General features: G+C 45.1%; 1 protein-coding gene across 1 annotated transcript; it reads right to left on the reverse strand.

The window, feature by feature from the left end:
* Window positions 1-20,103: 20,103 nt before the first annotated feature.
* LOC141052992 (uncharacterized) lies at window positions 20,104-114,584 on the reverse strand. Its single transcript, XM_073550315.1, has 15 exons — window positions 114,511-114,584; window positions 95,041-95,190; window positions 94,732-94,911; window positions 94,534-94,657; window positions 94,355-94,452; window positions 92,468-92,555; window positions 67,690-68,490; window positions 67,488-67,658; window positions 45,417-45,514; window positions 44,776-44,925; window positions 44,467-44,646; window positions 44,260-44,383; window positions 44,079-44,176; window positions 42,672-42,780; window positions 20,104-22,229 (listed from the first exon to the last, which is right to left on the reverse strand). The coding sequence occupies exons 1-15, from the start codon at window positions 114,535-114,537 to the stop codon at window positions 20,926-20,928; spliced, it is 3,702 nt and encodes a 1,233-aa protein (XP_073406416.1). The 5' UTR covers window positions 114,538-114,584; the 3' UTR covers window positions 20,104-20,925.
* Window positions 114,585-144,179: the final 29,595 nt, after the last annotated feature.

Genomic DNA, 144,179 nt, shown 5'->3' on the forward strand with positions numbered 1-144,179 from the left:
CGCCCATGTAAGGGGCTCTCCAAATGCGACATGGCGCCCTATCTCAATTCCAGCCAATTTTGCGTCAAACGGCGCTCATTCCCTTTTGAGCTCTGCCGTGCACCCAAATAGTGGTTTACCCCCACATATGGGGTATCAGCGTACTCAGGACAAATTGCACAATAACTTTTAGGGTCCTGTTTCCCTAGGTAAAATAAAAATTGGAGGTGAAAAGATTATTTTTGTGGAAAAAATAAGATTTTTTAATTTGACGGCTGTACGTTATAAACTTATGTGAAGCTCATTGCGGTTCAACGTTCTCACCACATCTAAATAAGTTCCTTGGGGGTCTAGTTTCCAAAATGGTGTCATTTGTGGGGGTTTTCCACTGTTTAGGCACATCAGGGGCTCTCCAAACGTGACATGGCGCCGATCTCAATTCCAGCCAATTTTGCATTGAAAAAAGTCAAACGGCGCTTCTTCCCTTCCGAACTCTGCCATGTGTCGAAACAGTGGTTCCCCCCCCACATATTTTGTATCAGTGTACTCAGGACAAATTGCACAGTAACTTTTGCAGTCCAATTTCTCCTGTTACTCTTGGTAAAATAAAAAAAATTGGACCGGAATAATTTTTTTGTGAAAAAAAGTTAAATGTTAATTTTTTTTTTAAACATTTAAAAATTTCCTGTGAAGCACCTGAAGGGTTAATAAACTTCTTGAATGTGCTTTTGAACACCTTGAGGGGTGCAGTTTTCAGAATGGTGTCACTTTTGGGTATTTTCTATCATATAGACCCCTCAAAGTGACTTCAAATGTGATGTGGTCCGTAAAAAAATGGAGCTGTAAAAATGAGAAATTGCTGGTCAACTTGTAGGTTGCGTTCACACGTTCAGGTTTTTTCACGGCGTTTATTACCGTGCGATTTTACCACGAAAACGCAAAAAAAGCATCCCATGCAATCCTATGGGATTCCGCAATGCTGTGCTAATGCTGTGGATTTTCCCGCGGCAGAATCGCATCGCGGAAAAATACGCAGCATTGTTCTGCTTACTTTCTGCATGTGGCTGTGCACACCATGCGAAAAGTAAGCAGAACATATGCGGATGGTACCCACGGTCCGGAGGAGAGGATTCTGACACTGTTTTCTCGTGACATATTGTACTTCATGTTAGTGGTAAAATTTCATTCCTATAACTTGCGTTTATTTGTGGAAAAAAATGGAAATTGGGCAATTTTCCAACTTTGAATTTTCATACCCTTAAATCACAGAGATACGGCACACGAAAAAAACTTAATAAGTAACATTTCACATGTTTACTTTACATCAGCACAATTTGGGAACCAAAATTTTTTTTTGTTAGGAAGTTATAAGGGTTAAGGCTGGGTTCACATGTAGCGGAATTCCCGCGTAATTAGCTTGCAGAATGCTAGCGTTTTCCAAGGGATCTGTAGCATCGCTTGGAGAACTGATTGACAGGTTGGTCACACTCGTCAAACATAGTGTTTGACGAGTGTGACCAACGTTTTACTATTGAGGCGGCCTATGCAGCATCAGTAGTGAAAAGATCTAATGTTAAAAATAGAATGAAAAATAAAAAAATCGGGTTATATTCACCTTCCGACGTCCCGCCCAGCATCCCCAGGCCTCAGCGATGCTCCGGCAGGTCCCCGTTCCCATTAATATGTAAACCACCCTTGGGAGTAAAGGGGTTAAAAACAAATTTCTTTAGACAAGCCTATCACCTCACTTATCTAACTCTTCGTTGTTCCCGTTCCATTTTTTCTTCACAATCTGCTCCCTTCTACTCATCTGTCTCCACATCGTCCGTGCTCCCAATAGCACATGGTGACTGCACTGATGGCCGGCGCGGACATGATGGCATGGTCTACCTATTATATCCCCTATTCCTTATAGACTAATAATAATAAATTTTATTTCTGTAGCGCCGACATATTCCGCAGCACTTTACATTTCAGAGGGGACTTGTACAGACGATAGACATTACAGCATAACAATAATCACATAGATTATAACAAATACCAAGAGGAGAATGAGGGCCCTGCTCGTAGGCTTACAGTCTATGAGGAAAGAGGTAGACACGAAAGGTGGGTGGTAACAGTTGCCCTGATTGTATGGACCAGCCATAATGTTAAGTGTGTAACAGTACAGATACAGAGGGCTAATGGATGCATAAAGCATGTGGGAACATGATATGGGGAACCTGGTTATGGTAAAACTTTTGGCTGTGCCACACGGGGATAGACTGTGTTGTGAGCAGGAACCGGGCTGCTCCTGTAACCGGGGAGCTACGTGTTACTACATATTGTGCACGGCCCGATTATTGTATAGTGCTGCGCCATAGAAATATAAGTATTACCTCCACCTGCAGAGCCGCACACCACATAATATATGGCTGCTCTGTGCGCACAGGACCTGGGATGAGGTCACAGGAGGGGAGGAGTCAGGGGTCACATGATCAGGGGCCTCAGTGTATGCAGGACTCTGCTGTGCTGGTTGTCATGGTGCTGGATGAGGGGAAGTTTCTGTGTGGGGTCAGGAGGGGTTTACAGGGGGGATGTAGCAGAGCTGTGTGTGTAGGAGGTGTACGGAGCGTAGCCGCGTGTGTACGAGGTGTACGGAGCGGAGCCGTGTGTACGAGGTGTATGGAGCGGAGCTGTGTGTGTACGAGGTGTACGGAGCGGAGCCACGTGTGTACGAGGTGTATGGAGCGGAGCCGCGTGTGTACAAGGTGTACGGAGCGGAGCTGTGTGTGTACAAGGTGTACGGAGCGGAGCCGTGTGTGTACAGGGTGTACGGAGCGGAGCTGTACGAGGTGTACGGAGCGGAGCCGTGTGTGTACGAGGTGTACGGAGCGGAGCCGCGTGTGTGTACGAGGTGTAAGGGTGTGTGCACACACTGCGGATTCTGCTGCGGTTCAGCAGCAGTTTTTTTTGTACAGTACCATTATTCCCTATGGGAATAAAAAGCCGCAGTGCAGACGGTCCGGATTTTTCCGCGCGGTTTTGAAACTGCAGAAAGAATTGACATGTCAATTCTTTCTGCGGAATCCGCTGCGGTTTGCCATCTCCTCCATTGTGGAGATGAAAAACCGCAGAGCAATCCACAGGTAAAACCGCAAGTCTTTTGACCTGCAGATTTACCTGCGGATTTTACAAAATCCGCGCCGCCAAATCCGCAGCGTGCAACTGCAAATATCGCAAGCACGATGCAGGACGCTTAGGCCTCTTTCACACTTCAGTTTTTTGCATCAGTTATAATCCGCCAAAAAGGCGGACAAGCGGATCCGTTCTCAACTGATGTGAACGGATGGCACAGGATCCGTTTTCAGACGGATCCTGAAAATGAAGAAATTTAAAGGAATCGCTGGCCGGGAAAGAGAAAGAGAGAGAGAGAGAGAGAGAATTTTTTTTTTTGTCCGGCACCCAGAAAGAAATTCGGGTTAAATCAGTGTTTGCAGGATCCGCCAGAGAAAAAAACGTTACAAGCTCCGTTTTGAAATTTTTGAGGATGGTGACGGACAGCAACTTTTGGCGGATCCTCACAAAAAACGGATGCAACGGACAGCAATCCGTCACAATCCGCCATTAATGCAAGTCAATGGGAAAAAAACGGATCCTCAAAAAAAAATTGAGGATCCGTTTTTTTTCAAAACCTGGCGGATTGTGACTGATTGTAAAAATGGAAGTGTGAAAGAGGCCTAAGCTGCTGGAAAGATGGAGCTTGTGCGCGCTGGCACTGACTGAAAACCACTCACACACAGACGTATTATCGGAGGGAAGGGGTTTCTTAATGAGTCAGTCACCAATCCAAGCATCCGTCACCATACACACAGCAGCAGTATGAAAATACTAGCGCATGGCATAACGTTATAACACAAATTTCCCAAGTTCAACTACATGGAAAAAATGAAGAGATCCCATAAAAATAAAATCACAAATTTTATTTAATAATACATAAAAAACATCAGGTAAAAAAGCAAAATGCCGTATAAAGGACGCTGAAGTACTGAATATGAACAAAGGCTTAAAGATTACATATAATACAGCCAAAATAATATATAAAGTAAAAATATATTACTCAAAACATGGTAAACATTACACTAATGAAATAATATAACAAAGAAAAGGCCTCAAGAGACGTAACACAATAGCTACCATAACTCCCGTGTATAATAACACTATAGGGTTTCAAATAAATTTCAGATGGAAAAATTACCATTACAATACCACAATAAGGCCCATGATAACAAATGTGCAAAAAAGGTTTTACCGCTGAATGGCTCAATGTATATCATAAAGCCAAAATGATGTGTAAAGTCAAATTATATTGCTCAAAACACGATAGGCATTACACAAATAAGATAATGTTATAATGATGCGGCCCCTAGAGATGTAGCGCAATAGCTACCATAACTCCCGTGCATAATAACACTATTCGGTTTCAGGTGGAATAAGTACCATTATAATACCACAAAAGGGCCCATAATAACAAATATACGAGAAAAAGTGTATTACCGCTGAATAGAGACTCGTGCTAACAGCGTCCTCTCACCCCGACGCGCGTTTCGCCGCCTGCTTCTTCCGGGGGCGTGTCCAAGGTGAGGGGCGGCCCAGTTTTTATACAAATCAAAAAAGGTGCTAATCTCCGTGGGAGCCAATTGGCAAACATCGGCGCGTGACGCTTTAAACCCGCCCCCTATGTCGTACTTCCTCACAACCCTCAATGACACGCAAGCTAAACCATGCGTGCCAGTGTATGAGGGCTATTAGAAGCGACGGGAGTCAGGGAGAACAGCACACGCGCACTTACCACATGGCACTAATCTTCGTGGGAGCCAATCGGCAAACATCGGCGCGTGACGCTTTACACCCGCCCCATATGTCGTACTTCCTCACAACCCTCAATGACACGCAAGCTAAGCCATGCGTGCCAATATATGAGGGCTGTCGGAAGCGACGGGAGTCAGGGATAACAGCGCACGCGCACTTACCATATGGTCCAATAAAAAAGAATGAATAGGGAATCCAATTTATATCCGCATTAATATATATATCTCAAATAAACAGGGGACAATATCTTAACAATTATGTCTTACATAAATACCTCAGTCAAAAATTTAGTACTGAGCACCATATTTGTGCACATTAATATAGAATAATAAATGTAAATGCAAATAATAATATAGTGACAATGTATAAAGTGACCATAAGTTAAAGGTTGTACATCAAGGAATAATTTAATGATACTATATCAAAAAATACATTCTTATTAATATTATAGTAAAGTGACAGTGCTTAATCACAAAAATACCCTAACTCTAATCCATTTATTGCACTAAACTATTAAAGTGACAGTGCATACAAAAAACAACAAAAAATAAATAAAAAATAAAAAACAACAATAATAAACATAAAATTAATGAGACAAAAATCAGGATGAAAACACATTCTCTCCTGGCTCCTCAATACAGATAAGGATTCCGAATCAATGGACCTCCACCCACGGAATAATAGTCCCTGTTATACTAAAATGAAAAAATGAAAGAAAAAATTAAAAACAGGAAAATAAAATAAGATTATCAGTATACTATAGCATAAATAAAAACCACCAACCCCAACCCATAAGAAAGATGCCTATTTACAAAAAAGCAGAATAACCCATGTTTTCATTTAATCCATAAGGATTGAGTGTCCCTAAACGATAAATCCATCGACATTCCAACTGTGAAAGTGACCTAAATAAGTCACCACCTCTGGTACCCAAATCAAATTGGTCAATGGCCTTAACCCTTAAACCCCGAGGATTGCACCCATGGTATTTCTTAAAGTGCCTAGGTAAGGTCTTCAAAGAGGAGCAATCCTCAGTGTTCAAGGCTTTCTCTATGTCTAGAACATGTTCCCTAACGCGTACTTTTAACTCCCTTGTTGTCAAACCAATATAAATTTTACGCCAAGGGCACTCCGCGTGGTAAATTACCCCTGTTGAGGAACATGTAAGATATTTTCGGATATCATATTGTCGTGATCCGTCATGATTTCCAAATTTTTTTGATTTTACCAAATTAAGACAGGCCTTGCACATTCCACATGGAAAAAAGCCGGGAACTAAAGGTCCCGATTTAAAGCCTCCCTCATGTTCATAGTGGCTGTGTACTAGTAAGTCCTTAAAGTTAGCCAATCGTCTGGCTACACTTTAAATCTGGCAGGTGTTTAGAGTTTTTGGACATCTTAATAGATGTGACAACTGATGGAATCATTCACACGGATGTTTTCAGGAAGCCTACTGCCACAAATTCCTATCTTCGGGCGGACTCCTCGCATCCGGTCAGCACAATACGTGGAATCCCTATAGGTCAGTTTTTAAGGATTAAGAAGATTTGTTCTGAAACTTCTAGTTTTGAGAAACAATGCCTTGAACTGACTAGATGATTTGAAGACGGGATATAGCCGTAAGATGATAAGAAGAGGCCATAGGAGAGCAATACGAACATCACGAAATGAGTTATTGTATAACAACAAAAGAATGGAAAGGGTTGAAACCAATCAATTAAGATTTATTTCCACCTTTAATAGTCAGTGGTCAAATTTGAGGAAGATTGTCCATAAACATTGGGCAGTCTTATTGACGGATCCGGTATTGAAAAAGGCCTTGCCTGCAGTTCCACAATGTGTAGCCAGACGATCGGCTAACTTTAAGGACTTACTAGTACACAGCCACTATGAACATGAGGGAGGCTTTAAATCGGGACCTTTAGTTCCCGGCTTTTTTCCATGTGGAATGTGCAAGGCCTGTCTTAATTTGGTAAAATCAAAAAAATTTGGAAATCATGACGGATCACGACAATATGATATCCGAAAATATCTTACATGTTCCTCAACAGGGGTAATTTACCACGCGGAGTGCCCTTGCCGTAAAATATATGTTGGTTTGACAACAAGGGAGTTAAAAGTACGCGTTAGGGAACATGTTCTAGACATAGAGAAAGCCTTGAACACTGAGGATTGCTCCTCTTTGAAGACCTTACCTAGGCACTTTAAGAAATACCATGCGTGCAATCCTCGGGGTTTAAGGGTTAAGGCCATTGACCAATTTGATTTGGGTACCAGAGGTGGTGACTTATTTAGGTCACTTTCACAGTTGGAATGTCGATGGATTTATCGTTTAGGGACACTCAATCCTTATGGATTAAATGAAAACATGGGTTATTCTGCTTTTTTGTAAATAGGCATCTTTCTTATGGGTTGGGGTTGGTGGTTTTTATTTATGCTATAGTATACTGATAATCTTATTTTATTTTCCTGTTTTTAATTTTTTCCTTTCATTTTTTCATTTTAGTATAACAGGGACTATTATTCCGTGGGTGGAGGTCCATTGATTCGGAATCCTTATCTGTATTGAGGAGCCAGGAGAGAATGTGTTTTCATCCTGATTTTTGTCTCATTAATTTTATGTTTATTATTGTTGTTTATTATTTTTTATTTATTTGTTATTGTTTTTTGTATGCACTGTCACTTTAATAGTTTAGTGCAATAAATGGATTAGAGTTAGGGTATTTTTGTGATTAAGCACTGTCACTTTACTATAATATTAATAAGAATGTATTTTTTGATATAGTATCATTAAATTATTCCTTGATGTACAACCTTTAACTTATGGTCACTTTATACATTGTCACTATATTATTATTTGCATTTACATTTATTATTCTATATTAATGTGCACAAATATGGTGCTCAGTACTAAATTTCTGACTGAGGTATTTATGTAAGACATAATTGTTAAGATATTGTCCCCTGTTTATTTGAGATATATATATTAATGCGGATATAAATTGGATTCCCTATTCATTCTTTTTTTATTGGACCATATGGTAAGTGCGCGTGCGCTGTTATCCCTGACTCCCGTCGCTTCCGACAGCCCTCATATATTGGCACGCATGGCTTAGCTTGCGTGTCATTGAGGGTTGTGAGGAAGTACGACATAGGGGGCGGGTTTAAAGCGTCACGCGCCGATGTTTGCCAATTGGCTCCCACGGAGATTAGCACCTTTTTAGATTTGTATAAAAACTGGGCCGCCCCTCACCTTGGACACGCCCCCGGAAGAAGCAGGCGGCGAAACGCGCGTCGGGGTGAGAGGATGCTGTTAGCACGAGTCTCTATTCAGCGGTAATACACTTTTTCTCGTATATTTGTTATTATGGGCCCTTTTGTGGTATTATAATGGTAATTATTCCACCTGAAACCGAATAGTGTTATTATGCACGGGAGTTATGGTAGCTATTGCGCTACATCTCTAGGGGCCGCATCATTATAACATTATCTTATTTGTGTAATGCCTATCGTGTTTTGAGCAATATAATTTGACTTTACACATCATTTTGGCTTTATGATATACATTGAGCCATTCAGCGGTAAAACCTTTTTTGCACATTTGTTATCATGGGCCTTATTGTGGTATTGTAATGGTAATTTTTCCATCTGAAATTTATTTGAAACCCTATAGTGTTATTATACACGGGAGTTATGGTAGCTATTGTGTTACATCTCTTGAGGCCGTTTCTTTGTTATATTATTTCATTAGTGTAATGTTTACCATGTTTTGAGTAATATATTTTTACTTTATATATTATTTTGGCTGTATTATATGTAATCTTTAAGCCTTTGTTCAGATTCAGTACTTCAGCGTCCTTTATACGGCATTTTGCTTTTTTACCTGATGTTTTTTATGTATTATTAAATAAAATTTGTGATTTTATTTTTATGGGATCTCTTCATTTTTTCCATGTAGTTGAACTTGGGAAATCTGTGTTATAATGTTTAGTGAAGTGCCCAGTTGCACCTAATAGGACTTTGTTGACGCATGGCATAACGGCCATACGCACTTTTTATAGCGTACGGGACCTGCCGGAAATCTCCAGAGCCCTGAGCTAAGCCAGTGGAATCAGGAGCAGGACCTGAGCACCTGACTCCTGAACTCCAATGAGAGCTCGTCCCATGAGCATGCTCTGAAGCCAGAAAAAAGGACAGCCTCTGGAGATAAATGTGAGAATCTGGATTCCCGCATAGGCATCATAGAACCCAGATTCCTAACACATATAGATATAATTAGCAGGTTTACTGCAGACTATGATCCAATCTATACTACAGTATGTATTGTTGTGGCACAGATACCAACATATCCTGACACGGTGTGTAACCCCATAACTGATAATCAGGAAAGAAAAACAGCCACATATAACAGATATGATGAGGAATGCTGCATATTGCTGCCACAAGAATGATGGTACTCATCTGGCTAACTGCCACCAGCCATAGAGAATTATACGCTTCGACGCGTTTCACCCATTAGGGCTCATCAGGAGGCCTGATGTAACAAAGACTTGTGTCCTGATTCTGGTGTGATGTGACCAACATGATGTCAGATCTACCTCGTTTTAAATATGGCGCCCAGATCTCTGTAAACGCCCATCCCCCTGCTTATCTTGGAAATCATCACTTCCAGACGGGCTGGTACTGCTCATGCCCACAGGGGGGCCGACAGTCCTCTGTTGTTCATTCATTCTTATCAGCTTCCAGGTGTGAAAACAATTCAGTCTCACCAGTCACTTAATGCGCATGCCTGAAGTGGAACGCAAGTGATCAACCTTCACTATGCTGAAAGGGGAATAGCTCACATGTAGAGCTTACCTCCTATGCCGGAAGCCGATACTTTAACAGATAAGAGAAGCCCAGTTCTAATGCACATATTAAGATTTACAACTCAGTGAACTAATACTATGATAGGGGATTAATGGAGTATATATCAACCACTCTCATTTAGGATCATAGGCGTTACCAATATTGGAGTATATACATATATCCTTAAAGGGGTGCTCATAGCAATACTCAGATTAAATAAAATCCCCCCACATTTTCAGGTTCACAACTCAGCAAACTATTGATATAACAGGGGATTATTGAATTATATCCCCCACTCACATTTTCAATCAAATAAGTCATCAATATTGAATATTTAATATACATGTACATCTTTAGAGGGGGAGTAAAAACACATATATTTAGATGAAGTGCTCTTAGCAATACCAAAAACCTCATAGATTAGATAACACCCCCTGCATTGATTAATCTTTGGAAAAAACGAGGAGACCACAATATCCAAAATCATTTACAGCAATATGTAAATTTCATATCTTGAAATTTTGTACAAAAAAATGCAATATTAACTTCCAACTAGATGGGCATTTCCTGAAGGAAATACATGATGCTTGAACAGCGCTGCCAGCTTTACAGCAGTGTATCAGGTGTCGACTGTAAGAAAGTAAAGTTAGAATATGAATGTTGTGTATAGCCACATTGGCACATTCGGCACCTCGGTAGCCACTTTGGCCACTAGATAGCCACTTTGGCACATTCGGCACCTCGGTAGCCACTTTGGCCACTAGATAGCCACTTTGGCACATTCGGCACCTCGGTAGCCACTTTGGCCACTAGATAGCCACTTTGGCACATTCGGCACCTCGGTAGCTACAGTTGTGGCCAAAAGTATGGACACCCCTGCAATTCTGTCAGATAATATTCAGTTTCTTCCTGAAAATGATTGCAATCACAAATTCTTTGGTATTATTATCTTCATTTAATTTGTCTTAAATGAAAAAACACAAAAGAGAATGAAGCAAAAAGCAAAACATTGATCATTTCACACAAAACTCCAAAAATGGGCCAGACAAAAGTATTAGCACCCTCAGCCTAATACTTGGTTGCACAACCTTTAGCCAAAATAACTGCGACCAACCGCTTCCGGTAACTATCAATGAGTTTCTTACAATGCTCTGCTGGAATTTTAGACCATTCTTCTTTGGCAAACTGCTCCAGGTCCCTGATATTTGAAGGGTGCCTTCTCCAAAATTGCCATTTTTAGATCTCTCCACAGGTGTTCTATGGGATTCAGGTCTGGACTCACTGCTGGCCACCTTAGAAGTCTCCAGTGCTTTCTCTCAAACCATTTTCTAGTGCTTTTTGAAGTGTGTTTTGGGTCATTGTCCTGCTGGAAGACTATTGACCCCTGAGGGAGACCCAGCTTTCTCACACTGGGCCTTACATTATGCTGCAAAATTTGTTGGTAGTCTTCAGACTTCATAATGCCATGCACACGGTCAAGCAGTCCAGTGCCAGAGGCAGCAAAGCAACCCCAAAACATCAGGGAACCTCTGCCATGTTTGACTGTAGGGACCGTGTTCTTTTCTTTGAATGCCTCTTTTCTTCTCCTGTAAACTCTATGTTGATGCCTTTGCCCAAAAAGCTCTACTTTTGTCTCATCTGACCAGAGAACATTCTTCCAAAACGTTTTAGGCTTTTTCAGGTAAGTTTTGGCAAACTCCAGCCTGGCTTTTTTATGTCTCGGGGTAAGAAGTGGGGTCTTCTACCATACAGTCCCTTTTCATTCAGACACCGACGGATAGTATGGGTTGACACTGTTGTACCCTCGGACTGCAGGGCAGCTTGAACTTGTTTGGATGTTAGTCGAGGTTCTTTATCCAACATCCGCACAATCTTGCGTTGAAATCTCTTGTCAATTTTTCTTTTCCGTCCACATCTAGGGAGGTTAGTCACAGTGCCATGGGCTTTAAACTTCTTGATGACACTGCGCACGGTAGACACAGGAACATTCAGGTCTTTAGAGATGGACTTGTAGCCTTGAGATTGCTCCTGCTTCCTCACAATTTGGTTTCTCAAGTCCTCAAACAGTTCTTTGGTCTTCTTTCTTTTCTCCATGCTCAATGTGGTACACTCAAGGACACAGGACAGAGGTTGAGTTAACTTTAATCCATGTCAACTGGCTGCAAGTGTGATTTAGTTATTGCCAACACCTGTTAGGTGCCACAGGTAAATTACAGGTGCTGTTAATTACACAAATTAGAGAAGCATCACATGATTTTTCGAACAGTGCTAATACTTTTGTTCAACCTCTTTTTTATGTTTGGTGTGGAATTATATCCAATTTGGCTTTAGGACAATTCTTTTTGTGTTTTTTCATTTAAGACAAATGAAGATAATAATACCAAAGAATTTGTGTTTGCAATCATTTTCAGGAAGAAACTGAGTATTATCTGACAGAATTGCAGGGGTGTCAATACTTTTGGCCACAACTGCACCTTGGCCACTAGATAGCCACTTTGGCACATTCGGCACCTTGGTAGCCACTTTGGCAGCCACTTTGGCACATTCGGCACCTCGGTAGCCACTTTGGCCACTTGGTAGCCGCTTTGGCACATTTGGCACCTCAGTAGCCACTTTGGCCACTTGGTAGCCACTTGGTAGCCGCTTTGGCACATTTGGCACGTCAGTAGCCACTTTGGCCACTTGGCAGCCACTTTGGCACATTCGGCACCTCGGTAGCCACTTTGGCACATTCAGCACCTTGGTAGCCACTTTGGCCACTTGGTAGCCACTTTAGCACATTTGGCCCCTCGGTAGCCACTTTGGCCACTTGGTAGTTACTTTGGCACATTCGGTACCTCTGTAGCCACTTTGGCACATTCGGCACCTCTGTAGCCACTTTGGCCACTTGGTGGCCACTTTAGCACATTTGGCACCTCGGTAGCCACTTTGGCCACTTGGTAGCCACACTGCTCTTAGTTAGTTTCCTAAGCTTGTTGTTACCTCCTTGCTGTGGGGGACCAACAAAAGCAGGCAGCCACTGGTGGGGGCATGCAACACTGGAAGCAGATATAATCCTGGCGAGTCAGCGGTAGGGTGAGATTCTGTAATTTGCACCATCTTGGGTGCTGGGACTGTTCTGTATGCTATTGTTAGTAGCTCAATAAATTATTGCCACATTGTTTTACCCTCATCCTGTGTTCTGCCCACGGGGAGAGAGAGTGGGCATTCAGTGGTAAGAGCCCTGGTCAATGAAGACTTTCTAAATACAATCTCCACAGCTAGTACAATAGGTTTTCATGGCAAAAGTCAGCAGTTGATCCTCCTAGTGTGAAAGTACAAAATATCAAAACAAGATAGCAATGAACTTGTCTTTTACTTCTACACAGAATTTCTAGACTCAATAAATAAGAAAAACTTCACATTTTTGAAATTACTTTACATTTGTATTGGCTTATACATTCCTTTTAATCATTTACAATTATATGATTTACTTTGCAGGGGGGGGGGGGAATACTGTAGGGTCATCATACTGTGTATGTTGAGAAATTCACTGTGGGGGTATCACAGTGTTTGGCATATCTAGTTTCCAAATCAGATATGAGTACTTCACAGCTCAGATTTGGAATAAGATATGCCAAACACAGAGTGATACCCTAAAGTACCCCACCTGCTAAGTATTATACCAACACTGTCACCCCAAGACAGTAAAATGGCCCCAATACAGTCCTCCTGTTAGGCGTCGGATTCCTGGCACTGCACAGCGGGAATCCAGAGCCAGACATCCTGCGGTCTCTCATTCTCCTCCGACCGCTCAGACTCCTGCTCAGCAATCACGGCGAGCCAGGCATTCCCCTCAGAATCGTTCTGTGAGCCTGGATGTTGCTGCCACCTCTGGTGCAGCAATGGTAGCGCAACCTGCTTTGCAGGGAATTGCTAAGTCCTCGTGCCGTGCTACTGGGCATGCCCGCAACTTGTCCTCTCAGTGGAGAGCAGGGGTCACATGTGCAGGTCCTATGTCGGATATAATTGGTCCTTCCCAAAGTACTGGAAGGTCCCGGAAGCGCATGGCTATAAAAAGCCTGCATGGCGGCTCGGCCATGCGCTAGTGTAGCATATTATTCTGTGTGTGTATGGTGATGGATGTATGGACTGGTGTCTGACTCATTATGAAACCCCTACCCTCTGATATTACGAGTGGTGACCGAGTGTGAATAGTCAGCTCCAGGGTTGTGGCAAGCTACACGCCACTTGCTCCACACCTACACTAGCGTCCGTCGGCGCCCGGTCCTCGGCGCCGACGCTTGCGGCTTTTCTCTGTCGCTGCGCTGTAGTAACAGCAACTATTGGTGTTCGCGGCTGCGACGCCACACGCAGGCCTCTGTGACGCTAACAGGGCCTGTGCCTTTGCTTTAGTGTTCTCCAAGCGACTCTGTGTTTGTACGGAGTCGCCTTTAGCGTTCGGGTGACGTTAACCCGAGCGCAGTCCCGCACCTACTAGGTGCATCTGCCATTGTTCAGCAGCTGTCTTGTCACCTACCGCACGGTGGACCCCGGGCGGCGAACGCACCTTTTATATTTGGTGCGTTCCGCCGACCCTAACACCTCCCACATAGTAATAGGCCCCCCACACAATAGGATGGCTCCACACAGCCTTCCATACGGTATGATGGCTCTTACATCACTCCACACAGTATGATGGACCCCACACAGACATACATAGTGTATAATGGCCTTCCACATTGTCCTCCAAACGGTATACTTGACACCCACAACACCCTTCAATCAGTATAATTGGCTCCCACAGAAACCCTAAGTCACAGGCCCCGTAGCAGCTGTGTGGTCTGCAACTATCAGTGACGCCAATGACTGCTTTTAGACATGATGCCGAACATAATAAATTCAAGGACATGGTCTATAAGATTTCAGGACTTTTTAAAATGCCGCTATCTAAATATGGAGAAAATTATACTCGTTAGGATAGGAAACTATGGAATGGGTATTGAGCCCGTTACAGATGACCAATGGACAAACTTCCTTGAGGCAGTCAGATCTAGATCTGTAGTGGAACATTGTAGACTGTCATAACTATAACTCATCCATGGGGGATCTATAACCCCTCTCCACAAGGTCGGCATATGTACAGAGGCCAAAGGTCCGAAGTGCTTAGCGTAAACTGCTGACCTTATACACATGCTGGGGGATTAAAAATACTTTTTTGGAGTAAAGTTATTACATTTGTATAATCATGAGCAGCAGGTTTGGTTGGAGACACCAAGATTTGTTATCAGGGAACATAGAAGAACAGACACTGGACACACATGGTAAAACTGCCGTAGGAGGTTTATTATTTCTTCCATATAAATTGATAACAATTAGATGAATTTATATGAACCCTTCAACAAAAAGTGATAACAAAATCATTACTACAGGACTGTATGAGAAAGGGATTTATTCTGAACGCTACAGCCAAAAATGAGAGAATCCGGGCCTCGTGGCTGGATCCTCCGGGCCTCCAGCGTGTTAGTACGAGGCAGGGTCTTTGTCCATGGAGCTTGTCTACTCGGTATAATGAGACTCTGATCTTGTTCGTATAAACAGCGTGTGAGAATAGAAACTTCCTAAATATGAGGACCTTGTCTGCTGATCTATATGTCCTTGTACAGAGAGCTATGGAGATAGCGCTATTCTTCTGTATAAAATATGTGATGTTGCTGTAGCCCTAATATTTCTGTACAGGGATCTCGGAGTATATAATCTTACCCCAGTATTATGGATTGAGATTAGGAAGGTGGAGAGAGGGAGACATATTATCTTAATTGGAATGGATCATAGCAGACGTTCCAACAAAGAAGGAATGGATCATACATGTAAATAGTAATTTACAATGTCAGCATGTTTATCATAGAAAAGTTAAAAACGTTTGTTCACACACAGAGATGGTGGATTGAAAGAGATTGATGAATGGCAGATCGCCGAGATTGGGAGTTAGGAAGAAGAGGGAGGAGGACATGGTGGGTATTTTTGGGAGGTTTAAGGGAAGGTGTAGCAATACTCTTATCCATATAGAGAATAAGATGGAATATTGCATTTAATTAGCTCTTTAGATAATATATGTCTGTTAGTAACTGTATGTTTTACTTCAAATTTAAGTTCTAACTTGCTTTCTCATTGAAATAGGGGTGAATCCCACCAAAATGTTAGGGAGACTCCTACACATTTATTGAAGTCCAATATTAATCATTAATGTTGAACGTGACTATTAATAATTAATATACAACTTATTAAATGACACCTTAACACATTGTGTTCCTTATGCTATATATGTACGAAACAACGACTAACTGAGACAAAACCGTGTACTAATAAAGAATATTTATTACACACACATAAGTCTACAGCCTATTACACCCAAATACATTTATACCCAAGCTGGTGACTATAGATATGTATATTATTCAAGAAAGTAGTCCAAAAACATAATTAAGGTGCCAGACACTCCAAGATATAGAACGCGCACTTTCCAAAATATGTTTGTTTTTTTTTACCACCTACTGTAAGGATACAAAGTGATTCCAGCAACAATATAAAATTCATAATTGATTGATATATAATTAAAAATACAAAGAAAGAAAAGATACAGAGTAAAAAAACAGGGTGGGAATAAACCTCCAAAGCGGGGATGCGCACAAGCAAAGTAAGGCTGGGCCAACCATACAATTCAACATCTCATGACATAGGGATGTAATATAAAATACGATTAGTTATCAGGTATGCCAAAGCATTCAGTTCTGTCTCACTAGGGATAATTGAAATATATTAGAGGTTCAGAAAAAGTACTTAGTGCAAGAAAGGAACCCAATTAATAATTGCTTATGGACAGGTCATTATGCCGGCATACATGATAATATACAGCTCTGGCAAAAATTAAGAGACCACTTCCAAATGTTCAGTTTGTCTGATTTTTCTCTTTACAGGTAGATTGAGTAAAATGTAAATTGCTCTTTTAGTCTACAAACTTCTGACAACATGTCTCCGAATTTCGAAGCTCTAAATTTTGTATTTTTTTTCTGACAAAGAAAAATGGTCAAAATTAAAAAAAAAAAAACCCCCAGTGCTTTCAGACCTCAAATAATGCAGAGAAAACAAGTTCATAATCATTTAGAAACAACAATACTAATGTTTTAACTCAGGAAGAGTTCAGAAATCAATATTTTGTGGAAGAACCATGATTATTAATCACAGCTTTCATGCGTCTTGGCATGCTTTCCACCAGTCTTTCACACTACTTCTGGCTCAAAAAAATAAGCAGTTCTTCTTTGTTTGATGGCTTGTGACTATCCATCTTCCTCTTGATTACATTTCAGAGGTTTTCAATGGGGTTCAGGTCTGGAGATTGGGCTGCCCATGACAGGGGTTTGATGGGGTGGTCTCTTAATTTTTGCCAGAGCTGTATATTCACAAAAGCAGTTCAACAATGGTTAATGCATACGTTAAATCACGAAATGCCATGAAAGCGATAAATAAGATTAAACAAAAGAGAACTGCATTACCTAAAAGGACTGGAGATGCCAATATACAGAGGAAGACCAAGACAGCCACACATCCCCTACCCCATTGAAATAGGGGTGAATCCAGCCAAAATGTTAGGGGGACTCCTACACCTTTATCGAGGTCCGATATTAATCATTATTGTCGAACGTGACTATTAATAATTAATATACAATTTATTAAATGACACCTTTAACACATTCTGTTCCTTATGCTATACATGAAAGAACAGCAACTAACAGACAGAACCGTGCACTAATAAAGAATATTTATTCCACACACATAAGTTATATATGTATACATACACGTCAAATAGCAGGTCGTCAACCTAACACTAACTGTCCTGATATAGAAATCAAGGGCTTATTTCGCTAGATATCCAATAAGGGGTTAAGCATATAACCAACCTCAGGGTTAATGCAGGGATAAAAGGTGGATGCTTATCCCAGGATGCTTGTCATGATACCGGTGGAATAAGAGAGAGAAAGGATCTGGTACTAGGTTTTTAACCTCAGCAAAAAAAGAACAGTGTATAGTTCCAGGTGTGTGAAATGAGGTCAATAGTCTATTGTATTTTTCCCCATCCTCTGGTTAAGGTTCATCCTCCAATCCCTGACTGAGAGTTACCGTGGCATGTAACAGTTTGCGCACCCCTGGTCAAAATGAACGTTATTTTGAACACTTAAACTTGAAGCTGAAATGATCTCTAATAGGGCTAAGGTTAAAGAGAACACATTTTAAAACTGTATAATATATATTTATTGTAGATTTTTACGTGTGTTTAGGATCAAGATCTATTTGTAGAAGCCATCCTCTTTTCAACTTCAGCTTTTTTACAGATGGTGTTGGCATCAAGAATTTGTTGAAATTTTTCCCTATACCAGGCCATTGGCAGCAACACAACCTCGAAGCATGATTGATCCACCCCATTCTTAACAGTTGTTAAGATGTTCTTTTCCTGAAATGCTGTGCCCTTTTTTCCCAACACATACCTTTGATCATTGTGGCTAAATAGTTCTATTGTAACCTCATTGGTCTACAAAACTAGTTTCCAAAATGCATCAGGCTTGTTTAGATCTTCTTTTGCATACTTCTGACTCTGAAGTTTATCGTGAGGATGCAGGAGAGGTTTTCTTCTGATAGTATAAATAAATTTGGCACTCAACTCGTAGGAATCCTCTGAAAGGAAATACTTTTTTACTGCAGCCCAAAATAAAGGTATAAACATTTCGGTCATAGATCGACCTTCCTCAATGTACTGCAGTAGACGAGAACCTGTAATAATACAAGTGGTGTTTTGGAAGATATTGTTCAGTAGCTAAAATTAGGTGGTTGATGTAGTATAATAAAATATACCTGTACAGTATGGTTAGTCCTATTGAGGGTATAAATAAGGATCTAGAATAGTGTCAATAAATAGTGTCACCTAAAGGTATGGCACAAAGATGCAAGGAGTAATATAGAGCATACTAGTACCGGTGGTGAGTGGTGGCACAGTGCCGGCGTCCAAAGCAGTATCTAGCGCAGATACCGCATTGGACGCCGGCACTGTGCTACCAACGGTACTAGTATGCTCTATATTACTCCTTGCATCTTTATGCCATACCTTTAGGTGACACTATTTATTGGCACTATTTTAGATCCTTATTTATACGGCATCTACTACCTATATGGGCTTCCAGCCACCACCCACTACTGGTAATATTACTACTTCCCTTACTGGCTACCTCTGTATATGTTTAAAATGTCCTTCCATTAACTACTTTACCATATATCTACAGATGAACCACCACTACCTCATATTACCTTTTAGTGGTTTTTCTACATGGGTCAACTCACATCTACGGTATAGGTGAGCCTAACATTTTGCCACATATGTCCCATATGATTCTCATCTGGGTTCTCATCTATGGGTGTATTTAAATCCTTTATTACAGATACCTATTGTGTGATCTGCCCTACAACATTTTTTGACATTATATGGATATCTTTTAGTCCCACTTCTATTTTACTTGGGGTAAGCCAGGTGTAGTAAATTTATAGAGGTGTTTTTATACACACAGGCACTGTTTTATAACAGTAATTTTTTTTTCTCTCAATTCTCAGTTCTCTTCAGATCAATAAACTTCTGTACCAATTATTACACTCAATAGGATTAATCATTCTGTACAGGTATATTTTATTGTACTACATCAACCACCTAATTTTAGCTACTGAACAATATCATCCAAAACACCACGTGTATTATTTACAGGTTCTCGTCTACTCCCATTAACAACTTGTGCAGTCGGGCAAGTGTCCTTTTCCGATCTCCTTTTTCCTACCATCCCCATGTTCGCGATATTCGATTATGAAACAATTCTCCTTAGAGGAAACAATGAAGTGTTTTGTATAAATTGTCTCTGTGTTCTGAATTTTTGATTTATTGTATTATTTTTATTCTACTTATTTATATGCTGCAGCATGCTGAGGAAGGTCGATCTATGACCGAAACGTTTATACCTTTATTTTGGGCTGCAATAAAAAAAGTATTTCCTTTCAACGGATTCCTATGAGTTGAGTGCCAAATTTATTTATACTGTCTGTTGGTTTGGGAACCTATTTGAGCACCAACATGGCTGTGCCCCAAAATACTTTCTATTACGTTTTCTTCTGATGACTCTTCCATTAAGGCCATTTGTGCCTCTGTGTCTCTGAACAGTAGAATAATGTTCACAACTCCAGCCTGCTAAATCTTTATGAAGGTCTTTTGCAGTCAAGCAGGGGTTCCAATTTGCCTCTCTAACAATCATAGGAGCAGCTCACACTGAAATTTTGTTTGGTCTTCCAGACCTTATCTTCACCTCTACCGTGCCAGTTAACTGCCATTTCTTAATTACATTTCAAACTGAGGAAAGGGCAACTAGAAAACTTTTTGCTATCCTTTTATAGCCTACTCCTGCTTTATGGGCCTCCGCCATTTTTATTTTCAGAGTGGAAATCAACTGCTTAGAAGAACCCATAGCTGCTGGTTTTTGGCACAAGGTTAGAGGAGGCTGGGGTCGTATAAAGCTTGGAAATTTGCATCACCTGGTGTTTCCTAACGATGATAGTGAACAAGGCATAGCCCTAACAGGCTAATTAAGGTCTAAAACCTTAGTTTCACACAAATCTCCAAGAGTGTCCAACCTTTTGCATTGTCCCATTTTCCTTTTTGCAATTATTTAAAATGTAAAGGAAGACAATATATTTTTTTGCCTAAAATATGAAGTAAATGTGCCATCTTTAACTTTAGCCCTTTCAGACATCATTTCATCTTCAACTTGCTTAACTGTTCACAATAACAATTTTGACCAGGGGTGCCCAAACTTTTACATGCCACTGTATGATGTACCTTTGCAACCTCAGCTAATAGGACAGAATGGAACAATTTTTGGTTGTCCCCTTCCTAATAACACTATCTTAATAAAACTATTATCCATCTGCTTTTGTTGTACCTGGACTGGGCATACCTTTGTCCTAAGACAAACACACTGTGATCGCGTCTTTTGATGGGGAAGGGGGCTTCTGATATACACATATACATCTCCAACACTTTCCCTTTACATTCATTTACTTATCATTACTTTGACTCTCTGATATGTGTTTTATTGTACAGTTTGTCAAGAATACATGCTTACCCTGTGTGAGTTTTCCTTTGTGGTCAAAATGATTTTTGAGTAAAATATTTCCCAGTTTCTAGGTATGAGAATGACTTCTCCCTTTGTGAGATATTTCATGTTTAATAAGACTCCTTTTGTTGGTAAAATATCTTTCACATTCTGAACAGGAAAATGGCTTCTCCCCTGTGTGATTTCTCTGGTGACTAATAAGATGTGATATCTGCTTAAAAGGTTTCCCACATTCTGAACATGAAAATGGTTTCTCCCCTGTATGAGTTCTACGATGTGTAAAAAGATGTGATTTATGTAGAAAACATTTCCCACATTCTGAACATGAATATGGCTTCTCCCCTGTGTGAATTCTCTGATGTGTAAAAAGATGTGATTTCTTAGCAAAACATTTATCACATTCTGTACATACAAATGGCTTCTCCCCTGTGTGAATTCTCTGATGTGTAACAAGACTTGATCTATATGCAAAAAATTTCCCACATTCTGAACATGAAAATGGCTTCTTCCCTGTGTGACTTCTCTGATGTGTAACAAGATTTGATTTATCTGCAAAAGATTTATCACATTCTGAACACGAAAATGGCTTCTCCCCTGTGTGAGTTCTTTGATGTGTAAAAAGATGCGATTTCTTGGCAAAACATTTCTCACATTCTGAACATGAAAATGGCTTCTCCCCGGTGTGACTTCTCTGATGTGTAACAAGACTTGATCTATATGCAAAAAATTTTCCACAATCTGAACATGAAAATGGCTTGTTACCTGTGTGACTTCTCTGATGTATTAAAAGATGTGATTTATGTGTAAAGCATTTCCAACATGCAGAACATGAATATGATTTCTCCCCTGTGTGTGTTCTCTGATGTGTATAAAGAAGTGATTTATTGCCAAAACATTTCTGACATTCTGAACATGAATATGACTTTTCTCCTGTGTGAATTCTATAGTGTTTATCAAGTTTTGATTTATTTACAAAACATTTCCCACATTCTGAACATGCATATGGCTTCTCCCCTGTGTGCTTTCTCTGATGTGTAACAAGATTTGATTTATCTGCAAAAGATTTCTCACATTCTGAACATGAAAAAGGCTTCTCACCTGTGTGAGTCCTTTGATGTGTAACAAGTTTTGACTTACTTACAAAATGTTTACCACATTGTGAACATGAATATGGCTCCTCCCCTGTGTGAACTCTTTTTTCTGTAAGAAGCTTTACACTTTGGTTAAATGAATCAGAAGATAGGCCTTGTTTAAAATGATCATTTGATAGATCTTTTCTGTAAAAGGATGATGGTATTTCTGGAATGGCATAAACATTAGTTCTATCTTGTGAAGATGTCAGCTGTCCCTCTGATCTCCTGGTGCAGTCATCTGTCAAGATTAAAAATTATTTTTAAATTAAATATCCTGAATTAAATTTTTTAAAAATCCATTGAAACTCGTGTTGAAGTTATATAGCAAAATTCTATTATTTATTAAGACAAACTTTTTACAAGGCAAGAATAGACCTCAGAGCAGGAACCACTAGAATAATAAGTTCTACCCTCTTTCCATTCTGCTTCTCAAATATTGCAATAATAAGACTCCAAAAAGTATTACTGTATATAGCACAAAATACTAACAGAAGCTTCTAATCCCCCCCAGCCACCCCAAAGAAAACAAGACTCCACCTACATCCATCCTCTGTCAAGAGCAAAATAGAGGGTTTCCACATTATTAATAGTTGGAGAACTCTTGAACAGCAACATGGTTTCCAGTAACCAATCTAGCAAAATCTGTGATTTCAAAGCCAAACATCCCACTCGCTTCTGAGTTCTGCAGCTTGCCCTAACCCTGTTAGCATCCACATGTTCAGTGCTGTATTAAAGGGAAGAACCCACTTAAACATTTACAGTGTGCGTGTCTCCAGAAGCACAAGCTGGGCATCATTAATATGACATGCAAATGGTATATTGACAATTTTCCCTTTTCAATATCCACTACATGTTAGTTTCCAGAGAATACTTGCATGGTTAATAAAGTCACTACTCCTATAGTTGACTGAGAAAAATTGAGTCAACTTTATTAGCTTTTTCACTGTTCCGGTTTTCTGCCATTCTCACACCTTAGGTGATCTGCAAATGGTGCCAACAGACTATTCTAGCAAAATCTGCATTCCAATAGCCAAATGGCGCTCCTTCCCATCTGAGCCATGACATGTGCTGAAACAGTAAAATTTTGTTCAATTAAAAATAAGTTGTAAAATAAATTGTGGGGTAAAATTTTTCTACTACCCCTTGTGAAACTGTAAATAATTTAGGTACAGCAACAATTTAGTTACTTATTTTTTATTTTTGCATTGAACGTTTTGTCAATTATTGTGATACACATAAAGGGTTAAACTTCCTGAATGCCATTTTTTTCATATTTGGCTTTTCACACATACTGCCATTATTACCTCCTGTATACTTTAGCACTTTCTCTTGGATACCCCAATATACAGTGGGTACGGAAAATATTCAGACCCCTTTACATTTTTCACTCTGTTTCATTGCAGCCATTTGGTAAATTCAAAAAAGTTCATTTTTTGTTCTCATTAATGTACACTCTGCACCCCATCTTGACAGAAAAAAATAGAAATATAGAAATTTTTGCAAATGTATTAAAAAAGGAAAAACTGAAATATCACATGGTCTTAAGTATTCAGACCCTTTGCTCAGACACTCATATTTAAAAGGAAGGTGCCATAAAAAAAAATTTTTTCCCAGTAATTGAAAAAATGTAAAGAATATTTAAATTTTCTTAAAAAAATATTATTTGTTTATAATTTAGTAAAATATGAAAAATAATTTTAAAAGGTTTAGTATTTCCACTTTTAACCCCTTCATGACCAAGCCTATTTTGACCTTAATGACCAGGCCATTTTTTGCAATTCTGACCAGTGTCCCTTTATGAGGGAATAACTCAGGAACGCTTCAACGGATCCTAGCGATTCTGAGATTGTTTTTTCGTGACATATTGGGCTTCATGTTAGTGGTAAATTTAGGTTGATAATTTTTGCGTTTATTTGTCAAAAAATCAGAAATTTGGTGAAAATTTAGAAAATTTTGCAATTTTCAAATTTTGAATTTTTATTCTGTTAAACCAGAGAGTTATGTGACACAAAATAGTTAATAAATAACATTTCCCATATGTCTACTTTACATCAGCACAATTTTGGAAACAAAATATTTTTTTGTTAGGAAGTTATAAGGGTTAAAAGTTGACCAGCGATTTCTCATTTTTACAATAAAATTTACAAAACCATTTTTTTTAGGGACCACCTCACATTTGAAGTCACTTTGAGGGGTCTATATGGCAGAAAATACCCAAAAGTTACACCATTCTAAAAACTGCACCCCTCAAGCAACTCAAAACTACATTCAAGAAGATTATTAACCCTTCAGGTGTTTCACAGGAACTAAAGCAATGTGGAAAGAAAAAATGGACATTTTAATTTTTCCAACAAAAATTTTCTTTTAGCATCAATTTTTTCATTTTCACATGGGAAACAGGATAAAATGGATCCTAAAATTTGTTGGGCAATTTCTCCTGAGTACAACGATACCTCATATGTGGTCATAAACCACTGTTTGGGCGCACGGCACGGCTCAGAAGGGAAGGAGCGCCATTTGACTTTTTGAATGGAAAATATGCTGGAATATTTAGCGGTTGCCATGTCGTGTTTGGAGAGCCCCTGTGTGCATAAACATTAGAGCTCCTCCACAAGTGACCCCATTTTGGAAACTAGACCCCCCAAGGAACTTATCTAGATGCATAGTGATCACTTTGAACCCCCAGGTACTTCACAAATTGATCTGTAAAAAAAAAAAAATACTTTTTTTTCACAAAAATTTTCTTTTAGCCTCAGTTTTTTCAGTTTCACATGGGCAACAGGATAAAATGGATCCTAAAATTTGTTGAGCAATTTCTCCTGAGTGCACAGATACCTCATATGTGGTCATAAACCACTGTTTGGGTGCACGGCATGGCCCGGAAGGCAAGGAGCACCATTTGACTTTTTGAATGGAAAATTAGCTCCAATCGTTATCGGACACCATGTCGCATTTGGAGAGCCCCTGTGCACCTAAACATTGGAGCTCCCCCACAAGTGACCCCATTTTGGAAACTAGACCCCCTAAGGAACTTATCTAGACATGTAGGGAGCACTTTGAACCCCCAAGTGCTTCACAAAAGTTTATAACACAGAGCAGTGAAAATAAAAAATATTTTTTTTTCCTCAAAAATGATTTTTAGCACACTATTTTTAATTTTCACAAGGCTAACAGGAGAAATTGGACCACAAATCTTGTTGTCCAGTTTGTCCTGAGTACGCTGGTACCCCATATGTGGGGGGAACCACTGTTTGGGCACACGGCAGGGCTCAGAAGGGAAGGAGCGCCATTTGACTTTTTGAAATGCAAATTACTTCCAATCGTTAGCGGACACCATGTTGTGTTTGGAGAGCCCCTGTGTGCCTAAACATTGGAGCTCCCCCACAAATGACCCCATTTTGGAAACTAGACCCCCTAAGGAACTTATCTAGATGTGTAGTGAGCACCTTGAACCCTCAAGTGCTTCACAAAAGTTTATGACGCAGAGCCGTGAAAATAAAAAAAAAAAATTTTCCCTCAAAAAATTATTTTTTAGTGCGCAATTTTTTATTTTCACAAGGGTACCAGGATAAATTAGACCCCAAAATTTATTGTCCAGTTTGTCCTGAGTACGCTGGTACCCCACATGTGGGGGGGAACCACTGTTTGGGCACACGTCGGGGCTCGGAAGGGAAGTAGTGACATTTTGAAATGCTGACTTTGATGGAATGGTCTGCGGGTGTCATGTTACATTTGCAGAGCCCCTGATGTACCTAAACTGTGGAACCCCCCCACAAGTAACCCTATTTTGGAAACTAGACCCCCCAAGGAACTTATCTAGATGTGTGGTGAGCACCTTGAACCCCCAAGCGCTTCACAGAAGTTTATAACGCAGAGCCGTGAAAATAAAAAATATTTTTTTTTCCACAAAAAAAAAAAAAAAAAAGGTTTTTAGCCAGCAATTTTTTTTTTCACAAGGGTAGCAGGATAAATTGGACCCCAAAAGTTGTTGTACAGTTTGTCCTGAGTACGCTGGTGCCCCATATATGGGGAGGAACTATTGTTTGGGCACACGTAAGGGCTCGGAATGGAAGTAGTGGCGTTTTGAAATGCAGACTTTGATGGAATGGTCTGCGGTCGTCATTACGTTTGCAGAGCCCCTGATGTGCCTAAACAATAGAAACCCCCCACAAGTGACCCCATTTTGGAAACTAGACCTCCCAAGTAACTTATCTAGATGCCTGGTGAGCACTTTGGACCCCCAAGTGCTTCACAGAAGTTTATAACGCAGAGATGTGAAAATTAAAAAAAAATTTTTTTCCACAAAAATATTTTTTTAGCCCCCAATTTTTTATTTTCCCAAGGGTACCAGGAGAAATTAGACCCCCAAAGTTGTTGTGCAATTTTTCCTGAATACGCTGATACCCCATATGTTGGGGTAAACCACTGTTTGGGCACACGTCGGGGCTTGGAAGGGAGGAAGCACCGTTTAACTTTTTGAACGCAAAATTGGCTGGAATCAATGGTTGCACCATGTCGCGTTTGGTGACCCCCTGATGTGCCTAAACAGTGGAAACCCCTCAATTCTAACTCCAGCCCTAACCCCAACACACCCCTAACCACAGCCCTACCCCCAACACATCCCTAACCCTAATTCCAACCCTAACCATAACCCTAACCACAAGCCTAACCCTAATTCCAACCCTAACCCTAATTCCAACCCTAACCCTTTCCAACCCTAACCCTTTCCAACCCTAACCCTCTTTCCAACCCTAACCCTCTTTCCAACCCTAACCCTAACCCTCTTTCCAACCCTAACCCTCTTTTCAACCCTAACCCTCTTTTCAACCCTAACCCTAACCCTCTTTTCAACCCTAACCCTCTTTTCAACCCTAACCCTCTTTTTAACCCTAACCCTCTTTTCAACCCTAACCCTCTTTTTAACCCTAACCCTAACCCTCTTTTTAACCCTAACCCTCTTTTCAACCCTAACCCTAATGGAAAAATAAAAATAAAAATATTTTCTTTATTTTATTAGTTCTGCCTACCTATGGGGGTGATAATCGGGGGGTTTATTTACTTTTTCTTTCATTTTGATCACTGTGAGAGTGATCAAAATGAAAGAATGGAATCTGCAGCCGGCAGATTCGGGCGGGCGCACTGCGCATGCGCCCGCCATTTTCAAAGATGGCGGCGCCCATCATCCGGACCCGAGACACACCGGGAGGGACGGGGGGACTCAGGAGGTACCGGGGGGGTGAGGGGGGATCGGAGGCTGGCGGGGAGCAGAGGGAATGGGAGGGGGGCAGATGATGACAGCGGCGGCAGATCGCCGCTGTCATTCAGTTGCGGGGGGGGCGATCGCCGGTGGGGGGGGGGGAATCGGTGTCTCCAGCCATGTCCGATGCTATAGCAGCGTCGGACATGGCTGGATTGTAATATTTCATCAATTTTCATTGATGAAATATTACTATCGCTCTGATTGGCTGTTTCACTTTTAACAGCCAATCAGAGCGATCGTAGCCACGTGGGGGCGAAGCCACGCCCCCTGTGGTGAATTACAAAGCCCCCTGTATCTGCGGGTCGGGTGACCTTTCAGTGACCTCGGTCACCCGACCCGCAGGGGGGCTTTGAAGTCATGACGCCACATAGGCGTCACTTGTCAGATTTGAACCAGGTTTCATGACGCCTATGTGGCGTCATTGGTCGTGAAGGGGTTAAACACTAGGGGGAGCAGCTACTGAAATTTGACAAAAACCTAGTGTACAACTAGCTCACATTACTGCACTGCAGTAAATATGGTCTGAGTCTGCTGACATGGGTGTGATGTCACTCCTCTCCTCCCCTTCTGAGTGTTTGCTAAGGGATAAGAGAGGATGACATTTAGCAACACAGTGCGGAGCCATTTTGTTGGTGACCGCAAAGTTATACTGACAAGTAGACAGTCACCGAGGATGGCAGGCAGCAACGATTCTGGGAGCAGGGTGACAGCAGCACAGAGTATTTCAGGAGAGCAGTGAGCTGCTCTATGGGAGGTCATAGAGGGAGATATATGGTGGAGGGAGCAGAGTGACAAGAGCACAGAGTATTTCAGAAGCAGTGTGCTGGTCTATGGGGGGGCACTCTGTTCGGTGCACGGAGCAGCCAGGGATTGTACTTAGAGCGCTGTCTTTCATACACATGGATGGACCGTCTGCTTGTCTTCTCCACAGAAATCCAGGAAACATTTCTGCTGATTGATGGCCTGTTCTGATACAGACTTTGCATGCAAAGACCCCATTCCCCTCCTCAGATCCTGTCCTGGTGATGTGTTAAAGCGAGGCGAGGCATCCTGCTAGTGCATTAGTCAGGGTTTTGGTGAGTTAACCTTTCAAATGTGTTTTTAATTTTTGGGAATTTTTTCCTTATGTGCGCTGTTCAGATTTAATGTTAGGGACTCACAAAATTTGGGGACCCTTGACGTTGGGTTGTGAGCTAATCTACTTTGGCCAAAATAGTAACTAATACCCCATATCTTTTTATCTTTTTGCACTTTTTATCATTTTTGCAGGATGCAGCTAGACCTCTTCATGTTGGCTTGTTTTTTTCTGTGTGACGCATATATATAGTGCTGAGCAGCCCGCCTGCTAATACTATGGGCGTCATTAATAGACTGTTCAGACACTTTGCGCCACACTTATCTGTGTGACTGATGTCCTATGCAAGCCCTATTTGTGTGCATTTTTTCCACTAGGCAGCCAGACCATCTTGGGTTACTGGCTGTTTTCATCAGTGGTTTGCACCTGTGCTGCCCCAGCCTTTATCAATGGAGGTCTGCTGCATCCTGCTAGTGCATTAGTCAGGGTTTTGGTGAGTTAACCTTTCAGAAAGTGATGCAATGCATGACAGACTGCCTTTAATTCCTTTAAATTTGAGGAGTCATCAGCTTCCTCTATGGACCACTGACGCTGGGTCAGATCATCACCCATATGAGCTCCCCATCCATCGGGACTAGCATCAGTAGTAACTATCCTAGAAGGTTTTACTACCCATGAAACCCCCCTAGAAAGATGATCCTGATCTAACCACCAGGACAGGTAGCTTATTCCTTCTAACGACAGAGTCATTCTACCGCCGAGGTGACCATGCAGTCGTTCTTCTGCATAGAGGATCGCTTGCTATAGAAATTTGTCCCTTTGGACTGCTGGAATGCAGGACGTGGGGGACCCCAGGAGGGACATAACATTTTTCAGGTCGAGGACAGTCATGAAGCATCTCGGAAATAAACGTTTAATAACCGATCTTATAGACATTTTGAAGGTGTGAAATCGAAGGAAAGTATTCAATCTCTTCAAATTAATGATGGTTCTATAAGAACCATCTGGCTTGGAGACCAGGAACAAAGGGGAATAAAATCCCCTTCCCTCCTAGTCTCTTGGGACATCCATCAGGACATGCTTAGACAACAGACTCAAAACCTCCAACTCAAGAGCCTCTTGTTGTGAAGGGGATTTAAGAGAGGTCATGATAAAGGAATCTGGAGGAACTCGACGAAACCCCAGCTTCAAACCAGATTCTACTAAGGCCCTCCTGTAGGACGGAACACACTGGTTAGGGAGCCACTTCTTTCTCTCTCCCGCCTTGGTGAGGATCACATTGAGAACCTTGCCAAAAAGGAACTCACCTTGACATGGAATTGCACAACTTAGACTTCGATTACGCATCACCCCTCCAGCCTTTCAGCCATAAGGCACGATGAGCAAAATTAACGAGACTAGCTGACCTAGCCGCCATGCGTAGGGAGTCCACAGAAGCATCAGCTAGATATGCTGTGGATCCCCTGATCAATGGAATAGAGGACAACAGCTTCTCTCTAGACACTCCCTTCTTGATCTGTTCTTCCAGCTGGTCAACCCAAACCAGCAAGGACCTTGCTGTACACATGCTGGATATAGCTGGTCGAAAGGCTCCGGTACAGGATTCCCATGATCTTTTGAGTAATGTCTCTGCTTTGCTGTCTAGAGGGTCAGACAGAACCCCAGAGTCCTCTACAGGCAGGACAGAATGTCCAGAAGTCGAAGCCACTGCAGCGTTCACCTTGGACCAAATTATCAAGTCATCATCAAGAAAGGGATACCTCTTCTTGGATGATGAAGGGAGGAACCCTCGCTGCCCCTGCTTGTCACACTCCTTGACAAATCTTTCACGGCTCCGATAACCTAAACAAAACATGATCTCCTGGGTAGACCTGGCTTCTTTTGCCTCTGAAAGCCCCATGGTGTTTCTATCTGATTTCACCAGGTTATCAATGCTCTTTATGGGGAAACAAGATCACCCCTCCTCACCAGATGATGACGACAGGGAACTGGAGACAGGGGTAACACTCCTTGGTTTGGACCTATGCTTCTTAGGTCTGTTTGAAAGTTCTAGGGACTGGAGCTCTTCTCTTATCATTGTCCGTATATCAGCAGACCTAACCAATGACTTCTCCTCTAAAGTCTGGCTGATACAATTCTGACAGTCTATTAAGATAGGTGTCAGGAAGAGACTACGAACACAAGGCACATTCTTTGTGTTTGGATTTTTTAGTTTTCTTAGCCTGAAAGCAAGGTACACAGAAAGAAGAGGAATCAGCTTAGTAGACAGAGTCATGTAACACTCACGCAGTGAAGCTTGTCAATGTGGTACTGGTTCTGAAGGCGGAGGCACTGAACGAGTTCTAGACGGTTCAGCTCTTACTCTGTACACTATTGTCAGTGGAGTTGCCCTCTCAGGAACGCCCACTGCTGCTCTTCGGATTGCTGTGTATCTGCACTTTCACCACCTGTGGGTGCACCTCAGATTCTCCTGGAAAGGACACGTTGCGGGTACGCCGGCAGCAGGAGGCCGCCAGATCTAATACTTACATCCCGTCCATCCCTCTACATGCCGGAATACCCCTCCCCGGACCCCCAGAAGTGAATTCCAAGCACTTCCGGTTCAGGAACTCCGAATGGCCAGTGCGCATGCGCGGGCTGAAACCCGAAACTACTGTCCGATTGAGGAGCAGGGCGGCCGATGCTCGCACCCTGCTCCCCTAGATGAATGCCTGCCTGTTCCTGCTGCACCGCGATCCACGTGAGCCAGGATGGCCTCTCCAGGAACCTGGCCTCACGCCATCCACCTCCAGACGTGGGGAGAGTCTGATAGGCAAGGCTCTCCCGATGCTGCTTCTGGAGCTGCAGACACTGCCATTCCCACAGAGACCGCACAGGCGGCTGCAATTTCGCGCAGGTACGCCTTTATCCTGCAGGTTCCCATAAGAACAGGAAACCAACTGAGGAGGCGAGGGGGACCGACCCTTTTATTCTGAAGGTTTCCTGGTACTATAGGTACTCTCTCATGTGGGTGCTGTTGTGGCGAGAAGAAAAAATGAACTTTTTTGAATTTACCAAATGGCTGCAATGAAACAAAAAGTGAAAAATTTAAAGGGGTCTGAATACTTTCCATACCCACTGTATGCCCTTGACTTGTTCACTTGCATATATATTACCTGGCATTTTTACCTTACTGTATACTCCCCTTTTAAATAATGTAAATTATACATGACTTACGCTCTTTTCCTGTTTGTACATGTAGGCACCCCTGTTAGCTGTGTCACCACTTCACCATGTGTCTCAAATAAAGGTGTTTTAATGTCTATTCGTTTCACTCATCCTTTATTTTTAGTATCTCCCTGACCTATAATCGTTTTTTTTCCCCTATTGGGTTTACTACTTACTCCGAATGGTCTGTCATTCCTCTATGTGCACATACTGTATATGTCACTATTTACAATTGAACTGTTCATACAAAAATTAGTTTGATGTATATATACTGCTCTGGTTCAGTATTTTAAAAAATCCTAAGTAGAAAATACTAAAAAAAAAGGACAACGTGTTTGGTGAACATGGTATTGATATTGCATAATACACACCAGTTGATTTAAAATGCATGTATTAAGTACTGATTTTTAAATTAGGCTTTATTCCCTTTATAGATATAATTTCCCGGCCTTCTTTCAAGTGATTAATGGGTTACTTTCTAGATGGTCTAAGTTTCCACTCTCACTTTTTGGTAGAGCAAATTCGATAAAGATGTCTATAATACCTAAGTTCTTATACATGGTGCAGGTTTTACCGGTTCCGATCACACGAGCGGTGTTGAGGAGGGTTCAGACCGTGCTGCTAAATTTTTTTTGGGGGGTCAGAGATGACATTGAATAGCCAAATCAGTCCTCACATCTCCAAAAATGCAGGGGGGTATTGCTTTTCCAGACATCTGGAGATACTACTTGGCCATGCATCTTAGAAGGATACCAGCTTGGGCCTCCTTGCGGGCTTATAGCAAATGGGTAGAAATCCAAACTTTGGATGGCTCCAGCGCATCCCAGTTCATTGCTATGGGGAGATGGGAGTACCTGCCCCTCAGTGCCTCTGCTGGGTCTATGGCATTTACAATGAAAATTTAGAGGATAAGCAGCAGGGCCTTTCCATTGATCTCCCCTAGATCCCCTATGATCTCCTTCCTTTTTACACCCTCCATACCTGATAGTCTTACTGCAGCTATGATGGAACCATGGCTTCAAGCACAATTATTTTATTACGTGGATATTGTAGACCCCTTTAACAGAAATATTCTTACTTTCCAGACTCTTAGAGAGTGGTTTAAACTCCCACTTAGGACCTACTTGTCATACTTACAGATCCGCCACCTGGCCTTAACTTTATATAAAAACACAACGTTCTCTGCCCCACTTCCTTTGAACGACTCTGTAAAGGGAATCCCTCTACAAAGGGTTCGATCACAGACATTTATAATACACTGTTCACTCTGCCATCAGACCCCCCCTCCTAAACATGCCTACATGATTAAGTAGGAGAGATACCTGGGGAGGGAACTTCCGCTTCCTGTCTGACAGGTCATATGGTCTAAGGGTACCGTTACACCTAGCGACTCACCAGCGATCCCGACCAGCGATATGACGCGGTCAGGATCGCTGGTGAATCGCTGGGTGGTCGCTAGTGAGCTGCCACTCAGGCAGATCTCAGCAGCGACATCGCAGGGGACGGGGATCGCTACTTACCTGTCAGACGCGGCAATCCTGCGTCCTCCCGCCCGGCTCCACACGTCGCTCGTCGTCACAGCATGAAGCGCCGCAGGAAGTAACCGACGAGGAATGATCCAGCAGCTTCTCGCGCGATCAGCGATTACCAGCGGGGGAGCCGGTCGGAGGTAAGTATCACATGCAGCGATATCGCTAGCAATATCGCTGCAACGTCACAAAATCGGTGACTTTACAGCGATATTGCTAGCGATATCGCAGTGTGTAACGGGGGCTTTAGGCAGCTAAATCGTCACCATGCATAATACAGAAGGAAAATCAGTACAAGATACTGATGCATTGGTATCATACGCCGGAGGTTTGACATAATATTTACCCTGCCACAGCAGATAGATGCTGGAGATGCCCGGGGCTATGGGCTCATTGCCACATATATTCTCAGATTCCCAGGCTATATCCCCGTTCTGGAAGAGGGTACAGGGGTTGATTTCTCAGGTGTTGGATGTAGAGATTCCTCTGGATCCTGTGACTTATTTGCGAAATGTTCCCCCTGTGCCTATGGGCCCTGCCAGGCTGCTCCTCCATATCCTAACATCGGCAAAGTGTCTAATAGCCTCGCACTGGAAGAAAAGGTCAGCTCCCTCCATGATAAAACTCAGGATGAGGATTAAAGAAATGAGTCACATGGAGAATCTTACGGCCAGTATTAATAATCACCTATATTTGTTTAATTGCATCTGGGCTCCATGGGATGACTATGTAACTAAGCTAACCAATTGATGTTACGTGCCTTCTTTCTTTCATGCCTTTTCTCCCTCCCTGACTTTTTCCCCTATCTCTTTCCTGTACGCCATCTACTCTTAGGCCTCTTTCACACATCAGGTTTTCGCCGTCAGGCGCGATCCGGCGCTTTTGACAGAAACCGGATCCGGCGAAATGCAATGCCGGATCCGGTTTCCCCCCCATTGACTTGCATTTGCGCCGGATCGCGCCGGATGGCCATGCGTTTCATCCGGTTTTCGCCGGATCCGGCAATGTGTCGCGATCCGGCGTCTGGAAAAAACGGTGACTGTAATGTTTTTTGTCTCCGGCGAAAAAGCCGGACACGCCGGATCCGGCGCGTCCGGCTTTTTCACACAATGAAAGCCTATGAGCGCCGCAATGCGCCGGATCCGGTTTTTTGGTCTGAGCATGCTCAGTAGCTCTGCCCACAAGACATATATAAAAGCAAGACAGTGGGACCCACAGCCACACCCAACATGCCACCCAAGACAGCAACCAGGCGCAGGAGAACGCAGGAGACCACTGCAGCACCATCCGCACCACCACCACCCCAAATGGAGCAGCAAATAGAACATGCTGAGGAGGGGAAGCCAGCAGCAGATGAGAGACGGTAATTATCAAATAACCCATTCCTCCAAACTAGGGCTATTGAATATCAAGATATTCATTGGCCCTTTGTTTCTCTTTATTCAACAGCCGCCCAATAGATGCAGCAGCAGCAGCAGCAATGGCAGCAGCTGGAACACCACCCACAGGCATGGAGTGTGGCCACCAGGAAGACAGCACATCATCTTCTGGGAGCCCTCCCTCGCATCGTCAGCGTTTGACGGTAAGTTTTTATTTCCAAAATCCATCTTCTCTGTAATATATGTCTATTCATTGCCTTTTATTTCAAAACAGGAATCACAAGATGAAGAGGAGCTCCCAGAAGAAGAAGGAAGGGGTGGACAGACACCTGGAGTGGGCTCACAATTGGTAAGTTTTTTGCATCAAACGCAGAAACACAACATCACACTACACACAACACATAGAAAACAATGTTCTGCAGACCACACACAGCAAACAAATGCCTACATCCAAAGACATAACATTTTTTGTTTTCTTCTCTAGTCTTCCCAATCTGGTGCTTGGCCAAGAGGTCCTCGCAGTGCCTCCCAGGGTCGTCGGCGACAGCAACGCGACGGTCACCAGCGTGTAAGTATAAATATTTTTGCTTTGTTTTTTTGCACTTTTTATTTCATTTCTTTTGTGGAGACTAATTATGTTATTTTTGTCTTTTTCTTTAACAGCCTTCACAGCGTGCTCCCGACTCTGACGGTGAGGATGGAGGGATTGATGTGGACCGCCTCATCGATCTCGTCAGAGAAAGGGAGCCGCTCTGGAATATGGCTGACCGCCGCCACGCTGACCTGATCGTTACCCGACGACTCTGGGAGGAAATCTGTTCGCTCCTTGTGGGCCGCTGGGAGGACCTCGAAGCTCGGGCCCAGATTAAAGAGCGTAAGTATATACAGTAACGGTTGCTTGATTTAAACCAGTGTTTCCCGAACTCCAGTCCTCGTGGTCCCCACGGATCATGTGTTCAGGATTTCTATTTACTATGGAAATCCTGAAAACATGACCCCTGGGGACCATGAGGACTGGAGTTTGGGAAACACTGATGTTGTATACTAACCACTCCTTTCTCGTTTCAGGGAACAGAATTGTGAATCGGTGGCGGTCTGTGAGAGATCGTTTCAAGAAGGAGTTCAATAAAGAGATGCGGGCCCCGAGTGGATCTGGAGGACGCAGGAGCAAGTACAAGTACGCAGAAGCCCTGTCGTTCCTCCGGGAAACAATGGTCACCAGAAGGTAAATATTACACACCACATGTGAAAAAAAATGTTATATGTACATTTTTTTTTCAGCCAGGGCCATACCATGTCAGTATTTTAATTGTTTTTTTTTCTCTTTATTCCACAGCACGGTGAGCAGCACTCGGGAGCCGGCACGATTGGACCCTTCTGAGGCGATCCCTGAGGAGACCGGCACCGAGGGACACTTCGACCGCCCCGGTACATCTGCACCTTCCCAGCCTTCCCACACATTCGACCCATCTGTCCCATCCACCAGCACAGGAGCATCGTGGCCGCCTACATTACATGAAGCTGCTGGTGAGGAGATCGCTTTCCCTTTACCCCACCCTTCTGCCCCTGCCACCTCTAGTACACCTGCGGGTACTGGGCGGCAGCGGCAGAGGGGTCAGGAAAAGACTTATGCGCCAGAGTTCTTGCATCTGAATGCATCTTTCCAGAACTGTCTAAAAGTCTTGTCAGAGCAAATCTCCGCAGGCTATCAGCAGATCAACTCCAGCATTCTGGAGGTGAAGACACTTCTGCAAACCATGCATTCAGAAGCAAGATCTTCGCCAAACCACACCTTTTTCAGGTCTGTTGTGGAGCGCATGGAAACGCTCTCTCCTGCCCAGCAGATGCATGTAATGCATTCATGCCACGCTGCTCTCCAGCAAGTTACCTCCCAACCTCCTCCTCCTCCCACCACAATAGTTCCTCCACCTGCACCCCCTCCAGCCACTTTCCATCCTCCCCCTCCTATTACATCTACACCCCCTCCAGCCACTTTCCATCCTCCCCCTCCTATTACATCTACACCCCCTCCAGCCACTTTCCATCCTCCCCCTCCTATTACATACCATCCACCTCCAGCCACTTTCCATCCTCCCCCTCCTATTACATACCATCCACCTCCCCAGCACCATCCACCTCCCCAGCACCAGCAACCTCCCCAGCACCAGCAACCTCCCCAGTACCAGCAACCTCCACATTACCTGCAACCTCCACATTACCTGCAACCTCCCCAGTACCAGCAACCTCCCCAGTACCAGCAACCTCCCCAGTACCAGACATCTCCCCACTTCCAGCAACCTGCCCCGTACCAGACATCTCCCCACTTCCAGCAACCTGCCCCGTACCAGACATCTCCCCACTTCCAGCAACCTGCCCCGTACCAGACATCTCCCCACTTCCAGCAACCTGCCCCGTACCAGACATCTCCCCACTTCCAGCAACCTGCCCCGTACCAAACTCCTTCCCCATACAACTTGCCATCAACATCATCTGCTCCTACAGTCCCTGCCCAACCCTCCACTCCACCACCCACCACCTCTTCTGCTTCCCACATGTCCACCCATTCTGTAGTTTTTTCCACACCTTCACCTCTAACTGTTCCTTCCCCACCACGATCCCAGTCCTCTCTCCACACTCCCAGTGTCGAAGTGTCCCGCAGCCCCTACAGCAGTATTTCCACCACACACTACACAGACTTATAATGTGTGTATTTAAATAAAAATGACCAGTTTTATGGTTTCAGTTTTATAGTTTCAAAGTTTTATTAAACAAGTTTATTAAAATTTTTAAAAAGTTTACTAAAAAAAACATTTTTCAATAAAAGTTAAATTATTTTACACTGGTTGTCTGTCATTTCTTTCTGCGGCGAAAAAGGTTAAATACAGGGTATTTAAAAGGTGAAATGGTATTCAAAACTAGGTATATAACTGTGGGTAAATTTTAGCTTTTTGCCACAGTTGTGTTCCTGGTTGTGTTTGAAGCAAAGTATTTCACCTAAAAAGCAGGGCTGTGGAGTCGGTAAGCCAAACCTGCAACTCCGACTCCGACTCCTCAATTTCCCTTACACCGACTCCGACTCCAACTCCGACTCCGACTCCCACACATATTGCTTATATTTAAGTGAAAAAATTTTTGTAGTACAATGTGAACCTTAGACATTTAATCATTTTTATGATCCAATAATCAAGATGTTTAGATAGAACAGAATATATATTGGTGTACTACCCGGTTTTCATTCTTTTTGGTACAGATACGATATGGATAGACAGATATGGATAAATGGATATATAGAGCAGATTTCTAATCTGCTTTTGCTATTGAAAACATTATCTATGAGCTCAAAAACCTTTCAGGTGATGCAGTTTTTTAAAAAGATGATCAGCTTTTGCAGCTGAAAAACGTATCCTCAAAAAACACAGGAAAAACGCTGTGTGTGAATGTAGCCTTAGATCAGGAATAGAACAGCCATTTATAGGACATTTCATAACTTTCCCAAACTCCTATGAAAAAATATTCAGCACATCCTGCATTGAATTACTGTACCCAATTTATTATATATTTTAGGAGTCGGAGTCGGTCCATTTTATACCGACTCCAACTCCGACTCCACCAAAATGAGCACCGACTCCGACTCCACGACTCTGACTCCGACTCCACAGCCCTGCTAAAAAGTTGTGTTTATTGTTGGTGATTTCCTAACAATGTACACAACTTTTGTTAAAAGGTGAAATACTTTGCATAAAACACAACCAGGTACACACCTGTGGCCTAAAGCTAAAAATAGAGACCATGACAAGATAGCCAACTTTGGTTGGCAAAGGTATATACTGTTGGTACAGAAGGTACACAAGTTTGGTTAGGGCACAAATCTTTCACACTCTGTCATCCTGCCAGTGTACTCTGCCTTGAGGTGACAAAGTATAGTGCAAAATTGTCCCTCATTACTGAAACCGTCACAGAACTTCTAGTGGTAATGTCATGGTAATCTTGCAAGGTGGTTTCTTCAGAGGTGTCCTCAATGGAAATGGGTTCCTTGCAGATAACAAAATTGTGGAGTACCACGCACGCTTTGATCACCTCGTCCACAGTTTCTGTCTTGAGGTTGATCGCAGTCAATAGGACCCGCCATTTGGCTGTCAGAATACCAAAGGTACATTCAACCATTCTTCTTGCTCTTGTGAGGCGGAAATTAAAAATGCGTTTTGGTCTTGTCAATCCTCTGCTAGAGTACGGTTTCAAAAGGTGTTCTGACAGCTGGAAGGCTTCATCCCCAACACAGACAAATGGCATAGATGGACCAGATGTTTGCGGCAGCGGTCTAGGTGGTGGGAACTGGAAGGTGTTTCCATACAGTTTACGCCCCATGGCAGACAGTTTGAAAACTTGAGAGTCATTGGAGCGGCCATAGGCCCCAATATCAACCGCAATAAATTTGTATTCCGCGTCAGCGATGGCCATGAGGACAATTGAAAAATATTTCTTGTAATTGAAATATTCCGATCCCGATCCAGCTGGCTTTACAATGCGGATATGTTTCCCGTCCACAGCGCCCAAGCAGTTTGGAAACTGACATATCTGTTGAAACTTGTCAGCAATTTCAATCCACCTCTCTGTTGTGGGCTCTGGTAAAAACTCTTCAGCTAAGGAGTCCCACAGTGCACGGCATGTGTACTTCACAATTCCAGATATGGTGGAAATCCCGAGTCTGTACTGGAAAGGGATTCTCCAGTTGCAAGAAATCTGTGGGGAATTAAAAAACAATAAATTAGTTTTAAATCACAGCATTACATACCAAAACTGACCTATAACACTTGGAGATACAAATTACCACCAACAAGATTGCAGTGAAAGTGTGCTCTGATGCGATCATATCCAATAAATGTGGCTTACCTTAAAGCCACCATCAGACGCTCTGCGGGTGAAACAGAGAAGCGGCAATAGGTGTCCGCTTTTCTTATGAGGTGTGCAATGCGCTCCACCAAGTAATCAAAATTCTCCATTTTCATCCTAACATATCCAAAAAATTTATCCGGGTTTCGTCGAAGGTCCATGCATAGTGTAGAATAGACCCCACGCGTCATTCTCTTGGCTGTGATGGGGTGGATCCACAAACGTCGTCTACGATGCCTGATGCGCTGCTGTCTCGCTCTCTCCTTCTCCAGAACAATCAACCTCAAACGATTTGCCTCCGCTGTAAAATCCGCCAAATTCTTCAAAATATTTCCAATGACAACATCCATCTTCGCCAGTAACTTGCTCTTCTCTCCAACCTGCACTTTCTCCTCTACAACCTGTCAAAGAAGGGCTGTAGGAACATGCTATATATAGTTTTCCAGCAGCCAATCCCGTTCGGAAGGCCACAAGGGTCAATTTTAAAAACCGGATCCGGCGTAATCCGTCGAAAAACGGATAGAAAAACGGATGAACCGGATGAGACGGATCCGGTTTTGTCTGTCCAGAAAAAGACGGATCCGCCAGAAAACCGGATCCGTCACATCCGGTTTTACGAAACATTTGCCGGATCCGGCGTTCCGGCACGACGCCGGATCGCGCCTGACGCCGAAAACCTGATGTGTGAAAGTAGCCTTAGATGATGCATTAGATGTTTGACCTAATGTTAGTAGGAGCAGCAGTGTTGCGCACTGTGCCACTGGAAGAAACATCTAAAATGTTTTGCACTCTTTGCATAATTTTGCTACAACTATACTTGTGTTTATAATGTTATTTGCACAAGAAAAAGGAAAATCTTTCAAAAATAAACAGTAAAAAAAAAAAAAAAAAAAAAAAAAAAAGGCTTTGACCCTAATGACCAAGCCAAATTTTACAATTATGACCACTGTCACTTTATGTGGTTATAACTATGGAACGGTTTAACGGATCACTAGACTGTTTTTTCGTAACATATTGTACTTCATGATAGTGGTAAAATTTATTCGATATGACTTGCATTTATTTATGAAAAAATGGAAATATGGAGAGAATTTTGAAAATGTATTAATTTTCAAACTTTTTTTAAATTTGTATGCCCTTAAATGACAGATATGTCACCCAAAATAGTATATATATATTTTGCTAGGACGCTATAAGGGTTAAAATTAGACCAGCGATTTCTCATTTTTACAACAAAATTTACAAAACCATTTTTTAAGGGACCACATTTGAAGCCTTTTTGAGGGGTCTATATGGAAGAAAATACCCAAAAGTAACACCATTCTAAAAACTGCACCCCTCAAGGTGATCAAAATCATATTCAAGAAGTTTAGTAACTCTTTACATGCATTTAACATTTAACTTTACTTCACAAACATTTTACTTCAGAACCAATTTTTTTTATTTTCACGAGTGTAAAAAGAGAAAACGAACCATAAAATTTGCAATTGATCCTGAATACACAGATACCCCATATGTGGGGGTAAACCACTGTTTGGGCGCACGGCAGAGCTCGGAAGGAAAGGAGCGCTGTTTGACTTTTTCAATGCAGAACTGGCTGGACGCCATGTCGCGTTTGGAGAGCCCCTGATGTGCCTAAGCAATGGAAACCCCCTACAAGTAACACCATTTTGGAAACTAGACACCCCCAAGGATCTAGATGTGTGGTGGGCACTTGGTATCCCCAAGTTCTTCACAAAAGTTTATAACGTAGAGCCGTGAAAATAAAAAATCATATTTTTTACACAAACATGATCTTTTCTCCCCCAAATTTTTATTTTCCTAAGGGAAACAGGAGAAATTAGACCCCCAAAGTTGTGCAATTTGTCCAGATACCCATATGTATGGGTCACTAACTAAGGGGGTGAAAAAGGGGGTTTGATTTACTATTTTTTTTATTTTGATCACTGTGATAGGGTCTATGGCAGTGACTAAAATGAACCAATAGGAAAAATTTCCTATTGTTGCCGGATGCCGGCTGGCAGATCTCGGCAGGCGTACTGAGCTTGTGCCTGTCATTTTCTCCCGGAAGAAGAAGCCGGCGACCCGGGGGAATTCTGGGGGGCATGAAGAGACAAAGGAGATACTAGGGGGGGGGGATATCGGGGACACTAATTCTCTCTCAGAAATTAAATGGAAAATCTGACATTTTTTTTTTGCAGTCGCCGTTATACCGTTAATAACGGCGATAGCAACAACAGGGTCGGTAAAAACTGACCCAAATCATGTTCTCTGGGGTCTCGTCAACCCCTGGCAGCCGAGAACCCGGAGAAATTCCGACTCTGTGGGGGCGCGATACCACTTTTCCTCGGCGCTGTGGTTTAAGTACCCTTAGCTGCCTTCGTTAAAAGGCGTATCGGCGGTTGTTAAGGGGTTAAATTCACCAATGACTGCAGGCTTATACCATGGATTAAATGTATCAGCATTTGAAGGACAACAGTCCGAAACGGCTTTAAATCGATAGCAGCATATTATAAACATACCGTATATCACATGTATTTATATATTTTTTAAATTGCTTGCTCGTTATTAGTTTCTATTTGAGCAGTCAAGGGGTAGAATATCCAATTTTGTAGCATAGTGGATCTAATCTATATATGAAAAGTACAATGTGTCTCAAAAAAAATAAAAACAACCTCAAAATTACTGGGATCAGGTTATGCATTCTTAAGATTATTACCAAGTCAAGTAACGTGACATGTCCGATTTGAAAAATGGGGCCTGATTAGGAACACAAAACTGTCTGCAATGGAAAGTAACTAAATCAAAGGATCTTGTGCGGTAACTACTGTAGTCAAAAACTGTGACATCTCTGGAGTAATTATAGTGTGTGACATGTGTGCACTTGAAAATCTAAACTATCGTAGAGGCCAACATTCTGTGGCGGATGAGTTTCTTTAAGAAATATTAGACATTTAGAGAGAACTTTTCAACTTTAGAGCACTGGAGCTACTACAAGTCCTGACTAGAAAGGTGGAGATAGTATTGGTGCTCCTTGTTTCAGGAGAGACTGTGCAGTAATTGTCATTGCTGTGGATCACAAAAAAAATCATGAAATTCATGATATGGAGTCGTGCCATAAACCACATGCAGAGACATGTCATGGCACAGGTGTACTGTTTTTGTTCTGTTATTGAGAAGTAATTTGAAGTTAATCCGTTTTTTTTTTCTAATAGAATCTGCTATAAAGCTATTGCTTTCAAAAAAGTCCCAAAACCCTGGAGTTTGTATGTAGTTGAACCCTTTTTGTATAGTAATTTACCCTGATGTGACTTCTCTGCATTTTCTGGTTATTACTCACCTGGATAGTCATATGTAGGAATCTCCTCTTTACAGTTATAGGTTTCCTCTTTACATCGCACATCATCCATCACACATGGCTCTATAGTAATTATGCTCATACCGTTACCCTGAAATAAATATTGGAAAATATTGGAAAAGTTGATTCAGATAAGCAGAAAAGATAAATTATTAACAAAATGATCAAAAATGTTTCTAATAAAATGGCCCTTCAGTGCATAATTCTGGGGAATAAACCAAGACCTTCACAGCCGTCTACACATCATAGGGGAGATCTCATCATGTCCTCACTATATCTGAAACTGACCCTGTCAAAGACTGAACTCCTTGTGTTTCCTCCCGCTACTAATGTACCTATACCCGACACTGCCATTTCCGTGTGTGGTTCCACTATTACTCCCCAGCAACATGCCCGCTGTCTTGGGGTCATACTTGATTCCGAGCTTTCCTTTGTCCCCCACATACGATCACTGGCTCGCTCTTGTTATCTGCACCTCAAAAACATTTCTAGAATTCGACCTTTTCTTACTTTTGACTCCGCAAAAACTCTTACTGTTTCTCTTATTCATTCTCGTCTCGACTATTGTAGCTCTCTTCTAATCGGTTTCCCTCTTACCAAACTCTCCCCTCTCCAATCTGTCTTGAATGCTGCAGCCAGGATCATATTCCTCACCAATCGTTACACCGATGCCTCTACCTTGTGCCAGTCATTACAATGGCTACCCATCCACTCCAGAATCCAGTGCAAACTTATTACCCTCACCCACAAAGCTCTTCATGGCTCAGCACCACTCTACATCTCCTCCCTTGTTTCAGTATACCACCCTACCCACTCCCTCCGTTCTGATGACCTGAGGTTAGCATCCTCAATAATCAGAACCTCCCACTCCAACACTATACACGTGCTGCGCCAATTCTTTGAAATGCACTTCCCAGGTCAATACGATTAGTCCCCAATCCCCACAATTTTAAGAGTGCCCTGAAAATGCATTTATTCAGACTGGCCTATCGCCTCAACACATTAACCTAATCTATCCCTGGGTGGCACAGCCAAAAGTTTTACCATAACCAGGTTCCCCGCATCATGTTCCCACATGCTTTATGCATCCATTAGCCCTCTGTGTCTGTACTGTTACACACTTAACATTATGGCTGGTCCATACAATCAGGGCAATTGTTACCACCCATCTTTCGTGTCTACCTCTTTCCTCACAGATTGTAAGCTTGCGAGCAGGACCCTCATTCCTCTTGGTATCTGTTATGATCTATGTGATTATTGTTATGCTGTAATGTCTATCGTCTGTACAAGTCCCCTCTGAAATGTAAAGTGCTGCGGAATATGTCGGCGCTATATAAATAAAATTTATTGTTATTATTTATTATCTCATGACACCTTCTCTCCATCTACCTGATGATCCTGGGGAACATTGGGATTTTCTTGTTTACAGTCCTGTGGAAGAAGAGGACGGGGACATCTCTCTGGTGTTGTCCTCTTACTGGATAGAACTGGAGGAAACACATACAGGGACTGAATTCATTCTTTACATACAGATAATTATAGGCCGTGTGTATTTAGTCCTGTCTATTACCTGGTGATGTGAGGGGCTGGGGAACCTCCATCATGACGTCCTTGTACAGATCTTTGTGTCCTTCTAAATACTCCCACTCCTCCATGGAGAAATAGACGGTGACATCCTGACACCTTATAGGAACCTGACACATACAATGATACCGTCATCCCCCAGATACCTTCATACCATTACTGTATAATTTCCCAGCATTCCCAGCAGTGTCACCTCTCCAGTCAGCAGCTCAATCATCTTGTAGGTGAGTTCTAGGATCTTCTGGTCATTGATGTCCTCATGTATCAGGGAGTGACGTGAAGGTCTCGAGATTGGGCTCAGGGGTCTTCTCAATCCCTCAGACACAGGGTCCTGACAGCGCTCACTAGAGGTCTTCTTCACTACTGTGTAATCCTGGTTATGGAGAGACACATTAATAAATCTCACTACAGACATTTCCAGAGTCCTCACCTCTCCAGTTCTGTCCATCTGTTATTCCCATAGATAAGAATGATGTAATGTGACGTCATCAGAATCTCTCACCTCTCCAGTAAGCCGGAAGAGGATCTCTAGGGTAAGGTGTAATATCCTCTCCGCCATCTTGTCCCTGTCCATATCCATCCTCGACAGATCAATAAGGAAAATTCTGTTATATAGAAGATCTCCAATGAGATGATCCGATATTTTAGGGACCTGAATGGGGAGAAGATGATGATGTTACGTTATGAAGAATCCTGTGTAATAATATAGATACTGGGGATAATAAGTGGAAACAGATCAGGAGATTTTGTGTGTAGATTTTGTATTTAGAAAAGATAATACAAAAAATCGCTAGCGCCCTCAATGAGAAAATGCTAGAGAAACAGAAAATCAGTAAACTGCAGACAAACTTTGGATTCTATGTGCTGTATCCAACGGTCAAACTGGGTAAAAAACGTTTATCTAAATTTTGTATTGAATATTTCTCGATTGTTGGAAGATCCCTTTCTTCTCCTCCTGATCTTTGCCGTTACTGTACAGCACGATGCGGAGGCCGTTTTCTCACTGTCACATACTGTTACATGATTACAATTGCACGGGTTGTTTAACCCCTCGGATGCTGTGGTCAATAGCGAGCGTCTCATCCAGGTGGTTACATGTTACATCAGCATCTCGCTATGTGATCGCAGGGCGTCGATTGTTACCATAGCAGCCAGAAAAAATAGCAAATGTTCTGGTATTTGGAGATTGATGACATAAATGTGATATTTCCTCCCAAGTAATGAGATATTATTGTGGAAAAGTCATACAACGTCTATACATCATTATCACAGTAAGTGTATATTTATTACTGAGATAACAGAGGAGCGGATGTCTGTCTCCTGCGCACCAGATACATGTGATTAACAGTTATCAGTGCATTATATAATGTTACTGCCCCCTGTGCCCAGTAATGGAGGGGTTACCGCCCCCTGTGCCCAGTAATGGAGGGGTTACTGCCCCCTGTGCCCAGTAATGGAGGGGTTACTGCCCCCTGTGCCCAGTAATGGAGGGGTTAACGCCCCCTGTGCCCAGTAATGGAGGGGTTACGCCCCCTGTGCCCAGTAATGGAGGGGTTACTGCCCCCTGTACCCAGTAATGGAGGGGTTACTGCCCCCTGTACCCAGTAATGGAGGGGTTACTGCCCCCTGTGCCCAGTAATGGAGGGGTTACTGCCCCCTGTGCCCAGTAATGGAGGGGTTACTGCCCCCTGTGCCCAGTAATGGAGGGGTTACTGCCCCCTGTGCCCAGTAATGGAGGGGTTAACGCCCCCTGTGCCCAGTAATGGAGGGGTTAACGCCCCCTGTGCCCAGTAATGGAGGGGTTAACGCCCCCTGTACCCAGTAATGGAGGGGTTACTGCCCCCTGTACCCAGTAATGAAGGGGTTACTGCCCCCTGTGCCCAAGTAATGGAGGTGTTACTGCCCCCTGTGCTCAGTAATGAAGGGGTTACTGCCCCCTGTGCCCAGTAATGGAGGGGTTACTGCCCCCTGTGCCCAGTAATGGAGGGGTTACTGCCCCCTGTGCCCAGTAATGGAGGGGTTACTGCCCCCTGTGCCCAAGTAATGGAGGGGTTACTGCCCCCTGTGCTCAGTAATGAAGGGGTTACTGCCCCCTGTGCCCAGTAATGGAGGGGTTACTGCCCCCTGTGCCCAAGTAATGGAGGGGTTACTGCCCCCTGTGCTCAGTAATGAAGGGGTTACTGCCCCCTGTGCTCAGTAATGGAGGGGTTACTGCCCCCTGTGCCCAGTAATGGAGGGGTTACTGCCCCCTGTACCCAGTAATGGAGGGGTTACTGCCCCCTGTGCTCAGTAATGAAGGGGTTACTGCCCCCTGTGCCCAAGTAATGGAGGTGTTACTGCCCCCTGTGCTCAGTAATGAAGGGGTTACTGCCCCCTGTGCCCAGTAATGGAGGGGTTACTGCCCCCTGTGCTCAGTAATGAAGGGGTTACTGCCCCCTGTGCCCAGTAATGGAGGGGTTACTGCCCCCTGTGCCCAAGTAATGGAGGGGTTACTGCCCCCTGTGCTCAGTAATGAAGGGGTTACTGCCCCCTGTGCTCAGTAATGGAGGGGTTACTACCCCCTGTGCCCAGTAATGGAGGGGTTACTGCCCCCTGTGCCCAGTAATGAAGGGGTTACTGCCCCCTGTGCCCAGTAATGGAGGGGTTACTGCCCCCTGTGCCCAGTAATGAAGGGGTTACTGCCCCCTGTGCTCAGTAATGAAGGGGTTACTGCCCCCTGTGCCCAGTAATGGAGGGGTTACTGCCCCCTGTGCCCAAGTAATGGAGGGGTTACTGCCCCCTGTGCTCAGTAATGAAGGGGTTACTGCCCCCTGTGCTCAGTAATGGAGGGGTTACTACCCCCTGTGCCCAGTAATGGAGGGGTTACTGCCCCCTGTGCCCAGTAATGAAGGGGTTACTGCCCCCTGTGCCCAGTAATGGAGGGGTTACTGCCCCCTGTGCCCAGTAATGAAGGGGTTACTGCCCCCTGTGCTCAGTAATGGAGGGGTTACTGCCCCCTGCGCCCAGTAATGGGGAATCTCCAGCACCTACCTCCACCTGCAGAGCCGCACTCCACATATATGGCTGCTCTGTGCGCACAGGACCTGGGATGAGGTCACAGGAAGGGAGGAGTCAGGGGTCACATGATCAGGGGCCTCAGTGTATGCAGGACTCTGCTGTGCTGGTTGTCATGGTGCTGGATGAGGGGAAGTTTCTGTGTGGGGTCAGGAGGGGTTTACAGGATGGATGTAGCAGAACCGTGTGTGTACGAGGTGTACGGAGCGGAGCCGTGTGTGTACGAGGTGTACGGAGCGGAGCCGTGTGTGTACGAGGTGTACGGAGCCGAGCCGTGTGTGTACGAGGTGTACGGAGCGGAGCCGTGTGTGTACGAGGTGTACGGAGCGGAGCCGAGTGTGTACGAGGTGTACGGAGCGGAGCCGTGTGTGTACGAGGTGTACGGAGCGGAGCCGTGTGTGCACGAGGTGTACGGAGCGGAGCCGTGTGTGCACGAGGTGTACGGAGCGGAGCCGTGTGTGTACGAGGTGTACGGAGCGGAGCCGTGTGTGTACGAGGTGTACGGAGCGGAGCCGTGTGTGCGAGGTGTACGGAGCAGAGCCGTGTGTGTACGGGGTGTACGGAGCAGAGCCGTGTGTGTACGAGGTGTACGGAGCAGAGCCGTGTGTGTACGGGGTGTACGGAGCGGAGCCGTGTGTGTACGAGGTGTACGGAGCGGAGCCGTGTGTGTGCGAGGTGTACGGAGCGGAGCCGTGTGTGTACAGAGCGGATCCGTGTGTACAATGTGTACGGAGCGGAGCCGTGTGCGTACGAGGTGTACAGAGCGGAGCCGTGTGTGTACGGGGTGTACAGAGCGGAGCCGTGTGTGTACGGGGTGTACGGAGCGGAGCCGTGTGTGTACGAGGTGTACGGAGCGGAGCCGTGTGTGTACGAGGTGTACGGAGCGGAGCCGTGTGTGCGAGGTGTACGGAGCAGAGCCGTGTGTGTACGGGGTGTACGGAGCAGAGCCGTGTGTGTACGAGGTGTACGGAGCAGAGCCGTGTGTGTACGGGGTGTACGGAGCGGAGCCGTGTGTGTACGAGGTGTACGGAGCAGAGCCGTGTGTGTGCGAGGTGTACGGAGCGGAGCCGTGTGTGTACAGAGCGGATCCGTGTGTACAAGGTGTACGGAGCGGAGCCGTGTGCGTACGAGGTGAGCGGAGCCGTGTGCGTACGAGGTGTACAGAGCGGAGCCGTGTGTGTACGGGGTGTACAGAGCGGAGCCGTGTGTGTACAGGGTGTACAGAGCGGAGCCGTGTGTGTACGGGGTGTACAGAGCGGAGCCGTGTGTGTACGGGGTGTACGGAGCGGAGCCGCGTGTGTACGGGGTGTACAGAGCGGAGCCGTGTGTGTACGAGGTGAGCGGAGCCGTGTGTGTACGAGGTGTACAGAGCGGAGCCGCGTGTGTACGAGGTGTACGGAGCGGAGCCGCGTGCGTACGAGGTGTACGGAGCGGAGCCGTGTGTGTACAAGGTGTACAGAGCGGAGCCGTGTGTGTACGGAGCGGAGCCGTATGTACGAGGTGTACAGAGTGAAGTTGCGTGTGTACGAGGTGTACGGAGCGGAGCCGTGTGTGTACGGGGTGTACAGAGCGGAGCCGTGTGTGCGGGGTGTACAGAGCGGAGCCGTGTGTGTACGGGGTGTACGGAGCGGAGCCGCGTGTGTACGGGGTGTACGGAGTGGAGCCGTGTGTGTACGAGGTGAGCGGAGCCGCGTGTGTACGAGGTGTACAGAGCGGAGCCGCGTGTGTACGAGGTGTACGGAGCGGAGCCGCGTGCGTACGAGGTGTACGGAGCGGAGCCGTGTGTGTACAAGGTGTACAGAGCGGAGCCGTGTGTGTACGGAGCGGAGCCGTATGTACGAGGTGTACAGAGTGAAGTCGCGTGTGTACGAGGTGTACAGAGAGGAGCCGTGCATGTATGGGGTGTTCGGAGTGGAGCCGTGTGTGTACGAGGGGCACAAAGCAGGGCCGTGCTTGAACGGGGTGTGCGGAGCGGAGCTGTTTTACTAGGTGTATGGGTCAGAGCTGTGTGTGTCCGAGGTGTTTGGAGCGGAGCCACGTGTGTACAAGGTGTACGGAGCGGAGCAGTTGTGCTATATGTGCGGGGTGGAGCTGTGCATGAGGTGTTAGGGTTGCTCTGACAGACAGGTGCCCGCTGAATCCCCCCCCCGTGCCTGTCATTTGATCACTTCTTTGACATCCAGCCTGTGGATGGGCGTCAGAGTAGACCATGACTATTAGAATGTACAGCAGGGGTCCCCAACCTGCAGCTCGGGAGCCACTTGTGGCTCATGGACCCATTAATGTGGCACGTGGCTGTCTGCCAGCTTGGTGCATCAGCTCCAGGTCTTGCAAACAGGTATAAAGATAATATCTCAAAGCAGTGAATTTGGTAATTCTGGATGCACATATAGTCATCCTAAAGGGGTTGTCCAGGCTTTTCACATAATCTCAGTGCATATCTGGGCTGCAGAATGGTGACAATAAGTAATCTACCTTCTGTGGCCAGTTTGCAGGGTTTCCAAGATATCATCTCTTGCTTGTAAGAAAAACGTCCGGGGGGGGGGGGGGGGGGGGGGGGGGTGTCCTGGCATTGAAATGAGAACTGGTCGTTTCCTCCTATACTAAAAACATGCCCTCTATAGCAACAACCCCACCCTCCATAGCAACAGGCCCTCCCCGACCACATGAACAAGCCCTATGCTATGGAGGGTGGGGTCGTTGCTATAGAGGGCATGTTTTTAGTATAGGAGGAAACAACCAGTTCTCACTTCAATGCCAGGACACCCCCTCCCCCCCCCGGACGTTTTTCTTACAAGCAAGAGATGATATCTTGGAAACCCTGCAAACTGGGTAATAAGCATTTGATACACTGCCGATTTTGCAAGTTTTCCCACCTACTATGATTTTTAGCATACGTACGCATCACCTGTGAGAGACAGAATCTAAGAATAAAAAAACAGAATATCACATTGTATGATTTGTAAATAAATTACATTTTATTGCATGAAATAAGTATTTGATCACCTACCAACCAGCATGAATTCTGGCCCTCACAGAACTGTTAGTTTTTCTGTAAGAAGCCCTCCTTCTCTTCACTCATTATCTGTATTCACCTGTTTTAACTCGTTAACTGTATAAAAGACACCTGTCCACACAATCAATCACACTCCAACCCCTCCACCACGGCCTAGACTGGGCTGGCCTACAGGACAATAGGCAAACACTATCTCGGTCTGGGGCTCCATGCAATATCTTGCCTTGTGGGGTAAGGGTGATTTTGAGAAAGATCAGAAATCAGCCTAGAACTACATAATGGACAATGACCTGAAGAAAGCTGGAACTACAGTCTTAAACATTGCAGTTAGTAACACACTATGTTGTCATGGATTAAAATCCTGCAGGGCACGCAAGGTCCCCCTGCTCAGGTCAGCACATGTACAGGCGCGTTTGAAGTTTGCCAATGACCATCTGGATTATCCAGAGGAGGCCTGGGAGAAGGTCATGTGGTCAGAGGAGACCAAAATAAAACTTTTTGGTATCAACTCCACTTGCCGTTTTTGGTGGAAGAAGAAGGATGAGTATAACCCAAAGAACACCATCCCAACCATGAAGCATGGTGGGGGACACATCATACTTTGGGGGTGCTTTTCTTTAAAGGGGACAGGAAGATTGTGCTGTATTGAAGGGCGGATAGATGGAGACATCTATCTCGAGATTTTGGCAACCTCCTTCCCTCAGTAAGAGCATTGAAGATGGGCCATAGCTGTGTCTTCCAGCATGACAATGACCCGAAACACACAGCAAGGGCAACTAAGGAGTGGCTCCGTAACAGGCATTTCAACCACTTGAAGAGGTCTAGCCAGTCTTCAGACCTGCTTGGACCATGCGCTCAACTTAGAGGTTAAACATTTTCTCAAAACCTACCGAAATCTGTCTGAGTAACTTGTGAAAGTACGCCGTGTGAGTGCCAATTACTATCAGATGCTCCACTTCACTGCATCTTGTTTTTTAGATGCTTAAAGCACCATCGTCCTTTCTGATAGATGCCTATACGCTCTCCGCATTCTATATACCACACGGTATGTTTCAGATTCTTATGGATTGCTGCCATATATTTTTCATGGCTCTCTCTGAACTATTTGTCGTGATATGGGCAGTGTGGGATACCTGGCGTTATCTGCGTCCAATTTATCCTATTATTTTTATGACCATTTCAACTATTGTTTGTATATACTTCTGTTTTTTTTCCCTTGTTATTTTTTTCTATTTTATATGACATTTTGTTTTGTTTTGTAATTATATTTATCCTTGTAGTAACTGAAGGTCACATTGAGCGAAACGTCTTTTTTCGTGTACTACAATAAACCTCCCTGCAAATACCTTTAAGTGGATTGCTAGGTTTATATTTGTTGCTTAAACGGTTTGGGAACCTAACCTTAGCACCATCTTGAGTTGTGCTCATGGTGTTTTTTCTATACTGCTCGTTACCGACCCGGCTTGTCTTACTCTTCTGTTATCCAGTGGCTAATGTGTGGCTGTTCCACTGTCCACATGTGTGTGAGTGCCGTCCCCTCTCCATGTTATTGCCCCCAGGTGGGAACGCACACTTCAGCTCTGCTGCTGCTTGACATTATAAGCGAGCAATTTTTTAAGGGGTTTTGCAGTTGTTTTTCCCTTGTGATGGATCCGCTGTGTACTTTGACGGATGAAATTTCTAACTTAACACAGATGATGTAGGGGTTGTTGGTGGAGCATAGGGCATTAGCTATGTCCAACAACTGCAGAGAGAGCTGGCTGAGACGGTTAAAACAGTACAAGGTACCACCCCTCGTTCTACCAGTAAGTCTGGTGATTCAGTTGTTGCCCTGCACTCTCCCAAACCTTCGGTCAAGCTTCCTGACACCTTTTCAGGCGAGAAGGATACATTTTGTACATTCCGGGAGAGTTGCAAGTTGTTATTTTCCCTCAGACCCCGATCCTCTGGTGATGAGTCAGCGGGTGAGGATAATTATATCCTTGCTCAGGGAGGGTCCTCAGTCCTGGGCTTTATCTTTACCCCCTACTGTCCCTGAACATATGTCGGTGGATAGGTTTTTTGAGGCCTTAGGACTTATCTATGAAGAACCAGACCGTGTCAGGTTGGCAGGGGACACTATCATGGATCTCTTTCAAGGAAGGCTTTCTGCCGAGTGGTATTGCTCGGAGTATAGACGATGGTCCACGGAGGTGTCTTGGAACGACTCTGTGCTCCGGTGTCAGTTCTGGAGAGGACTGTCAAACCATCTGAAGGACGCTCTGGCTCTTCATCTACCTCTCAGTACCCTGGAGGAGGCTATGACACAGGCCATCCGGATGCCCCGAGGTTACGGGAGAGAGGTGTCGTGCAATGGGAGGTTCCCTTACTTCCAGTTAAGTTCGTAGATACACCACATTCTGAGCCCAAGGAGGTTGGGGCCACCACCTTCAAGGAAAGGGAGAGGAGACGAGGACGGGAAGGAAAACTTTGCTTCTACTGTTGTAGTCCAGGACACTGGAAAAAGGACTGTCCCTCCTGTCCTTTGACTCCCAAGATGCGGGGAAACACCTAATTCTGCGTAACTACTGAGGAGGCTGCCTAAACTCTAAGGTACCTTTTTTCCTCATTTGCTAAGTTACTGTTAGAAGTGGAACTTGGTGTTGAGAACTGCTTTACTCCCACTTCAGCCTTTGTGGACTGTGGCTCATCCTTGAATTTAATTGACTCAGATCTGGTTGCCAGATGTAGATTAGGGACAGTTAGGTTGGGTTGGAAAATCTCATTAATATCGTTGCCATTGATGAAACACCTTTCACTAAGAATGTTGTTAAATTCATCTCCAAGGAATTTATCCTCAAAGTGGGGCCTTTACATCAGGAACGCATTTCATGTTCTGTCCTGGACAATCTTCCTGCGAGTTTAGTGTTGGGGTTTTCCCTGGTTACAATTACACAACCCGTTCATTGACTGGGAGTCTCAGGGTATTGTGAAATAGGGTCCCAATTGTTCTGAGGGTTGCTTTGTTACTGTGTCTGTGTCATCCGTCAGTCTAGAGAGTATTCCAGAGTACCTGAAGGTTTTTGAGGATGTATTCTCTGAAAAAGAAGCTGAGGTTCTACCACCACACCGCACATTTGATTGTACTGTAAACCTTGTTCCGGGGGCCAAATTGCCCAAAGCCCGTTTGTACAACCTTTCCGGCCTGGAGCGGGCCGCCATGAAGGAGTATATCTCCGAAAGCCTTCGTCCCTCTGTTTCTCCTGTGGCGGCTGGCTTCCTTTCTGTAAAAAAAAAAAAAGATGGTGCTTTACGCCCATGCCTCGATTTTCGAGAATTAAATAAAATTACTGTAAGGAATACTTACCCTCTTCCACATATTCCTGATTTATATAATCAATTGTCTGGGGTCAGGTGGTTTTCTAAAGGCCCTTTTACATTTAGCGATGCACCAGCGATCCCGACCACGATACGACCCGGTCAGGATCGCTGGTGCATCGATAAATGATCGCTAGTGAGCTGCCACACAGGCAGATCTCACAGCGATGCAGCAGCGATACAGCGGACAATACCTACCTTTCAGACGCGGCGATCCTGACGTCCTCCCGCCCGCCTCCACACGTCGCTCGTCAGCGCCAGCAGGAAGCCCAGCAGGAAGCGTCCGACGAGAAATGGAGCTGCGCGATCAGCGATGGACAGCGGGGGAGCTGGTCGGAGGTAAGTATCACACAGAGCGATATCGCTAACACATCACAAAATCGGTGACATTATAGCGATATTGCTAGCGATATCGCTATGTGTAAAACCCCCTTAAGTTCGACCTCAGGGGAGCATACAATCTTATCTGTGTGCAGGACAAGGATGAGTGGAAAACTGCATTTCTCACCTCTGAGGGGTTGCTTGAGAATTTGGTTATGAGTTTTGGTCTTACTAATGCACCAACGGTTTTCCAGAACCTTATTAACCATGTTTTTTCTGATTTTATGGGGCGCTTTATGGTGGTTTATCTTGATTATATCCTTGTATACTCGGTTGATAAACAGGCTCACATGGGTCATATTCATGCTGTTCTCCAGAGGCTTCGAGAGAACTCTCTCTTTGCTAAACTCGAAAAATGTTTATTTTTTGTTCAGGAACTGTCCTTTCTGGGTTTCATTTTGTCTGCTGAGGGGTTTTGTATGGACCCTAGAAAGGTACAGGCTATACATAGTTGTCATGGGAGATTTCAACTATCCAGACATTTGTTGGGAATCTCTCTCAGGCAAAACTAACAGGTCAAGGAAATTCTTATCCTCTCTTGCTGACAACTTTATCTTCCAAAAGGTAGGGGAGAAAACAAGGGGAACTGCTACCTTGGATCTAATCCTTATAAACAGGGAGGAAATGGTTGAGGAGGTAAAAGTGGCTGGGACCCTAGGAGGTAGCGACCATGCTATTTTAGAATTTTGGATAACTAGAGGAGGAAGACCTGTGAAGACTCAGACGTCAAGGTTAGATTTCAGAAAGGCAGATTTTAAGGGATTCAGAAAGAGAATTGGAGGGATCCAATGGCTGGATATCCTTAAAGACAAAAATGTCCAGGAAGGATGGGAAATCTTGAAAAATGAAATTCTCAAAGCACAGTTGTTAACAATTCCAAAAAGAGGGAAGAATAGGAAGCATTTAAGGAAACCAGGATGGATGAACACAGAACTTAAGCACATGCTAAAAAGGAAGAAAAAAATGTTTATAAAATGGAAAGAGGGAGGCATATCTAAAGAAGAATATAATGCTGTCTGCAGAACCTGCAGGGCACAAATCAGATTATCTAAAGCTGAAAATGAATTGAGGCTTGCAAGAGATGTCAAAAGCAATAATAAAGGATTTTGGGGATATGTCAAAAGTAAAAGAAAAGTCAAAGATGCTATAGGATTTTTACAGGATGAAAATGATGAAATAGTAAGACAGGATGTTGAAAAGGCTGAACTTTTAAATTCCTATTTTGCATCTGTTTTCTCTCAGAAAGGAAATGTAACATCAACTGTTCTTCACTGTCCTATTAAGGGAATAGAAGAGTCCAGAATATCTATAAACAGAAAGATAGTGAGGAAACACTTAGCTAGCCTAAATGAATTCAAGTCTCCAGGTCCAGATGAATTACACCCCAGAGTACTGAAGGAGATAGCAGAAGAAATTTTTGAACCCCTCGCCATAATCTTTGAAAATTCTTGGAGAACAGGAGAAGTGCCAGAAGACTGGGGAAGAGCAAATGTTGTTCCTATCTTCAAAAAGGGGAAGAAGGTGGACCCAGGCAACTATAGGCCGGTGAGTCTGACTTCTATACCAGGAAAGATCTTTGAACAAATTATTAAACAACATGTATGTCAGTACCTGGATAAGAATGAAGTGATTAAACAGAGTCAGCATGGGTTTGTAACTAATAAGTCATGTCAGACTAACTTAATTTCCTTCTATGATGGAATCACTGATTGGGTGGATCAAGGAAATGCTGTAGATATAGTATATCTTGACTTCAGCAAAGCATTTGACAAAGTCTCTCATACAATCCTTATTGAAAAAATTACTAAGTATGGAATGGACAAGGCAACTGTTAGGTGGATTCATAACTGGCTTAGTGATCGGACCCAAAGAGTGGTCGTAAATGGCTGCACATCCAGTTGGAAGAATGTCTCAAGTGGGGTACCACAGGGCTCTGTCCTGGGCCCTGTTTTGTTCAACATCTTTATCAACGATTTAGATGAAGGAATTGAGGGTAAACTGATTAAATTTGCTGATGACACAAAGCTAGGAGGGATAGCTAATACTAGAGAAGAGAGAGAGAGGATTCAAAAAGATATAAATAAACTGGAGAAGTGGGCAGCAACTAACAGAATGGTTTTTAACAGGGAGAAATGCAAAGGGGCAATAAAAATGAAAAAAGCATATACAGAATGGGAGGAATAGGGCTAAGTGACAGCACATGTGAAAAAGACTTGGGTATACTAATAGATCACAGACTGAATATGAGTCAACAGTGTGATGCAGCAGCAAAAAAGGCAAATGCAATTCTAGGATGTATTAACAGAAGCATACAGTCTAGATCACGTGAAGTCATTATTTCCCTCTACTCCTCTTTGGTCAGACCTCATCTGGAATATTGTGTCCAGTTTTGGACACCACATTTAAAAAAAGACATCAACAAACTGGAGCAAGTTCAGAAAAGAGCGACCAGAATGGTGACCGGTCTGCAAACCCTGTCTTATGAGGAAAGGTTGCAGGATTTAGGAATGTTTAGTTTGCAAAAGAGAAGACTGAGAGGAGACTTATTAGCTGTCTACAAATATCTAAAGGACTGTCACATTGTAGAAGGATCAACTTTATTCTCATTTGCACAAGGAAAGACTAGAAGCAATGGGATGAAACTGAATGGGAGGAGACACAGATTAGATATTAGAAAAAACTTTTTGACAGTTAGAGTGATCAATGAGTGGAACAGGCTGCCACGAGAAGTGGTGAGTTCTCCTTCAATGGAAGTCTTCAAACAGAGGCTGGACAGACATCTGACTGGGATGATTTAGCGAATCCTGCTTTGAGTAGGGGGTTGGACCAGATGGCCCAGGAGGTCCCTTCCAACTCTACGATTCTATGACCTGTTTTTTCATTGGTTCTGGGTTACCTATTTATTGGATGCCTCACTCTATTACATTTTACAATTGTCGTGTTCTCTTTATGTGCCCTTTTTTTGATAGAAATAAAAAATTGATTCTTATTAAATAGTTTTAGACTCCATAGTTTCTCCTGTTTTTCAATATGCTGTCCTAGGAATCGTCTCTATTGTAAACATTATTGAGGCCCACTACATGCACATCATTGGTGATGGGTTAATAATGTCTTTTTGGAGCATTGTTTTCATTTGTATTTTGTACCTTTGGCGGGTTTACCTAATGCTGAGAAGTTATCCAGGTGTTTGTTGAGCATGTGCGATTGCATGGTGCACCTGATAGTAGGGTGGTGTCTGATAGGAGGGTGCAATTCGTGTCCAGGTTCTGGAGAGCTTTTTGTGAAAGGCTCGGATTAGTTTGACCTTTTCATCGGCTTACCATCCAGAGACCAATGGTCAGACTAAAAGAACCAATCAGTCCAAGGAGCAAATTTTGCGGTGTCTTGCCACGTCCCGGCAGGATGATTGGTACTTTTCATTGCCCATGGCAGAATTTGCATTTAGTAATCGTATCAATCAGTCAACTGGCACCTCTCAGTTCTTTTGTAATTATGGTTTTCACCCTCATTTTGGTGAAATTTCCCAGCTGGATTCAGGGTGTTCAGGGGCTGATTTGACTATTCAGTGGTTGGGGGAGGTTAAGAGGGAGATCCAGAGGAGCATTGGGGAGGTTCAAGGCAAATATAAGTTTTTTTCCGGATAAACGTCGGTCGTTGGGGTTGGTATTCCGGGTAGCAGATAAGGTATGGTTATCTACCAAGAATATAAGGTAGAAGGTCCCTTCGGCTAAGTTGAGTCCTACATTTATTGGTGGTCAATCCTGTGGCCTTTCGCTTGCGTTTGCCTCCGACGTTGCGGATCCCCAATGTTTTCCATAAGGCTCTGTTGAAGCCATTGCTGTCTTCCTCAGGTGTACTTCGGTCTCGGCAGCTGCCTGTCTTGGTGGATGGTCAGACTGAGTATGAAGTAGAACGGGTTGTGGTGTGCTCCAACGTTCTCTCCAGTATTTAATTCATTGGAGGGGTTACTGTCCTGAGGACTGGTCATGGGTTCCGGCGCGTTTGGTCCATGCGGGCCGCTTGTTCCGAGCCTTTCACGCTCATTATCCAGGGAAAATAGGAGGTCAAGTAGCCCCCTCATTGAGAGGAGGGCACTGTCATGATCCAGGTTATCTTTTTCACATCCTGGTCATGTGTGGGTTAACTTTTTCTCCCCACAGCTGCCGGCGGATTTTGTCAGTTATAGTACCTGCCACTGGCTACAGCGGCTGACCCATTACACAGATTCATCCTCTGCCCTGTGCTGTATTCCTGTGTCTGTCCTCACCCGGTATCCCGCCCTGACTAACTACATACCCTCTGTGCGTTGACCCCCTGGTGCCTGACTCGGCTTGGACTCTGACCTGTCGTCTTGTCTCTCGTTTTATTGTTCCTGCTCCCGACCGGCTCTGACTTTTCTGGATCGCTTCTGACCTTGTTACTGCGTTTACCGCTCGTTACCAACCCGGAATGTCTGACTCTTCTCCTGTCATCCAGTAGCTACTGTGTGGCTGTTCCGCTGTTCACGTGTGTGAGTGCTGTCCCCTCTCTACGTTATCGCCCCCTGGTGGGGGTCGCACACCAGCTCTGCTGCTGTGTGACATGGGTGATGCTACACAGCCCAACCGCATCTCAGCTTCTCAATGCAGATTGGGTGATAATGAAGAGGAAAAGCAGCTGGTTGCCTGTGCTACAGACGGTACTACCCACACCAGCTTCATCACTTCTATTCAGCATAGATAGCCTGAGGATGAGGAGGAGAACATGGACAGTCATCTTGGTGGGGAAAGTGAAGTCTTGGCTGTTCGCAGTCTGGCATACGTGGCTGAATTTATTTTCTGCTGCCTTTCCCATGACCCTCGCGTTGTACGCATTTTGGCCAATACTAATCACTGATTAGTCACCCTTTTAGACCCACGCTACAAGGAGAACTTTACATCTCTCCTTCTTGTGGCGGAGAGGTCTATTAAAATGTTGCAGTACCAAAAGGCCCTAACTGAAGTATTATTAAAAATCCCATCTGACGACGCTGGTGGCAGAGGTCACAGTTCCTTGGAAAACCAAGGAATGGAGACGAGGGAGACATACACCAGATGCATCAGAGGCAGGAGAACACTCTTAAAGGTGTGGAAGTCTTCTCAGACCCTCCCGTCTCCCAGGGCCTCATGCGTGGAGTACTCTGACAAGGAGGGATACATTTTGGATGCTGAAAGAGTACCTTGCTGACCGTACCAGCGTCCTCTGTGATTCCTCTGTGCCTTACAACTATTGGGTATCCAAGCTAGACATGTGGCATGAATTGTCGCTCTATGCCTTGGAGGTACTAGCCTGCCATGCACTTGCATTTTGTCAGATCGGGTTTTTAGTGCTGCCAGGGGTAATATAAAGATAGACGTATCTGCCTGTCAACTGAAAATGCTGACAGGCTGACTCTTATCAAAATGATCAAGGGCTGGATTGGCCTAGACTTCTCAACACCACAGACTGAAAGCAGCGGAACATAAACTCAAATCCTTTTTTATCTAGTCTATTCTGCCGCACGCCTTCCCACCCAAACATGAATATACGCTTCAGGATTGCTTCTTTTTTGTCCTCCACCGCCATATTAAGAGGGTGATCATGCTACCCTCACTATAAATTTTTTAAGGGTGTTTATGATGCCCGCATTAACAATTTTTAGAGGCCTACCTCAAATATTCTTTGACATGTATACCCCCCAAGGGTAAATGTTTTTCAGCCCACGCACTTAGTGCATGGGCATTTCAAGAATATGATACCCACTCCTTAATCATGGGAAAAAAAATGTTTTCTGAGGCTCTCAACTATGTCTCTTCAAAGCTGTATTGTAGTGACTCCCAATTTTTGGCATCCCTTCCACTTAATGCATAGACTTTATCAGTGTAGATGTACTCCTTAGCAATGGGAAAAAATGCTTTTCTGAGACTCCATCTTCTAGTTCAGGGAACATTTTTGGAAACCAAAAGAGCAGGTGGGTTTTATTAGTGCATGATCCACTGCCTTGTTGTGGGCTGTGAGGTGGTCTTGACATAGGGAGTTCTCACACTGCATACAGGATATCACAGCCAGGACAGGAGACTTTGTACAGTAAGTACAGAAGATCCTGGCTTCCTCCATATCATCCTGAGTAGATGCGAAACGTTCCACTATATTCCCCGGTAGAGCTAATGAAATAACAGTCCTTGATGCTGCTACGTTAAACTAATTGCTTTTTTCAGGGCTTAGTCAAATAGATTCTCTTCTGTTATAATAATACCGCTCTTATCTGCAATTTCTGTAAGGTGAGGTGTGGCAGTAGGTATAGCGTATCACAGGCATCTAGTCAGGGATTATTGCTTTATAAATGCTAAGCCTTGTAGCTGTTTTTCTCATGCACTCATTGACCGATTCATGTTTTTTATGGTGATCTGTATTCAGAAATTCATCAAAGTTGACAGTGTTACTTGCATTCCTCCAGCGTTTGTTGCTGCCATGTACAATATAATATATTTTCAAGGCCGGCTCAAATCCCTTCTATATTCTACAATACCGCCCTTATCTGCAATTCATCTACGGTGAAGTGTGGCAGTAGGTATAGCTTATGACAGGCATCTAGTTAGGGATTATTGCCTTATAAATTGTAAGCCTTGCTTCTGCTTTTTCCATGCACCCATTGACAGGTTTATTTTTTCAAGATGATCTGTTCTGTACTCCGAAATTCAAAGCAGGCATAACTAACTGATTTAATGTGGCGATTCACAGTTTCTCTGTAGCATCTGTATGTAAGACATACTGGTGGGAGACTTTATGTTACTGAAGCTGAAATTGCCACTTCTGAACTCTCCAGTGCTTTGTTTACATACATTTCTGAGTGCTTCTTGAAGTATGTTGAGGTCATTGCCCTGCTGGAAGGCCCATGATATAGGATGCAAACCCAGTTTTCTGACCCTGGGCACTACATTGCGACCCAAAATCCTTTGGGAATCTTCACATTTCATGATGCCTTGCACACAATCAAAGCTTACAGGGCCAGAAGCAGCAAAACAACTCCAAAATGTCTTTTGAACCTTCACCATATATGAGTGTAACTACTATGTTCTTTTATTTGTAGGCCTCATTCCATTTAAAGAGTAGAATGATTTGCTTGACCTGATGGTCCTGAAAAAAATAAAATAGCCCAATGGGTGGAGGAGCATTTTTTTTACTCTTATTTATTTTACCTTATATACAAGTTATAATCCCGGAAAAAATGTTTCTTAAAATTTTTCCAGTAAAATCCATTGTCAGTCCGTAAAAGTGGCGTAATACTCTTGACAACATTGTTCCCAGCAGCAACCTGGGATTCATAGATGCTTCCAGGGATCTTCCCTATGTTGATCCCATCGATTTCAGCAATTGTTAGACTGTTCCAGACCTCAAGGAGGGGGCCTCCATCAAAATGCTCGAGTTTCCCATTGAATTCCATTGTACTTATTACTCTGTTCGGGTACCCGAGCATTACAAATTGCTCTACTTAAGTAACGATTACCCAAGTATTTTAGTGCTCGCACGTCACCAATAGGGAATCTTCAGCCAGGAGTTCCATCTGAATCACCTATTTCAGAGATTTACATGGAAACCTTGGTGTAAGCGCTCAGCATAGAGCGCAGGATAAATGAGAGCCGAGTCTTACTGCTATTTTTGGGAAGCAGAATAAAACAAATCAAGAGCAGGTGAAGAATTGGTTTTAATAATTTTTTAGGCCGTTCCTAAAAAATAAACCGTATCTGCGGTATAAGTGATTAAATGACTTTATTCTTCAGGTTGGTGCAATTACAGCAATAACAGATTTATATCGGTTTTCATCTTATGCAGCTGTCACACACAAAAATAAACTTACTTTTTGCATCGCCATATTTTGAGAGTTATCATTTTCCTTTATTTCTGCCAACAGTCATGTGAAGGATTCTTTTTTGCAGGACGAGTTGATGTTTTTATTGGTACCATTTTCAGGCTCATAATTTTTGATCACTTTCTATTCCCATTTTTGGGAGGCAGAATGAACGAAAAACAGAAATTCAGGTTTTATTTTTTTTATGCCATTCCTTGTGTGGTAAAATTGATAAGGCAGCGTTATTCTTCGGGTCAGTACAACAATATCACATTTACATATATTTTTACATTTTGGCGCATTTACACACTAAAAACTATTTTATAGAAAAAAATAATTATTTTTGCATCGCTTTTTTCTGAAAGCTATAACTTTTTGATTTTTTCCACTGTTGGAGTTATATGGTTGCTTGTTTTTTTGCAGGACAAGCAAGATGTCGTTTTAAGAGATACCATTTTTATATACATTCGGATTGAGCCGAGATACCAATCTGCAAACGCGTGGCCTCCGGCAGCCCACAGCTTCAGTAAAATGGTGGCCAGGAAACCAATGATACACTCCGCTCTGCTCACTACCGACACCGGGCCGCAGCATTGCTACACTTCTGCCGCTGGCTTCCTAAGGAAGGGACACTGCTCCTTGCAACACACTCTGCTCTGCCTCACCATAGACACCAAACAAGCATCGCTGAAATACCCAATCCTCCCACTCAGGGCTCGCAGCATTGCCCCACTTCTGCCACCGGCATCCTGAGGATGGGACCATACCTCCTGTGACCTGGCTCTACCGCCGCCGGGCCCCAGGTAAGATACCTTAAATTTCGACTGTAAGATGGACCCCCATTTTATAAAAATATTTTTTTCCTATTTTCCACAGTGCGTCTTTTGATCCGGTGAGTCTTATATTCCGAAAAAAACAGTAATTATTAATGTCGAACTTGACAATTAATATATAACTTTTTAAAGAATGGCAACAAAACCATGCACTAATAAAGAATATTTATTACACACACATAAATCTACAGCATATTACACACAAATATATTTATACCCAAGCTGGGGACCAATATATATATATATATATTTTTTTACAATACAACACTAATACAGTATTAGCAAAACAATACCACACATTCAAACCCAAAATTGCCTAATATTTTCACCCACGTTACCTAATCACATACATCATGTAGCAGATAGTCAACCTAACACTAACTGTTCCTATATAGAAATCAAGGGGTTACATATCTAGATATCCAGTAAGGGGTTAAGGATATAAATAGCTAGGGGGTTAATGCAGGGGTTAGGGATGGATACTTAGCTCAGTATTCTCGTCATGATACCGGTGGAAAATTATAGAGAAAGGATCCAGCACTGGGTTTTTAACCCCAGCAAAAAAACATGCAGTGTACAGTTCCACGTGTGTGAAATGAGGTCATCGGTATATTGTATTTTCCCCAACCACTGGTTAAGGTGCATTACCCAATCCCTGATTGGGAGCTACAGTGGCATGTAAAAGTTTGGGTACCCCTAGTCAAAATTATTGTTATTGTGAACACTTACGCAAGTTGACAATGAAATGATCTCTAAAAGGGCTAAGGTTAAAGATGACACATTTAAAAAAAATGTACTCTATTTTTCAGACTATAAGATGCACCTAGGTTTTAGAGGAGGAAATTAGGAGAAGAAAAATTTGAAGCAACACATGTGGTCAATTCTGTACTTAATATCCTCCATCCTGATATATATAGTCCCCTCATCCCCATCCTGATACACATGGCCCCCTCATCCCTACCCTGGTATGTATGGCCCCCTCATCCCTATCCTGGTATGCAGGGCCCCCATCTCATCCTAGTATGCATGGCCCCATCCCTATCCTAGTATGCAGGACCCCCATCTCATCCTAGTATGCATGGCCCCATCTCGTCCTATTATGCATGGCCCCATCGCTATTCTGGTATGTCTGGCCCCAATGCCAGTCCTGGTATGCATGACCCCATCCTTATGATTGGCCCCCACCCCCATCCTGGTTTGCATGTCCCCATCAGAAAACAAAAAAAACATTACACTTACCTTCCCGGCGCCCCCTGGCAGAATCTTGTTCCGATGGCAGCAACTGCTTTATGCTTTTAAGCAGAGCATGGCAGGGATGTCATGTGCTGCTTGCAAGCCGAAGGGCAGCTGCCAGAATACTCACTGCTCTGCGTGCTCAGAGAGCAGCGAGTATTCACTATTCTTCAGTAGCGCCCACAGTGTCAGCCGGAGCCTTCCTGCAGCTGCCGGGCGGTCATGTGTGCCGCTACTTAAGAGAAAGGAATATTCACCTCTCTCCATGCCGAGAGAGGTGAATATTCATTCCTCTTCAGTAGCGGAACATGTGAACACCCGGCAGCTGCAGGAAGGCTCCAGCTGACACTGTGCGCGCTACTGAAGAGTAATGAATACTCACTGCTTTCTGCGCATACAGTCCTGGTGTGCAGAGCAGTGAGTATTCTGGAAGCTGCCCTTCGGCTAGCAAGCAGCGCATGACATCCCAGCCATGAGCTGCTTACAAGCATAAAGCAGCTGCTGGCATCGGAACAAGATGTTACGAGGGAGCATCGGGAAAGATGTGTAATTTTTTTTTAAATGTTTTCTGATGGGTCTTGCATAGCAGGACCAGGGTTGGGGGCCAAACATACCAAGATGCTATTAAAGAGAAATGAATATTTATTGACCTCCACACCCATGGACGTGGAATGCAGTGAATATTCATTTCTGTTTAGCAGAGGCACAGGAGTTAGCCGCAGCAGCCGTCTCCTGCCTCTGTGACCCGCTGCTCTGCCGATGCCGCTCCCCCACCTCCCCACCACAGCCAGAGCAGGTACATCTGGACTATAAGAGGAACCCCCCATTTTCCTCCACAATTTTGAAGGAAAAAAGTGTGACTTATAGTCTGAAAAATACGGTATATATTGTCATTTTTTATATTTTAAAGATTACAAAATGGAAAGTGAGCTGATGCAAAATTTTGGGCACCCTACATGGTTAGTACCTACTAACACCCCATTTTGAAAGTATCACAGCTTGTAAACACTTTTTGTAGCCAGCCAAGAGTCTTTCAATTCTTGTTTGAGGGATTTTCATTTATTCTTCCTTGGAAAATTCTTCAAGTTCTGTGAGATTCCTGTGTCGTCTTGCATCCTCTGCTATTTTGAGGTCTAGCCAAAGATTTTCAATGATGTTCAGATCAGGGGACTGCGAGGGCCATTGTAGAACCTTCAGCTTGCACCTTTTGAGGTAGTCTATTGTGGATTGTGACGTGTGTTTAGGATCATTATCCATTTGTAGAAACCATCCTCTTTTCAACTTCAGCTTTTTTACAGAAAGTGTTATGTTTGCATGAAGAATTTGTTGAAATTTCATTGAATCCAGTTTTCACTCTACCAGCAAAATGATCCCCTGGCAATTGGCTGCAACACAATCCCAAAGCACGATTGATCCACCCCCATGTTTAATGGCTGGCAAGATGTTCATTTCCTGGAATGATGTGCCCTTTTTTCTTCACATATACCTTTGATCATTGTGGCTAAAGAGTTCTATTTTAACCTCATCGGTCCACAGGACTTGTTTCCAAAATGCATCAGGCTTGTTTAGATGTTCTTTTGCATACTTCTGACACTGAATTTTATGTCTGCAAGACAGGTTTTCTTCTGGTGACTCATCCATGAAGGTCATATTTGTGCAGGTGTCTCTCTCTGACAAGTAGAACAATGTACCACAACTCCAGAGTCTGCTAAATCTTTCTGAAGGTCTTTTCCAATCGGGGGCTCTGATTTGCCTCTCTAGCAATCCTACCAGCAGCTCTCACTGAAATTTTGCTTGGTCTTCCAGACCTTATCTTGACCTCCACTGTTCCTGCTAGCTAACCTTTCTTAATTACATTTTGAACTGAGGAAAGGGCTACTTGAAAACACTTTATCTTCTTATAGTCTTCTCCTGCTTTGTGGGCCTCCACCATTTTCAGAGTGCTGAGCAGCTGCTTGGAAGAATCAATGGCTGATGGTTTTCAGTCCAAGGTTAGAGGAGGCTTTGTTTTTATAAAGCTGGGACGTTTGCATCACCTGACCTTTCCTAACGATGATTTAAACAAGCCATAACCCTAACAGGCTAATTAATGCATGAAACATTAGTCAAAGTTATCTGAGCACACAAATCTCCAAGCGTGCCCAATTTTTTGCGTCAGTCTATTTTCCTTTTTCAATTTTAAAATGTAAAAATTGACTATATATATATATATATATATATATATATATATATATATATATACACACACACACTGTATATATATATATATATACTGTGTGTGTATATATATATATATATATATATATATATATAATGTGTGTGTTTTTTGCCTAAAATACAATGTAAATGTGTCATCTTTAACTTTAGTCATTTCAGAAATCATTTCATCTACCACTTACTTAACTGTTCGCAATAACAAAATTTTGACTAGGGGTGCGCAAACCTTTACATGTCACTATATGATGTACCTTTGTAACCTCAGCTGATAGGACGGAATGAAACAACTGTTTTTTCCAGCTGTCCCCTTCTTGATAACACTATCTTAGCAAAACTATTATCCATCTGCTTTTGATGCACCCAGAATGGGCATACCTTTGTATAAGTCAAACACACTGTGATCCTGTCTTTTGATGGGAAGGAGGCTTCTGATACACACACAACACACACATCTCCAACAGTTCCCCTTTACACTGTTAGGGTGGTCTCAAAAGACCCTCAGTATATTGGAAGGTTGCCAAATTAGATAGGCTCGATTGAGTCAGGATGGACAAATGAACACAGACACGGGTATCTGAATTCAAATCTCCTGCATTTAATGAAACATGTCCAGCTTATATTCACTGCTGGAAGGGCATACACATTAGGTCATCTCTAAGCTATGCACATGCAGGGCTTGTTATGAAATCATTTATTACAGTAAAATATCCTATCATGCATATGTCAGCATAAGTCCATTTTATTATCTATCAGGTTATTTTCCATTTAAAGGTAAAAAGGGAACAGGTTTTCTATTATGTAAGGTCCAAATGTCCATATAATTAGTTCTATCTTACTAAGGTTTATAGCGTTATCTGATTAATTATATTACCACCCGCCATTAGCCACCCTCAATCGATACTGTGCCTGGTACCAGGACAGACTGTAAGGGGCAATTCAGCTATGTCATGTTAACCCAGGGAGAGGTATATCAAAGTCCTTTTTACTAGCTAAGAGTGTCAGTGTGTCTTTATATGATTCTGTATATGAGAGTAATGTCTTAGAGAGATCTATGTCTTAGAGGGGTTCCTGAATACCCTATCAACACTCAGTTATTGGTCAATATTTTGACTCTCTGCTGATTTCTTGTACAGTTTATCAAAAACACATGGTTTCTCCCTGTGTGAGTTTTCCTTTGTGCTCAACAAAATGCGATTTTTTTTTAGTAAAATATTTCCCACTTAGGTATGAGAAGGACTTCTCCATTTGTGAAATATTTCATTTTTTAGTAAGACTACTTTTGTTGGTCAAATATTTTTCACAATCTGAACATGAAAATATGATTTCTCTGGTGATTAAGAAAATGTGATATCTGCTTAAAAGGTTTCCCACATTGAAAATTGTTTCTCCCCTGTGAGTTCTCTGATGTGTAAAATTATTTGATTTATATGTAAAACATTTCCCACATTCTAAACATGAATATGGCCACTCATCTGTGAATTTTCTGATGTGTAAAAAGATGTGATTTCCTGGCAAAACATTTCTCACATTCTGAACATGAAAATGGCTTCTCTCCTATGTGAGTTCTCTGGTGTGTAACAAGCTTTGATTTATATGAAAAAAAGTTCCCACATTCTGAACATGAAAAAGGCTTCTCCCCTGTGTGACTTCTCTGATGTGTAACAAGATTAGATTTATCTGCAAAACATTTCCCACATTCTGAACATGAAAAAGGCTTCTCCCCTGTGTGATTTCTCTGATGTGTAAGAAGCTTTGATCTATATGCAAAAGATTTCTCACATTCTAAACATGAAAAAGGCTTCTCCCCTGTGTGACTTCTCTGATGTGTAACAAGCTTTGATCTATATGCAAAACATTTCCCACATTCTGAACATGTAAATGGCTTCTCCCCTGTGTGACTTCTCTGATGTGTAACAAGATTTGATTTATCTGCAAAAGATTTCTCACATTCTAAACAAGAAAAAGGCTTCTCACCTGTGTGAGTCCTTTGATGGTTAGCAAGTTTTGACTTACTTTTAAAACATTTACCACATTGTGAACATAAATATGGTTCCTCCTCTGCGTGAACAGTTTTTTGTCTAAGAAGCTCTAAATTTTGGCTAAATGGATCAGAATATTGGACCTGTTTTAAATTATCAAATGATGGATCTTTGCTGTGAAAGGATGATGGTATTTGTGGAATGGTGGCATAAACATCAGTTATATCTTGTGTGATATTAAGGTCATCGGATTTAAAAACTGAAGATGTCAGTTGTCCCTCTGATCTTCTGGCGTAGTCATCTGTCGAGATTAAACATTATATTTAAATGAAATATCCTGAATTATATTTTTAAAATATACATTGAAACGTATGCTGATGCTATATAGGAAAAATCAAATTATTTACTAGGACAAAAATTATTCACAAGCCAAGAGCAGACCTCAGAGCAGGAACCAGCAGAATAATAAATTTGACCTTCTTTATTCATTCTGCATCTCAAATATTGCAATAAGCCTCCAAAAAGTATTATGTAGAACACAATATCAGTAAAGACTTCTAATGCACCCCACCACTCAAAAAAGCAAGACTCCACATACATCCATCATCTGTCAAAAAAATAGAGGGTTTCCACATTATTAATGGAGAGAGGACTCTTGAAAAGCAAGATGAAGTCCATGAACCAATCCAGCAAATTTTGTGCTTTCAAAGCCAAATATCCCCCTTGCTTTTGTTTCCTGCATTTTGCCTTAACCCTGTTAGCATCCACATGTTTAGCACTGTAGTAAAAACCCACTTAAACATTTACAGTGTTAGTGTCTCCAGAAGCACAAGGTTGGCACCACTTATTGGGTACTAAAACGGTATATTGGCAATTTTCACTCTCCAAAATCCGCTGCATGCTAGTTTCCAGGGAATACCTGTGGAGTAAAAAAAAGTCACTACTCCTATAGATGAATTAACTGCGAAAAATTGATTCAACTTTATTAGCTTTTCTACTGTTCTATTTTTCTGCCGTTCTGGCATCACCGTGCCAACAAACTATTCTAGTAAAATCTACATTCCAATAGCCAAATGGCACTCTTCCCCTTCAATGCCACACCTTGTGCCCAAACAGTAAAATTTTGTCCAATTAAAAAGAAGTTGCAAAATAAATTATGGGGGTCCAATTTTACTACTACCCCTGTTAGGTGTTGGGTTCCTGCCACTGCACAGCAGGAATCCAGAGCCTTGCACCCAGTGGTCTCCCATTCTTCTTCAGCCGCAGTGGAGCCTGCTCAGCAGATTCGTCGGTCCCGGCGTCCTGTCCAGGTCAACTCTTTGGGTTTGCTTGCTGCTGCCACCTCTGGCACAGCTATGGCAATGCATGCTGCTCAGCAGCGAGATTCTCCAGGGACTAAGTCCCCATGTCGGGCCACTGAGCATGCCCGTGGAGTGATCTTCCATTGGAAATCGAAGGTCACGTGCTCAGGTCCTGCTCCTGTTCGGATTGGCTCATCCAAGAAGCCAGGAAGGTCCCGGACGCTCGCGGCTATAAAAGGTCCGCATGGCCTCTTGGCCATGCGCTAGAATACTCTGTATTTTCAGACCATGAGGAGTGAGTGATGTATGCACGTATGAATGTCTCTGGTGACTGACTCATTATGGAACCCCTACCCTTGGTACGCATGTGTTGTGCAGCCTAGCCTGCTAGCGCCCAGGCTTAGGTGTAGGTAGGGCAGAGTCGGAGTCAGGCATTAGTCCCCATCAGTGACTAGGCACGCCACAGTGCATGTGCTCCACACTCCGTAGCCAGCGTCTATAGCAGCATTCGCGGCAGCGACGCCGTAAGCTCAGAGGGCCTAGAGGAACTCTAACCCCGTGTCCTTGGGGTAGAGTTCTGTGGCCGCTTTCTGGATGGACTCTGTGAGCTAAACAGGCTCCGGTATTTATGTTCAGCGGCTGTGCGGCTCTGTGAGTCAACAGAGTTCGCCCCCGTTCACGCTGGGTGACGTAACCCACGTATGACTGTTTTCACGCCGCTCTATTCTTCCGCCATTACCTAGCAGCAGTGTACCACCTCTGCACGGTGGACCCCGGGCTGCGAACGCACCTACTATTATTTATAATTTGGTGCGTTCCGCCAGCCCTAACATTATCCTAGAGCCAGGGTCTGGCTAGTAAAGGCGGATGAACAGCGACTGCTGCAGTACATCCGGCAGCTGCAGGGCAGGTTGGCGGCTCTCGAGCGTTCAGCCTCAGCTGCGGATGTTACTGCGGTCACTGTTCAGGCAGCCACAGAGGCTGTCTCCCGTGTGACCACAGCCATCCCTGCCCCCGACTTTGTCCTGCCTCCCGCTGCCCGAGAAGTTCTCGGGTGATAGTGCTTCCTGTAGGGGTTTCGTAAGCCAGTGCTCTATACAGCTGGAGCTGCTGACCACACGATTCCCCTCTGAGCAGGCTAAAGTGGGATTTATTATTTCCCTCTTGTCGGGCAGGGCTTTGGAGTGGGCCACACCGCTGTGGGAGCATGGTGATCATGTGGTGCAGTGTCTCGTGGTTCTTGGACACTCTGAAGCAGGTCTTCCTGGGACCACGAGTCACCCATTACACCGCCTCCGGCTGCTGGCATTGTCACAGGGCTTGTCTATGGTCAGACACTTTGCCATCCAGTTCCGGACGCTGGCCTCAGAGTTAGAGTGGTCAGATAAGGTCCTCATTCCGGCATTCTGGAGAGGTTTGGCTGGCCATGTGAAGGACGCTCTAGCCACCAGGGAGATTCCAGCTACACTGGAGGAGCTTATCATTGTCTCCACCCGTATAGATCTTCGCTTCGCCGAGCGAAGGTTGGAGCGGGACCAGTGTAGACAGAGGATTAGGTTGGCACCTAGTTTTGCTAAACCTCTGGAATCTTCCGATCGGGCGTCCAAGCGTCAGGGGGCTTCCCATGAGGGATCCAGACCTCGGTCCACTCGAGCTCCTGTGAGCAGTGATGTTTGCCGGCAGTCCAGTCACCTTGCCAACCGGTGCTCACAGCAGCGGGGAGAACGCTCGCGCCTAGTGGCCGTAGGAGGCGGCGCCCTAGAATCAGCAACGTTTTCCTCCAAGCTGTCCTTTAAGGGGACACTTGAGTTTGATTCTTCCACTCTGGCGGTGGAGGTTTGCGTGGATTCCGGGGCAGAGGGCAATTTTATGTCGTCAGCCTTCGCTCAACGGCACGTTATACCCCTGGTTATGATGTTTACACCAGTCACCGTCAGAGTGGTGAACGGCACCACTCTACCCTCACAGATAACCCACCAGACCGTCCCCTTGTTACTCTCAGTGGCTCCATCTCATCAGGAGACGATATCCCTCCTCATCATGCCCGAGGGTATTGACCAGGTACTTCTAGGGGTCCCCTGGCTGCGGTACCACTCCCCCCATATAGAGTGGTCCACAGGGAGGATTATTGGGTGGAGTAAATCTTGTGAGGGTAGATGTCTGAGGGAGTGCGATCAGGTTGCCTCCACCGAGGTTCACGCTGATCTCTCCTCGCTCCCCAAACACTATCGACAGTATGCGGACGTGTTCTCCAAAAAGGCGGCGGAGACCCTTCCACCGCATCGCCCCTATGACTGTCCTATTGACCTCTTGCCTGGTGCTGAGCCTCCCCGGGGTCAAGTCTATCCCCTATCTCTCCCGGAGACTAGGCCATGTCTCAATACATCAGGGAGAATCTGGCAAGGGGATTCATTAGGAAGTCAGTTTCTCCAGCGGGGGTGGGATTCTTCTTCGTCCAGAAGAAGAGTGGGGAACTACGTCCTTGCATTGATTACAGGGGTCTTAACGCCATCACCATTAAAAATAAGTATCCTCTGTCCCTGATATCTGAGCTGTTTGATAGGCTACGGGGAGCGAGGGTGTTCTGCAGGGGGCTTACAACCTGATTCGCATCCGTGATGGGGACGAATGGAAGACGGCATTTAACACCAGGGATGGGCACTATGAATACCTGGTGATGCCCTTCGGCCTCTGTAATGCCCCGGCCATCTTCCAAGACTTTGTGAACGATATCTTCCGGGATATGCTTACCACCTCGGTTGTAGTCTATCTGGATGATATTCTCATCTACTCTCCAGATATTGACTCTCACCGGAGAGATGTTTGCAAAGTTTTCGATCGCCTGCGCGCAAACTCCCTCTATGCCAAGTTGGAGAAGTGTGTGTTTGAGCAGGAGTCCTTGCCTTCCCTGGGCTATATCATCTCTGCCCAGGGATTGGCCATGGATCCTGCCAAGCTACAGGCGGTAATGGATTGGCAGGAACCTCATTCTCTCAAAGCAGCGCAGCGCTTTATGGGGTTTATAAATTATTATCGCCAATTCATCCCCCACTTCTCGACTTTGGTAGCACCCTTGGTAGCCCTCACCAAGAAGGGTGCAAATCCCAAGTTGTGGTCGGAACCGGTCTCCAAGGCCTTCTCCTCCATTAAGTCCTATTTTGCTAGCGCTCCCATTCTACATCGCCCAGATGTAGATAAGCCCTTCATTCTGGAAGTGGATGCCTCTTCCGTTGGTGCTGGAGCGTTCCTGTTTCAGAAGGACATGCAAGGTCGGAAGCACCCATGCTTCTTTTTCTCCAAGACCTTCACACCGGCGGAGAGGAATTATGCCATCGGGGACAGGGAGTTGCTAGCAATGAAGTTGGCCTTCTCGGAGTGGAGACATCTCCTGGAGGGGGCTTGCCACCCTTTCCAGGTGTTCACCGACCACAAAAACTTGGTGTATTTGCAAACAGCCCAGCGGCTAAACTCTCGCCAGGCCAGATGGTCTTTATTCTTTTCCTGGTTCCACTTCACCCTCCATTTTCTCTCCGGGGAGAAGAACGTCCGGGCCGATGCTCTCTCCCGCTCCGTGGTGTCATCGGATGAAGAGGAGGAGGAGCCTCGGCTGATCGTCCCATCCGAGAGCCTGAGGACTGTGGCTCTGGTTGCCCTTGAGTCAGTACCTCCAGGCAAGACATTTGTCCCTGCCCGTCTGCGACCGGAGGTTCTCTCTTGGGCTCACTCGTCCAGGGTGGGTGGACATTTCGGGACAAAACGGACCTCTGAGCTTTTGGCGAGGACGTACTGGTGGCCGTGGCCGCATATGGCCCGTGATATCAGGGACTTTATTCAGGCATGCGTCTCTTGCACCCAGAATAGGTCCTCTTGGCAGCGGCCCGCTGGGCTTCTTTTTCCTCTGCCGGTAGCGGACAGGCCCAGGGAGATGGTCGGTATGGACTTTGTGGTGGGGCTACCCAAGTCCAGTGGCATCACGGTCATTTGGGTTGTCACAGACCATTTCTCTAAGATGGTGCACTTGGTACCTCTTTCCCGGTTACCTTCTGCGAGGGGCCTGGCAGTGTTGTTCATTAAGCACGTTTTCCGCCTGCATGGCATGCCGGACAAGATTGTCAGTGACCGTGGTCCTCAGTTTGCGTCTCGGTTGGAGAGAGCTTTGTTCCCTGCTCAGCATTGAGCTGAATCTCTCCTCGGCCTATCATCCCGAGACGAATGGGTTGGTAGAGAGAGCCAACCAGACCCTGATCACATATCTTCGACATTTTGTCTCAGCCAGGCAGGACGACTGGGCATCCTTGCTGCCGTGGGCAGAGTTCGCTTTGAACAATGCTGTGGCTGACTCCACCGGTCAGACCCCATTCCTCCTAAATTACGGTCAGCATCCGCGCGTTCCTGTGCCCATGCCCGTATCATCCGACTCCAGGGTGGCAGACTGGGCGGTGGAGGCACGTGACATTTGGGATCGCACCCAGGATGCTATCCGGGCTTCCAAGGAAAGAATGAGGACCTCCGCTGACGCACACCGGCGCCCTGCTCCGACTTTTGCCCCTGGCGACTTGGTGTGGCTCTCCGCCCGAAACATCAGGCTGCGGGTAGAGTCTGCTAAGTTCGCACCGCGCTACATTGGCCCCTTCAAGGTCCTCGAGCAGATCAGCTCTGTGGTCTACCGTCTGGCTCTTCCACCACACTTGCCTATCTCTGATACATTCCACGTGTCTCTCCTTAAGCCTGTTAATTTGCTCCGGTTCTCCGAGTCATCTGCCGGGACATCAGACTTGTCTTCGGACGAGTTTGAGGTCAATGCCATCGTGGGATGCAAGGTGATGCGGGGCAAAAAGTTTTATTTGGTGGATTGGAAGGGTCATGGTCCAGAGGCTCGGACCTGGGACACCCAGCGGTCTCCCATTCTTCTTCAGCCGCAGTGGAGCCTGCTCAGCAGATTCATCGGACCCGGCGCTCTGTCCAGGCCAACTCTGTGGGTTTGCTTGCTGCTGCAACCTCTGGCACAGCTATGGCAATGCAGGCTGCTCAGCAGTGAGATTCTCCAGGGACTAAGTCCCCATATCGGGCCACTGAGCATGCCCGTGGAGTGATCTCCCATTGGAGATCGAAGGTCACGTGCTCAGGTCCTGCTCATGTTCGGATTGGCCCATCCGAGAAGCCAGGAAGGTCCCGGACGCTCGCGGCTATAAAAGGTCCGCTTGGCCGCTCGGCCATGTGCTAGGATACTCTGTATTTTCAGACCATGAAGAGTGAGTGATGTATGCACGTATGAATGTCACTGGTGACTGACTCATTATGAAACCCCTACCCTTGGTACGCATGTGTTGTGCAGCCTAGCCTGATAGTGCCCAGGCTTAGGTGTAGGTAGGGCAGAGTCGGAGTCAGGCATTAGTCCCCATCAGTGACTAGGCACGCCACAGTGCACGTGCTCCACACTCCGAAGCCAGCGTCTATAGCAGCATTTGCGGCAGCGACGCCATGCGCTCAGAGGGCCTAGAGGAACTCTAACCCCGTGTCCTTGGGGTAGAGTTCTGTGGCCGCTTTCTGTGCGCTTTTTGGCTGGGCTCTGTGAGCTAAACAGGCTCCGCTATTTACTTTCAGCGGCTGTGCGGCTCTGTGAGTCAACAGAGTTCGCCCTTGTTCACACTGGGTGACGTAACCCACGTGTGACTTTTCACGCCGCTCTATTCTTCCACCATTACCTAGCAGCAGTGTACCACCTCTGCACGGTGGACCCCGGGCGGCGAATGCACCTACTATTATGTATAATTTGGTGCGTTCCGCCAGGCCCAACACCCCCTTGTGAAATTTAAATTAATTATGTTAGATCAACATTTTAGTTACATTTATGCGTTCAATTTTTTGTTAGTTATGGTCATATACATAAAGGGTTAAACTTCCTGAACGTCATTTTTTATACTATAAGGAGTGCAATTTTCTGAAATATAGGCCCTCCAAGTCACTTCAAAAGTTATTTGGTCCTCAGAAAAATAGGTTTGTATATTCCCTTGAACATATGACATGATTTTACCCCTTTATGACATTTTACGTAAGTTTACACCATGGTTGGGAAGGAGTTACGAGTTTCTGCAAAATTACTTAAACTTACGTCATGGCGAGCATGACACATTTCAGCCACATTTGGCCTAGCATTGTCATGCATCAGAAGGAACCCAGGGCCCACTGCACCTGCATATGTTCTCACAATGATCTGAGGATCACATCCCGGTACCTAATGGCAGTCAGGCTACCTCTATCTAGCACATGGAGGGCTGTGCGGTCATCCAACAAAATGCCTCCCCACACCATTTCTGACCAACTGACAAACCGGTCATGCTGGAGGATGTTGCAGGTAGCAGAACATTCTCCATGGCATCTGCACACATGCTCAGTGTGAACCTGCTCTCATCCATGAAGAGCATACGGCGCCGATATCGAATCTGCCAACCTTGGTGTTTTATGACAAATGCCAATTGTCCTGCACGGTGTTGGGCTGTAAGAACAACACCCACTTGTGGATGCCGGGCTCTCATACCACCCTCATGGAGTCTGTTTGACAGTTTGAGCAGACAAATAGATGTTAGTGGCCCCTTCACATCTCTTGGTATCTACTCCATGCTCTGACAGACACAGCTACACTTCTTGCCACAGCTCGCTTTGATGTGCCATCCTGTATGAGCTGCACTACCTGAGCAACTACTGTGGGTTGTAGACACCGTCTCATGCTACTGTACAGTACCTCAAGGGGTGAGAGCAATGACAAAATGCAAAAGTGACCAAAACAACAGCCAGAAAGGATGAGAACAGAGAAGTTCTTTGTTCTCATTCTGCAGAACCACTCCTTTTATAAAGGTTGCCTTGCTAAATGACTATCATTGCTACCTGTTATCTGTTCCGTTTGCACATCAGCAGGAGAAATTGAGTCACAATCAATGTTGCTTCATAACTGGACAGGCTGATTTCACAGAAGTGTGATTGACTTGGAGTTACATTGTGTTGTTTAAGTGTTCCCTTAAGTGTTATTTTTTTGAGCAGTGTATATATAAATATATACCATATTTTTAGGACTGTAAGAAACACCGGACCATAAGATGCACCACAAATTTGGGGGTGGAAAATAGCAAAAAAAGATTTTTATAAGATGGGGGTTCATGTTATCGGTCGAATTTAAGGTATCTTATCTGAGGGCCGGCTGGGGTAGAGCGGGGTCACAGGAGGCATGGTCCCTTCCTCAGGAAGCTGGCAGCAGCAGAAGTGGGGTAATGCTGCAGTCCCGGGCTATCCCAGTGGTACGATTCTGAGATTCCGATGTCGGCGGTGGGGCAGTGCAGAGTGCGTTGCATGGAGCAGGGTCCCTTCCTCAGGGAGCCGGTGGCAGAAATGTGGTGATGCTGCGGCCCGGTGTTCATGGTGAGCAGAGCCGAATGCATCATTAGTTTCTTAGCGGCCATTTTCCTGAAGCCGAGGGCCGAGATCTCAATCTGTGCACGCGCGGCCTCTGGTGGCTATTTTCCTGAAGCCGAGGGCCACAAAAGATCTCAATTTGCGCATGCACGGCCTCCGGCGGCTATTTTCCTGAAGCCTACAGCCACAGGAAAAATGAAGCACAAGAGGCCCAGCTGAGATCTCAATCCGCGCACGCGCCACCTCCGGTTGCCCACAGCTTAACGAGGATGGAGGCAGGGAAACCAATGATGCGCTCCGCACTGCTCACCACCAACACTGAGCTTCAGCATCGCCACACTTCTGCCATCGCTGGTTCCCTGAGGAAGGAACGCAGCTACACCATTGCCGCAACACCCCCTGCTAAGCCTGCATTCAGACTATAAGACACCCCCCCCATTCTCCTCCCAAATGTTTTGGGGAAAAAGTGCATCTTATAGTCAAAAAAACGGTATATACACATATATACATACAGGTGCTTTTCAGAGAATCAAAATATCATCAAAAAGTTAATTTATTTCAGTTCTTCAATACAAAAAGGGAAACTCATATATTAGATTAGAGTCATTAAAACAGAGTGATCTACTTCAAGTGTTTATTTCTGATAATGTTGATGATTACGGCTTACAGCCAATGAAAATTCAAAAGTCATTATCTCAGTAAATTAGATTAAAAAACATTTGCAATTCCTTCCTAAGCATTTAAAAAGGTCCTTTAGTCTGTTTCAGTAGGCTCCACAATCATGGGGAAGACTACTGACTTGATAGATGTCCAGAAGGCAGTCACTGACACACTCCACAAGGAGGGTAAGCCACAAAAGGTCATTGCTAAAGAAGCTTGCTGCTCAGAGTGCTGTATCTAAGCATATTAATGGATAGTTGAGTGGAAGGAAAAAGTACAGTGCTGTGCAAATTAATTGGGATAAAGCATTTTTTTAAGTAAATCGTAAGTTGGTTACCAGTCAGTGATTCAAACCAGTTTTAAAGGGAATCTGTCACCCCTTTTTGAGATGTCATATAATGATATCATTCAATTGTGTGTCACATAAGGATTCTCTTAGTACTTTCGCTTCCCCCTGACAACGCACCTTTCATGCATAAATACCTTTTTTATATCGGTTCAGATGTATGTAAACTGCCGTGGTCCGGTCCGCTGAGCGGGGCTTATTCACCTGCTTCCCTCACTCCCTGTCTTGCTCTACGCATTTCTTCTTGTGTACAGCAAGACAGGGAGGGGGGGAGCAATAGACAATGCCAGAATTGTCTTACTTGGGCAAAGGAGAAAAAGAACTGGACTGTTGCTCAGTGGTCCAAGGTGTTGTTTTCAGATGAAAGTAAATTTTGCAATTCATTTGGAAATCAAGGTCCCAGAGTCTGGAGGAAGAGTGGAGAGGCACATAATCCAAGCTGCTTGAGGTCTAGTGTGACGTTTCCACAATCTATGATGGTTTGGGGAGCCATGTCATCTGCTGGTGTAGGTCCACTGTGTTTTGTCAAGACCAAAGTCAGCGCAGCCATCTACCAGGAAATTTTAGAGCACTTCATGCTTACCTCTGCCAACAAACTTTTTGGAGATGAAAATTTCATTCTCCAGCAGGACTTACACCTGTCCACACTGCCAAAAGTACCAATACCTGGTTTAAAAACAACAATATCACTGTGCTTTATTGGCCAGTAAACTCGACTGACCCTAACCCCACAGATAATCTATGGGGTATTGGCAAAAGAAAGATGAAAGACACTAGACTCAACAATGCGGACGAGCTGAAGGCTGCTATCAAAGCAACCTGGGCTTCCACAACACCCCAGCAGTGCCACAGGCTTATCGCCTCCATGACACGCCTTGATTGATGCAGTAATTGATGCAAAAGGAGCCCCGACCAAGTATTGATTGCGTTTACTGACCACACATTTCAGTAGACCAACATTTCGGATTTTAAAATCAATTTTCAAGCTGGTGTTATAAAGTTTTCTAATTTACTGAGATAATGACTTTTGGGCTTTCAATGGCTGTAAGTAGGGATGAGTGAATATACTCGTTAGGATTCGGTACTCGGTGAGTAATGCGGTACTCGTATCCTAGCGAGTAAATTTCACTACTCGCCTCGCAATTTTCGGATCTCCCGCCCGGCATTTGTTAGCCAATCACAGTAAAGCCGCCGCCTTCTTTGTTGTGGCATTACTGTGATTGGCTGGCCGCGCAGCGTCACTGTATTGCTGGAGCCCATGGAGAGCGGTCGCATCAGCTGATGTGGCTGCTCTCCACGGGAGATGGATGTGAGACCCTCGTTATTAATGGGATTACGGTGGAAAGGTGAGTATAGGTTGCTTTATTATTTTAATTTTTTTACAGGTGATCGATGGCTTCGGAGAATTAGGTGTGTGCGGTGAGTACGTACTCTATGTTATGTGTTGTATGTTATGTGTATGTGCTGTATGTTATATGATGTATGTTCTGTATGTCTTTTCTTTTTTTTTTTACATTCACCACATTAGCTGGATGATGTGAATACTACTTTCCCATCATCCGCTAGTGCTGTCACTGTAGCGGGCATAGCCGGATGGACAAATAGCCCATCGGACAATGCCCGCACAGGCCCCGCACAGCACTGGCACAGCCCGCACAGCACTGGCAGAGGCCGCAGAGCTCGGCACAGCCCCACAGACCCCCGCACACATAGTCTTCGCCCGCACACATTCTCCGCCCATTACTCACATTTCCCATAGATTTACATTGGACTCGTTACGAGTACCCGAGTATTAGGAGCTACTTGTAACGAGTACAGCGAGTCCGAGTATTTCACTACTCGCTCATAACTAGCTGTAAGACATAATCATCAACATTAACAGAAATAAACACATGAAATAGATCACTCTGTTTGTAATGATTCTATATAATATATGAGTTTCACTTTTTGCATTGAAGATCTGAAATAAATTAACCTTTTGATGATATTCTAATTTACTGAGAAGCACCTGTGCATACACACACGTATAAAGATTGTTTTTTTTGTGCCAAAGTGGCTGACGATTCCCTATAGACAGATGGAGTCACTTTGGACTCTGTCTGGTTATGATTCAGTGATATTCGTTTTTTTAAGAAGGCATTACAGAGCAGTCAGTCAAAGTTTTCTGCATCTCCACAAAGGACACTGCTGAACAGAGACCAGACGAAGTCCAGAGTTACTCCACTGCCTCATAAAAGTGAAGGAATCCCTCAGTGGTTTCATCTAAATCATGTCATTTGGAGATTATGTATGTGCATAATGCATGCGCACTACAATGTACTGGGCACTACATTGTACTCGGCAGTGAAATGTCTGGGAACTACAATGGAAGATTTCTAGCAAGGTGCTCACCACACATCTAGATAAATTCCTTGGGGTGTAGCTTTCAAAAAAGGGTCACTTCTGGGGGTTATACACTGTTTATGCGCATCATGGGCTTTGAAACCGCAACATGGCATTTGCTACCTATACCAGTCAATTTTGGCCTACAAAAGTCAAATGTTGTTCCTTGCCTTTCGAGCCCTACCATGCACCCAAAGAGTAGTTTTCCACCACATACGAGTGTACACCAGAGAAATCACTCAACATATTTTGGGGTCCATCGTCTCTTGTTAATTTGTGGCTAAAGCAACATTTTTGCAGGAAAAGTAAAATTTTCATTTTTTCATTCCATATTGGTTTAATTGCTATGAAGCACCTGGAGGGTTATTTTCCTAATCGAATGTGGTTTTGAGCACTTTGAGGGGTGCAGGTTTTGAAATGGTGTCACGTTGCAGTATATTCTGTCATATAGGCCCCTCAGTCACTTGAAATATGATCTAGCTTATTACCACATAAAGTGACACTGGTCAGAATTGTAAAATGTGGCCTAGTCAGAAGGGTGAATCTTTTTGGGGTGTAAAAGTGGTTAAAGTCCTAAAAAAAAAGTCCAAAAAGGCGGTCTGAAAATGCTGTTGATGTAAAGTAGAAATATGGTAAATGTTAATTATTGACTATTCTGGGTTGTATCATTTGTTTTAAGCGCTGACTCGCCTGAAAAGTGAAAACAGGGTGCCGGAGCATGCGGCGTGTGACGTCACTCTCTTCAATGAGGTGAACGTTCCCTCTAGTCCCTTATGTGTTTCAAAAATTAAGTTATTTCCTTTGACAGAGTGCATTCCCACGCCTGGCAGCTTCGGCAAGGTTTAACTTATAAGTGGTCATCTATCCCGGACTAGCACCTGAACTGTGAGTTGTTTCGAACTATAGTCCTGCAAACGCTGATCCGTTTAATCTATGACATAAGCCTGCAGGCACTGGCGCATTTAATGTAAGGTAAGCCATTACTTAATACATGCGTGGTGAAACAACTGGTGTGTATTTTGCAATATCAATACCATGTTCACCAAACAGGTTGCTTTTTTTTAGTATTTTACACTTACCATTTTTTGCTTAACTCTTTATAAACTGGTCGTTAGGTTTTCTCTTCCATCTGACAGTTCTGTATAGGCTGATTACAATGTGATATATGTTTATAATATGCTGCTATCCAGGGTCACCATCAGGGCATTACTGCCCTGAGTGGTGTATGGGGCCCTTTGAGCAGAAGGGGCCCGCATTGGACCCAGGCCCGGACTGCTAATCTGCCGGGCCGGCGGTTCTATAATACAAAGTGGGCCCCTGGCCCTTTAAAATGTGTTACTTGAGGCCCTGTGTGTGCGCGCTCTGTGTCGCTTGCACGCGCAGACATGGACCGCGGCGGCATTTGACAATACGTGCTTGCCGCCGCGGATTTTTGTCAGTGCGTGAGCATGTCTGCGGCCCCTGACAGTGTCAGTGTGCGCGGAAGAGAGTGCGCACACACAGGGCCTTCAGTAAGAAGTTTGAAAGGGCCACGACAGCATACGCAGGGCTCTTCTGTCTGACGCTGGCCAGTACCAGCGTCAGAGCAGCTTTTTTTGTTTACTGCTGTACTGTACTCACCAGTCCCAGCCAGGGATCCAATCCTCTGCATGGCCGACGATGGACCCATCTCAGCTCTTAATCCTCCTCCAATTTCAGGGACCAGGGTGAGTTCCAAATGGAAACTTTGTTTTCTGTATATACAGCACTTGCAGTACCACCTGTATACTGAATATGGAATGCTGTGTACACAATATATAAGTGATACTGCAACTCTGCGGTATATACAATATACAGGTGATACTGTGACTCTGGTGTATATAGACACAGTATCACCTATGTAACATACATTATATACAGCAGTATCACATATATATTGTATTTATAGCAGTCACAGTATTCTCTATAACATTTATATGGATAGATCAGTCTATACACATGATATAGGTGATATTGTGACTGCTATAACTACAATATATAGGCGATACTGCTGTATATATGTTACATACTGTAGCTGATACTGACGCCATGCACACCAGTCATATTATCACCTATATAATGTATACACAACTGTCTATATACCAGGTGTGTAGTGTAGAAATTGGGAAAAAAATAAGTAATGTGCTCTGCAAGTGGTGCTCTAGATCAGGGGTCCCCAACCGCCGGTCCGCGGCCCAGCACCGGGCCGCTGCAGTGCCCTTGCCGGTCCGCGGACACAAGGGGAGCCTGGGGCGGTCAGTGGCGTAGCGGGGGCTGGAGCGGCGCTCAGCAGTTCTTAGCGGCGGCCAGGGAGCGATCCAAGCAGCTCCGCTGCCTGCAAGAGGGAATAGCAGGAGCGGAGCTGCAAGGACCCGTCCAGCTTCCTGCCCGCCGCCCGCGCTTCCTGTCTCTGACTGACACAGAGAGGAGCGCGCCGCTGCTGTGTCAGAGCGAGGAAGCGCGGGCGGCGGGCAGGTGAGAGGAGAGAGGTGGTGTCTGTGTGTATGTATGTCTGTCTGTGTGTGTATGTATGTCTGTCTGTGTGTGTATGTATGTCTGTCTGTGTGTGTGTGCATGTGTGTTGGTCTGTGTTTGTGTAGCCTGGCCCTGGAGGAGATGGGGACATGAGGAGAAGGCCATGAGGGGAGAGATGGCAGTGATGGGGTGAAGGCAATGATGGGGAGACAGCAGTGATGGGGTGAAGGCAATGATGGAGAGATGGCAGTGATGGGGTGAAGGCAATGATGGGGAGACAGCAGTGATGGGGTGAAGGCAATGATGGGGAGACAGCAGTGATGGGGTGAAGGCAATGATGGAGAGACAGCAGTGATGGGGTGAAGGCAATGATGGAGAGACAGCAGTGATGGGGTGAAGGCAATGATGGAGAGACGTCAGTGATGGGGTGAAGGCAATGATGGGGAGACAGCAGTGATGGGGTGAAGGCAATGATGGAGAGACGGCAGTGATGGGGTGAAGGCAATGATGGAGAGATGGCAGTGATGGGGTGAAGGCAATGATGGAGAGATGGCAGTGATGGGGTGAAGGCAATGATGGGGAGAAGGGAGTGATGGGGTGAAGGCAATGATGGGGAGAAGGGAGTGATGGGGTGAAGGCAATGATGGGGAGAAGGGAGTGATGGGGTGAAGGCAATGATGGGGAGAAGGGAGTGATGGGGTGAAGGCAATGATGGAGAGACAGCAGTGATGGGGTGAAGGCAATGATGGAGAGATGGCAGTGATGGGGTGAAGGCAATGATGGAGAGACGTCAGTGATGGGGTGAAGGCAATGATGGAGAGACAGCAGTGATGGGGTGAAGGCAATGATGGAGAGACGTCAGTGATGGGGTGAAGGCAATGATGGGGAGACAGCAGTGATGGGGTGAAGGCAATGATGGAGAGACGGCAGTGATGGGGTGAAGGCAATGATGGAGAGATGGCAGTGATGGGGTGAAGGCAATGATGGAGAGATGGCAGTGATGGGGTGAAGGCAATGATGGGGAGAAGGGAGTGATGGGGTGAAGGCAATGATGGGGAGAAGGGAGTGATGGGGTGAAGGCAATGATGGGGAGAAGGGAGTGATGGGGTGAAGGCAATGATGGGGAGAAGGGAGTGATGGGGTGAAGGCAATGATGGAGAGACAGCAGTGATGGGGTGAAGGCAATGATGGAGAGATGGCAGTGATGGGGTGAAGGCAATGATGGAGAGACGTCAGTGATGGGGTGAAGGCAATGATGGGGAGACAGCAGTGATGGGGTGAAGGCAATGATGGAGAGACGGCAGTGATGGGGTGAAGGCAATGATGGAGAGACAGCAGTGATGGGGTGAAGGCAATGATGGAGAGATGGCAGTGATGGGGTGAAGGCAATGATGGGGAGACGGCAGTGATGGGGTGAAGGCAATGATGGAGAGATGGCAGTGATGGGGTGAAGGCAATGATGGGGAGACAGCAGTGATGGGGTGAAGGCAATGATGGAGAGACAGCAGTGATGGGGTGAAGGCAATGATGGAGAGATGGCAGTGATGGGGTGAAGGCAATGATGGAGAGATGGCAGTGATGGGGTGAAGGCAATGATGGGGAGAAGGGAGTGATGGGGTGAAGGCAATGATGGGGAGACAGCAGTGATGGGGTGAAGGCAATGATGGAGAGACAGCAGTGATGGGGTGAAGGCAATGATGGGGAGACAGCAGTGATGGGGTGAAGGCAATGATGGAGAGATGGCAGTGATGGGGTGAAGGCAATGATGGGGAGACAGCAGTGATGGGGTGAAGGCAATGATGGAGAGATGGCAGTGATGGGGTGAAGGCAATGATGGAGAGATGGCAGTGATGGGGTGAAGGCAATGATGGGGAGAAGGGAGTGATGGGGTGAAGGCAATGATGGAGAGACAGCAGTGATGGGGTGAAGGCAATGATGGAGAGATGGCAGTGATGGGGTGAAGGCAATGATGGGGAGAAGGGAGTGATGGGGTGAAGGCAATGATGGGGAGACAGCAGTGATGGGGTGAAGGCAATGATGGAGAGACAGCAGTGATGGGGTGAAGGCAATGATGGGGAGACAGCAGTGATGGGGTGAAGGCAATGATGGAGAGATGGCAGTGATGGGGTGAAGGCAATGATGGGGAGACAGCAGTGATGGGGTGAAGGCAATGATGGAGAGATGGCAGTGATGGGGTGAAGGCAATGATGGAGAGATGGCAGTGATGGGGTGAAGGCAATGATGGGGAGAAGGGAGTGATGGGGTGAAGGCAATGATGGGGAGAAGGGAGTGATGGGGTGAAGGCAATGATGGGGAGAAGGGAATGATGGGGTGAAGGCAATGATGGGGAGAAGGGGGTGATGGAGCACTTATTCAAAACCTATGGTGAGTTGAGTCACATTATAAATGTTATTTAATTATAAGTATGCACTGCTACACTACAACCGTGTCCATAGCCCCGCCCCCTTATGACCAAAGCCCCGCCCCTGCCACACCTCCATCCCCGCCCTGCCAGGCCATGGAAGAATGGTCTTGCTTGAAACCGGTCCCTGGTGCAAAAAAGGTTGGGGACCACTGCTCTAGATAACTGTGTTATTTCCTACAGAGACGAGCCCTGTCTGGAAGAAGTGACGGTGGTCTGCGCTGCATGAAGATGAAAAGCGAAGATGAAGGTCTTCACCTAGAGACGTGTAACACCGCTGTGTTTAGACCTTGATTCACGGCGTTACTCTGCATCTCTGCTTTAACCCTTTGCTTTTTTCCCCTCTAATGTGCTGGATTGCTGTTGTCAGTTATCTGTGTGGATGCTGCACAGTGTCCGGCACCGCCGCATAGCCGTACATGCATGCGTGATTCCTCTGCGCTGCATGACCACCCGTGTGTGCGGTCCCTGGCAGCCACCCGTGGGTTAATAGGTCTGCTACACATTGCATGTCATACCACGTGTGTTCAGGCTTCAGCTTCTGCCAGGTGTCCTTTGCATTGCTGATTATGTTCTGTCTTGCTTAGGGCACGCGCGGCCACACCTCCCTTCCTTTTATCAGGAAAGGGTGTGTGTTACAATTGCTGCTCCAGCCTATGGCTGTGTGGCAGCTCCTATATAAAGGTCCCTCCCCCTTTGGGGCGTTCCCAGAGCTTCGCATTGAGTTCCTGAACATTACCATGTGAGTTTGTGTTCTGCTCCTGCTTTGATTCTGTTCAGTTCTGAGGGAGCTGTTTCTCTTAATCTCTCTGTGAACTGTGTCTTGTATCTTGGCCTGCCCTGGGGGCATAATACCCAGATCGCCTTCCTGGAGGCTGCATATCCAGGCCTGTCTGAATTGTGTCTTGTTTCTCTGCCTGCTCTGGGCGCAGTAATACCCAGATCGCCCTTCCTGGAGGCTGCATATCCAGACCCCGTGTATGTTATGTGTTGTTTCCTGAATCCTGGATCTGCTCCTTTACCTGACCCTGTCTGAACTGTGCTCACTGTGTGATGTTCCTGAGGTCCTTCCGTGCCTTAACCCTGTGCCCAGTGACTGAGACTCTTTGTTACCTAACTTTCTGTGATCTAACCTGGGTTCATCTAGGAAGTAGGAGTCCAGTGTGTCCGCCGAGTTTCTGCTACTCAGTACTCAGCTGGGGATTCGGTGCAATTCCCTGCCGGCTCCTGTCCAACCTGGCAGGGTTTGCACCAGACCTCTTGGGTTCCTATCTAGGTCGCTTCCAGATGTCCCGAGCCTGATGACCGTGGTCTCTCATCCGGAGCCTGTCATCCACGGCCTGATGCCCGGTGTCTGACGACCCCTTACAGATGTCCTGATGTCCACCTGATGTCCTGATGGCCACCTGGCGTCCAGATGTCCACCTGGCGTCCAGATGTCCACCTGGCGTCCAGATGTCCACCTGGCGTCCAGATGTCCACCTGATGTCCACCTGGCGTCCAGATGTCCTATTGTCTACCTGATGTCCACTCCGCTTTCCTGATGTCCGCTCCGCATTCCTGATGTCCGCTCCGCGTTCCTGATGTCCGCTCCGCGTTCCTGATGTCCGCTCCGCGTTCCTGATGTCCGCTCCGCGTTCCTGATGTCCGCTCCGCGATCCTGATGTCCGACCTGAGTCCGGATGTCTCTCTGAGTTCTGATGTCCAGCCTGCGTCCAGATATCCAGTTCGTGGTTCTGGTGGTCCAAGTTGTGCTCTTAAGCCGGTCCCATTCTCCTTCCTGGATGGAATCCTCCTCCATGGTTTCCGGGAGTTTCCAGCTCTGCTCCCTGGTGACGGTCCCACCTGCGAGTCCTGGATCTGACCAGCCTATGCCCGATGCTGTAGTGCCACCACTCCTGGACCTGTGCTATCCGAGTACTGTTCTGTTATCCTGCCTGTTCCCTGGGGTCTTACCCGTGATGACCTCTGCCATCGTCTGAAGTCCGCCTGTGGTTGGCGTCTGACGTTCTCCTGCTGTGCCTGTGCTAACACCTGTTGCCGTACATGCGTGTGTGGATCCGTTGCGCTACATGACCACCCGCACGTGCGGTCCCCCCTGGTAAGCCCGTGCCAGACAATCCTGGACCGTGTCAACCCATGATGACCTCCTGCTTCGCCTGTCAACCTGAGATGGGTTTCCTTCATGATGTGCATATTCCGGAACCTGGTGTTTTTATGTTTTTGCCTTATTTCAGTAAGATTTTTTCATGCCTGAAGTTGTGCGGTGTCTTTTAGTCCTGCTTATGGCCATCTTGTCCACAAGCTCAGCTGCCACAGACCCCCGTCGCTACCCTTCCCTAGTCCGGGTAGGTCCGGGTCCCCCCTGTGGTCCAGTGGGTCCACATTGCACGACCGCTTGGGACGCATACCCCGTCGTCGTTATAGCTCGACGACACGGGAGAGTTGGCTGTAAGCCACGCTGCGCCCGCGATCGTAACAGTAAGCTCTGGCCATGGATTCCGCTGAGTCTTTAAGAACTGCAGGACTTTCCGAACCCCGCCTGGTGAGCGGATTAGACAGCTCGGACTCCACATAGTAAGTAGACTAACTGCTCTATTCCCTGCATAGTCTGCGAATGGAATATTTTTAAGCATTGGACTCTGCTGCTACTGTGTGAACTATGGTTTGTCCGCCAAGCCCAAGTGAATTTTCTGGAATTTATTTTTTTGCTTGGGTCTTCAGAAGAGAGGGCCTGAGGAGGGGATACTGTAACGCCGCTGTGTTTGGACTTTGATTCACGGCGTTACTCTGCATCTCTGCTTTAACCCTTCGCTCTTTTTCCCTCTAATGTGCTGGAATGCTGTTGTCAGTTATCTGTGTGGATACCGCCCAGTGTCCGGCACCGCCGCATAGCCGCACAAGCGTGCGTGGTTCCTCTGCGCTGCATGACCACCCGTGTGTGCGGTCCCTGGCAGCCACCCGTGGGTTAATAGGTCTGCTACACATTGCGTGTCTTACCACGTGTGTTCAGGCTTCAGCTTCTGCCAGGTGTCCTTTGCATTGCTGATTATGTTCTGTCTTGCTTAGGGCACGCGCGGCCACACCTCCCTTCCTTTTATCAGGAAAGGGTGTGTGCTACAATTGCTGCTCCAGCCTATGGCTGTGTGGCAGCTCCTATATAAAGGTCCCTCCCCCTTTGGGGCGTTCCCAGAGCTTCGCATTGAGTTCCTGAACTTTGCCATGTGAGTCTGTGTTCTGCTCCTGCTCTGATTCTGTTCAGTTCTGAGGGAGCTGTTGCTCTTTATCCCTCTGTGAACTGTGTCTTGTATCTTGGCCTGCCCTGGGGGCATAATACCCAGATCGCCTTTCCTGGAGGCTGCATATCCAGGCCTGTCTGAATTGTGTCTTGTTTCTCCGCCTGCTCTGGGGGCAGTAATACCTAGATCGCCCTTCCTGGAGGCTGCATATCCAGGTCCCGTGTATGTTATGTGTTGTTTCCTGAATCCTGGATCTGCTCCTTTACCTGACCCTGTCTGAACTATGCTCACTGTGTGATGTTCCTGAGGTCCTTCCGTGCCTTGAACCCTGTGCCCAGTGACTGAGACTCTTTGTTACCTAACTTTCTGTGATCTAACCTGGGTTCATCTAGGAAGTAGGAGTCCAGTGTGTCCGCTGAGTTTCGGCTACTCAGTACTCAGCTGGGGATTCGGTGCAATTCCCTGCCGGCTCCTGTCCAACCTGGCAGGGTTTGCACCAGACCTCTTGGGTTCCTTTCTAGGCCGCTTCCAGATGTCCGGAGCCTGATGACCGTGGTCTCTCATCCGGAGCCTGTTGTCCACGGCCCTTTGCCCGGTGTCTGACAACTGCTTCTGACAACCGCCTGATGTCCACCTGGCGTCCTGATGTCCACCTGGCGTCCTGATGTCCACCTGGCGTCCAGATGTCCACCTGGCGTCCAGATGTCCTGATGTCCACCTGGCGTCCAGATGTCCTGATGTCCACCTGGCGTCCAGATGTCCTGATGTCCACCTGGCGTCCAGATGTCCTGATGTCCGCTCCGTGATCCTGATGTCCGACCTGAGTCCGGATGTCTCTCTGCATTCTGATGTCCAGCCTGCGTCCAGATATCCAGTCCGTGGTTCTGGTGGTCCAAGTTGTGCTCTTAAGCCGGTCCCGTTCTCCTTCCTGGATGGAATCCTCCTCCATGGTTTCCGGCAGTTTCCAGCTCTGCTCCCTGGTGACGGTCCCACCTACGAGTCCTGGATCTGACCAGCTTATGCCCGGTGCTGTAGTGCCACCACTCCTGGACCTGTGCTATCCGAGTCCTGTTCTGTTGTCCTGCTGGTTCCCTGGGGTCTTACCCGTGATGACCTCTGCCATCGTCTGAAGTCCGCCTGTGGTCGGCGTCTGACGTTCTCCTGCTGTGCCTGTGCTACGCCCGTTGCCGTACATGCGTGCGTGGATCCGCTGCGCTGCATGACCACCCGCATGTGCGGTCCCCCCTGGTAAGCCCGTGCCAGACAACCCTGGACCGCATCAACCCATGATGACCTCCTGCTTCGCCTGTCAACCTGAGATGGGTTTCCTTCATGATGTGCATATTCCGGAACCTGGTGTTTTTATGTTTTTGCCTTATTTCAGTAAGCTTTATTTTTTCTTCATACCTGAAGTTGTGCGGTGTCTTTTAGTCCTGTTTATGGCCATCTTGTCCACAAGCTCAGCTGCCACAGACCCCGGTCGCTACCCTTCCCTAGTCTGGGGAGGTCCGGGTCCCCCCTGTGGTCCAGTGGGTCCACATTCCACGACCGCTTGGAATGCATACCCCGTCGTCGTTATAGCTCAACGACACGGGAGCGTTGGCTGTAAGCAACGCTGCATCCGCGAGCTTAACAAGACGTCACTGGTGAGTCAGTGTGTTACCTGTACACTGACACTATATCATAGCAACTTCATGGAAAATATACCCATATTCAAAACACAATATAATATTTCATAAAACACTATCATGTAATTTTACATAATGGGTTATCATATGGACATAATAGGACAATCGCTGGCAATGATTAATACACACGGAGAAAAAAGCACGCGATCAAGAAAATCCCAAACAATTGAAATAGAAAATGCAAGATGTACAATTTTACAATAAATTTTCCGTTTTCTTGACGGATCCGCGGTAACCGCTAATGGAAGTCTATGGGACAAAAAAAACGGATCCTGCGAAAAATGGCGGATCCGTTTTTTTTAACGGAAACCAACGGATTTTGACGGATTTGAAAAAACGGAAGTGTGAAACAGGCCTTACCTGCAGACTATACACTATATACAGAGCACCTGTGTATAATCTCACTGGTGATCACTGTATTACCTGTACACTGACACTTTGTACAGAGCTCCTGTGTATAATGTCACCAGTGATCACTGTATTACCTGTATACTGACACAGTGCACAAGTAATACAGTGATCAACAGTGACATTATACACAGGACCTTTGTATATAGTGTCAATGTCACCAGTGATCACTGTACTACTTGTACACTAAATGCTGTATACAGAGCTCCTGTGTATAATGTCACTGACCACTGTATTATCTTACATAGACACTGTATACTAAGTTCAGATCACCTGTGAATAATAGTATGTGAAATTTGTATTGTGTCTTTTTATTAATCATGGTGCGGCGGTATTTATTCCTTGTATGTAGTATTATTCGGTCACTGTGGTGGCAATATGTGGTATGGTCATGGTGCGGCAGTATTTATTCCTTGTATGTAGTATTATTCGGTCACTGTGGTGGTAATATGTTGTCTGGTCATGGTGTGGTGGTATTTTTTCCTTGTATGTAATATTATTCGGTCACTGTGGTGGTAATATGTGGTCTGGTCATGGTGCGGCAGTATTTATTCCTTGTATGTGATATTATTCGGTCACTGTGGTGGAAATATGTGGCCTGGTCATGGTGCGGCAGTATTTATTCCTTGCATGTAGTATTATTCGGTCACTGTGGTGGTAATATGTTGTCTGGTCATGGTGTTGCGGCATTTATTCCTTGTATGTAGTATTGCTCGGTCACTGTGGTGGTAATATGTGATCTGGTCATGGTGCGGTGGTAATTGTAACTTATATGTGGTATTATTGGTCATATTAAACATTGAAAAATAAATACAAATATACCTATATTGTATTGGATATTTTAACACGTGATTAATAGGTTAGAGTAGAGTAGAGCTCGGACAAAACAGTCAGCCTTGTCATAGTGATGGATAAAAATTTATTTTGGCCAAAACAAAACCTGCTGGCTATGTGTGTGATCTGGTGATGGGAACTGTTAATGTGTGATTGGTGAGAAGTGGAGTTTTTCTAAGAGAGGGCGGTGGGACTGTGGAGAGTTCAAGAGGTGGAGGAGCCTGAGCGGAGTCTCAAGGGGGCCCCAAAAATTTTGCCAGTATGGTGCCCTGAAATTCCTGGTGGCAGACCTTCTGCTATCTATGGTTTACTGACTGAGCGATCACAACTAATTACGTCTATAAATATCACTTTTCTTTATATAGTTTTAAATTGCTTGCTCTTTTTCAGTTTCCATTCGTAGAGGATTGGATCGAATCTATACATGAAAAGTACAATGTGTCACAAAAAAAAACCAACCTCTAAATTACTGGGATGAGGTTATGCATTCTAAAGTTATTACCAAGTAATGTGACACATGTCATATTTGAAAAATGGGGCCTGATTAGGAACACAAAACTGTCTTCAATGGAAAGTGATTAAATCAAAGGATCTAACTACTGTAGTCAAAGAGTAATTATGGTGTGTGACATGTTGGCACTTGACAATCTAAGCTATCGTAGAGGCCAACATTTTGTATCGGATGAGTTTCTTTAAGAAAAATTAGACATTTAGAGAGAACTTTTCAACTTTGGACCATTGGAGCTCCTATAAGTCCTGACTAGAAAGGTAGAAAAAGTACTAGTGCTCCCTGTTTCAAGAGAGACTGTGCAGTAATTTTCATTGTTCTGGATTGAAAAAAATCATGAAATTCATTATTTGGAGTCTTTAGTGTCGTGAACCATGCGCAGAGACATGTCATGGCACAGGTGTACTATTTTTTTCTGTTATTGTGAGCTAATTTGAAGTGAATCTGTTTTTTTTTCTAACAGAAACTGCTATAAAGCTATCGCTTTAAAATAGGTCCCACATCCCTGGAGTTTGTATGTAGTTGAACCCTTTTTGTATAGTAATTTACCCTGTTGTGACTCTTCTCTGCATTTTCTGGTTATTACTCACCTGGATAGTCATATTTAGGAATCTCCTTTTCACATCGCATATCACCCATCACATATGGCTGCACAATAATTTTGCTCATATCGTTAATCTGAAATAAATATTACAAAAGTCGATTCAGATAAACAGAAAAGATAAATTACCGTATTTTTCAGACTATAAGATTCACTTTTTTTCTCCCCAAAATGTGGAGGAAAATGGAGGGTGCGTCTTACAGTCCAGATGTACCGGCTCTGGTTGTGGTGGGGAGGTGGGGGAGCGGTTTCAGCGGAGCAGTGGATCATAGAGGCAGGAGCCGGCGGCTGCGGCTAACTCCTGTGCCCACTGCTAAAGAGAAATGAATATTCAGTCCATTCCACGCCCATGGTCGTGGAGGGCAATGAATGTTCATTTCTTTCTAGCATCCTGGTATGATTGGCCCCATCCCGTTACTGGTATGCATGGCCCCATTAGAAAAGATTTTTTAAAAAAACCTTACACTTACCTTCCTCCGCTCCCTCGCAGTGTCCTGCTCAGGTGCCAGCAGCTGCTTAATGCTTGTAAGCAGCGCACGGCAGGGACGTCATGCGCTGCTTGTAAGCAGAAGGACAGCTGCCAGAATACTCACCAGGACTGTTCATCGCAGAGAGCAGTGAGTATTCATTCCTCTTCAGTAGTGTGCAGTGTCAGCCAACGGCTTCCTACTGCTGCTTGCGGTCACATGTGCTGATACTTAAGAGAAATGAATATTCTCAATATTCATTTCTCTTAAGTATCGGCACACTACTGAAGAGGAATGAATACTCACTGCTCTCTGCGATGAACAGTCCCGGTGAGTATTCCAGCAGCTGTGCTCTACTTGTGAGCAGCGCATGACGTCCATGCCATGCGCTGCTTACAAGCAATTAAGCAGCTGCTGGCACCGGAGCAGGACACTGCGAGGAAGTGGAGGAAGGTAAGTGTAAGGTTTTGCTTTTTTTTTTTAATCTTTTCTGATGGGTCCATGAATATCAGGATGGTGATGGGGCCAATCTTTCCAGGATAAGCATGGGACCATGCATACCAGGACTGGGATGGGGCCAACCATACCAGGATAAGCATGGGGCCATGCATACCAGGACCGAGATGGGGCCAATCATACCAGGATAAGGATGGGGCCATTCATACCAGGATAAGGATGGGACCATGCATATCAGGACTGGGATGGGGCCAAGCATACCAGGATTTCGATAGGGGCCAATCATACCAGGATAAGGATGGGGCCAATCATACCAGGATAAGTATGGGACCATGCATATCAGGACTGGGATGGGGCCAAGCATACCAGGATTTGGATAGGGGCCCTGCATACCAGGCTAGGGATGAGGCCATGCATACTTGAAGAAGATGGGGACCCTGCATACCAGTATAGGAATGAGGGAGATCATTCCTGACAGGATAAGGATGAGGTGGACCATTCCTACCAGGATAGGGATCAGGGGCCATGCATACCAGGCTAGGGATGAGGAGGCATGCATACCAGGATGGGGATGAGGGTCATGCATATCAGGATAGGGTTAAGGGGGCCATGCATACCAGGATAGGGATGAGGGAGCCATGCATACCAGGATAAGGATGAGGGGCCATGTGTAACAAGATGGGGATGAGAGGACCATATTTACCAGGGTAGAGGATATTAAGTAGAGAATTGACCACATTTTTTGCTTCAGTTTTTTTCCCCTAGTTTCCTCCTCTAAAATCTAGGTGCCTCTTATGGTTGAAAAATACGGTATTAACAAAATGACCAAAAAGGTTTTAATAAAATGGCCCTTCAGTGTATAATCCTGGGGAATAAACCAAGACTGAGCACAAGAACTTCACAGCCGTCTACACATCATAGAGGAGATCTCATGGCACCTTCTGTCCATCTACCTGACGATCCTGAGGAACACTGGGATTCTCTTGTTTACAGTCTTTTGGAAGAAGAGTACGGGGACATCTCTCTGGTATTGTCCTCTTACTGGATAGAACTGGAGGAAACACATACAGGGACTGAATTCATTCTTTACATAGATAATTATAGGCCGTGTGTATTTAGTCCTGTCTATTACCTAATGGTGCACGGGGCTGTGGAACCTCCATCATAACGTCCTTGTACAGATCTTTGTGTCCTTTTAAATACTCCCACTCCTCCATGGAAAAATAGACGGTGACATCTTGACACCTTATGGGAACCTGACACATACAATGATACCGTCATCCCCCCGATACCTTCATAGCGTTACTGTATAATGTCCCAGCAGTGTCACCTCTCCAGTCAGCAGCTCAATCATCTTGTAGGTGAGTTCTAAGATCTTCTGGTCATTGATGTCCTCATGTATCAGGGGGTGAGGTGGAGGCCCCGTGATTGGGCTCAGGGGTCGTCCCCATCTCTCAGACATAGGGTACTGACAGCGCTCACTAGAGGTTTTCTTCACTACTGTGTAATCCTGGTTATGGAGAGACAAATTAATACATCTTACTACAGACATTTCCAGAGTCCTCACCTCTCCAGTTCTGTCCATCTGTTATTCCCATAGATAAGAATGATGTAATGTGACGTCATCAGAATCGCTCACCTCTCCAGTAAGCCGGAAGAGGATCTCTAGGGTGAGGTGTAATATCCTCTCCGCCATCTTGTCTCTGTCCCTATCCATCTTTGACAGGTCAATCATGAAAATTCCCTTATATAGAAGATCTCCACTGAGAGGATGCGATATTGAAGAGACCTGAATGGGGAGAAGATGACGATGTTACATCATAAAGGATCCCAGGAGATGTGACGTATGTCATGATCCAGGCCGGGTATTGAGTTCTGCATTCCTCTTTCCCAGTCTGGTCATGTGAGGGGTTAACTTTTCTCTGCCTCGTTCTGATGTCAGGACTGCTATTTCTCTCCACTGCTTCCTGCAGGCAGTGTCAGTTATATTTTCTGTCTATGACGTGAGTAGCTGACTCAGGTGATACCCTGATTTGTCCTACCATGTTTAGCTGACTTTACCCATGTCTGTTCATTCCTATCCTCCCACCCCGACTCTGTGTCTCCCTTAGGCCTCTTTCACACTTCAGTTTTTTGTGTCAGTTACAATCCGTCAAAAAGGCTGAGAAGCGGATCAGTTATTAACTGATGTGAACGGATGCCACAGGATCCGTTTTTTTGACGGATCCACAAAATGAGGAGAGAGAGAGAGAGAGAGAGAGAGAGAGAGAATTTTTGTCCGGCACCCAGACAGAATTTCGGGTTAAATTAGTGTCTGGAGGATCCGCCGGCCAAAAAAACGTTGCAAGCTCCGTTTGGAAATCTTTGAGGATGTTAACGGACAGCAACATTATGGTGGATCCTCACAAAAACGGATGCAACGGACGACAATCCGTCAAAATCCGCCAATAATGGAAGTCAATGGGGAAAAAAACGGATCCGCAAAAAAAAATTGCGGATCCGTTTTTTTCAAAACCTGGCGGATTTTGACTGATTGTAAAAAACGGAAGTGTGAAAGAGGCCTAAGTGTTTGGATTTCCCGTTATCTGACTCGGCTTTGGCTCTGACCTGATTCTGTGTCTTGTTTCTTTGTTTCTGTTATTTCTGCTTCTGACCGGCATTGACCTTCTAGCGTGGCTCTGACTCTGAGATTGGTACTCCCATTGGTACTCAGTTACTCTCTGGTATTGATCTTGCTTGTTTGACTATTCTGCTGCCACCTGGTGGTAGCCTCGCTGCAGTGCTGCGTGTCTGCTCTGTGCTGTTTTGCAGACCTCACACCACTCTGCTGCCATCTAGTGGAGTTAGCATTTACTTCCAAAGTTGCAGCGTGACATTATAACTGACCATACCTTTTTTTTTCCTCTCCTCTCTCTCAAAATGGATCCTGTTATGAATGAGTCACCGTAGGAGGCAAAAACAGAAATGATAGCTAAGTCCAGGAAACCAGAGAAGTTGGCAGCTATCGGATTGCAGACCCCTGAACCTATCAAAAACAACTAGCAGTAGCCGTGGGGGGTTCCTACGGTGCCCTAGACCCCTCGATCACAGCCGGAGAACTACATAGCCTAAAGACAGAAAGGGAAATCTAAAGTGCCCCAGAGCAGACCCAAAGCAATAGGCAGCCTCCAACATATAATGACGGTAAAGCAAGAAGAAAAAACACTAACACAGATAGAAAGATAGACTGAGCAAAAGATGGGGCCCAAGCTAACTAGATAGGACAGGATAGAAAAGCTGCTGTCTGCAATCCACCAAAAACCCTATAAAAACAAGAGCCAACAGACTGACAGAGAAAAAGGCCCTGAAGACGCTAGGCTTCAAAAAGACTATGTCAGTACTCAGGTATCTTCTGAAGACAGAGCAAAAAGACACAAAGGAATTCAGCTCACCCCAGCAGGGAATGGCAGAATCCAGAAAAGCAAGGTAAAGTAAAACCAAAACACAAATGCAAAAAGCAAGGCAGAAAACTTAGCTTTTGAGGAGCAGGAATCAGACTGGTCTCCTAGAGTCCCTCAGAGAAATCACCAGCGAGGCAGAAGGGCGTCGGCTGCCTTATATCCAGTCAGCAATTCCAGTCACCCAGTCATCCTCTACCAGCTCAGGTGTTTGGTAATCAGCCTCACTACCTTCCTTCACCAGAAGAGGGAGTTCATCAGACCTCAATGGTGAAGGGGAAAATGAACACATAACAGTACCTCCCCCTTGAGGAGGGCTCACCGAACCCTCATCCACGCCACCAGGGCGATCAGGGTGAGCCCGATGAAAGGCACGCATCAATCTTTTGGCATGAATATCAGAGGCAGAGACCCAGGAATTATCCTCCTGACCATAACCCTTCCACTTAACCAAATACTGGAGTCTCAGTCTAGCCAGACGGGAATCCAGTATCTTCTCTACCTCATATTCCATGTTACCTTCAACCAATACAGGGTCCAGAGGTGCCACCCCAGGAACTATTGGTTCAACAAACCTCTTCAACAAGGACTTATGAAACACATTATGGATTTTAAATGTGACCGGAAGAGCAAACCGAAAAGAGACCGGATTAATGATCTCCAAAATCTTGTAAGGTCCAATAAATGTCATGTCGGACGCTGTTCACACCACAGCATCCGGCAGGCAGAGGTAGTTCCACCTCCAGCCACTATAGCCTCGGTGGTGCCGGCCTGATCTTCAGGCTCTCGGGGGTTAATCCTGCTGGAGACCAGGTTGGATGGTTAGTCACGCCCACGGTCTTTAAATAGTCATGCTGGCCTATGGGCGTCGCCGATTATAGCTTGTGTTTCATACCAAGTGGTTCCGGTCTGGAGTGGAGGTGTTCAAGAGAGAGAGATTCATATCTGGTGTCGTATGATCTGTCGTTATCCTTTCTCCTTCCCATATTTGTGTTTAGTTGTGCCCTGTTCACATTACTGTTTATTCCTGTGTGTGTGCGGCGCAGTGCAGTTTAAGTTCTCCCTGTCTGTCATTATTTGTGTGGGAGCTTTGGTGGTGACTTCTCACTGGGTGGAGGGTGGAGGGTTAAGTGCAGGGCTGAGCAGGAGATAAGGAAAGGTCGGAGGCTCAGGCATTTGCACCTTCAGCAAAAACCCTGGGTTGAGGGTCAGACAGGGTTTCCCCTAGTAAAGGGACACCACAGGGGCCCCGGGTATTTCAGCCTTAGTTGAACTAAGCCCCCGTGACATTATAATCGGCCCACATTTTTTCAGGAGTCCATGGATCCATTAGATTCCATAACCCGCCAGTTGGCGGCGCTGTCCATACAGGTCTTCGAGTTGAATGGGGCAGTTCAGCAGCAGGGCCTGGTAGTAGCAAAGGTGCAAACGGCATCTGCATGTATCGGTGCAGAGCCGAAGTTTCCGCTGCCAGAGCGATTTTCAGGCGATCGCAGCAAATTTGTCGTATTTCGGGAGGCCTGCAAATTATACTTCCGCATGCGGCCAATATCCTCAGGTAATGAGGCCCAGCGAGTAGGGCTGGTGTTGTCATTACTGAGTGGTGACCCCCAAGCATGGGCATTTTCCTTACCACATGACTCTGCTACATTTCATTCGGTCGATAATGTTTTTTCTGCCCTCGGGCTCATTTACGATGACCCTGACCGACTGGCTCTAGCGGAATCTAAAATCCGCGCCCTCCGCCAGGGGGAGCGCTTGGCAGAAGACTATTGTTCGGAATTTCGCCGCTGGGCTGTAGACACACAGTGGAATGACCCAGCACTGCGGAGCCAGTTTATTCATGGGGTATCAGGGAGGGTGAAACAAGCCCTCCTGATGTATGAGACTCCGGCATCATTGGAGTCTGCCATGAGTTTGGTGATACGTATTGATCGCCGTTTTCGTCAGGGGGCACAGGAGACACTACCTCTGGGGGAAAACAGAGGTGCAGGTGTGGTTGAAGTAGATGAGTCCCCTGAACCTATGCAGATTGCTGGCGTGGCACAGGTTCAGCCTCGCGCTCCGGGAGTCCGGAAGTCCGGAGCATGTTTTTACTGTGGTAAAGGTGGTCATTATGTTAACGTTTGCCCGGTACTACCTAAGAGGGTCACACCGGCGGAAAACTGTTAAGCTCAGAGGGTATGGAGGAGACCCAACTGAGCGTATGCATATCCTCCATGATGGTATCTCAATGTATGCTCCCTGCCAAGGTTATTGTCGCCGGCAGAGAGCTACCTATATCAGTGTTTGTGGATAGCGGTTCCGCTACCAATCTCATAGATGAGGAGTTTGCACACACCGCCGGGTTTAAGATTGAAAAACTTCCTCACCCCATACAAGTGGTGACCATTAATGCTGTTCCCCTCCCTCAAGGGGAGATTACTGAGTTTGTGGCAGAGGTGAAACTCCACATTGGGGTCCTACATTCTGAGTCGGTTACATGTAGGGTCCTCCGTAATCTCCCAGCTCAAATGGTCCTGGGTTTTCCATGGCTGTCCAGGCACAACCCGGTAATTGATTGGAAAACTCAGGACATAGTACAATGGAGTGGTTTCTGCCAAGACAATTGCTTGGCCACATGTGTGTCCGCCGTGACGCCCAGCCTGCCGGAGGCTTTGCAGGATTTCGCGGATGTTTTCTCTGAGAAGGGTTGCTCAGAACTGCCTCCACATAGAGCCTATGACTGTGCTATTAGGTTAAAACCCGGGGCCAAATTACCTAAGGCCAGGATGTTTAATATTTCTGGTCCTGAGAGACAAGCTCTGAAAGACTACATCGCGGAGAGTCTGAGCAAAGGTCACATCCGGCCTTCGTCCTCGCCTGTAGCCGCGGGGTTTTTCTTCATTAAGAAGAAAGATGGGGGGTTACGCCCGTGTCTGGATTTCCGAGAGTTAAACCAGATTACTATCCGTGATCCCTACCCAATGCCGTTGATCCCGGATTTGTTCAACCAGGTAGCGGGGGCAAAATGGTTTTCCAAGCTGGACCTCAGGGGGGCGTATAACCTCATAAGGGTCCGTCAGGGGGATGAGTGGAAGACGGCGTTTAACACTCCTGAGGGTCATTTTGAGAGTCTGGTTATGCCGTTTGGGTTGACCACCGCGCCTGCCGTTTTCCAACATTTTATTAATGATGTCTTTGCTCATGTCCTGGGGAGATTTGCGATTGTATACCTGGATGATATCCTCATTTATTCTAGCGATCGGGACACTCATTTGCAGCATGTTAGGCAGGTGTTACAGTTGCTCCGGGAGAACCAGCTCTATGCTAAGCTGGAAAAATGTTTATTTTTTGTCCAGGAGTTGCCCTTTTTGGGATATATTGTGTCCGCAGCTGGTTTTAAAATGGACACCGCTAAGGTGCAAGCGGTGTTGCAATGGGAGAGGCCGGAGAGTCTGAAAGCACTCCAGCGGTTCCTTGGGTTTGCGAACTATTATAGGAAATTTATAAAACACTTTTCGACTGTCGCCAAACCGCTCACGGACATGACAAAAAAGGGTGCCGATCTGGCGAACTGGCCTGAGGTGGCTATACGTGCATTTGAGCGTTTGAAGAATAGTTTTGCTTCAGCCCCCATTCTGGTGCAACCAGACGTGTCTAAACCTTTTGTGGTAGAGGTTGATGCGTCGGAGGTGGGAGTGGGGGCAGTACTGTCTCAAGGCTCGTCCTTGAGCGAGATGCATCCATGCGCCTACTTCTCCAAGAAGTTGTCGCCGGCCGAACGGAATTATGATATCGGCAACAGGGAGTTGTTGGCCATCAAACTGGCTTTTGAGGAATGGCGACACTTCTTGGAGGGGGCGGCTCACCAGGTCACAGTTATCACCGACCATAAGAATCTGCTCTACCTGGAGTCGGCCAAGCGTCTGTCTCCTAGGCAGGCTCGCTGGGCATTGTTTTTTACTCGTTTCAATTTTCTTGTGACGTACCGTCTCGGGGCTAAAAACACCAAGGCGGATGCTTTGTCTAGGTGTTTTCCGGGGGGAGAACCTCGGGAAGAGCCGGTACCCATCCTCCAGAAAGGGGTAGTGGTCTCGGCTCTCACGACTGAGGTAGAGGCGGAGATTGCCGAGGCCCAAGAGGAGGTACCACCAGGACTTCCCGCCAACAAATCATTTGTACCCCTGCATCTTCGGCCTAAGGTGTTGAAGGAACACCACGATTCGGTACTGGCTGGTCACCCAGGGGTGAAGGGCACCTTAGAGCTGGTATCGCGTCGTTTCTGGTGGCCCAAAATCCGGCAGGACGTGGTCTCGTACGTGGCAGCTTGCATCACGTGCGCTAGGGCTGTCACCCCGAACCCGTCCTGCTGGCACGCTACAGCCTCTGGGGGTACCCAATAGGCCATGGACAGAAATCTCCATGGATTTTATCACTGACTTGCCAGCCTCGGCTGGGAACACGGTCATCCTGGTGGTGGTTGACCGTTTTTCAAAGATGGCGCATTTTGTGGCGTTGTCCTCTTTGCCCAATGCTAAGACGTTGGCTCAGGTATTTGTGAAGGAGGTGGTCAGACTCCACGGAGTACCGTCTGACATAGTATCTGATAGGGGTACGCAATTTGTGGCGAGGTTTTGGAAAGCTTTTTGCTCAAGGTTGGGGATCAAGTTGTCACATTCATAGGCGTTTCATCCACAGTCTAATGGACAAACTGAGCGCATGAACCAAAATCTAGAACAGTATTTACGACGCTTTGTGTCCGACAACCAGGAGGAGTGGTCTACTTTCCTTCCTCTGGCCGAATTCGCATTAAATAATCACCGCCAAGAGTCATCAGGAGAGTCTCCATTCTTTTGTGTGTACGGTCAACATCCTCAGTTTTGTACCTTACGTCAGGGTGACTCCGGGGGTGTCCCGGAGGAGGATCAGCTAGGAGCCCAATTGTCATCAGTCTGGAGGCGGGTGAAACAGCGTTCGTTGAGCATGAGTGCCAGGTACAAACGGGTGGCTGACAGTAGACGCGTGCCAGGTCCGGACCTGTGTGTGGGTGAATGGGTGTGGTTAGCTACGAAGAACATAAAACTCAAAATCCCTTCTTTAAAACTGGGTCCAAGGTTTATTGGGCCTTTTAGGATTTCTGCCATCATTAACCCAGTGGCTTATCGGTTGGAACTTCCCGCAGTGTACAAGATACACAACGTGTTTCACAGGGCTTTATTGAAAAAGGTGGTAGGCTCTGTGGACACAACGCCGATGCCACCTCCAGTCATGGTGGATGGCGAGTTAGAGTTCGAGGTCGCCAAGGTAGTGGACTCTCGAGTAGTACGCCGTACTCTTCAGTATTTGGTGCACTGGCGGGGGTATGGTCCAGAGGAGAGGTCTTGGGTTCCAGCCTCAGACATACATGCGGATCGGCTGGTCAGTTCTTTTCACCGTCGTCATCCGGACAAGCCGGGTCCTAGGAGTCTTGAGGGCCCTGGGGTCCCTCGTAGAAGACGGGGTACTGTCATGTCGGACGCTGTTCACACCACAGCATCCGGCAGGCAGAGGTTGTTCCACCTCCAGCCACTATAGCCTCGGTGGCGCCGGCCTGATCTTCAGGCTCTCGGGGGTTAATCCTGCTGGAGACCAGGTTGGATGGTTAGTCACGCCCACGGTCTTTAAATAGTCATGCTGGCCTATGGGCGTCGCCGATTATAGCTTGTGTTTCATACCAAGTGGTTCCGGTCTGGAGTGGAGGTGTTCAAGAGAGAGAGATTCATATCTGGTGTCGTATGATCCGTCGTTATCCTTTCTCCTTCCCATATTTGTGTTTAGTTGTGCCCTGTTCACATTACTGTTTATTCCTGTGTGTGTGCGGCGCAGTGCAGTTTAAGTTCTCCCTGTCTGTCATTATTTGTGTGGGAGCTTTGGTGGTGACTTCTCACTGGGTGGAGGGTGGAGGGTTAAGTGCAGGGCTGAGCAGGAGATAAGGAAAGGTCGGAGGCTCAGGCATTTGCACCTTCAGCAAAAACCCTGGGTTGAGGGTCAGACAGGGTTTCCCCTAGTAAAGGGACACCACAGGGGCCCCGGGTATTTCAGCCTTAGTTGAACTAAGCCCCCGTGACAATAAATCTAGGCTTAAACTTAGGAGAAGCTACCTTCATAGCGATATTTTTTGATGATAACCAAACCATATCACCCACCTTAAACCGGGGACCAATGGTCCTATGTCGGTTGGAAAACCGCTGGGCCTTTTCCTGGGAGAGAGATAACTTATCCACCACTTGGTCCCAGATCTGGTGCATTCTCTCCACCACAGTGTCAACACCTGGGCAGGCAGAAGGCTTCACCTGCCCTGAAGAAAATCGAGGATGAAACTCAAAGTTACAAAAAAAGGTGACATCAAAGTGGCAGAACTAGCTCTATTATTTAAAGCAAATTCGGCCAAGGGCAAAAATGAAACCCAATCATCCTGATCAGTGGAAAAAAAACATCTCAAATACGACTCCAAGGTCTGGTTTGTTCTCTCCGTCTGCCCATTGGTCTGAGGGTGAAACGCAGAGGAGAAAGACAACTGAATTCCCAGCTTGGAACAGAAAGTCCTCCAAAATCTAGACACAAACTGAACTCCTCTGTCAGATACAATGTTCTCAGGAATCCCGTGCAAGCGAACCACCTGTTGCAAAAACAGGGGCACCAACTCAGAAGAAGATGGCAACTTAGGGAGTGGTACAAGATGAACCATCTTAGAGAACCTATCACAAATCACCCAAATAAGTAATTCTCTGAGAGACAGGCATATCAGAGATGAAATCCATTGAAATATGGGTCCATGGCCTCCTGGGGACCGGCAAAGGCATCAACAACCCACTAGAGCGAGAACAAGGTTTAGACCGGGAGCAAGTCCCACAGGACTGCACAAAATTCCTGACATCACGAGACAAGGCGGGCCACCAAAAAGACCGACTCACCAGATCTCTAGTACCAAAAATACCTAGATGACCAGCCAATGCAGAGCAATGAACTTCAGACATCACTCTCTTCTTCCACTGGTCAGGAACATACAACTTTCCACTGGGACAACGCTCAGGTTTGTCCTCCTGAAACTCTTCCAGAGCACGTCTCAAATCGGGCGAGATGGCAGAAAGAACTACCCCCTCGCCTAAGATGGTAGCAGGCTTGGTCACCACAGGAGAATCAGCCAAGAAGCTCCTAGAAAGAGCGTCAGCCTTGACATTCTTAGTGCCAGGAAGAAAAGAGACCACAAAATCAAAACGTGTTTAAAAACAAGGCCCATCTAGCCTGTCTAGGGTTCAAGCGTTTGGCCGACTCCAGGTAAATCAAATTCTTGTGGTCAGTGAGGACCACGACTTGATGTTTAGCTCCCTCCAACCAATGTCTCCACTCCTCAAATGCCCATTTCATGGCTAACAGTTCCCGATTCCCCACATCATAGTTACGTTCAGATGGGGAGAACTTTCGGGAAAAGAAAGCACAGGGATTCATTTTAGATGCTACAGGATCCTTTTGGGACAAAACAGCTCCTGCACCAATCTCAGAAGCGTCCACCTCTACCTGGAATGGGAGTGAGACATCAGGTTGCCGCAAAACCGGGGCAGAAGTGAATCTTCGCTTCAGCTCCTGAAAGGAAGAAACAGCCTCCGGAGACCAATTCAACACATCAGCACCCTTCTTAGTCAGATCAGTCAATGGCTTGGCAATACTAGAAAATTTTGCTATAAATTTCCGATAAAAATTAGCAAAACCCAAAAACTTCTGGAGGGCCTTCAAAGAAGTGGGCTGAACCCAATCATAAATGGCCTGCACCTTGGCCGGGTCCATTTCAATAGTTGACGGAGACAAAATAAATCCCAAAAATGAAATCCTCTGTACCCCAAAAAGGCATTTCGATCCCTTGACATACAGGGAATTCTCCCTCAAGATCCGGAACACAGTCCAAACATGTTCCACATGAGAATCCCAATCCTTGGAGAAGATCAAAATATCATCCAGATAGATAATCAAAAATGTATCCACAAAGTCTCGGAAAATGTCGTTCATGAAGCACTGGAAGACAGAAGGGGCATTAGTGAGCCCAAAAGGCATCACCAGGTACTCAAAATGTCCCTCTGGATTATTAAACGCCATCTTCCATTCATCCCCATGCTTAATGTGGATAAGATTATACGCCCCCCTGAGGTCAAGCTTGGTAAACCAGCAAGCACCTTTAACTCTGGAGAATAGATCCGAAATCAGGGGTAACGGATACTGATATTTAATAGTAATTTTGTTGAGGGCACGATAATCAATACAAGGCCTTAATGAATCATCTTTCTTAGCCACGAAAAAAAAAAACAGCACCTAAGGGTGAAGAGGATGGTCTAATATGACCCTTCTCCAACGCCTCCTTAATATTGGATCGCATAGCCTCGTGCTTGGGTACAGATAAATTGAAGAGCCGTCAGCAAGCAGCAAGCAGTTTATCCTGAATGCTATCTCTGTGTTTTCAACTATGCAAGCTTATATCTGGTAACCAGCTTTTCCAATCTCTGCTCTGAATCCACTCCTGTGTCTCCATTCAATGTCAGCAAGCAGTTAATCCTGAATGCTATGTGTTTTCAACTATGCAAGCTTATATCTGGTATATAGTTTTTTCAACTTACTCTGCTTGTCCCCTTATGTTGTGAGGTCAAGAAACTTTTCAAAGTGCTTTATGATCCATGTAGTGCTGGACATGTGTTTATTTGACCACAACATTTTATTGGGTCCTGGTGTCTCAATTTAGTGTGATTGATTAACGAGAAGAGAGAGAGCAAAAAAAAAAAATCTTAGCCTTAACCTCCTATATATTCAGACATAGCTAGGGGGAGCATTTATGCAGGGGGCATTTATGCACATGTAATCGAAGTACATGTATCAAAGTACTACTGGCAGTTATAACATGGCAGTTGGGCAGGGCAGGAGACAGGTAAGACATTTATATACATCTACTCCCTGTACATTTGGAGCACGTCAAATATATACCATAAGCATTTGTGTAATTTTTATCCTGGCCGCTGCATTCACACACATCCACCGCCCTGGCATTAACTCTCTACACTCCATCCATATCGGTCCCTCGCTCCTTTCCGCTCCTATGTATAGCACTCACGCTCTTTTCACATTGCTAAATTGCACAGACCCAGTCAGTCCCACCATTCAACATCAGAGACGCTCTCACAAATCACTTAACCATCTGCTCACTCTTTCTATCCTCCTTCTCCTAGTCGCAGGAGACATTGCTCCCAACCCTGGTCCCCCATGTTATAGAAAGTCAAACCCCCCGACTGCTACACTCAGAAACCCCTCTAATCTTATTAGTATTCCCTGCATGCCATCTGTCTCTCTCAATTGTGCACTTTGGAATTCTCGCTCAGTGTGTAACAAACTCTCCTTCATCCATGACTTCTTCCTTTCTAATTCTCTTAACCTCCTGGCTCTTACTGAAACCTGGATCCAGCAGTCAGACACTACCGCTGCTGCTGCTCTTTCATACGAGGGGCTACACTTCTTACACTTCTCTCATACCCCAAGATCAGACAATAGAGCAGGTTGAGGCGTTGGTCTGCTCCTATCACCAAAATGTACATTTCAGGTTATCCCTCAACTACCCTCACTAGTCTTCCCTTCTTTTGAGGTCCATGCCGTCAGACTCTACACCCCCTTCTCCATGCGAGTGGCGGTGGTATATCGTCCTCCCGGCCCCTCCCATCAGTTCCTGGATCATTTTGCCACTTGGCTTCCACATTTTCTCTCCTGTGACATCCCTACCCTCATCATGGGAGATTTCAACATCCCCATTGCTCTTCCCCTCTCACCATCTGCTACTCACCTTTTATCTCTAACCTCCTCATTTGGCCTTTCGCAGCTTACTAATTCTCCAACGCATGAAGACGGAAACTCCCTCGACTTGGTCTTCTCTCGGCTTTGTGCAGTGGATGATTTTGCAAACTCCCCTCTCCCGCTCTCTGACCACAATCTTCTTTCATTCTCTATCAAGAACTGCCAGGCTGCTCAGGTCAAGCACACTATCCAGACTTATAGAAATATACAGGCCATTAACACCCAGAAACTTATGAAGAACTTGCGGTCTTCACTGGCCCCTATCTCCTCCCTCTCCTGTCCCGATTCTGCATTGAAGCATTACAATGAAATACTTCAAACTGCCCGGGATGAATTTGCACCCCCTATAAATAGAACACCACAACACAGACGGCGACAACCCTGGCACACGGTGCAAACACGTTTCCTGCAGCGGTGCTCCAGGTGCGCCGAACGTCTGTGGAGAAAATCCAATCTACACGAAGATTTCATCTATTTTAAGTTTATGCTTAGAACATACAACACTGCCCTTCACCTCTCCAAACAAGCCTATTTCAACACCCTCATCACCTCACTGTCCAATAACCCGAAACGTCTCTTTGACACTTTTCATTCTCTACTCAATCCAAGAGTAAAGGCCCCAACCACGGAGCTCCGAGATGACGATCTGGCCAATTACTTCAAAGAAAAAATTGACCAGATTCGACAGGAAATTATCTCCCAATCACCTCATACCATGCACTATCCTCCCTCCCCCACTGCATCTAGCTCACTCTGATTTTGAACCAGTCACAGAAGAAGAAGTAAGCAGGCTCCTTGCATCTTCTCGCCCAAGCACTTGCACCAGTGACCCATTTCCGTCACATCTCCTCTAGTCCCTTTCCCCTGCTGTGACCCCTCACCTAACTAAAATATTTAACCTCTCTCTTCTGGTATTTTTCCCTCCTCATTTAAGCATGCCATCATACATCCACTACTTAAAAAACCATCCCTCGACCAAAACTGTGCCGCTAACTATAGACCTGTCTCTAATCTTCCCTTCATCTCTAAACTCCTGGAACGCCTGGTCCACTCCCATCTTATCCGCTATCTCTCAGAAAACTCTGTTCTCGACCCTCTCCAATCCGGTTTCCGCTCTTTACACTCCACTGAAACTGCCCTCACTAAAGCCTCTAATGATCTGCTAACAGCTAAATCAAATGGTCATTACTCCATGCTAATTCTCTTGGATCTCTCTGCAGCATTCGACACTGTGGATCATCAGCTCCTCCTCACTATGCTCCGTTCCATTGGCCTCAAGGACACCATTCTCTCATGGTTCTCCTCCTATCTCTCCAACAGCTCCTTTACTGTATCTTTTGCCGGTTCCTCCTCCTCTCACCTTCCCCTTACTGTTGGGGTCCCTCAAGGATCGGTTCTAGGCCCCCTCCTCTTCTTGTACACTGCCCCTATTGGTCAAACAATCAGTAGATTTGGTTTCCAGTACCATCTCTATGCTGATGACACCCAATTATACGCTTCTTCTCCTGACATCACGCCAGCCTTTCTAGAAAACACCGGCGACTGTCTAAACGCTGTGTCTAATATCATGTCCTCACTATATCTGAAACTGAACCTGTCAAAGACTGAACTCCTGGTGTTTCCTGCCTCTACTAATGTATCTATACCCGACATTGCCATTTCTGTGTGTGGTTCCACTATTACTCCCCAGCAACAGGCCCGCTGTCTTGGGGTCATACTTGATTCCGAGCTTTCCTTTGCCCCCCACATTCGATCACTGGCTCGCTCTTGTCATCTGCACCTCAAAAACATTTCTAGAATTCGACCTTTTCTTACTTTTGACTCTGCAAAAACTCTTACTGTTTCTCTTATTCATTCTCGTCTCGACTATTGTAACTCTCTTCTAATCGGTCTCCCTCTTACCAAACTCTCCCCTCTCCAATCTGTCTTGTATGCTGCAGCCAGGATCATATTCCTCACCAATCGTTACACCGATGCCTCTACCTTGTGCCAGTCATTACACTGGCTACCCATCCACTCCAGAATTCAGTATAAACTTATTACCCTCACCCACAAAGCCCTCCATAGCTCAGCACCACCTTACATCTCATCCCTTGTTTCAGTATACCACCCTACCTGCGCCCTCCATTCTGCTGATGACCTGAGGTTAGCATCCTCAATAGTCAGAACCTCCCACTCCCGTCTCCAAGACTTTACACGTGCTGCGCCAATTCTTTGGAATGCACTTCCCAGGTCAATACGATTAATCCCCAATTCCCACAATTTTAAGCATGCCCTGAAAACGCATTTATTCAGACTGGCCTATCGCCTCAACACATTAACCTAATCTATCCCTGTGTGGCACAGTCAAAAGTTTTACCATAACCAGATTTCCCGCATCATGTTCCCACATGCTTTATGCATCCATTAGCCCTCTGTGTTTGTACTGTTACACACTTAACATTATGGCTGGTCCATACAATCAGGGCAACTGTTACCACCCACCTTTCGTGTCTACCTCTTTCCTCATAGACTGTAAGCTTGCGAGCAGGGCCCTCTTTCCTCTTGGTATTTGTTATAATCTACTGTATGTGATTATTGTTATGCTGTAATGTCTATTGTCTGTACAAATCCCCTCTGAAATGTAAAGTGCTGCGGAATATGTCAGCGCTATAAAAATAACATTTATTATTAAGAGCCGACCCTTGGGAAATTTACACCCCGGGCTCAGTTCAATTACACAGTCATAACTCCTATGAGGCAAAGATGCAGACTCATTCTCACTAAATACATCACAAAAGTCCGCCAAATAGTCAGGATCATCATGTGACTGAGGAGAGGGGGAAAAAAACGGGCACACCGACAACCCCAACTCACCACAGACACAGATTTCCAATCCAAAACTGGATTATGAATTTGCAACCAGGGAAACTCCAGAACAATGGTATCATGCAAATTATGCAACACCAAAAATCTGCAATTTTCTTGATGGTCTGGGGGGACCCGCATTACCACCTGGGTCCAAAACTGAGGTTTATTTTTCGCCAAAGGAGTAGCATCAATCCCCCTCAAAGGGATAGGCGTCCGCAGAGGTGTCATAGGAAATCCACAACGTTTAGCAAAATCCAAGTCCATTAGGTTCAGGGCTGCTCCCGAATCCACAAAAGCCTTGGCGGAAAATGTGGACAGGGAGCAGATCTAAGTAATTGCCTGAAGAAACTTAGGTTGAACACCACCCACAGAAAACGTGTGTACAAAACGTTTCTCTCGTTTAGGACAGACAGAAATAATATGCGAGGCATCTCCACAAAAAAAACCACAGCTTATTACGCCTTCTGAACTCCTGACGTTGCTCCCTGGACAAAACTCTATCACATTGCATAGGTTCAGACACTTGTTCAACAGGTGGCAACACCTCTCGTGCAGTCCTGCGTTCACATAAACGCCGATCAACCTGAATGCTAATGACATAGAATCGTCCAGACCAGAGGGAACAGGAAATCCCACCATAGTATCTTTTACGGCTTCTGACAAACCCTTCCGAAAGAGAGCTGCCAAGGCATTATCATTCCAGGTAGTAAGGACCGCCCAATTTCGGAATTTTTGACAGTACAATTCTGCAGAATCTCGACCCTGGCTCAATGCCAACAGGGTCTTTTCAGCCTGATCAATAGCATTAGGTTCGTTATACAACAACCCCAAGGCTTGAAAAAATGCGTTCACATTAGTCAGAATAGGATCATCTGGTTTCAAAGAAAATGCCCAATCCTGGGGATCACCACGCAGCAAAGAGATGACAATTTTAACCTGCTGCGCGGAGCTCCCTGACGAGTTAGGCTTCAAGGCAAAAAATAATTTACAATTATTTTTGAAATTCAAAAATTTAGACCGATCCCCAAAAAACACATCAGGAGTAGGGATCTTTGGTTCAGCAGCATGTGAATGAGCAAGGTAGGCGGAAATTCCCCGCACTTCCGCAGCGAGCTGCTCCACACGATCAGACAATTGCTTTATCTCCATTGAGCGAAAAAAAAATTCCCCCTACGGCCTCAGAGATATAGAGGAAAAAATATACACTTTTTTTTTTTTTTTTTTACAATTCTTTCCTGCTATTGAGTACCCTAGGATCTGCGGTATGGCTGGTGATTCTGTTATGAATGAGTCACCGTAGGAGGCAAAAACAGAAATGCTAGCTAAGTCCAGAAAACCAGAGAAGTTGGCAGCTATCGGATTGAAGACCCCTGAACCTATCAACAACAACTAGCAGTAGCCGTGGGGGGTTCCTACGGTGCCCTAGACCCCTCAATCACAGCCGGAGAACTACATAGCCTAAAGACAGAAAGGGAAACCTAAACTGCCCCAGAGCAGACCCCAAAGCAATAGGCAGCCCCCAACATATAATGACGGTGAAGCAAGAAGAAAAAACACTAACACAGATAGAAAGATAGACTGAGCAAAAGATGGGGCCCAAGCTAACTAGATAGGACAGGATAGAAAAGCTGCTGTCTGCAATCCGCCAAAAACCCTATCAAAACAAGAGCCAACAGACTGACAGAGAAAAAGGCCCTGAACACGCTAGGCTTCAAAAAGAAAAGGCAGAGAACTTAGCTTTTGAGGAGCAGGAATCAGACTGGTCTCCTAGAATCCCTCAGAGAAATCACCAGCGAGGCAGAAGGGCGTCGGCTGCCTTATATCCAATCAGCAATTCCAGTCACCCAGTCATCCTCTACCAGCTCAGGTGTTTGGTAATCAGCCTCACTACCTTCCTTCACCAGAAGAGGAAGTTCATCAGACCTCAATGGTGAAGGGGAAAATGAACACATACCAGGTTCCGCTTTGTACTCTTGCGGATCTGATGAAGTTAACTCAAATGATGCAGGATTTGTCTGTGGAATATAGAGCCCTGGCCTCTTCCCCTAATCAACTTCACAGGAAACTTTCTGAGACGGTTAAGTTTTTTCAGGGTTCTATGATGTAATCAGCCAGTAAGCACCTGGACCTAAAAGATGTCCTGTTACACTCTCCTGAACCTATGGTCAAGCTCCCAAATACTTTCTCCGGGGAAAAGGGGACGTTCCGTACGTTCAGAAACAGATGTAAGCTGTTTTTCTCCCTGAGACCCCGATCCTCTGGTGATGAGAGTCAACGGGTGGGGTTAGTCATTTTGTTACTCCGGGAGGGTCCTAAAACTTGGGCTTTTTCTTTACCTGCTACTGCCCCTGAATGTGTGTCTGTAGATAGGTTCTTTGAGGCTTTAGGACTAATATTTGACGAACTGAACCAGGTCAGCGTGGCAGAGGACGCAATCATGGGTCTCTCCCAGGGTAAACTCACTGCCGAATGGTATTGCTCAGCGTTCAGACGGTGGTCCACCGAAGTGACCAAGAATAACTGCGCAAAGGTGTCAGTTCAGAAGGGGACTGTCGGATCATTTTAAGGACACTCTGGCTCTCCATCTGCGACCCAGCTCCTTGGAGGAGGCTATGACTCAGGCCATTCGTATGGATCGAAGATTGCGGGAGAGAGGTGTAATGCAGCAGGAGGTCCCTTTACATCCGGCTAACTCTGACGTGGTATCATATACAGAACCTAAGGAGGTTAGGGCCACCAACTTCAAGGAGAAGGAGAGGAGGCGACGACGGGAAGAAAGATTATGTTTTTATTGTGGTAATACTGGAAATTGGAAAAAGGACTGCTCCTCTTGCCCACCGACTAACAAGCTGTCGAGTCTGGGTGATTGTCGTGGAGGTCACCCAGACTCTCGGGTACCTTTTTCTTCATTCCATAAAATGTTGTTGGAGGTGGAATGTTTTTGTGGGGATTGTTACACACCCACTTCAGCTTTCGTGGACTGTGGGTCATCCATGAACTTCATTGACTCACGCTTTGTGTCCAAATGTAAGATAGGGACAGTTAGGTTTGAAACACCAATTCATATCATTACTATTGATAAGACATTGCTGGTTAAGAATATTGTTAAACTTGTCTCGGAGGAGTTTCTCCTCAAGGTGGGAGCCTTGCATCAGGAGTGCATCTCATGTTATGTTCTGGACAATCTTCCAGCGGGACTGGTGTTGGAATTCCCCTGGTTACAGTTGCACAATCCTGTTATTGACTGGGAATCTCGGGATGTTGTGAAATGGGGTTCTAATTGTTCTAAGGGTTGTCTTTCTGCTGTGCTGGTGTCGTCCATTAATCTGGAGGATATTCTGGAGTACCAGAAAGAGTTTATGGACGCCTTTTCCGAAAAAGAGGCTGAGGTCTTGCCATCACCGCCTCTATTATTGTACTATTAATCTGATTCCGGTGCTAAATTGCCCAAGGCCCATTTGTACAATCTTTCTGGCCCGAAACATACCGCTATGAAAAAGTACGTCTATGAAAGTTTACGTAAAGGTCACATTCGTCCCTCTGTTTCCCCTATGGTTGCAGTATTCTTTTTTGTAAAAAAAAAAAAAAAATGGTGGTCTAAGCCCTTGCCTCGATTTTCAGAAACTAAATAAAATTACGGTTAGGAATACCTACCCTCTCCCGCTTATCCCTTGATCGTTTCAACCAATCATCTGGAGCTAAGTGGTTTTCCAAGTTGGACCTCAGGGGAGCGTATAATCTTATTCGTATTCCGGAGGGGAATGAGTGGAAAACAGTGTTCCTCATCTCTGAGGGTTTGTTTGAAAATTTGGTCTCACAAATGCGCCAGCCCCGACTCTCCTCCTGCCCTGACTCTGTGTCTCCCGTAGTGTTTGGATTTCCCTATATCTGACTCGGTGTTGGCTCTGACCTGATTCTGTCTCTTGTTTCTGTTATTTCTGCTTCTGACGGGCATTGACCTTCTGGGGTGGCTCTGACTGAGACTGGTACTCCCCTTGGTACTCAGTTACTCTCTGGTATTGATCTGGCTTGTTTGACTATTCTGCTGCCACCTGGTGATAGCCTTGCTGCAGTGCTCCGGGTCTGCTCTGTGCTGCCATCTAGTGGAGTTAGCATTTACTTCCAGAGCTGCAGCGTGACAACGTGTAGCTTTTGTATTTATTATTTCTCGATTGTTGGAAGATCCCTTTCTTCTCTCCCTGATCTTTGCCGTTACTGTACAGCACGATGCGGAGGCCGTTTTCTCACCATCACATACTATTACATGATGCCAATTGCACGGGTTGTTTAACCCCTCAGATGCTGTGGTCAACAGCGACCGTGTCATCCAGGTAGTTACACGTTAAATCAGCATCTCGCTATGTGATCGCAGGGCGTCGATTGTTACCATGGCAGCCAGAAAAAATAGCAAATGTTCTGGTATTTGGAGGCTGATAACATAAATGTCATATTTCCTCCCAAGTAATGAGATATTATTGCAGAAAAGTCGTACAATGAATATTCTCTATACGTCGTTATCACAGTAATTGTACATTTATTACTGAGAGATAACAGAGGAGCGGCCGTCTGTCTCCTGCTCACCAGATATATGTTATTAACAGTTATCAGTGCATTATATAATGTTACTGCCCCCTGTGCCCAGTAATGGAGGGGTTACTGCCCGCTGTGCCCAGTAATGGAGGGGTTACTGCCCCCTGTGCCCAGTAATGGAGGGGTTACTGCCCCCTGTGCCCAGGAATGGAGGGGTTACTGCCCCCTGTGCCCAGGAATGGAGGGGTTACTGCCCCCTGTGCCCAGTAATGGAGGGGTTACTGCCCCCTGTGCTCAGTAATGAAGGGGTTACTGCCCCCTGTGCCCAGTAATGGAGGGGTTACCGCCCCCTGTGCCCAGTAATGGAGGGGTTACTGCCCCCTGCCTCAAGTAATGGAGGGGTTACTGCCCCCTGTGCCCAGTAATGGGGAATCTCCAGCACCTACCTCCACCTGCAGAGCCGCACTCCACATATATGGCTGCTCTGTGCGCACAGGACCTGGGATGAGGTCACAGGAGGGGAGGAGTCAGGGGTCACATGATCAGGGGCCTCAGTGTATGCAGGACTCTGCTGTGCTGGTTATCATGGTGCTGGATGAGGGGAAGTTTCTGTGTGGGGTCAGGGGGGATGTAGCAGAGCCGTGTGTGTACAAGGTGTACGGAGCGGAGCCGTATGTGTATGAGGTGTACAGGGCGGAGCCGTGTGTGTACGAGGTGTACGGAGCGGAGCCGTGTGTGTACGAGGTGTACAGGGCGGAGCCGTGTGTGTACGAGGTGTACGGAGCGGAGCCGTGTGTGTACGAGGTGTACGGAGCGGAGCCGTGTGTGTACGAGGTGTACGGAGCAGAGCCGTGTGTGTACGAGGTGTACGGAGCAGAGCCGTGTGTGTACGAGGTGTACGGAGCGGAGCCGCGTGTGTACGAGGTGTACGGAGCGGAGCCGCGTGTGTACGAGGTGTACGGAGCGGAGCCGCGTGTGTACGAGGTGTACGGAGCGGAGCCGCGTGTGTACGAGGTGTACGGAGCGTATCTGCGTGTCTACGAGGTGTACGGAGCGGAGCCATGTGTGTACGGAGTGGGGCCGTGTGTGTACAAGGTGTACGGAGCGAAGCTGAGTGTGTATGAGGTGTACGGAGAGGAGCTGTGTGTGCACACGACGTGTGCGGAGCTGAGCCGTGTGTACGTGGTGTGTGGAGCGCAGCCGTGTGTGTACAAAGCAGAGCCGTGTGCGTACGAGGTGTACAGAGTGGAGCCGTATGCAGAGAGGAGCCGTGTGCGTATGGGGTGTGCGGAGCAGAGCCGTGAGCATTCTGTAATGCTATAGATAAGCCCCCGATGTAACCTGAAAGATAAGAAAAAGAGTTATATTATTCTCACAGTGGGGGCGGCCCGGTCCAGGTCCAATGGGTGTCGCAGTCCAGGTCCGGCGCCTCCCATCTTCTAGCCATGACGTCCTCTTCCTTGCTTCCCGTAGCGGCGCAGGCATACTGCTCTGCCCTTTCGAGGTCAGAGCAGAATACTGCAGTGCGCAGGTGCCGGACCTCTCTGACCTTTCCCGGAGCCATGACGGGAAGCAAGGAGGAGGACGTCATCGCTAGAAGATGGGAGGTGCTGGACCAGGACCGCGACACCCATCGGACCTGAACCGGACCTCCCCCCAGGTGAGTATAATATAACTCGTTTTTCTTATCTTTCAGGTTACATCAGGGGCTTATCTACAGCATTACAGAATGCTGTAGATAAGCCCCTGATGGCGGTGACCGCATCTTATATGCAATAAAATAGGTGACAGATTCCCTTTAAATGGACTTTGGCACGGATAATGACTCTTTGTATACTGGTTAGAGACATGCAGCTCCATCTCACAGCTGCTCCTGATCGATCTACTCATTTTCTCTCTATAAAACCTGGCCAAACCTTCTCATCCCTGCCTGTGAAAGTTTACTTCCTGGCTTGCTGGAGTTGGTGTGCTGAAGTTGGAGTTTGTAGTTGCTGCTGGAGATTGTTGTCTGCTGTTTTGGGGTGTATGCTTTCTCCGTTATCCTATTCCCATTTGATTTTTACCTTTCTATCCTTCCCTTGATTCCGATCTACCCTTGGTGAATGTTTTTGTATATAAGTTGTTTTTTGTTATCCTTTTTGTCTTAGGTGTATATACACTAACATATCTGTCCCAGGCCTCTTTCGGGTGGGGGAGGGGACAACTTTGCTCATTAACAGGAGCATAGTAAGGTCAGAGACTCCAGTGACAGGGATTGTTAGGGTCCAAGTTCCAGGGACAGTTTGAGGCCCCCCTTCCTTACAGAAAACGGTCATAGTGTGTCAATTGCTCTCTTAATCCAACAAATCCTATACACCATGGAAGTCAACGCCCATGTTATGTATAAAAATAATCCATCTTTATTCAAACAAGTTTGTTAAAAATATAAAACAAGTAGACAATGGAAATACATATGCAAAATAATACTGCTAACACAGGTAATAAAGGTACTGCTTTTCTCTACTTTTAGTATTTGTGAAATCTTTTTAGGGGAAAAAGATATAATCTAATGTGGAACACAAAAATTCCCATTCCTACTAAAGATATATGGAATAATCCCTACTGAGTACAAATACATAGGTATCCACTAAGTAAATATGTCTCTAATAATACAGCAGTTATTGAACTATTGCACATTCCTCAAATAAGCATTTTGAGTAGAAAATAATTATCTGCCAACATTGACACAAACGAACCCACTGAAACCACATTCATTAAGGAAAATTTCCTATTGCAATAATTTTTAAAAGATAGTGCAGCGCTAAATATATAGGGATAAATTTTAATAAACTGATCATTAATGTGCAGATTACAATTTTTATGTGCAAAATGCCGAGATAATATTCAACTACTATAGGGAGTAATGGAGATCCTGATACTTTGAACAAATGATTAAGGTGCAAGTAACCATTTATAAGTGCGATATGCAAGGATAACATCCAGCAGCTCTAGGGGATAATAATAATCCTACCACTTAAAGGAATTTCAGTGGAAAAAATAACACCAAGAGAGCTGTACCTGACCCGCAAGCAGTCTTGACGCCCCGATACGCGTTTCGCGTATAGCTTCTTCCTTATGGGGGTAAGTGTGACACCCCCATAAGGAAGAAGCTATACGCGAAATGCGCGTCGGGGTGTCAAGACTGCTCGCAGGTCAGGTACAGCTCTCTTGGTGTTATTTTTTCCACTGAGATTCCTTTAAGTGGTAGGATTATTATTATCCCCTAGAGCTGCTGGATGTTATCCTTGCATATCGCACTTATAAATGGTTACTTGCACCTTAATCATTTGTTCAAAGTATCAGGATCTCCATTACTCCCTATAGTAGTTGAATATTATCTCGGCATTTTGCACATAAAAATTGTAATCTGCACATTAATGATCAGTTTATTAAAATTTATCCCTATATATTTAGCGCTGCACTATCTTTTAAAAATTATTGCAATAGGAAATTTTCCTTAATGAATGTGGTTTCAGTGGGTTCGTTTGTGTCAATGTTGGCAGATAATTATTTTCTACTCAAAATGCTTATTTGAGGAATGTGCAATAGTTCAATAACTGCTGTATTATTAGAGACATATTTACTTAGTGGACACCTATGTATTTGTACTCAGTAGGGATTATTCCATATATCTTTAGTAGGAATGAGAATTTTTGTGTTCCACATTAGATTGTATCTTTTTCCCTAAAAAGATTTCACAAATACTAAAAGTAGAGAAAAGCAGTACCTTTATTACCTGTGTTAGCAGTATTATTTTGCATATGTATTTCCATTTTGCCGCCTGTGCAAGCTGAAGATATGGATGAACTCTTTATGCATCAAATGGCCAAGTTCTCCAAAAAATATGACATAGTTGTCATGGGAGATTTCAACTATCCAGACATTTGTTGGGAATCTCTCTCAGGCAAAACTAACAGGTCAAGGAAATTCTTATCCTCTCTTGCTGACAACTTTATCTTCCAAAAGGTAAGAGAGAAAACAAGGGGAACTGCTACCTTGGATCTAATCCTTATAAACAGGGAGGAAATGGTTGAGGAGGTAAAAGTGGCTGGGACCCTAGGAGGTAGCGACCATGCTATTTTAGAATTTTGGATAACTAGAGGCGGAAGACCTGTGAAGACTCAGACGTCAAGGTTAGATTTCAGAAAGGCAGATTTTAAGGGATTCAGAAAGAGAATTGGAGGGATCCAATGGCTGGATATCATTGAAGACAAAAATGTCCAGGAGGGATGGGAAATCTTGAAAAATGAAATTCTCAAAGCACAGTTGTTAACAATTCCGAAAAGAGGAAAGAATAGGAAGCATTTAAGGAAACCAGGATGGATGAACACAGAACTTAAGCACATGCTAAAAAGGAAGAAAAAAATGTTTATAAAATGGAAAGAGGGAGGCATATCTAAAGAAGAATATAATGCTGTCTGCAGAACCTGCAGGGCACAAATCAGATTAGCTAAATCTGAAAATGAATTGAGGCTTGCAAGAGATGTCAAAAGCAATAATAAAGGATTTTGGGGATATGTCAAAAGTAAAAGAAAAGTCAAAGATGCTATAGGATTTTTACAGGATGAAAATGATGAAATGGTAAGACAGGATGTTGAGAAGGCTGAACTTTTAAATTCCTATTTTGCATCTGTTTTCTCTCAGAAAGGAAATGTAACATCAACTGTTATTCACTGTCCTATTAAGGGAATAGAAGAATCCAGGATATCTATAAGCAGAAAGATAGTGAGGAAACACTTAGCTAACCTAAATGAATTCAAGTCTCCAGGTCCAGATGAATTACACCCCAGAGTACTGAAGGAGATAGCAGAAGAAATTTTTGAACCCCTCTCCATAATCTTTGAAAATTCTTGGAGAACAGGAGAAGTGCCAGAAGACTGGAGAAGAGCAAATGTTGTTCCTATCTTCAAAAAGGGGAAGAAGGTGGACCCAGGCAACTATAGGCCGGTGAGTCTGACTTCTATACCAGGAAAGATCTTTGAACAAATTATTAAACAACATGTATGTCAATACCTGGATAAGAATGAAGTGATTAAACAGAGTCAGCATGGGTTTGTAACTAATAAGTAATGTCAGACTAACTTAATTTCCTTCTATGATGGTATCACTGATTGGGTGGATCAAGGAAATGCTGTAGATATAGTATATCTTGACTTCAGCAAAGCATTTGACAAAGTATCTCATACAATCCTTATTGAAAAAATGACTAAGTATGGAATGGACAAGGCAACTGTTAGGTGGATTCATAACTGGCTTAGTGATCGGACCCAAAGAGTGGTCGTAAATGGCTGCACATCCAGTTGGAAGAATGTCTCAAGTGGGGTACCACAGGGCTCTGTCCTGGGCCCTGTATTGTTCAACATCTTTATCAATGATTTAGATGAAGGAATTGAGGGTAAATTGATTAAATTTGCTGATGACACAAAGCTAGGAGGGATAGCTAATACTAGAGAAGAGAGAGAGAGGATTCAAAAAGATTTAAATAAACTGGAGAAGTGGGCAGCAACTAACAGAATGGTTTTTAACAGGGAGAAATGAAAAGTACTACATCTGGGCAATAAAAATGAAAAAAGCATATATAGAATGGGAGGAATAGGGCTAAGTGACAGCACATGTGAAAAAGACTTGGGTATATTAATAGATCACAGACTGAATATGAGTCAACAGTGTGATGCAGCAGCAAAAAAGGCAAATGCAATTCTAGGATGTATTAACAGAAGCATACAGTCTAGATCACGTGAAGTCATTATTTCCCTCTACTCCTCTTTGGTCAGACCTCATCTGGAATATTGTGTCCAGTTTTGGGCACCACATTTTAAAAAAGACATCAACAAACTGGAGCAAGTTCAGAAAAGAGCGACCAGAATGGTGACCGGTCTGCAAACCCTGTCTTATGAGGAAAGGTTGCAGGATTTGGGATTGTTTAGTTTGCAAAAGAGAAGACTGAGAGGAGACTTAATAGCTGTCTACAAATATCTAAAGGGCTGTCACATTGTAGAAGGATTAACTTTATTCTCATTTGCACATGGAAAGACTAGAAGCAATGGGATGAAACTGAATGGGAGGAGACACAGATTAGATATTAGAAAAAACTTTTTGACAGTTAGAGTGATCAATGAGTGGAACAGGCTGCCACGAGAAGTGGTGAGTTCTTCAATGGAAGTCTTCAAACAGAGGCTGGACAGACATCTGACTGGGATGATTTAGCGAATCCTGCTTTGAGCAGGGGGTTGGACCAGATGGCCCAGGAGGTCCCTTCCAACTATACGATTCTATGATTCTATGATTCATTGTCTACTTGTTTTATATTTTTAACAAACTTGTTTGAATAAAGATGGATTATTTTTATACATAACATGGGTGTTGACTTCCATGGTGTATAGGATTTGTTGGATTAATAGGAAGTGCCTTCCCTTATTTAGGCCAGGCTTTTTCTTCTTTTTGATAAAAAAAATGCTCTCTTAATCCAGTTTGCAATAGTGTTTGACACCTTTTTGCCTTTGTTATGATCATTATAGTGGACAAAGACATTCTGATCCTTCCTCCAGGGTTTTAATCATTGAAGGTAGTGAATGATAACCCTATGTATATCTAACGAAACTCTCCCTACCGTTAGACAGATTTTGTCAAAAGCAAGGAAGAATGATTTGAGACACATGGAACTTTCAGGCTACTTTAGGTAAGAAAGATGGGTCCAGCAGAAAATTATCCTGTCCTCTAGATTTTTTAGATCGGGATCTCTGAGCGAGAGGGCCTGAAGTTGACCAATTCTTCTAGCCGTTGTACTTACCACCAGGAAGACTGCTTTCCAGGATAGTTTAAGACTATAGCACCTATTAGTTCAAATGGTGGTAGCATTAAGCCTTTGAGAACAATATTAAGATCTCAGGCCAGGACTAAGTTGGATGCTCTCGGTTGTAATCAGGAGGCTGGGATCATGAATTTTCTGATCCAACGATGATATGCCAAGCTTTGGTCACAACATAAACTTTAGGCTGCAACTTGGACTTTGAGGGTACTAGGCTTTAAATCTTTTTCCAGAGCATTCTGTAGGAAGTATACAATTTGAGCCATGTCCGTACACAGAGGATTCGGAGGGTTAAAGCCACACCAGGATATGAAAGTTTTCCATATCTTGTTATAAATGGTATTTTTTATTTGCTTCCTACTCTTTTGAAGGTTATCAAAAGAAGGTTTTGAAGGTTTGTCTGAGAGATCCCGAGCTCTTAGAATTGCAGATTCAGAAGCCAAGCTGCTAGACGCAAGGCTTGAGGATCAGGATGATAAAATGGCCCTTGGTGAAGAACGTTGCTGATTGATGGATGAATCGGGACCCTCTAACCTTAGGCTGTTTAATGCTCCGAACTAGCTTCTCTTTGGCCAAAAAGTTGCCACAAGGAGTCCTTGTCTTGTCCATTCTGATCTTTTGTAACGTCCTTGGCAGACCGGCGATTGGTGGAAAGGCATATGCCAGTTTGAAATCTTAGTGATGTGAAATAGCATCTACTGCTATACAAGCATTATTTGGATTCAGGGAGAAATAACAGTCTGCCTTTGCATCCTGACAACTTGCAAATAGTCGAAAGATGGTGCTACCCAGAAGTAGAGCTACCAGAAGTAGAGCTATCTTCAGAAATATTTCCATTCTCCTGGATGTATATCATTTCTGCTGAGGATGTCTGCCTGGATGTTGGTGGAGCCTTTCAGATGAAGTTCTGACAGGGAGAAGAGATGCCACTCTGCCCAGTCGAAAATTCTGGCTGAGATTGATTTTCCAAATTTCAAAAAACGAAGGCAGCACTCCATGATCTTGATAGAAAAATGTGCAAAATGTATTCAACCCACATGTCTGGGCCGGGCGACGCAGTGGGTGTTACAACAAAGTGTATATTTATAGTGCCTTAACAATCCTTAATTACAACCAATCATATAATAATCTCATAATATATTCATAAAATACATCATATCATATTATAGAGTACATTACATCATATTTATAATACCCTTACAAGTGCGTCCATATATCATGCTCAATACATGTAATAGAAAGTGCTCCGTGCTCCTATTAAAACATTACTTCACTTGTCCATATCGTTACATTGCTGTACAAACTTTCCATACATTATGTGTCATAACAAATCTTACCCCAAGGAGTCACATGTATCTTCATGGAGGACGCCATTATCGCTATACAGCGTTCTCTGACATCCACTGCGCATGTCTGAAGTGCGTCATCACTGAGTACAGTTACCGGCCAATCACTAACCTTGTGTGGCATTTTATAGACTGCACATGCGCTCCGCTGCTCTGTATCGGCATATTGGTTGTGGCACATATACGTTTTTAGAGCAGTAGCATTATTATGCATATTTAGCGATTTTAACACCTTCTGGCATTAACGTAATACCGCCTATTTTCACTATATTCTATGAGACAATCCTCTTATACAATTTATTCTTTAATAGAGAATATCTTATATTTACTTAATCTTTATTTTTGTGCTTCATCTACCCTGACGCACCGGACGGCACCTTATTCAGGTTGTCTCCGGGATTGATTTTAAATTTTTGTGCTCCTTTGATGACGTAGGTAATAGTGATGAGCGAGTATACTTGTTGCTTGGGTTTTCCCGAGCATGCTCAGGTGTCCTCCAAGTATTTTGGCGTGCATGGAGATTTAGTTTGTGTCTTAGACATTTCCGTGACCAATCTGGGGTTATGTAATCCCAGTTCATTTAATCCTCCACAGACTTTTCATGCTACTGAAACTTTCATTTCTTTTGTTGATCGTGAGGTCAAGGACCTTACACATCAACAACGACTAGGTTTTTTTCCTAAACATAACAACCTTACATTGATAGAGAAACAAGCACTTGATTCATTGCGGAGTAACAAATCTGTTGTCATTAAACCAGCGGATAAGGGCGGGGCCACTGTGATCATGGATCGCTCCATGTATATCAATGAGATAACAAGACAACTCTCTGACACTCAAACATACTGGATAATCCCACGAGACCCCACTCCAGAGATAACCAAAAAAATCCAAACCTTGATTAATGACAACCTGGATAAACATATTATCGACAGTAAAACAGCCAAGTTTTTGTTAAATCCACATCCCATTACTCCAGTTTTTTATATCTTAGAAAAGATACATAAATCCCTGGTCAACCCACCGGGTAGACCAATTGTGGCATCAACGGACTCCATACTCTCTCCACTGTCAGTCTTCCTTGAGAAAATACTAGCACCCCTGGTTAAGACTACTCGCTCATTCCTACTCGATACAGGACATTTCCTCAGAGTAATCAATGACCTTAAAACCGTCTCTCCTGATAGCTTATTAGTCACGCTGGATGTGAATAGTCTCTACACATCCATCTCTCACACCAAAGGCCTACAAGCCACTAGGTCTCTACTAGAGACTTCTAACATGACAGCTGACTCTATTCAACTGTGCCTCGACTTACACTAGTACTGTACGAGAATTTCTTTTTATTTGAAGACATATACTACGTCCAGCGACGGGGGATCGCCATGGGTTCCAACGTTGCGCCGGCTTACACCAATGCTTTCATGAATTCCTTTGAGGAACAATTTATTTACCCTACTGAAGACTTTCGGCTACACCTAAAAAGTTACCATCGTTACATTGACGATATTTTCTTAATTTGGACTGGATCTACAGATTCTTTGCAGTCATTCTATACCTATCTTAACTCTCAGGACCCACAGTTACAATTCACCATCCATCATGTTACAGAATCCATTCCATTCTTAGATACTAGAGTAGTTAAAGATCCACAGGGGAATCTTACTACGGATCTATACACTAAGCCAACTGACTGTATCAGCCTCCTACATTATTCAAGTAGCCACCCTAAAACCACAAAAAATAGCCTTCCAAGATCTGTTTACACTGATATCCAGAATTGTCACTGATCCTAATTTACTACCTGTTCGGTTAGGAGAGATGTCTAATAAATTTAGGGATAGGGATTATCCAGATAAGTTACTTGAGAAAGAAATGATACAGATCTTTGATCCACCAACTTCATATTTGGCCATTTCTAAACCAGAAAGAGTTCCATTCGTACATACATACCATCTCCTAATGCCAAGGGTCCATTCAAACATCCGCAAGCACTGGCCACTACTTTCAAGGGCATACCCCAACATTGAGGCTTTTATCACATCCGCCCTTACGTGCAATAGGCGAGCTCCAAACATTAAAGACAGATTGGTACGAGCCAATGTTGGGAGCAAGGCTACAGGCCCCATACAACGTCATCTTGCCACTCGTCGCAGAGGGACTTTTCCTTGCCTTAGCTGTGCTTTATGCTCCAATATTATCAAATCTGACAGAGTGACTCACCCACGTACAGGAAAGTCATTTCCCATCTGGGGATACCATTCCTGTGACTCAAATTTTGTTGTCTACGTCATTAAATGTCTTTGTGGCCTCCTATACGTGGGTGAGATGACACAACATGTCAGGGATAGAATTGCGAGCCATAAATCCACCATACGATGTGGCAAGACATGGCTACCAATACCAGACCATTTTGCCAAGCAAAAGCATACGGTAGCACAGCTTAAGTACCAGGTCATCGAACAGGTACCAAAACCAAGGAGAGGCGGCAACCATGTTAAATTATTAAAAACAAGGGAAACTTTTTGGATTCATAAATTAGATACCCTATCACCAAAAGGCTTGAACATAGAAATCAATTGGTTACTATAACTTTAATTATGTCTATTATTATTTTTTCAGACATGATAATCAATCACCCCTCAGGGTAAGTGTTTCATTACCGATTTTTTTTTTATTTTTTATTTTCACCATTTTTTTCTTATTTTCATATTTTTTCTTATTTTATTCTTTTATTTTTAATTTTTTTTATTTTCCTTCTTTATTATAATTTTCCCTTTTTCACCCCCAGTTTTATTTTTATTTTTATCATTCTTATTTTTATTTATTTTTCTCCCTACTTTTATGATTTTGCCTTCATTTTTTTTACTTGCCCTTATACAAACCATACTTTTGTTTCCCTGTATAACCCCTAAATCCAAGCCTTGGCTGTCCGCCTATTTGGCTATCTATGTGGACTATATTTCCACCTAGCGCGCCACTGTAGCCCTCTAATATTGCCTCCTTCTCTATGTAGATGGTACTCAACCAAGATGGCGGCCGTTACCGCCATCGCGCATGCGCAATCCTTAATCATGTCCCCAACCAACATGGCGGCTATAGCCGCTACTGTGCCATCTCATCTGGATGCCGCGTCACTTCCGGTCCGGCGGTGCGCGGCGCCCTATTTAAATTCCCTTCAGTCCCCACACTGGCACATCCAGGACACACAGGGCAAGGTGCGGGAGCGCCGCCCCGACCTCTTACTTTCTGACCTTGAATCAGACCACCACTCATTTTGGGCTATTTAAGAATCTGCCACTTGCTCTCCATAGGTCTGCCATTGGAGACGCTTTGAACAGTAACCAATCTGCTTCTGCTGCATCCACAAGGTATATAAAGAAAACTCCCTCCTCCTTCCTTTTTTCTTACTAAATGCCAGCAATAGCACCCTCTAATATTATGCTAATTCTACTATAGGCTCGCCGCTGATAGCGGCCCACAAAATTATTACCTTATCCCGACGGGCTATTTAAGGTACAGGCATTTAGGTTATTTTATTCTCTATATACCTGTGAAATATTAAAAAAATTTTTTTATCATACTATTATTTATTTACCCCACCTTTCTATGCTACTTTGCCTCTCAGGTTCAAAAACCTACATGACGGCTACCCCTATTCAATTTTGATTCTAATTCTAAGGTATATAACAAGGTCCTTATCACAACCATTTTACTACTTTTACACGTAGGACCTAATCCTATTAATAATTGTGCCTGTCTTTAAAGTTTATGTAGCCATAGATGCTACTTGTCCTCACACAATACAGTACCTGGGACTATTCTGAAGGGTGACCACTCTCTGCTCATAAGTGCCTTATACTGACCCTTTTTTCTCCAAGGTAATAAGACCGTTAGGTCTCTCCTCTGCTCTGAACACTCCTGTTTTAATAAACTGTACATTAGGCGTTTTTTGTTTTTCGTTTTTTTGTTTTGTACAACACTTAACTGTATGTGACATTAATTCCTGGTCTATTTTATTGTCCCCCATTTTTTTTACATGTGTTATGTTCCTATTGCCAGTCTATATTTTCTCTTTTTGTTGGAATCTTTGATGCAATGTCTTTATTTTTATGTATTGTTTTCCTTATTTTATAGTACCCCTTGAGTAAGATCCGGGAGGATCGAAACGTTGGGTAGCTTACTGGAAAACCTATGTGTATATACTACAATTGAAGTTGTGGCACTATTCTTTGTCTAGACTGGATGCCTTCGTAAGAATAAAATTTACTTATTTTTTGCAAATCATCAAGTAGTAGTGTGTGGTGGATTATACCTTTTTTCCATATTCAGGGCTTCTTAGTCCAATCCACCAGCACCTCCTCCTGTTACAGACCTGAGTGCACACCATCCATTATCTTTATTCTACCTCCCTTGGGGTAGCTCCAACATCCTGTTTTCTCTTTCATGTTTTATGACCAATATGAACATGCTTTTATGTGCTGCATGTGTACCACCTCAAGTCAAGCTCAATGTTTGTGTTTTTTTTCTTTGTATTTTTGCATTCTGTGCAAGCCGGGTTGTGGCCTCCCTCTCCTGAGCTGGAAATTGTATATAAGGTATCCCCAGACTGGCGTTCCACTGGATGGGCCCAGTCCTTTTATCTTCCCCTATTCACACACTGAGGTCAATTTTGACGCATGGTAAGGTTTTTAATATTAGACAGTGTAGGACTGTCCCGATCAGAGTTACCTTGTCGTAGTGGGCTGGCTTTTATGCTATTTTTTATCAAAAGCAGTATTACTAAAAACTCAATCTTCAGTATTTCTGATCAACACATGGATATTTCTTCCTAATGTAAATCTATCCTTCAGTTCCATCGGTATACCTAAAACGTCTTGGAAAACTCCCATTCATCTAAAATTAGACTCTGGATGTTCTCATGTATAGGGAACACCATCTTCTTTTTTTTTATTTATGTCCCCCACACATTTTATCCTGAACTGTACGAGCCGTCTTTACCTCCTCCACATCCATAGTGGCTCTCACCGCTGTAAGGAGTTTTCCATATCTTCCAATGAGAAATAATACTTTTTATTTCCCTGGGTCGGATCTGGGCCTGACTCGCCTTCTTTCCACCAATCCCCAGCAATAGATCTCTGGCCTCTTTGTGAATCTGAATTTGAATCTTCTTCCAAACTAATTTTCTTCTTTTTGGCCCCCCCGATGAGGTCACTGAAAATGATTGGGAAAACAAGGCTAGGGACGTCAAGCTCCAAGTGGATCATCCCTCTTAATTCTTCTATTAAGGAAGGCTGTTCCTCCTTCACAATTTTATCTGTGCAACTCTGACACAGCTGTTTCTTATGGGATGATGGAAGTTTTTTTTAAAACAGAAGTCACATTTCCAGGCTGACATCTTATCTTTACTTTTTGGAGCAGGATCCTTGTCTCCCTGAAAGAGAGGAGAGAAGAGGTAGCAAACCCAAGTATAAAATAAATCATGCTCCAAAGATAAAGAAACTTATGCATGCCAGGTACTTACTGTGTTTGAGTTCACGCTGGGTTCTGCAGACGCAGAGCAGGAAACCCGAACACCCTCCATATTATAGGAAAGGTCCAACCTTAAGGTGTCTTCAGTCCGGGTTCCTTATGAGCAAGTCAGTGGAACCTCAGCGCAGCATCCCGTTGGATAAGACACCTCACCACAGACTCTTTAGTGTAAGCAAGGAAGGTTCCATTGCAAACCATAACTTTGCTGAACTCTCCATGAATACTGAAAACTGGTGATGCAATCCACTCTGGAACCCAACCGGAAGTAAGGTCGAAGGACCTGCGACTGCTACTGACATCACTTATGACGAGCATATAAATAAGATGCGTGTTATCCAATTTTTAATGTTATTCAGTGGGGCAGTGCAGATGAACAAGTTTTTTTCTCAAAAAAAAATTTGGTGTAAGATTAAAAAATCACAGCTTGTACGACTTTCATCAGCGTCTTGGATGAAACTCACACATTCAAGTCTAAAGGTGCAACAATACAAAAATCGGATGCTACGGGGACCATCAGAGTGGCATCTGATGGTTTTCAAGAATAGATTTCTATTATAATCCAAGGAAAGTGTATTTGATCATGTACAATGTTTAATCTAGTTATATGAAAACGGATCGAATACGGACATCACAAGGACGTAAAAACGGACATACGGATGCTAAATGGATAAAAATCTGATGAACATTAGAAACAAAATCATTGGCGTTTTCTGGATGAAACTTGGATGATTTTTTTATATGCCCATGTGCAGGCGTCATAAATAGCAAAAATCTGCTGACAGATTCCCTTTAAAGGGAACCTGACATCACCAAATCAGAAATGAATCTGACCACAGGCTCCTACAGGCAATTGAATGATAACAATGTGTTGGGAGCTAAGTTGTAGGATCTGTTTTACCTCCTTGTATGTGATTTCTGCTAGCCCAAGTCATCAGGGCTGAGCAACATCCAAACAGAGTGATACTTGGAAACACACTTATTCCTTTTTGATTGATTGCTCAACAGTCTGGTGATGTCAGTAAACACGTTTTTTAATTCCCGCGCATGCCATGTCATGACTGGGGAAAGGAGTGGCGTGCTGTGGACTGTGCACATGGGAGAAGAATCTGAAAGAGGCTGCAAAAGACTTGAGACTTATGCGTGGGTTCACCCTTCAGCAGGACAACGACCCTAAACATATAGTGCCAGAGCTACAATGGATAATTTAGATCAAAGCATATTTATGTGTGTGAACAGTGAAGATGCAGTCCAGACTGAAATTCCATTGAGAATCTGTGACAAGACTTGAAAATTGCTGTTCACACACACCTCCATCCAATCTCACTAAGCGAGAGCGAGTGTACAAAGAACAGACAAAAATGTCACGCCTGGATGTGCAAAGCTGACACACCCCAAAAGACCTGCAGCAGTAACTGCAGCAAAAAAAGACATGGGGTCAGCGGGTGCCCTAGTCCCCTAGCCGAAACTGCATGGACCATGAGTCATTCCACCGAAAGCCCACTCTCCTTTTGCTGTGGGCATAATACTACTCAGACAATACTGAATGAGGGTAAAACAGTGTGTCAGTACTTTATTGAACCACAAAACAGGCAAACAAAACATTGAACAATCACAGCAAAATTCCCAAGATGGTGCAAAAATACAGTCTCACCCTTCCGGCGACTCACTGGGATAAGAGCTGCTGTGACTTCAGAGCTTTAAGGGTCAACTACTCCACCTGTGGCATGCACAAAGAGGAGATAACAACAAGCTTAGGAAGCTGACAGTCCATTGCAGTATAAGGCCAGGTGACTGGTGGGTCACATCCTGGCTTCTCTGAACATCTCCAAGGTGACTGGTGGGTCCCATTCATGGCTTTCCCAAATGTATTCATGGGGCTCAGGTGACTGGTAGGTCCAAATCCTGACTACCCCAAAGGTATCCATGGTTCAGTGATGGTCAATGGAGCAGATCTGTATTCTTTCAGGCGGGGCCGTTGTCCCCTAAGCTGACATCCTGTAGAAAGTCAAAAACGTGTCCCTCTTGATATAGCCATGTCTTGGCTGTTGTCTTGTAAAGAGTATCTGTTTCTTTGGCTCTCTGGATCTCTTGGCTGTCTGGATGTATAACTTGTTACAGATGCAAAGTCTCCTAATATAGTTTACAATTGTCCTTCAATTCATCATTCACATGTCAAGGGGTAGGCTCGATGAGATTAACTCGCATGGTTTGATTATTTATAGTTTTTCCTTCAATGTTGGCAAATCAACAAACTGTATGGCCAGGTGCAATATGTAATCAACATATTAGTAAACATCATTGTTCAGGGACTCTGCATCCCTGTTTTGCAAAGACAACAGTACAATAAACTGTTGGAGCTGATATAAGAGGTTAATAACAACCATTCATCCATTTACAAATATCAGTTCAACCAAAAAGACTCAACATTTCAGACTCTTGACCAGTAAGAAAGAAACACAAATTCAAAAGTCAACATATAGATAACAGTCTATTCCTCCTGGCTTACTGAAAATAGATGTCTGGTTAATTAAGATAGAATGCTGTGTCCGTCATAGGCAATCCTACAAAGTATTGACACGGGGGTGCTGAATACAAATGCACCTCACAATTTTTTTTATTTATATTTTTTTAAAACATTAAAAAAAAAACCTTTGTGTTGGTATATCACATTAAATCCCAATAAAATACATCTAAGTTTGAGGGTTTAGACTGTTTGCCCACATTGCGTTTTTGCCGCTTTTTTCCGCAGCGGAAACGCTTAAAAAACGCTAACAAAACACACCCCATGCAATCCTATGGGATGCCATAGTTGCTGTGCCCATGCTGCAGATTTTATCGCTGACGAATCGCATCACAGTAAAATCCGCAGCATGTCCATTAATTTTGCGGAATTGCGGCAATTCCACAGCCATAGGATTGCATTGAAATGCTCACTTTATGCATGTGGGTATGCCCACCATGCGTACAGTGAGCGCTTCATGTGCGGATGGTAGAGGAGACTCTCCTCCAGGCCCTGGGTACCATATTCCTGTAAAAATAGAAATAAATAAAAAATAGTGATATACTCACCTTCTGATGGTCCCCGGAGTGCTCCCGCCGCTCAGCCATGTTAACAGCATCTTCCGGTCCCAGATGACGTTGCGGTCAAATGACCGTGACGTCACAAAGGTCCTTTGCGCAAAGCATCCCTGGGAATGGAGCTTGCCGGCAGCGAAGCTGAGAGGCGGGAGGATTTTGGGGGCCATCAGAAGGTAAGCATATCCCTATTTTTTTTTTATTATTTTTTACATCCTATCTTTTACTATTGATGCTGCGTAGGCATCAAAAAGTTGGTCACACTGGTCAAACACTATGCTTGACAAGTGTGACCAACCTGTCAATCACTTTTCCAAGCGATGCTTCAAACCGCATGTGTTTTACCCGCGGCAGGGAGTTGCAGAAATGCTGCGGACATTTCCGCAGCATTTCTGCAACGTGGGCACTTAGCCTAAAAGTAAAAAAAAATTGGAAAAATTAACTTGGTATGACTACTCTTTCAAGTCCCTAAATATGACAGCTATGTATAGAGAGAAAACTTTTACTATTATTATGTCAGCTTATATGTTTTATTGTAATTTTCCTAATTTTCAATGTAAGTCGAGGAAATTGATTATTAACAGGAGACAAGAAGAGTCCGTTAAAGGTCTCAGTCAACGGTAAAGGGGGTTTTACATATAGTGATATCGCTAGCAATATCGCTATAATGTCACTGGTTTTGTGACGCAGCAGCGATATGGCTATGTGTGATACTTACCTCCGACCGGCTCCCCCGCTGTCCATCGCTGATTGCGCGAGATCGGCCGGCTCCATTTCTCGTCGGGCTCTTCCTGCTGGGCTTCCTGCTGTGTGAGACGAGCGACACGTGGACGCGGACGGGAGGACGTCTGGATCGCTATGTGTGAAAGGTGAGTATCGTGCGCTGCGTCGCTGCTGCATCGCTGTGATATCTTTCTGTGTGACAGCTCACTAGCGATCATTTAGCGATGCACCAGCGATCCTGACCGGGTCGGATCGCTCGTCGGATCGCTTGTGCATCGCTAAATGTAAAAGGGCCTTAAGGACAATTAGCGTTGGGGTAGGCCGGCCTATCATATCCTCCATGATAAGAAACTTTGTAATTTATCTTATCACAGAAATCAGCTCATCCTTTCTGGGACTGATCATTTGCCTGTCCTTTTGGAAGTGCATTGAGCAGCAAGGTGGTGTGCTGGTAAAAGGGGAAAAAAAAACTTTTAAATCTTCTGCCTGAGCGAGTGTGACCTGAGCGTAAGTGCGAACTGTGGTAAGTGTGTGACTTGAGATTCATTGAAGAGGTATTTGGAAAACCTATAACAAATACCTGTGTGAGTTGCTGAATTGTAGGTTGCTGAGTGCTTTCTACCTGTTCAATTTTTGGGGGGCTTGTTTAACCTATTTTTTCTCTCTACAGGGTTAATCTCTTATTTTACTATCTGTGTTTTTAAGGGTTAACTATATTGCATTTAAATCTTGAGGTGTAACTATATTCACAAGGGGTTAATTAAGGGTGGGAGTTCATAATTAAGGGTTTATAAGGGGCAGCTGGTTGGGGCTCAACTCCTTTTGGAAGTGCATTGAGCAGCAAGGTGGTGTGCTGGTAAAAGGGGAAAAAAAAACAACTCTTTTAAATCTTCTGCCTGAGCGAGTGTGAACGAGCTGCGTGTGACCTGAGCATAAGTGCGAACTGTGGTAAGTGTGTGACTTGAGATTCAGTGACTTTGGATTCAGGGAGTTTCCAAGGGAGGTCTTACTGAATTGCTGTTATATTATATTAATTTTTTTTTTTTTATTTATTTTTGCTTATCTTATTGTCTGGTGCAATCCTCATTAGGATGTGCTCCACTATTGCCAATGCCATCCAGTGCACGTCTTGCCGCATGTATGAAATCCTTGAACAGCCGGTCGAGGGTACATACTGCTGTGCGAGATGTGAGCACGTTGTGCATTTGGAAGCCCAGATACATGATTTAAATGTGCAGCTGGCAACACGGAGATCCATAGACAATATGGAAAGGAGTCTTCTGCTCACTGAGCAGACGCTCAATGGGATAGATGAGAGGGGGATGCTAGGTTGGAGCTGCAGGACAATGAAGCAGCTAGCTGGGTGACAGTTAGAAGGCGGGGTAGAGGGAAGAGCACCAGGGAGGCTAGTCCTGATCTGGCACACCCCAATAAGTTTGCTAAGTTGGCAGATGAGGGGAGTGTTAGTGCAGGAGTAGCGCTGCTGCAGCAAGGCATGTCCTCTGAAAGCCGGAGGAGTGTCTGCTCCAGTAAGGGGGGAAATAGGAGAGCAGGGCAGGTCAGACAGGTTCTGGTAGTGGGGGACTCAATTATTAGGGGAACAGATAGGGCAATCTGTCACAAAGACAGGGATCGTCGAACGGTGTGCTGCCTACCTGGCGCTCGAGTCCGACAGATCGTTGATCGGGTTGACAGATTACTGGGAGGGGCTGGTGAGGATCCAGCGGTCATGGTGCACATTGGCACAAATGACAAAGTTAGAGGTAGGTGGAAGGTCCTTAAAGATGATTTCAGGGAATTAGGCTGTAAGCTTAAAGCAAGGACCTCCAAGGTGGTATTTTCGGAAATACTTCCAGTACCACGTGCCACGCCAGAGAGGCAATGGGAGATTAGGGAGGTTAATAAGTGGCTAAGGAATTGGTGTAGGAAGGAGGGGTTTGGGTTCCTGCAGAACTGGGCCGACTTCTCAGTTGGCCACAGGTTCTACGCTAGGGACGGGCTGCACCTCAATGGGGAGGGTGCAGCTGTGGTGGGGGAGAAAATGGCTAGAAGGTTGGAGGAGTGTTTAAACTAGGGACGGGGGGGGGGGGAGTGTATTCCTTTTATAGGAGGGGAAGACAGTGCAGATAGAGACCTGGGCACAAATAATGACATTAGGGGTGGGGGTGGCATGGGGGGTGGGGTTAGAACAGCTAATATTTTAAGGAAGAATAGAGGTACAGAGAGATACATAAAGTGCATGTATACTAATGCCAGAAGCCTCGCCAACAAAATGGAAGAATTGGAGTCAATGTTGTTGGAACATAATTATGACATGGTGGGGATATCTGAGACATGGCTGGATGAGAGCCATGACTGGGCGGTTAATTTACAGGGCTATAGTCTGTTCAGAAATGACCGAACAAATAAACGAGGGGGAGGCATGTGTTTATATGTAAAATCATCCTTAAAACCCATCCTGTGTGATAATATATATGAATCTAATGAAAATGTAGAATCCCTGTGGGTAGAGATAAGGGGAGGGGGGGAAATAATAAATTACTGATAGGGGTTTGTTATAAGTCTCCAAAAATAATGGAAGCAACAGAGAATATCCTCATAAAGCAAATAGATGAAGCTGCGACTCAAGAAGTCATTATTATTGGGGACTTCAACTACCCTGAAATACATTGGGGAACCGAAACCTGCAGTTCCAACAAAGGTAATAGGTTTTTGACAACTATGAGAGACAAATACCTTTCACAACTTGTTCAGGACCCAATAAGAGGGGGGGCACTGCTAGACCTAATATTAACCAACAGGCCAGACCGCATATCAAATGTAAGGGTTGTGGGTCACTTGGGTAATAGTGATCACAAAATAATAAGTTTTCATGTATCCTTTAATAAGATGTGTAGTAGAGGGGTTACAAGGACACTAAACTTCAGGAAGGCAAATTTCCAACGGATGAGAGATGATCTTGGTGCAATTAACTGGGACGATATCCTGAGACATAAAAATACACAAAGAAAATGGGAGACGTTTATTAGCATCCTGAATAGGACCTGTGCACAATATATACCGTATGGGAATAAACATGCGAAAAATAGGAGGAAACCACTATGGCTAAATAGAGCTGTAAGGGGCGCAATAAGAGATAAAAATAAAGCATTTAGAGAATTAAAGCAAGTAGGTAGTGATGAGGCATTAACTAAATACAGAAGATTAAATAAATTCTGTAAAAAGCAAATCAAGACAGAAAAGATTAAGACAGAGAGACTCATTGCCAGAGAAAGTAAAAATAATCCCAAAATATTGTTTAACTACATAAATAGTAAGAAACTAAAAAATGATAGTGTTGGCCCCCTTAAAAATAGTCTGGGTGAAATGGAGGATGATGAAAAAGCCAATATGCTAAATGACTTTTTTTCATCATCAGTATTTACACAAGAAAATCCCATGACAGATAACATGATCAGGGATAAAAATTCTCCGTTAAATGTCACCTGCTTAACCGAGCAGGAAGTACGGCGGCGTCTAAAAATCACTAAAATTGACAAATCCCAGAGCCCGGATGGGATACACCCCCGAGTACTGCAGGAATTAAGCACAGTCATAGATAGACCATTATTTTTAATCTTTAAAGATTCCATAATAACAGGGTCTGTACCACAGGACTGGCGTATAGCAAATGTGGTGCCAATATTCAAAAAGGGGACAAAAACTGAACTTGGAAATTATAGGCCAGTAAGTTTAACCTCAACTGTGGGTAAAATCCTGGAGGGTTTTCTAAGAGATACTATAATGGAGTATCTGGAGAAGAATAACCTCATGACCCAATATCAACATGGCTTTACAAGGGACCATTCCTGTCAGACTAATCTGATAAGCTTTTATGAAGAGGTAAGTTCCGGACTGGACCAAGGGAATGCAGTGGACGTGGTGTACATGGACTTTTCAAAAGCTTTTGATACGGTGCCACACAAAAGGTTGATACATAAAATGAGAACAATGGGGATAGGGGAAAATATGTGTAGGTGGGTTAAGAGCTGGCTCAGGGATAGGAAACAAAGGGTGGTTATTAATGGAGCACACTTGGACTGGGTCACGGTTAGCAGTGGGGTACCACAGGGGTCAGTTTTGGGCCCGCTTCTTTTTAACATATTTATTAATGACCTTGTAGGGGGCATAGACAGTAGAATTTCAATATTTGCAGATGACACTAAACTCTGCAGGGTAATCAATACAGAGGAGGACAATTTTATATTACAGGAGGATTTATGTAAAAAAGAAGCTTGGGCTGATAAATGGCAAATGAGCTTTAATGGGGATAAATGTAAGGTCATGCACTTGGGTAGAACGAACAAGATGTATAATTATGTGCTTAATTGTAAAACACTGGGCAAAAGGGTCACTGAAAAAGACCTGGGTGTATGGGTGGACGACAAACTCACATTTAGTGGCCAGTGTCAGGCAGCTGCTGCAAAGGCAAATAAAATAATGGGATGCATTAAAAGAGGCATAGATGCTCATGAGGAGAACATCATTTTACCTCTATATAAGTCACTAGTGCGACCACACTTAGAATACTGTGTACAGTTCTGGTCTCCGGTGTATAAGAAAGACATAGCTGAACTGGAGCGGGTGCAGAGAAGAGCGACCAAGGTTATTAGGGAACTAGGGGGTCTGCAATACCAAGACAGGTTATTACACTTGGGGTTATTTAGTTTGGAGAATCGAAGGCTTAGGGGTGATCTTATTACAATGTATAAATATATGGGGGGACAATACCAAGACCTTTCTAATGATCTTTTTACTCTTAGACCTGTGACGGGGACAAGGGGGCATCCTCTACGTCTGGAGGAAAGAAGGTTTAAGCATACTCACAGACGCGGATTCTTTACTGTAAGAGCAGTGAGACTATGGAACTCTCTGCCATATGATGTTGTAATGAGTGATTCCCTACTAAAATTTAAGAAGGAACTGGATGCCTTTCTTGAAAAGTATAATATTACAGGGTATATACACTAGTTTCCTTAATATTGCGTTGATCCAGCGAGCTAGTCTGATTGCCGTATGTGGAGTCAGGAAGGAATTTTTTTCCCCAATGTGAAGCTGTTTGCCACATGGGTTTTTTTTGCCTTCCTCTGGATCAACATGTTAGGGCAGGTTAGGATAGGATATGGGTTGAACTAGATGGACTTAAAGTCTCCCTTCAACCTTAATAACTATGTTACTATGTTACTATGTAATTAACAGGTAAAAACTAACTTCGAGAGAAGCAGCGCTGACAGGCCAGGACTGGCTGGAATAGATGAACAGCTGAAAACCGTTTATTAATCCAGAAACAACTGCAACTCCTTCATTACGTAGCATATAACATTCTTCATTCCTTTAGTGCCATCTGCTGATCTCTGCTGCATATTACAAGCTTCTGTCGATTTTACTTTACATTCTATCACCAAATACATAGCCTGCTACTGATGTGAACTTTCTGTTATTTCCGGAGGTCAACGCTACGCAGGGATTATTGCTTTTTTATAATGGCGCCTGCCTACACGTGCATCGATAAATAACAGATAAAGCCCCCTTTCATCGGGGCTCACCTTCCATGTTGCAGTTGACCCCGGCCCTACCTGGGATGTATTTGTGCCTGTTTGTTGCTTGGCCCTAATCTATTGTTCATATTTACTAAACAAATTGGATCTAATCCTACCTGGCTTTCTCTGATGTCTAAACTTATTATATAGACTATGTAAGTTGCTTCAGCCAAATCTCAGCTGTAGTATCCCCCTCTCTTTTTATGTGCATACCTTGTGACTACATACTCCTCTCCATCCCCCATGGATAAATTTGTGAACCCTGGTATCTCTAAATCTGTTAAAACCAGAGATCAAGTTTCCAAATCTTCTCCTAAAACACCAGACTCTAATACCGCTGTTGTGATGTTACTTGTGCAAAAGAGGAAAGACAGATTTACCCGAGAGTGGACCTTCTGGGTCACGGCTCCAGAGCCCCCGAGGGCGAGTGCCCAGGTGAGGACCGCCCCCTATACAGGGAGCGTTAGGGACAGACCCCCAGGGGGTAGAACCGCGACAGCCGGAACCAAAGGGGCGACATGGGTAGTAGACAGGTGAGGAGGCACAGGCATATCAGAATAGTTGAACACCGAGACACACGGAGACCTAACAAGACACCGGACTGGAGAGCCAGCGGGAAGACAAGGACTGGAAGCTGCAATAAACAAAAGTACAATGAAGTACACTGCAAAAAGGGAAGACAAACGGCGGGAAGGGAACGGAGTGGGAGAGAAGGCGGCAAGGACAGGGTAGCGAAGCAGGAAGACTCAGGGAAGCACGGAGGGCAGAGTACAGAGGCAGAAGACAGAGGGCCAGGGCGAGGAGCACAGAGGTAAAAAGGGCAGCGCAGACAGAGCTAATGAGAAGGGGCCTGAGGACACAGTGATCACCGCACAAGACAGGCGTCACCGCATACGATAACCAGGCGTCTTACCTGAGGAGACGCTGAGCATAAATAGCGGTGGGCGCCGCCATGTTGGGGGCAGGGCCAGCACGTCAGACTACCCAGGAGGCTGCGCGCTGGGTGCCTGATGCTGGGGGAGCCGGAGGCCGGGTGCGGAGATGCGCCGATAAGCAGGAGTGCGCCGGCCAAAGCGCGCAGGGGGAAAAGCAGAGCCTGGAGCCATGACAGTACCCCCCCTTTACGCCCCCTTCTAACGTTGGAGAGAAACCGTCTCATAATGCGGGGAGCATTAATATTCTCCTGGGGTTCCCATGATCTTTCCTCGGGGCCGAAACCCTTCCAATCAATCAAAAACAGAGTCTTTCCTTTAACAGTCTTCATAGCCAAAATATCCCGTACCTCAAAGATGTTATCTGAGCTACATGGTTGGGAGATTTGAGAAGGTGCAGAATGGAAGTGGTTAAACACACCTGGTTTAAGGAGAGATACATGGAAGGTGTTGGGAATCTTTAGTGAGGCGGGTAATCTCAACTTGTAGGCCACGTCGTTGATGCGACTCAAGACCTCAAAGGGACCAATGTAACGTGGACCTAACTTGTAGGAGGGAATTTTTAACCTGATATGCCGAGAAGCTAACCAAACCTTATCCCCCGTGCGATACGGAGGAGCGTCTAGCCGTCTCTTGTCGGCATACCGCTTCATTCTGAGACTGGCACTCTCAAGAGCCACTTTGGTCTCCCTCCAAATCTGAGAGAAGTCCACAGACAAGGAATTCGCTGCCGGCACACCCGAGGTGGGAGATACGGGAAGAGGAATGCCGGGGTGTTGAACAAAAACCACAAAAAATGGAGATTTGGAGGAGGCTTCACTTGGATGATTGTTGTAGGCGAATTCCGCCCAAGGAAGAAGAGAGACCCAGTCGTCCTGATGAGCGTTGGAAAAATGCAGAAGGTAAGATGTTAGCACCTGGTTGACTCTCTCGACTTGACCATTCAACTGAGGGTGATAGGCTGAGGAGAAATTCAACGTTATCTCCAGTAATCCGCAGAGAGCTCGCCAAAAACGGGAGGTAAACTGGACCCCTCGATCTGAGACAATATGCTGAGGAAAACCATGGAGGCGAAAAACGTGAAGCAGAAAGATCTTCGCTAACTCAAGAGCGGAAGGCAGTCCAGGCAGAGCGATGAAATGAGCCATTTTGAAAAATCGATCCACAATCACCAATATCACCGTGCATCTAGAAGAGGGAGGCAAATCAGTGACGAAATCCATGGCAATATCAGTCCATGGGTTGGCCGGTACTGGTAGCGGATGCAGGAGTCCCACAGGAGAATGTCGAGGAACCTTGTTCCGGGCGCAAGACGGACAGGAGGCGATGAAATCTTGGACATCCTTGTGAAGCGAAGGCCACCAGTAATGGCGGGAGACAAGCGAGAGAGTCTTTCTAACTCCAGCATGTCTGGAGAATTTGGATGAGTGACTCCAGCGTAGAACTTTTAATCTGTCTCCACTCCGAACAAAGGTCTTACCAGATGGTGGGGAGACCAAGCTTAATGGAGCCACGGTAAGGATCTTGGTAATGTCGATGAGATGGATTGGACCCTCCTTCTTGTCGACAGACAGGAATGACCGTGAAAGAGCATCCGCCTTGATGTTCTTCTCCCCTGGTCGGAAGTGGAGTTCAAAGTCAAATCTTTCGAAAAACAGTGACCATCTGGCTTGATGTGGGTTCAGCCTCTGGGCGGATTGAAGGTAGGCCAAATTCTTGTGATCCGTGAAAATGATGAACGGATGGAGGGCACCCTCGAGAAGATGGCGTCATTCTTCAAGAGCCATCTTTATGGCCAGGCGTTCTCTATCTCCAACGGCATAATTACGTTCGGGAGCGGAGAAAGCCTTAGAAAAGAATCCACAGGTGAGAGTGCGGCCCGAGGATGTTTTCTGCAGAAGAACTGCTCCAGCTCCCACTGAGGATGCGTCAACCTCGGGGTTGAATTGCCTGCTGGCATCCAGGCGATGGAGTACAGGAGACTTAGCGAATTCTTGCTTCAGGGCTTTGAAGGCAACCTCTGCATCAGAGGGCCAGTGATTGGGATCGGCTCCTTTGCAGACAAGAGCTGAGATGGGTTTTGTCAAAGAAGAGAAATGAGGGATAAATTGCCTGTAATAATTGGCAAACCCCAAAAACCGCTGAATTGCCTTAACTCCGAGGGGACGTGGTCAATTGAGAACTGCCGAGACTTTCTCAGTATCCATCTCTAATCCCGAGTTCGTGACGATGTAACCAAGAAAAGGCAACAAAGTTCGCTCAAAGAGGCATTTCTCTAACTTGGCAAAAAGGTGGTTCTCTCTGAGACGTAGAAGAACTTGGCGAGCGTCTCGACGATGGGTGGCCAGATCGGGGGAGAAGACTAAGATGTCGTCCTGGTAGACTACGACACAGGAGTAGAGGAGATCTCGAAAGACATCATTAACGAGTTCCTGGAATATGGCAGGTGCGTTCCATAGCCCAAAGGGCATAACCAAATACTCGTAGTGTCCATCTCGCATGTTAAACGCAGTCTTCCACTAGTCCCCGGAGCGTATGCGAACCAGATTATAGGCCCCTCGTAGATCCAGCTTAGTAAACACATGCGCCCCTTCAGGCAATCAAAAAACTCAGAAATGAGTGGTAGTGGATATTTATTCTTCACCGTGATTTGATTCAAGCCACGATAATCGATGCACGGGCGCAGGGATCCATCTTTCTTCTTTACGAAAAAGAAGCCTGCTCCAGCAGGGGACGAAGACTTCTGAATGAAGCCTCTAGCCAAGTTGTCTTGGATGTATTCAGACATGGCGTGGGTCTCTGCCGGGGAGAGAGGATAAACCCTTCCACGAGGTGGGGTGGTACCAGGAACGAGCTCAATGGGGCAGTCGTAGGGACGGTGCAGAGAAAGAGTCTCAGCCTCTTTTTTGTCAAAAACATCCAAAAAATCATGGTACACCGGCGGCAATCCAGGGGGAACAAGGGAAGAACAGGGGATACCTACGGGATGCACCGACAGCAGACACCGAGTCTGACAAGACTCCCCCAGTGCAAGACGTTGCCGCTATGCCAATCTAAGGTGGGCTCGTGGAGCCGCAGCCAAGGAAGACCTAGCAAGATAGGATGAGAAATTCCTGCTAAGACGTAAAACGAAATTTTCTCCTTGTGCAGCACCCCTACCTGCAACTCTACTTCATGAGTAACTAGAGTAACAGTCTCTAGCAGGGGTCGACCATCTACGGAGGCGAGAACTTGTGGTATTTGCAAGGCCCTCACGGGAACAGAAAGTCTATTAACCTCTTCTAGCCTTATAAAATTTCCAGCGGCACTCGAGTCCACATAGGCCACCAGGGAAGCCCGCTTCCCACCAACATGCAAGAGGACAGACAAAGTGAGGGGGAGAGAGGTATCACATACACCTAGGGAGGCCTCTCTTACCTGGCCTAGGCGGAGAAGTTTTCTGGATGCTCTGGACAAGTTCGGATGAGATGGGAACCGCTACCGCAGTAGAAACACTGACCATGGAGGTTCCTCTCCTTACGACGCTGGTCAGAGAGCTTTAGGCGGTCCACCTGCATAGGTTCGGGCGCCGGAGATGAAGGGAGGCTTCTGGGTCGAGGACTGGGTGGCCTGCGGACAGAAGAAAATGGACGAGAGACCCTTCTCTCCCTGGCCCGCTCTTGAAACCGGAGATCAATTCGAGTGGCTAAAGAGATCAAATCCTCTAGGATTGTTGGGGTGTCGCGGCCAGCGAGCTCATCCTTTATGCGGCTCGAAGGCCTCGCCAAAAGGCGCCCACCAAGGCCTCGTTATTCCAACCTAAGTCGGAGGAGAGGGTCCTAAACTGTATAGCGTACTGGCCCACAGTTAGAGAACCTTGGCATAAATTAAACAAAGCCTCAGTGGTGGAGGCTACACGACCCGGTTCATCAAAAACTCGACGAAAAGTATCAAGAAAAACAGAAAGCTGAGTGACTACCGGGTCATCACGCTCCCAGAGAGGATTGACCCAAGCCAAAGCATCCCCCTCTAGATGGGAAATGATGAAGGCCACTTTGGCTCGGTCTGTGGGGTATTGCTGGGGCAGCAGTTCAAAATGGAGACGGCACTGATTTATAAAATCCCGGCATGATTTGGGGTCACCGCTAAACCGGGGTGGCTTGGCTAACCGAGGAAGAGGATGGGAAGCCGCGGCAGGAGGAGCAGATGCGGCCGAGTGCAAAGCGAGCAACCGACCATCCACTGAAGCCATGTAGCTGAGGATGTGTGACTGGGTATCTCGCTGCTGAGCCAATTCCTGTTGTAAGCCAGCCAACTGGGCAGCATTACCAAGGTCAGAAGACTGGAGGGCGGAGAGACGCGAGGCCATAGTTTTCATGAAGGACATCATGCGCGTCTGGTTCTCCCGAAGAAAAACTAACTCTTTTTGAGCAGCCGTGGCTCCAGCGGGGTCCATGGCCTGGTTATACTGTTGCGATGTTACTTGTGCAAAAGAGGAAAGACAGACTTACCCGAGAGTGGACCCTCTGGTTCACGGCTCCAGAGCCCCCGAGGGCGAGTGCCCAGGTGAGGACAGCTCCCTATACAGGGAGCGTTAGGGACAGACCCCCAGGGGGTAGAACCGCGACAGCTGGAACCAAATGGGCGACAGGGGTAGTAGACAGGTGAGGAGGCACAGGCGTATCAGAATAGTTGGACACCGAGACACAAGGAGACCTAACAAGACACCGGACTGGAGAGCCAGGGGGAAGACAAGGACTGGAAGCTGCAATAAAAAGAAGTACAATGAAGCACACGGCAAAAAGGGAAGACAAACGGCGGGAAGGGAACGGAGTGGGAGAGAAGGCGGCAAGGACAGGGTAGCGAGGCAGGAAGACTCAGGGAAGCACGGAAGGCAGAGTACAAAGGCAGAAGACAGAGGGCCAGGGCGAGGAGCACAGAGGTAAAAAGGGCAGCGCAGACAGAGCTAATGAGAAGGGGCCTGAGGACACAGTGATCGCCGCACAAGACAGGCGTCACCGCATACGATAACCAGGTGTCTTTCCTGAGGCGCTGAGCATAAATAGCGGTGGGCGCCACCATGTTGGGGGTGGGGCCAGCGCGTCAGACTACCCAGGAGGCTGAGCGCTGGGTGCCTGACGCCGGGGAGCCGGAGGCCGGGCGCGGGGACGCGCCGATAAGCAGGAGTGCGCCGGCCAGAGCGCGCAGGGGGAAAAGCAGAGCCTGGAGCCATGACAACCACCATGTCTGAGGAATCTCTGCAAGCCATTGCCTCCTCTATTACGATGAAACTCATGCCGGCGATTGACGCGAGACTTCAGTCTTTCCAATCCTCGCTGGAAACAATCACATCCCAGTTGACTGAACACACCAGTAAAATCTCAGTGGCAGAACAGCGGATTTCCAATTTGGAGGATACTATACAATCCTACGCTGCTCAAGTAAAGGACAGAGACCATGCAATAGAAAAGCTCCATGAAAAATTCAATGACTTGGAGAATCGGAGTCGTCAAAACAATCTCCGGATCATTGGCGCCCTGAGTTAGTGAAAGACCTTCATCACTTTACTTCCTCCTAGCTCCTGCGTGCACTAAATTTGCCTCACCTGCCTGGCTCCATGGTAGTGGAACAAGCCCACAGGACTGGGTCTGAGCATTCTGATCCAAAAGCCCGCCCATGCCCTGTTATTTTTAAGTTGCTCAACTACCAGGACAAAATACAACTTCTCCGGGTGTTTTGAGCCACCTCCTCTTGAAGTATGAGGGTCACTCTCTTCTCTTGTTTCAGGACTTCTCCGCTTTGGTGGCGGCCAAGCGCCATGCTTTTTCATCAGTTTGTAGACTGTTACATGACATGGGCACACGTTTTGCCCTTCTATACCCTGCACGCCTCCGGAAGGTGCTTCACGGAAAGTCGGTGTTTTTTGACGATCCTGATAAAGCCTTGGAGGAAATGGAGCGTTCCTCCCGGGCATCCTCTCTAGTTACTTGTCTTTGGTTTGTGGTCATATGTATATTACCTTTATTGAACAATTATTACCTAGGCTTTTTTTTAGTTTGCATAATATTTGTTCTTAACTTGTAAGTTTCCTTTCTAAGAGAT

The sequence above is a fragment of the Dendrobates tinctorius genome, unplaced genomic scaffold (genome assembly GCF_039654945.1).
Source record: "Dendrobates tinctorius isolate UK_male_01 unplaced genomic scaffold, ASM3965494v1 ptg000164l, whole genome shotgun sequence".
In the NCBI taxonomy this organism is placed as follows: Eukaryota; Metazoa; Chordata; class Amphibia; order Anura; family Dendrobatidae; genus Dendrobates; species Dendrobates tinctorius.

Coding starts and splice junctions, on each gene's coding strand:
- LOC141052992 (XM_073550315.1), bottom strand. CDS start 114,537: ATGTGGAGTGCGGCTCTGCAGGTGGAG. Junction 42,781..44,078: donor ATGTTCCCCAGGATCATCAG/GTAGATGGAGAG, acceptor TATTTATTTCAG/GGTAACGGTATGAGCATAAT. Junction 22,230..42,671: donor TCCTACATATGACTATCCAG/GTGAGTAATAAC, acceptor TAATCTTGACAG/ATGACTGCACCAGGAGATCA.